Genomic DNA, 144,179 nt, shown 5'->3' with positions numbered 1-144,179 from the left:
AAATATCCCGCTGACCAGAAACTGCTTTTGACAGAGGTTGCTTGCATTAGTGTTAATGAGATAGAGTCAGAGCCAGGCCGTGGTGCACACCTGTAATCCCAGCATTTTGGAGGTAGAGGCAGGAGGGTCAGGAGTTCAAGGCCAGCCTGGGCTACTTGGGGCTCAGTCTCAAACAACAAAAAGGATAGAATTAGGGCCTTCAGTATAGCTCAGTGAGTGGCAGGGTTTGCCCTGAACACCTGGAGTTCTAACTTTGGTCTCTGGAATTTATGAAAAAGTAGAAGGAGAGACTGACTCCACAGAGTTATCTTCTGATCTCTACACATGTGTTTTTGTACACACGCCAACAAGCACACCCACATCACACACACAGATGCACACAATAGTAAACATATATTTGTTGTTGTTTTTTCGAGACAGGGTTTCTCTGTGGTCCTGGATGCTCTGGAACTTGCTTTGTAGACCAGGCTGGCCTTGAACTCAGAAATATCCTCCTGCCTCTGCCTATACAAGTACTGGGATTAAAGCCATGAGCCAACACTGCCCAACTTAATACATACTTTTTTAAAAAAAGATTTATTTATTTATTTATTATGTATACAGTGTTCTGCCTGCATGCCAGTAGAGGGCACCAGCTCTCATTATAGATGGTTATGAGCCACTATGTGGTTTCTGGGAATTGAACTCAGGACCTTTGGAAGAACAGTCAGTGCTCTTAACCTCTGAGCCATCTCTCCAGTCCAATACATACATTTAAAAAAATATTAAGTTAAAGAACCATAGTGGTGGTTTCATCTCTGTAATGCCAATGTTTGGGGAATTGCAGAGGCAGGAAGATGAAGCGACAGGCAAACCCCAGGTGCTATTCCCAGGCACTGGCCATCATTGTTGTCCTAACTTCATAGTTATCATGTTAGACTGTATATGCATGAAACATGGTGTCAGAGGGTGCACGTAGAACTTGCAGCACAACTTTTCGGAGTTGGTTCTATCCTTCTACCCTAACAAGGCTTCTGGGGATTGACCTCTGGTCTTTAGGCTTGCATGGTAGTCACTTTTACCCACTGAACCATACCACCCTCCCCTACACTGATGTGGAATATTAAAGATGTGTTACATTTGTATATGCTGTGGAATATTTGCTTTAAGGTGCAAAGATGTGTTGCAATCTTTTTTTGATTGTTTTGTTTTGCAAGACAGAGCTTCTCTGTAGCTTTGGAGCCTGTCCTAGAACTCACTATGTATATCAGGCTGGCATCGAATGCATTACATTCTTTTATGTTGCATTTATTTAACTCTGTGGAGCTGTGTTACTTTGCCTGTCTAAAACACCTGATAGGTCTAATAAAGAGCTGAATGGCCAATAGCAAGTCAGGAAAAAGGATAGGGCTGGCCGGCAGAGAGAATAAATAGGAGGAGAAATCTGGGAAGAAAGCTGGAGGAGTGAGGAAGAGAGAAGGAGAAAGGACTCCAGGGACCGGTCATCCAACTACACAGCAGGCCATGGAGTAAGAAGTAAAGAAAGATATATAGAATAGAGAAAGATAAAAGCCCAGAAGCAAAAAGTAGACGGGATCATTTAAGTTAAGAAAAGCTGTCTAGAAATAAGCCAAGCTAAGTCTTATTTAAGAAAGGCATATTTATAAGAAAGAATAAGACTCTGTGTATTTATTTGGGAGCTGGGTGGTGGGCCCCAAAGAGTAAAAACAACCAACACCATCACATCTTGATTTCCTGGAGGCAGAATTGTCCACTGGCCTGGAGCTCACCCAGTAGGCTAGGCTGACTGGCAAGTGAGCACCAGGGACCTGCCTGTTTCTGCTCCCTCAGTGCTGGGGGTTGTAATGCATGCAACCATGATCTGCCTATTTTTCTTTTGTAGCTGGGTTCCGGAGATGGAAGGCAAGTGTCATGCTTGCAAGGCGAACACTTTCTATCTTCCCAGCCTGAGGGGAGGATTCTTCAGCTGCCTCATTTTACGGTGTGTATGTGTGTGTGTGGAGGGACCGAGGTAGAGACTTACGTCACTTAGGTCGCCTTCTGCTGATCTGTAATGACCCAGAACTGGAAGCCAGGTCTGCACAGACTACATTCCTTCCTCCCATCTTTCCCCTCTAGCCATACCTCCTTCTCAGTCTAAGTGTTATTCTGAGCATTTACAGGGAATCCATCCTCTGGTGATTACTTAAAAAACACTTTAAAAAACCCCAAGCTAGGCTTGCCCACCAGATGGAGGGAATAGGCCTTCACAGAAGTGGCGAGCAAGGCAAGCAGGCAGCAGAGAGGGAGGGACCTGGACCTGAAGGGTACACACTGCTTCCCCTGAGGCTTCCACCCTGAAGGGGGAGGAGTTCCAAGTGAATCTGAGTCAATTCTGCAAAAGTGGAGCAAAGAATTCAAAGCACACATTGCCAAGTCACTCGAGAGAGATGGCTAGGGAAGGACTGACTCCAGCCGAGCAGAAACTCAATGTTGGCATCCACCCAGCTCAGAAATAAGGTCAGTTATTTCAAATTGTGTCCCAAGGAAAGCCCGAGTGTCACCACTGATTATCCTCAAAGTCCCCTAGAAAGCATGGTGGGGGTGGGGTTGAGCATGACCATTATGTTTCCCTCTGTTTTAGCTGTGATCTCCTCCTTCCCTGCTTGGCTTCTGTGTACAGGGTTTACCCCATGCCCCATAACTGCCAGGCTACCCGGCATCATCTAAAGTCTCCCTTTTCTACAGCAGTATGTCTTTGTCTGTATTGCTCTAGTGTAGTTGGGGGGAAGGCAAGCAAGCCGTTGTTCTCGCTGCTCTTAAGGCAGCAGCCAACTATGGATTTTTACAATTAGGATTCTGAAACATGCCATTTGAGCCGTGTCTCCTCCCATTCAGAGGCCGCTAGGGCATATCTAGTTACGAACACAGTACAATGCCCACAGACTCTCAGAGTGCCCTGGAGAAAAGGTTCTGTGCTGACCCGGGTCTTAGTGATTGACAGCTGGCTCATGACCCAGCATTCTCTGAATACTGGAAGGTCTGGTATGTCACAGGATGACATCAAAGGGTTGAGGGTATCAAAGAATCCCTCCAGTGGCCCACTGGGGCCTAATTCTATTCTGGCTATGTCAAAGCCTGTCTTAGGGATTTATTGCTGTGAATAGATATATGACCATGGAAACTCTTATAAAGGAAACCTTTCAACTGGGGCTTGCTCACAGGTTCAGAGGTTTAGTCCATTATTGTCATGCAGGGAAGCATGGTGGCACCCAGGCAGACATGCTGGAGAAATAGTTGAGAGTTCTGCATCTGGATCAGCAGACTTCAGGAACAGAGAGTAACACCGGGCCTAGCTTAGGCTCATGGACTCCCAAAGCCAAACCCCAATGACACACTTCCTCCAACAAGGCCACACCCACTCCATCAAGGCCGCACCTCCCTGTAGAGCCACTTCCGGTGAGTCTGTGTGTGAGGGGGCATTTCCATTCAAACCACCACATGCTCGAAGGGTTACCAGGGTTGGCCCTGCTCGTACCCCAATGACTAGAAATAGTACCTGCCCAGTCACACAGCAGAGAGGCAGAGCAAACTCCCCCAGCATAACAGAGCTGAGAGCATATTGGTTATAAACATGGAGGAGAAGACAGCAGGGGTGAATCACCCATCTCGAAAACTCATATGGTGCTGACCTCACAAGCCCTGTGGGGACTAGAGAACAGCACAGAAACAACATCGATCCTTCCAGAGGTGTAAAAGGAGCAACTTCCATGAAGTGAGGATTTCATGTTTCACTTGGACACCACTCGGCATGAGGGTCTTCTTTGCCCTTACCTTGGTCCCCTTTGGAATTCAATGTTGGAACCTTTCTGGGTTCTGGCTGTCCCTGATCCAGGAAATACAGTGTGTGCACACTATCCTAGACTGAGCCTGGGGTTAACTCATATCACCGGTTCTTAAACAACAAACACCACCAACAACCCTAAACCCAGAGCCTTCATGGCCCAAGTATGACACACTGCATTATTAACTACCAATCCTCTTGTTGAGTATAGGTGTCATACTTCACAGCTGTCAACTTGACACAAACCTAGAGTAACCCAAGAACTGCAGTTGAGGAACTGCCTCAATCAGATTGGCCTGTGGGCACCTCTGTGGGGCATTTCCATAATTGGTAATGGATGTAGGAGGGCCCACCCCACTGTGTGGAGTGCCACTCCTAGGCAGGTGTAGGTCTGGGAGATACGTATCTTCCCGTGAGAATAAGCCCGTAAAGCAACATTCCTCCATGGATTCTGTTCAGTTACCACCTCCTGGGTCTTGCGCTGGCTTCCCTCAATGACCCTTTTCTTCCCTGGGTTGCTTTTGGTCCATGTTTCTATTACAGTAACAGGGAAGCAAATCCAAACAGTTGCCAATTATTTATTCATTGAACAAGTATGACAGAAAGCCTATCATGCCAGACACTGTCTCTGGTGAGTAGTGAGTAAAAACACGAAGTCCCTGGTGTCAGGGAAAGACAAGAAAGTCAACCGAAACGACATGTGCGACTTCTCTTGTTGCTGTGGTAACCCCTCTGGCAAATGCTACTTAGAGAAGGAAGGCTCTGCTGTGGCTCAGAGTCTGTCCATCATGGAGAGGAAGTCATGGCTGAGGCAGCTGGTCACATCTCATCCACAGCCAAAAAGCCAAGAGAGATGAAAGTGTGTGCTGAGCCGAACTTCTCACTGTCCTTCGGTTTGACGGTTAAAATGGATCTCCTCATCCGAATCGAGGAAAGCTCTCCTGGGCACGACCAGAAACTAAGACAGCACAGGCAGGCTCTCACAGGCACGCCCTGAGGATGGTCCCTTAGGCGTCAAGCTGACCGGGTAAACCAGCACTGAATGCTCCGTGGCATTATGCTCTGAGTAGGGGAAAGTCATGGTAAAGGGATGAGGATCGACTCAGGGTTCCAGACAGGGTTGTAGTTTTATAAAGGCAGAGAAGGATTCTGGGAAGGCAGCATTTGAGTGAGGACAGAAGAGGTGGAGGAGAGAGTCAGGTGCCGTGTGAGCTGAGCCTCAGTGGAGGGCTTGTATGGTCAGCACTTCTGAATATTATTTATTTGCTCGTGCGTGTGTGCATGTGTACAAATTCTTGAACTTGAGCACCTGGGCATGTATATGGAGATCAGAGGACAATCTGTGGGAGTCAGTTCTCTCCTTCCACCAAGTGGGTCCCAGAGAGAAATGCAGATTGTCAGCCTTGGTGGTGGCATAAGCATTTCTTTGCCTTTTGAGCCATCTTGACAGTCCAAGGTTTTGTTTTTTTTTTTAAAGATTTATTTATTACATAGTGTTCTGCATGCAGGTGTGCCTGCAGGCCAGAAGAGGGCACCAGATCTTACTATAGATGGTTGTGAACCACCATGTGGTTGTTGGGAATTGAACTCAGGACCTTCGGAAGAGCAGGCAGCACTCTTAACCCTTGAACCATGTCTCCAGCCCCCAGGGTTTTTTGTGTGTGTGTGTGTGTGTGTTTGTTTTTGTTTGTTTGTTTTGTTAAGAGTGCTCAGAGAGCTCAGTGATCAGGGAAAAGATGTGCGTGTGAGTGTGTAGTGTGAGTGTGTGTGGGGTGTGTGTGTGAGAGAGAGAGACAGAGAGACAGAGAGAGAGAGAGAGAGAGAGAGAGAGAGAGAGAGAGGAAGGGAGAGAGAGAGAGAGAGAGAGAGAGAGAGGAAGGGAGAGACAAATGAAGCCAGAAAGGGCGGGCATTGGATCCCCTGGACTGTGGTTCCAGGCCATTGTGAGCTGATGTGAGTCCTGAGAACCGAGCTGCAGCTCTCTGAGAGAACAGCGAGCCCTCACTCTTAACTGCTGGGCCGTCTCTTCAGCCACTCCCCACTTTTACCTCTTATTTTTAAGTATGCATGTGTGTATCTCTATTCATTTTTGTGTGTGCACTTCAATGCAGTTGCTTGTGGAGGTCGAGGCATTAAATCTCTTGGAGCTAGAGTTACAGCTGGCTGTGAAGCGCTTGGCTGGGAATAGAACTCAGGCCCTTTACAAGCGCCATCTCTCCATCCACCCCACCTCTTTCAGAAAATGTTTGCTCTCACTGGAGCGGTGGTGGTGCATGCCTTTAATCCCAGCACTTGGGAGGCAGAAGCAGGCGGATCTACAGAGCAAGTTCTAGAACAGCCAGGGAAACCCTGTCTTGAAAGAAAAAAAAGTTAACTTTTATTGTATTTTCCTCTCAGTTTTACTGATTGACTGATATAGGGTCTTTTTTTTTTTTTTTTTTTTTTTTTTGGTTTTTCGAGACAGGGTTTCTCTGTGGCTTTGGAGGCTGTCCTGGAACTCGCTGTGTAGAACTCACAGAGATCCGCCTGCCTCTGCCTCCCGAGTGCTGGGATTAAAGGCGTGCGCCACCAACGCCCAGCTGATATAGGGTCTTATAAGCAGCTGCACTTACTCACCAGGACAAGGTCACCTGATATGACTGAAAGGAATGGAGTCAGGCCAGGCTGGAGGGGCCACAGCGCAACTGGAGCTGTGACAACAATTTTATTGGGAGCAATCAGACTTTTTATAGCCTTATCAGGAATATAATGGCAATTTCCAGGATCAATGCAGTTGTAGCTTCCAGGATACAGTGACGTTTTCAATTCATACGGGGTACACAAGATTGATGTCTAAGACCAATTGTCCTGTCAAGTTTCCAAGTTTCCTGGACTTCTAAGGGAGCACACATAGAAACACAAAATGACCCGAACGCTTCACTGCCTGAGGGAGTGTGTCAGTCTCTCAGGAACTGGAAGGCACGTTACCTGAAAACAAAAATCTATGGTGCATGCTTCTCAAGGCAGTCAGGCCAGGCCAACTCTTTGGTTCCCTGCAGGGAGGGTGTCACTATGCAGTCCAGGCTGGCTGGAAACTCAAAAGCTTTACCTGCCTTGGCCTCTCAATTTCTGGGATTAGAGGGTCTATTCTGTCAACTTTAAACAACAGTGTTCCCCTCAAGATGGTGCCTAGCCACTGCCTTCTGAGTCACATAGAGTGACGGCATGGGTCTCCTCTCCATCGGGACCCACTCTCCCGAGGAACTACGGTGAACTTTGAGCAGTCTCTTCCTCAGAGACACTCGCTGCCCTCTGCTCCCCTCCCCCTCTGGGGAGTGGGTTCTCAGAGCTGTCCTTCTTTTATTCACTTTTCGCTTTCAGCTGTTCTGTTTCGGAAACGTCCTCTGGTTGGAGCAGCCTGTTTATTCTCGGAAGTATTTTATCACCGTATGTTGGTTCTGCATAGTAAAGTGTTTCATCAAGGCGTTTTCATCTTATCCTTTCTCATCCTAGCCCCTGCTAATTCCCCTCCTTTTCTCGAAGAGCCTTCTGCCTGCTTTTTTCTGAATGACCCATTGGGTGGCATTAGGGCTGCGTATAGGAGCTTGGGTGGGGGTTTGTTTACAGGAGTGTGGACACCTTGCTATTGGTTATGCCACTGAAGAAAATGTCTCTCCCTGCCCCATCAACTGTTAACTGCCAATCCTCCTTGGGGGGGGCACGTGAGTCCCTCCTTGTTCTGTGTTGGCAAGTCCACCCCTGTGGACATCTTGTTCAGACAGTTACAGCTGTCATGAATTCAAGGATGCGATGGCATGTCACACCCCAGAGTCAGCATGCCACACCACATCCCGCCCTTCCTCGGGTTCTGACATTCCTTCTGCCCCTCCTCTCCGTGATACTTCCTGAGCCCTGCAAGAGTGATGTGGATGTCTAGTTTGTAGCTGGGCATTCAACAGTCATGTAGTCTCAGTACTTGAACCAGTTTTGAGTCTCACAGCCACTACAAAAAGAAGCTTCTATGAGCAAACCTAGCAGGTACTGGAATAGCCTGAGGGCACGTGTGTAGGGGAGCTGACTCTGTCACAGCACCTAGGCAGGTGGTCCCAGTGGCTCCATCTGACCTGCCTGGCTAACACTCAGGCTCACAACTGGGCCTTGGGTTAACCCACCCTGGCATCTACCCTGTCTAGGTCCTGCTGGAGCTCATGTGGTGACTGGTTCCATGGAAGGATACCCACAGATCTCTAAGACACAGGGTACCCCAGAAGAGCTCTGGTGAAGATCCAGTGAGAATAGTGTACCAAAAACCAGAGGCCTTGAATCAGACCAATGGCTTATTGCAAAGGACAGTTGTTAGTCAAGCTGATGGGACAAAAGTATATATTATATGAGACACCAAGGCCTCCAATACCATCAGGACAGATGAAGAGGTGATGGAGAGGCAGGAGAGAAGGAGAAGCAGAGATTTCTTTGTTTAGGTGTGGCTTTTTGTTCTGTTTTGGTTTAATTGTTTTTTGTTTTCTTTTTATTTTATTTATTTATTTTTTTGTTCTTGCTTCTGTTTGCTTGCCTGCTTACTTTGTCTTGTTTTCTTTTGTGGGGACATGCATCAGAGATAAAGGGAATGGGGAAGAGAACAGAATTGGGGTGCATGATGTGAAACCCCCAAAGATTCAATAAAGAAGTTAAAAAATAACAATGAGTAGAGTACTTGTCTGCACACGCAGGCTGCTGGGTTCGGTCTTCAGCACTGTATAAAGTCTTTAATGCTAGCACTCATTAGGAGGAAAGGGGAGGTGTGAAGACCAGAAATTCAAGGTTATTCTTGACTACATACTGAGTTCGAAGTTAGCCTGGGAAACATGAGTCTCATTGAGAGATAGATAGAGAGAGAGAGAGACAGAGACAGAGACAGAGACAGAGACAGAGACACAGAGACAGACAGAGAGAAGGACAGAGACACAGAGAGAGACAGAGACAGACATAGAGAGACAGAGACACAGAGACAGAGAGAGACAGAGATAGACATAGAGACAGACAGAGAGAAGGACAGAGACACAGAGAGAGACAGAGACACAGAGACAGAGACAGAGACAGAGAGACAGAAAGAGACAGAGACACAGATAGAGAGACACAGACAGAGAGAGGCAGACAGAGAACAGAGACAGACAGAGAGAGAGAGAGGGAGAGATAGAGAGAAAGAGAGAGGGAGAGGGAGAGAGAGAAACACAGACACACAGAGAGACACAGAGAGACAGAGAGGCAGACAGAGAACAGAGAGAGAGAGAGAGAGAGAGAGAGAGAGAGAGAGAGAGAGAGAGAGAGAGAGAGAAACTACTGCAAAGAAAGTAAATGAAGAATAGAAATGGGTGACTAGGGAGATGGCTCAGTGGGTAAGTGTGGTTGCCATACCAGCAACCTGAGTTCAAATCCCAAGCAATCATGTAAAAAGCCGGGCATGGCCTCCTGGATGCCTGTAACCTCAGCATTGGAAAGAGTGGAGACAGGAGGATTTCTAGGGTTTTCTGGCCATCACCCTAGTCCCCAGGCTCAGTGAGAGACCTCGTCTCAAGGGAAAAGGTAAGGAGTGACAGAGCAGGGTTGTCTGGTATTCTCGTCTAGCCTCCAAACACATGTGTAGGGGAGAGTGAACCCCAGGGTGCACCCTAGTGCATGCGTGAGCACCTGCACACACACACACACACACACACACACACACACACACACACACACACACACACACACAACCACCGAGTCTACTTTTAAGACCACTATAGTCATGCTGGGATTTTCGTTGTTGTTTGTTTTGGTTACTGGTGTTCACTTCATTACATCTCTTAAGCTCTACCTGAGATTTTTTTTTTCTTCTGGAGCTGTATTATTGCCACTGAAGCCACAGATGAGGCACAACCCCAGAAATAAGACTCCACCCAAAAGGTCAGTGATTTCCTTGGTCCTTGATACTTAAGTTAAAAACAAACCAACAAACAAAGAAAACAAAATTCTTTTTATATTGTACAAGTTTTTTCCGGCACAGTGGCTGTCTTAGAGTTTCTATGGTTGTGTAAAACACTGTGACCAAAGCAATCTGGGTAGGAAAGGGTTTCTTCGAGCTTATATTTTATAGTCTATCGCAGTAGAACATCGGGGTAGGTGCCAGGAGGCAGGGGCCTGGAGGTATGAACTAGAGCTACAGCCATGGAGGGATGCTGCTTACTGGCTTGCTCAGCCTGCTTTCTTATTCATCCCAGGACTACTTGCCCAGCTTGGTACTAGCCACTGGAGGCTGTGACCTCCCACATCGACTGTTAATCAAGAAAATGTCCCACAGACTTGTCAACAGGCTAATCTAATGCAGGCATTTTCTCAATTGAGAGTCCCTTTTCCCAAATGGCTCTAGCTTGTGCCAAACTGACATAAAATTAACCAACACAGTGGTTCATGCTTTGGATCCCAGCACGTGGAAAGCAGTCACAGGCTCTAAGCCATCCAAGGACTATACAGCAGGGCCCTGTTTGAAACATTGGAAGGGAGAGAGAATTTATTGAAAAAAAACAAAAACTTACCTTGCAAAACATTTTTTAATCCAAAATCCAAGCAAACAGTTAACATGGACTGTGTAAGCATCTGTAGCAAAAATGTAGAAATCTCCCACAAAAGACTTGGTTGCTACCAACGCATCTTAAGAACACGGGTCTGTTCTTTTTCTCAGTTTCCCTGTCATTAATATTTCAGTAATAGAAATTTCTTCCACTTTCCTGTCTGTCTCTGTATTTTTCAAGTTCTCCCTTACTTATGACTTATTCATATTGACTGTTGTGTTTTCCCAACACCACAAGGCCAATGCTGATGCATTGAAACCTCCCGGGACTCCACCAGGCCAGTTATTTCCATGGTGTTCACTGTCTGTTGTCTCCTCAGCAATAGGATTCTAGGAGACATTGCACCGTTGCTCTTTGAGTCATCACACTTTCCTGTCATTTTATCTTGGAGTGATGCAGGACTTGCAAGTAGCTGTTTAAAAAAAAAAAAGAAGACAGCAATGGAGGCGCTGGGAAGACGACACAGTGGGTAAGAGTAATCTCTGTGGAAGCAAGAGAGCTCGTTTGAGTGCAAGTCCCTATCACTCACATATATAGACTTGTTTGCCTGCAACCCTCACACCGGGGGATGGACACAGGCAGATCCCGGGGCATTACTGGCCGGCCAACCCAGCCCAGATGTCAAGCTTCTGGTTCAGTGACAGACCTTGTCTCAAAAATAAGGTGGGCAGGGGTAGAGGAAGATACCCAGTGTCCTCTTTTGGTCACTACCGGTGCATGTGTGCGTGAGCATGCACGTACACACACACACACCCGATTTTTAAAGAAAAGAAAGACACTCATCTATATACTGTGAGTTGAAACCATTAAGAAATAGATATGTGGACCCAACAATAGAAAATCCATCCATATGATCCTTGTATAAGCAAACCTACTATATAGTCTGTTATGTAAAAATTTGGATTATCCAATTATGTGTAGTAATATACTTGACAATGATAATAAGTAACCATTGCTGGTTTATTAATTTACTATCCCATACCTTTATCATGATATGCACCTACTTAATGTTTAAAAACACAAGTATAAAACAACATACTGTATTACACTAAGAGCTACCTAAAAAAAAAGAAAACCCATCCATAAACTTTCTACAATTTATTTATTTTTTAGATTCATTTATTTTATATCATGTGCATGAGTGCTTGCTTGCTTGTGTGTAGGCATGCATGCTGCTGGCTTAGCTTCTGCCCTGGGAGGACAGGAAAAGACACCGGGTCCCCTGGACCTGGAGTTACAGACAGCTGTGAGCCACCACGTGGGTGCTGCGTACTGAACCCTGGTCCTCTGTGAGGGCAGCAAGTGCTCTCAGTCAATGAGTCATTTCTCCAGCCCAAATTCATACAATTTTTAAAACCACCTCAAGGGCTGGTGAGATGGTTTTCTGAGCAAAGCCTCCTGTTGCTAACCTGAAGATCCGAGTTCGAACCCTGGGCCTCTCATAGTGGGTGGAGGTGACCAGCTCCTACAAATTGTCAGCACACCTCCACCTTTGCCATGGAATGTGGACACCCACACCTACACAGCAAATAATAAAAAAAAATGTAATAAAATTTATTAACAATCCCAGAGAACAAGCATCCGATGTTCTGTACACAGAAGGTAAAATCTGTGAGTCAATGGTGTATTTTTTTTCCAAATCATACCTATCTTTTAAAGTAAATTTATTTACTTATTTTATGTATGTTTGTGTGCGTTTGTGAGTTTATGGACACCATGTGCGTAAAATTAGAGTTACAGACAGCTGTAAGCTGCCACGTGGGTGCAGGTGCTCTGCAAGCGCAGGCAGGGCCGTTAACCACGGAACTGTCCAGCCAACACCAGGGTCAGCTCTCTTCCCTCAGTAATGCAGTAATGGTTGGGGTGATGTGTCTCGCAGGCCTATACCTAGAAATTATGTTAGCTCTTACAGCTTCTAAAATGGTAGATTTGACTTTAGGTTGCAAATTCCTTTAACATTTCAAACAACGTATTTCTCTCAAAATTTAGTCTCCTTTCTGTGGGGAATGAATTAAATCACTCGAAGTCCGTAGGTGGAGACACCCGCCCGCCCGCCAAGCAACACTAAAAGAGCAAATGTATGGCGGGGAGATGCGGGAGAAAGAGGAGCAGAGTTCCCGTGCTGTGGGGAGAGGCAGAACTGGAGCGGCGACAGTGGCGAGGAACGGGCTGACGTGAGAGGCCTGTGCTGCCACCGGGGGCCACGTCTGCATCTGTGGCCCTGTGACATCTGGGGTTTGTGTCGACGTACGCGGCCCACGTTACCACCAAAGGCCATGCGGTGTCTGTGTCTGTAAGCTGCCTAAAGCCCTGCCGATGGCCGAAGGCCGTGCTGAGCCGGTCCTGCCCCTTTACCGGTCCTGGCAGAGGGAGGTGGCTCTGCTCCCACCAGCCCTGGTGGCATGGGTGCTGGAGAGCTCAGTGGCCTGAGCTAGGGAGAGCTGGATCGTTCCCTCCCTGGCCCTGGGGAAGCTGGCCCCACCCCTCACTGGCTGCCACACTCGGGGGAAGCAGACCCTGACCCTTGCCACCTGCACTGACGTGACACACCTGTGGTGGGTATGTGTGGGGTGTCCCAGTGAAGGCCTGGGCTGACCAACTCAACTATCGCTGAGGCCAGCATCCAAGGTTTTGAGTCGGACTGTTCCAGCGTCTACCTCATCTATGACCCACTGGAGGATGTGAAGGGACTGATCCCACGGAACCATAGCCACAGGATCTCCATGACTCAGGACAGCAACAGGATGTCTGAGAGGAGTTTCAGTGAGGCTCCAGTATTGATGGCGTACCAGAAGCCGGAGGCCTTTAAGCACACCAACAGCTGATTGCAATGAACATTTACAAGTAAAGCTGTTTGGGGAAAAGGGTTTACTGTGTGACACATGGAAGCTCCCAATGTCACTACAACAAATGAATGTATGATGGAGAGGCAGGCAAGACGGAAGACCAATGTGGGTTATTTTTATTTTTTCTTTTGGGGGTGAGGCTACAAGGGTTGGGGGCGGACACGGAAGGACTGAGAAGTAAGTGGGGTTGGGGTGCATGATGAGAAATTCCCAAAGAATCAATCGAAAGATTAGTTTTAAGAAGTCTCCATGTGTGGCCCTTTCCCAAACTTGAGATTCAAGGATTACTCACAGCAACAAGCAAAATGGTATTTCACCAGTCTGTTAAAAGGTCAAGCTTAAGTATTCTGGATTTCTGTAAATGGGGATATCACACAAAACAAAAGAGACTGATTGGATTTTTGGTTGAAAGAGACCCATGATCTTGGGGTGCTCCAGAAGCTACGTGCACAATTTCCACCTCCCAGTGAACTTTGAGTGACCAATCAGCTAACTACTTTGAGGTTGTCAAGTCTGGGAGCAAAGTAGTCAGTCGGTATCTGTCACTTTGAAGGTTGCTTTTGAGCTATTCAGTCTTAACAGTGGGTTCTGTTTAGATATGGCTTCCATTGCTTGCTTGCATGGATGTGTGCAGTGTTCGTGGACTCTATATGGGCAGGCTTGCTAACCTGATATCATTCATTTACTTGTAAGCCCTCATGGTGATTTTTGAAGTTATCTGCAAACTCACATTGGGAGTAAGATGTGTGTGTCTGACACTTACTTGTGCTGTGTAGAGAGCAGAAAGGCCTTGCGTAGGAAGGTAAACCCTGGAGACGTCAAGAAAACTCAACACGCAGCTCACCTCTGCAATGGAATGAGCTGCAGGGCTGCTCTTCCTGAAATGCTGGGAATGGTGTCACTTTAGAACCTGGCGACCCTTTGCTGTCTGATGACACAGGCACTGCCACCTGTGACTTATCTCAGACAATTTCCTTTCCCCTTAAAAACTTGCACATTACTTTTAGGTCATAAAACTTATCCTTACGAGAGATGTCTCTTGTGCTTTAGGACAGCCTAAGTGACGTCTGTGTTATCTGAGGGCCAGGCCAATCCTCACTTCCCACAGGTGTGTTTACCTCAGTCATTCTCCCTAGACCCTTATCTCGGGCGTTGTCTCTAAGTCAACAGGAAACTAGCTTACGGATGAAGGCATGTATGCTTTGCAAAGAGCTTCAATTAAACATGTCTTAAACTTTGCTGTACTCGTGGGGTTGAGTTAATTGTTACCTGAATACTTTTTCCAAAATCATGCTGTGCTTAAATACGCCTAAAGTAAAATGATCTGAGCTGGACTCTAGAAGTCCTGGTCCAGCACCGGTTACAATAAAATTGAGCTGAACCGAATTTCTTTCTTATCTCACCCTGATTGGTTTTTCCCTGCCTGCTGTAAAGCCTGCAGGGGAATCAACACAGTGTGGTTTAGCTGAGGGTAAGCAAAGAGTGTTCTCCTTCTAGTTCTAGCTGGTATGCTAGAAACAGATAACCCTTACCAGGTCTACTTAGTGCCGCATTTTTCATAGATTTTTTTCTTTTTGTTGGTAGATTTGCTTTTTAGGATGTTCCTAAGGGGTCCTGGAGAGATAGCTCAGCAGTTAAAAATGCTTGCTGCTCTTCCAAAGGACAGGATTTAGTTCTCAGCACCCATGTTGGATGACTTACCAACTACTTGTAACTGTAACTTCAGGAGATCTGGTGCCCTCTTCTGGCCTCTGAGGGCAGTGCACTCAGGTACATATACCCTTAAATATGAACATGCACGCACACACCATACACAGTTAAAAATAATTTTTTTTAGCTAGGTATGGTGGTGCACACATTTAATACCAGCACTTGGGAAACAGAGTCAGATTTCTGTGAGTTTGAGGTCAGTCAGGTCTATATATTGAGTTCCAGGCCATCCAGAACTGTGCAGTGAGACACTGTCCCAGAAATAGATAGATACTTTATTTTTAAAAACAATACTTTTTTTTTGCTTTTTTTAAAGACAGGGTTTCTCTGTATTGCTTTGGAGGCTGTCCTGGAACTCTCTCTGTAGACCAGGCTGTCCTCAAACTCACAGAGATCAGTCGACCTCTACCTCCTGAGTGCTGGGATTAAAGGCATGTGCCACCAATGCCCAACTAAAAACAATGTTCTTAAACACACAGAAGTTGCAATATGAATTTGAAAAAATATGTATTTTATTGTGCCCAAGTTGCAAAGTCCCCAGAGACCACCAGGAAGGAAGACCCACTACACTGCAAAAGCAAGGTTTAATGATTGTTCATCCAACCATAACAGGGACCCCATCTAGCAAGCTGATGCAGCAGCCTCCAGAGGGAGTGAAGTTCCCTGTCTACTGCTAGGTTTATAGACAAAAGTTACAGGATTACATCAGTAGGTACAGGTTGGTTTCTGACTGGTTGACATTTGGGAACAATAAGGAGACTTTCTCAGTCTTTATTTTGGCATGAATTACCTGTGAACCAATTATTTTCATTGGTCAGTGCTGAGAGGGAACATTCTGTGGTTTCTATAGCATTGTCTTGTTACTTGCAGGTGGCCTATTGTACATAAATATCAATAGTTTTCAGAACTATATCCTGGAGACTACAGGGGAGGTTTTGGTCCCCCCTGGAGTTTCTTTTGTGGCCAAATGGTTCCCAGGAACCAAGCACTTAGGAGGCTGGGGGGGTGCGGTCCTGGAGTTTTTTTGTGTTCAGTTTTGGCCCTAGACTCTGGGAGGACAGAGGAATCTGGAGTTTCCTTGTGTCAGAGGCTTACATGTCTTTTCTGTAGCCTGTCATGGCTGTTAAAGCAGGGTGCTGAGTGAGGGTCTGGTCCCTTTATTTCTAAATTATTAGAAGTGAAGCCTTTGAGTTTAGTTTATCATTTCATGTTAATTATTTTTATCTTTTTTTTTTGAGGAAATAAGAGAAAGGTTAGAAGTACTGAAAATAGTAGGGAAAAATTCATGTAGCTACTGCATGTAATCTCAATGAACAAGATTTTATTTTATTTGTTTATCTCTCATTTATTTACTTGATATTGTTTGTTTGCCTCTTCTTTAAAAAAACGATATAAAACATAGCAGTAAAGTGGAAAGTCTCCTCGTTCTATTATTTTATTCCTCAGAGGCAGCCTTATTTTGTATTTAGTGCATTTTTTACCTGTAAGCTAGATCCAACTGATGCTTGTCATTTTTACCTTTTATTGGGCATGGTGGCCCACACCTGCTATCCCTGTGCATGGAAAGCAGAGGCAGGGTGATCATGAGAGCTCAAGGCCAGCCTAGTCTATACAGGAAGTTCTAAGTCTGCCAGGGCTTCAAGAGGAGCCTCTGCTTCAAAATCAATCAATCAAACAAAGTTAGCTTCATTTTTCTTAATGACTCTTGTATCTCATCCCATGAATACTGTCATATATACTATTCATCCTTTACTGGTTTTCACAATTACTTTATTTCTATTTTAAGCAGGGCTGGAATGAACAACTTTGAATTTTTTCCTCCTTGTGTACACATGCAAAATTTTTTTCTTTAAGCACATATGCTGAAAACTGGAATTGCTAGATGAGAGAATGAACATATTTAGTTGTATGAAATAACTTCCAACTGGCTTTCAAACACTTGGAGTTTATATTTCTTGCACACAATCTGTGAGGGCTCAGGAAAAGCCTGAACAATGTCTGTGTTAGACTCTTTGGAGATGTCTATTTGAGCAGCTGGAGACTGGAAACCCCCAGACTCCTTGGAGACGAAGAGTGAATTTCTTTTCTGTACAGTGGCTTCTAGTTTTTGCCATGCGATCTAAGGTCTAGGTTGCCACTAAGATTGTGCCACCCACTCTGTAGGCCAGGCTGGCCTTGAACTTGCCTCTGCTTCCCAAGTGTCACCACAACTCCCATTCCTAGTCTTGGTTAAAACCTCCAAGTCCCAAGACCCAAATCAAGAATCATTTTATTAATTTTAAATAAATTTTTTTATCTATCTGTGTGTACCTGTGTGGAGGTATATTCAGATCTGAGTGTAGAAGCCTTTGGAGGCCGGAAGAGAGTATTGCGTCTCTGGAGCTGGAGTTACAGGCTGTTGTGAGCCATCTGCTGTAGGTGCTGGAACTAAAGTCCTATGAAGGGTAACATGTGCTCTTAACTGCAGAGCCACCTCCCCTGTTACCTCTAATGGCTATCAGTTCTGTTGCTTAGTTCTAAAAGAACATGCTCTCCACAGATGGCTCATTTGCCTGCACTTTCTTGCTGTTTAGCATTTCTTCCTTTTGCTCTTTTCTCTCCTGTCCCTGATTTACACAGGAGCCTCCAGGCTCCACCTTAATTCTATGTTATTCTTCGAGATCGAGTAGCATGCTGGCAACCTAAGACTCACTTTTCAGTTTAGGGTGGTGAGGTGGAAGAGAACACACTGGTGGGTGGGACCAGGAACAGGGAGTGGCCTGTGAAATAGCATAGACCTGCCAGAGAGCTGCTCAGATACCGATCGGCATGTGTGGGGAAACTGCTAAAGGGGCTAGGCATTCCCCAGCTTAACCGCCTTAGACCGGGGTGTGGTGGGAGAGAGAACTCACTTGTGCTGTCTGCAGAAATACTGGGCAGCGCCTGACTATGTATGCAAACTTAAGACTCAAAGCAATTCATGTAGACGGTTACTTGGCAGCAAGGGTGAGAAAATTCTGATATCTTACTTTTATGAGACGTCTTGCCAAATTTGACTTAAATGGTCTTATGTCTTGTTGTTAGCTTGAGTTTGACTTTGAGTGGGGGGGCAAGTTCTCTACAGTAGTAAGTGCATCTGTTGATATGGAAAGCGAGATGCTAGGACAGGATCTAGTCACAAAAGCAAGGGGGTATTTACAGGACTAATGGTAGACCAACAGGAGTAAACGGGATACGGGATAGAAAGCACACGGCATGGCTACTTCTGCAGATTCCAGATTGCACACAATCTCTAAGACACCACCAGTGAACCTTTCTTTTGGAGGCAGGGTCTCCTGTACCCTAACCTGGCCTCGAACTCTCTCCACAGCCAAGGATAGCCCTGAAGTCTTGCCTCTTCCTGCTTCCACCCCTTGGGTTATGGAGTTACAGACATACACTGTCAGGACTGGTTTAGGACAAATAAAAGTGTGTGTGTGTGTGTGTGTGTTTGTGTGTGCGCGCGTGTGTTGTGTTATACACATGTATATAAGTATTTGAATTTGTGTAGGTGCATGTGCTCACACAAATGTGTGTGTTGTACATGTGTGTATAAATATGTGAATTTGTGCATGTGCATGCGCTCACATGAGTGTATGTGTTGTACACATGTGTATAAATGTTTGGATTTGTGCATGTACATGTGCTCACATGAGTGTGTGTGAGTGTAGATTTCTGAGATTGACATATAGGTCATTCATTAATTCAGTAACTTTTCATTGAGGCAGAGTCTCTTAGTTGCATCCAGAGCTTGGAGTTATGGGTAATCCAGCCAGCTTGTTCTGGGGATCCCGTGTCTCCGTTACCTTCTCAGGCCAGAATTACAGGTGGCAGGCATGCCCATTTGGCATTTACATGGGTTTGGGGGGACCTAGAAAAGGGATCCTCACACTTGTGGGACAAGTTCTTTATCCAATGAACTAATCTCCCAGTCCAAGACCAACAAACTGTTGAGACAATCTAAGAATCTAAAGCAAATCTTTCAAGTTGGCATTCTGCCATGGAATTCACCAGGAAGGAAGATAAGCCAGTATACTTCCTGCTGTTCTATTGGAAGATTATGTTATGGTCAGCCGTTTAATATCTATCACGTAAACAAAACCAAGAAAAGACTGGGAGGGAGGTGTGGGAGAAAGGCACTGTGTCTCCGTAAATCCGCTAGCCAAGCAGATACACCAAACTCTGCTTCCTTTCCACCTTGCACCAACCATCAGGAGGCAGGAGATGGGTGGATGGGAGTACACATTGGAGCTAAGGTCTTAGCCCAACCACCGAAAGCTGAGCTCGGTCTGAGGAAGGCTAAATGGATCACTCGCCCGTTCCCCAGCCTCCCAGGGTCCTGGAGACAATGGGACGTATCAGATGCAGCCGGGAGTCTAGTCAAACAGAAACTCGTTTATTGCCCCACAGCAAGTATCGTTCAAAGCAAAAAGCCACAGAGCAGGATAACAGTCAGCCAATGGTTTTAAAGGTCAGCCTACCATGCACCCAGGTGCCCTATGCTTTACTTAGTGAACGTGAGCCGTTCATGCAGTGACCTCATCAGGTTCAATCTTGGCAGTCTATCATCTCTTTTTGAAAACATCTCAGGACTCGCCCTCTTCAACTGGCTCGTGTGCCCTTCAGATCCCCCCTTTTTGTTTTAGACCACAGCCCACCTCATTTCGAAGCACAGGTCTCTTGGCACCTCCACAGGGGTTCACCTCTTATAGCATCTTTTGTCAAGGTTCATTCAAAAGGGAGATATCCTTAAGGCTGAGCCTGTCACAATGTACATGAGGGGCCATCAGTTGGATCTCTTGAGTCTTTGTTTTGATTAGTCTGACCAGCCTATTGAAAAGGCAAGGCACAAAGACACAAATTAAGGTTATTTTATAAAGGGACCCGACAGGGTGGAGATCAGGGTCGTTAATGGCCCAATGAGGTGGGGGCCTTGTGTTGGCTGGACTGTTCTAATGATAAGGAGTAACCCTTGGTCTTGTCCCTTTTGATATAGTCAGAGCCCCCATGTCATCCCAGTCTCCCCCGGGCATATGGAAGAGTCAGTGTCCCATAAGGCTGCCCTTTGGGAACATGTGAGCATCCCAGAGATTGGGGATCCGATATGTGGGGCAGGTGGAACCCACATTTAGACTGTCCTTGATGAAGAGGAGTTCAGTCTCCCACATCCCAAGATCCTTGGGCCAGGTCACAGAGGTTGAAGAAGAGCATGGGCCACCAGGTCTGGGGGACTACCTCATTCATGGTGCTGTTGAGGACATCTCCGTTGGAGGCATTGATTACCATCCATGTCACCTTTTGGGAATATGAGGGTTCTTCTGGGTGGTTACCGGAGCAGTCAGCATCAGCAGCCGGAGCATTAGAGTGGTCAGGAAGCAGGACATCATCTGTAATTTTTAAAGAACACAAGAGCTTATCAAGGGTCCTGCACTCTTGGACATGGTTAGGTATCATTGTATTGGCTCTCTTATTTCAGAAGACGAGCCTTGACCACCATTGTTGCTTCCTCTCCTTGTTGGTCAACCTGTTCTTGGTCATCCTCCTGCATTGTGGGTACAGGCGGGAATTTTAGATTTCTGGCTGGAAGCCAGATGGGCACTTCCTCCCCTATGGGGAAGACACATCCAAATCCTCTTCCCATTCTAATCAACAGGTCTGAGCCCCTCCATTGGGATGTTAGAGGGTCCTTCCATTTGACCTTAACTTGGGGTTTGGGGTTTAGGGCCCCAATGTTTTTAGAACTTAGACTCGGTTGTTCCCTTAGAAAAATTAAAAATATTAATAGTAAATAACGCCATTCCTAGTTGTAAATGGGGGCTGATTCCCCCTTTTTGTGTTAAAAGTTGTTCTTTAAGACATCAATGGTTGCCAGGCATTGGTGGTGCATGCCTTTAATCCCAGAACTCAGGAGGCAGAGGCAGGCAGATCTCTGTGAGTTCAAGGCCAGGCTGGTCTACAGAGCTGGTTCCAGGACAGCCTCCAAAGCTACAGAGAAACCCTGTCTCGAAAAACAAACAAACAACAACAAAAAACAACAGACATCAATGGTTTCTTTATATAATTGCTTGTCTCTGAGGGTCGTAAGGGATTCCTGTAGTATGATTGATGTGCTATCTATCGAAAACTTCTTCCAGGGAATTACTGGCAAATCAAGGGCCATTATTAGTCTTAACCTGTGTGGGTAATCCTGGGGTAGCAAAATATTGGAGGAAGTGGGCTTGAGCAAGTTTGGTCTTTTCCCCCACCTGTGCAGTGGTCCAACAGGCCCCTGAATAAGTGTCTATGGAGACAAAAACATACTTCTGTTTGCCAAAAGCTGGAAAATGAGTTACGTCGGTTTGCCAGAGGGTATTCAGCCGTAGGCCTCTAGGGTTAACTTCTGGCAGCTGTAGGGGGGGGGGACTCTTACATAGGGTTGACATGATTTGCAGGTGTAAACTATCTTTCTTAGTTCTTTTATAGGAATTATTGGGAATCTATTGTGTAGTCCCCTCCATTGACACAGGTCATATCATGCAATTGAGTGGCTTCCTGCAGGGTTAGTGCCTCTGGGCTGTCACCAGTCTATCTATTCATTGCCCTTAATCAGGAACGCTAGGAGGCCGGAGTGCCCCCCGAAGGTGTTGAAGGTAAACTGGTACCTCTCAACCTTCTAAAAGGGCCTTAAAAGCCACCATGAGGGAGGATATAGGGTTATTATCTAACTGGATGTATGCTTGTGGGATATGGGGAAGTAAGTTAACCACATAGAGACTGTCTGAAAAAAGATTATAGGGCTCAGAGATGTCCTGTAATGCCAGCGTCACAGCCAGAATTTCCTTATATTGGGTAGAACCCTGGCAGGGTTGAAATCTTTGGTCGCTTGGTGTCCCCTAAAGGCAATGTAGGCAGAACCTGGTCAGCCCCCATCAGTGAAGATGCAAATGGCTTTGGATGGAAACAAGGAGGGTATCTTGATGGGGGAGTCTCTGTAAAACAGGAGTATATTTGGACAGCCCATAGTGACAATCAACACTTCCCATTAATCCCTCTAAGGTGAGTGCAAGGCCGGCGTTACACTGAGCAAACCATTCAACATCTGTCACCTGGAAGGGGAAGACATGGGGGTCCAGCCCATAGTGCCACTGGGCCTGGGTTCTGCCCTTTATGGCATCAGTGAGCTGATCTGACTGAGAGTAGACCCAGGGTGTTCCTCCCAAAGACGTATGAATCCGTTTCACCTCCTCCCCCATCCTGGGTTAGAACCGCTGTAATCAGGGAGGCTCCAGCAAACAGCCAGAGGGACAAGGGACTAGTTACCGAATATCTCCTTAGGGAGCATTTGTCCAAGGTCTTCTGAAAGACAAGCAGCATCTTGTGGTGCTCCTTTGTAATGATTATATTATCATGAGGCGCCTTGTCCTTCAACAGGGTGTACAGGAGTACCAGGTAATGGTGATCAGGAGTGGGATCATGAATTTCCATGTAGAATGACAAACGCTTTAAAGGAATTTTAGAAACAAAAGAACGGAGAAAAGCATGGGTTCTTGGTGGCCGCATTTTCTCAGGTGGGCTCTGTTTTGCTAGCGACAAGCAGAGACTCATGCGGCTCACTTAAGGGAGTCTTCCTGACTCCCTGACCCTGGAGGCAATCAGATGCAGCGGGGGAGTCTAGTCAAGCAGGAACTCGTTTATTGCCTCACAGCAAGCATCTTTTAAAGCAAAAAACTGTTGAGCAGGGAAAACAGCCAGCCAATGGTTTCAAAGGTCAGCCTATCATGCATCTAGGTGCCCTATGCTTTACCTAGTGAACCTGAGTTGCTCATGTAGTGACCTCATCTGGTTTGACCTTGGCAACCAATCACCTTTTTTTGTAAATATCTCAGGACTCGCCCTCCTGACTTCCCCTTGGCACCATCTTTAACAGACTCGTGTACCCTCCACCTGACTACACTCAAAGTCAAGCAAGGGTATGTCATAGTCAGCATTCAAGTTCACTGTGGTGGCCTCAAATGCCCATTCCCTCAGGTGCATCTTATAAAACCCTGGCCATCATGGTGTTAACCACCTAAAGTTTGCTGAAGCCTGCAGGCTGTTAGTGAGGAGGGAGGTGGATGCTACAACTGAATTCTTACTGAGTTGGTGGAGTCCGTAAATTAATTCTTTGATGTTATACTCATTGATCAACCTCTCCCATAAAGCTATCAGAAGACACCTGATACCCAGTGGATCACTGAAGTCCACAAGCACAGGGAAGTTCCTGGGCTGATGTCTGTGGGTCAAATGTTTCACCACATTATTGATGGTTCTCACCATGCAGCTTGGGGAAAGACAATGCTTTCCAGCTTTGTAGTGTCACAACCCTACCCAATAGACAATTTCGGACAGTCAAGTCTACTTCAGGTGTTAGCTCCTGCCAAAACTAGTCTGCAGGGGCTGAGGAGATAGATCAGTGGTTAAGAGCACTGGCTGTTCTTCCAGAGGACCTAGGTTCAGGCCCTACCACCTACGTGGCATTATAATCTTCTGTAACTCTAGTTTCAGAGGATCCAGTGCCCTCTCCTGAACTCTGAGGACACTGCACACACACACACGGTGTACAGACATACATGCAGGCAAAACACACACACACACATAAAATATAAATCTAAAAAACAAACAAAAAAACCAAAAAACAAACAAACCAAAAACTGGTCAGCAGTTTATTTCATGCATATTTTATGGAATTATAATAGTTAAAGTGCAGTAATGTTTGAAGGCCATAATGGTACACCTTATTTTTAATAGGTAAATGTGTGGTCTTTGATCTTCTTGGGAAGTTATGGGTGTAGTGTGCATAACATGCTGGGTAGCATCAAAGGTGTCAAAGAAAGTCCAGTGCTAGGTCTATAGACTAAAGCAGAAGCCAAAAGAGCAACACGAAACTCGCCCCAAAGTGCTGAGTGACAGACAGGCAAGAGCCTGAGAACAAGTGTTTCTCTTCGTAACATGAGGAAGAAGAGTAACCGAGTAAGATAAGTTAGGTTAAGGATTTCATGAGAATGAATGATGCAAAGAACCATTTTTTCCTTCTATTCTGAAGCCTAGACTTAGTATAGACTAGTCATACTGGGTGGTTAGCTCCCTGTGGACACAGGTTCTGTTTTTATTTTATTTGTGCCAAAATACCCAGCTCAAACAAACCACATTCACAGCAAAAGATTCCTGTTTCTCCAGGAGCAGAAACTAAACCAGGACTGTTTTCCTGGTGTCAAGGGACCTTCAGTGTGTAAGCCATGTAGCTTCGGAGGGACTTTCCTGGTGTGACCTCAGCAACCTAAAATTATGGCAACGGTGGTGCTGTCCTACCAGCGCCAGACAGCTTTGTACGCTTCCTGTTTGGTTCACAGTTCAACGTTGTCTTTTCTTTCTTGTTTCTTTTTTCTTTTTTAAACGTGTGTTTAATTTATTACCCTTTGACAATCTTCTGTATGTGGATATTGCCTTTTGGTCATTTTTCAGCCTCTCCCGGTGACGCTCCTCTTCTTTCCAATAAACCCCTCCCCCAGCCTTGCATGTCTTTGCTTGTTTGTGTGTTTGGCCAACTAAATTTTATTAGAGTTGCTGGCATGAGCACGGGCAACTTAACAGCAGCTGTACCACGGAAGAAAATGACCTCGTCTACCCCAGCAACCAGTTACTGCCAGCATCCCTTTAGGGATGGTGGGGCTCTGTGAGCCCATCCCCCAACCATGATGACGTGTCGAGTGGCTCGGTCTTGTTTAGGTGACTACTGACGCTATGGGTTCACGAGTGCACCCTGAAGACAGCATTCACAGCACACCTACCGTCTTCTGCTCCATATTCTTTCTGGCCCCTCTTCCGAGGTGTCCCTTGCCAAATCATTTCTTTCCTATTTTAAAATTGTGTGTGTGAGGTCTGTGCCTGTGTGGGTGGGCAGGGAGGTGTGTGGAGACCAGAGGAGGGTGTCAGGTGTCTTCTCTCTCACTTTGTCTTGTTGCTCTGAGGCAGAGCCTCTTGTTGAACCCAGAGTTTGTGTGAGTGTGTGTGTGTGTGTGTGTGTGTGTGTGTGTGTGTGTGTGTGTGTGTGTTTGTAATTCTCCTATCTCCATTCTCTGCTCCATGCCGGAGTTGCAAACATGTATGAGACCACATCTGGCTTTTATGTGTATGCTGAGATCCAAATTCAGACCTTCATGCTTGTGTAGTATCACTGCTAACTTCTGAGCCATCTTTCCATCCCTCACTTTTCTTTCTTTTTGAAAAAGTTATTTAAATCTTTATGTATTATGTTTTGATTATATCTTTCCCTTCCCCCAACTCCTCCCAGAGCTCCCCTACCTCTGTACCCTCCCAACTTCATGCTCTTCCTCTCTCTCTCTTTCTTTCTCTCTCTCTCAAAAAAAAGCAAAAAATAAATGAACCAGAATTGCAGAATTGCAGATAGTTTTTTATCATGCACGGGACTTTGTGCTCCTCCTTCACCATTCTGGTCCCACCTACAACTGTCTGTGCGAAGATGTTTATATGTATGTCTCAGACTGTATTTCCTGAGACAAAGCTCCAAGGAAGATATCAGTATGCAAGGAGTTCACTGGAGAGTGATCAACAACCATGAAAAAGAGAGAAAAAAGAAGAAATATTAAACAAAGGGATAAATGGACTTAGAATACAGTTTCCGCAAAGGTCCCACATGGCCCATAGGAGCTGCTCTGGGCCAAAGGCGTAGACCTTCGTTTGCGTCAGCAATTACTCACAGGTGTAAACTGCTCAGAAACATGGTATGACCTGCATGATTCGGTTGTCTTTCGCAGAAGGCATTCACCCGATACAGTGGAGCAAATTCTTCAGTCAGAGCAGGATGTTGGACAGCACCATTAGCCAGCACCAGAGAGCCATCAGCCGACCTGGGCACACAGGAGACTCCAACTTACAGAAAAGTTTTGGTTGGTTATCTATCTATCCATCCATCCATCCATCCATCCATCCATCCATCCATCCATCCATCTATCTATCTATCTATCTATCTATCTATCTATCTATCTATCTATCTATCTATTTTTGAGATGCTGCCTCATGTAGCCCAGGTTGGCCTCAAACTTTATGTAGTCAAGGAGGACCTTGAACTTCTGATCCTCTTGCCCTGGGGTTACTGGCATGTGTCACTACACCTGGCTTATTTGGTACTTGGTTTTAAACCTGGGGCTTGATGAAAGATAGGCAACCACTCAAGTGACACCCCGAGATTCACAGTAATCTATTTTTTTTTAAGTTATGGAAGTATGTTGTTAGGATCAAACCCAGGCCACCATCAGGCTTGCTGGCAAGTGCCCTCAAATTGCTGAGACACCCTGCCCTCTAGTTTGGTGCTTTGGATAACAGTGTCTTACACAGTCCTGGGTGGCCTTGACCTCCTGACCCTTCTGCCTCTGCCTCCCAAGTATTGAGATCACAGGCACGGGTCCCCAAGACTTGGTTTTGTCTATAATCTTCTTTTTATTGTTGCTTTCGTTTGTTTGAGACAGGGTTTCTCTGTGTTGCATCCCTGGCTGTCCTACAACTCACTCTGTAGAACTCAGAAACACAGCTGCTTCTGTCTAGTGAGTGCTGGGATTAAGGCATAGACCGCCACTGCCGGGCTGTCTTCTGTCCCCTTGACATTGACAGTTGCTGTATTTTCTCTTATTTCCGGTTAGTCAAGTTTGGAGTTGGTCAGTTTTACTCACTTCTTAAGTAGCCACCTTTTCTGAGTTATTCGTTTCTCTTCTATTCTTTCACTTATCTTCACCACGTTCTTCCTTCTGGTCTTTTTTTTTTTTTTTCTTGAGTTATTTGTTCCCCTTTCTGTAGTTTCTTAGACCAAGACTTTTTTTTCTATTTGAAAAAATTTCTATTTTAGCCATGCCTTTAATCCCAGCACGTAGTAGTGCACGCCTTTAATCCCAGCACTGGGGAGGCAAGGCAGGAAGATCTCTTGAGTTCAAGGCCAGGCTGGTCTATAGCGTGAGTTCCTGGACAGCCAGAGCTGTTACACAAAGAAACTCTGTCTCAAAAAAAAAAGATTTATTTTATTTTTATTGTTGTCTATGTGTGTGTCCATACACCTGTGTGTGGAGGCCAGAAGAGAGCAACAGGTCACCTGGAGCTGGAGTGACAGGTGAGCCACCTGCCATGAGTGCTGGGGACTGAACGCCGAACCTCAGCAGAAGCAGCAAGTGCTCTTCACTGCACAGCTGTCTCCCCAGCCATTATTTATTCATTTTTAGCATTTATTTATTTCATGTGAGTGTGTCTCTGTGTGTATATATGTGCATGTGTATGTGTATGTCTCTCTGTGTGTATCTCTCTCTGTGTGAGTGTCTGTGTGAGTGTGTGTCTCTGTGTGTATATATGTACGTGTGTATGTGTGTATCTCTCTGTGTGTATCTGTGTGTGTGAGTGTCTGTGTGAGTGTGAGTGTCTGTGTGAGTGTGTGTGTCTCTGTGTGTATATATGTGCATGTGTATGTGTATATCTCTCTGTGTGTATCTCTCTCTCTCTCTGTGTCTGTGTGTGTGTGTGAGTGTGTGTGTGTGTGTCTGTGTGTATATATGTGCATGTGTATGTGTATATCTCTCTGTGTGTATCTCTCTTTGTGTGTGTCTCTCGGTGAGTGTCTTTGTGTGTGTGTGTGTGAGTGTGTGTGTGTGTGCATGTGTGCAGAGGACTACCTGAGACACCATCCTCACAATTAGCCCACATCTCCTTATAATTACACAAGTCTGGTGGCCAGTGAACCCCGGGAGCTTATCTCTACCTCTGCTCTGCGGTGCTAGGTTCTGAGCCTGCATGGTCATGCTCAGTTGTTTTCCATAGGTTCTGGAGATTGAGTTTGTGGCCTTGGACCTGCTAGGCACACATTTTACCGAATGAGCTACTTTTCTAGCCCCTTTCTTTTCTTTCAACCTTCTTTTTTCCTCCAAATACAAACCTTTCATGATAGAAAGTTTCCTCTAAGAACTGTTTTAACTATATCCCACAAAATTTGCCATGCTGTGTTTCCCTCCCTCCCTTTCCATCCCTTCTTTCTTTCATTTTTATTTTCTTGGAAGGGGCTGTCTTCAAAATTTCCTGTATAGTGGAAGATGACCATTTATTTATTTATTTGTTTGTTTGTTTATTTATTTATTTATTTTTGAGATAGGGTCTCACTATGTAGCTCTGGCTGTCCTGGAACTTATTCTGTAAGACCAGGCTTGCCTTGAGCTCATAGATCTCCCGAGTGCTGGGATTAAAGGAATGTACCATTGAAATATTTTTAATTCATTCTTCGAGAAATTTACACGTTTACAAAGAGTTTTGACCACATCCAACACAAATCCCTCCTCCCACTTTTCCTGAACCCCCATGTACCCCTTTCTACCATCATCTCCTCTTTCTCTTCCTCCTCCTCCTCTTTTGTTTTTAACAGCCCACCAAGTTCAGGAAGGGCTGTCCGCATGCACGTGATGGAGGGCCATCTGCTGAAGCGCAGGTAGCCTGCTAGTGAGTGCTGATCCCACCAAATGAGAGCAAAGGCCATTCCCCAAATTCTTTGGTCACATTAAGCAAGCCTTATTTTTCTGTCGTTCATGGCTATCTCTTTAATCGGGGTTTGGAAATACAGCACTGAACATAGAGAAAAATGGAGCTTACATAACCCAAACAACTGCAGGGCTAGGAGGTTTTCAAGGGTTGGGGGAGGTTTTCAAGGGTCTAGAGGAATTATGGTTACACTGGAACTTGGCTGAACGTGTTGGAATTATTTGGCAGAACGTATCATCTTATCAGCATAAACGGAAGGTGTGAGTCAGACTCCATAGGGTGGGAGCATGTCAAATTCCAGAAGCAGGTTAAAGCATGGTCAGCTTGAATTTTGCAGGAAACAGAAACGAACATGCTCTGATCTTAGAACAAAGTGGCTTCCACCCTTAAGATGGAGGTGGGTTGGTCCATCACTGACCACACACCCCTGAAGAAAAATGACTTCTCCTCCCCTAACTGTCATCAACTGCCAGCAACTTCTCAAACTAGGAGTGGAGTCTCCAGAGCCACTCTCCCATTCATACTGGATGTGGGCGGGCTTGACCCTGTGCAACTCACATGTAGGTACTGGGAGCTCAGGAGAGCAGCAGGCATACCATGTCCAGAAGACAGCACCCCACAGTAGTCCTTCCCCTCCTCTGCCTCTTACATCCATTTTCCCCTCTTCTGAGATGTACCCTGGGCCTCGTAGTAGAATTGGTACAGATGTCCCATGTAAGGGTGAGTATCCAGCAGTCACATATTGTCAGCCCTTTGGCCAGTTACGAGTCTCTGCATTGTCTGCTGCCCCCTGTGAAGTCTTCTCTACACACTAATCTATGTGTATAAAGTATAAACCTGGGGCTGGAGAAATGGCTCAGTGGTAAAGAACATGTATTGCTCTTGCAGAGGACCCAAGTTCAATTCCCAGCATCCACACCAGGTGCTTGTAATTCCAGCCCCAGAAGATGCCCCTAACTTCAGGTACATGCACATACACAGACATGCATATATATATATATGCAAATAAACAATAATAAAATGCATAAAAAATAAATGTGCAGAAGGTAGTTTGACAGCATGTCCACTTAGCAGCACAACAGTAGTAGGTTCATTCTAGATCAATGGTTCTCAACACCTGACTCTAGACCTGTTGGAGGATGTCAAATGACCTTTTCACAGCAGTCAACTAAGACCGTCGGAAATATCAGACACCTACATTGCAATTCATAACAGTAGCAAAATTACACTGACGAAGTAGCAACGACATAATAAAAGATCAACATGACGATCTTTATTAATGAGTCACAGCATCAGGGAGGTTGAGAACCACTGTCTTAGAGCTTAGCTTGCCTAGCCATGGGTCTTTGACCAGGTTTATAGCATCAGACATGGGTTTTTTTCCTTGTGGAGCAGCCCTTAAATTCAATTAGAAAGTGGTAGGTTACCCCAATAACTGCCATGTCTCTATGATATCAACAGGCATTTCCTATAGCAGGCATGGTTCTTAGATGGGTAAGTCCGTCTTTTTCCCCCCTGTGGCGTGGGTAGCACTATGAAGGTTAGTCAGTGGAGAGGAAGGTTGTAATGACCTTGTATTTCTGATCTTCGTGCTTCCACCTCCCAAGAGCTGGGATTCCAGGTCTGCACCACCACACCCAGGTTCTGATACTAGGTTCTGTGTACATCAAGCAAACACTCTATTAGCAGGACTGTACTGTCCTCAGCCAGCTCATTTAGTGTTTATTTTCATATTCACCATGCAGTGGTTTATTTCCTGCATGTCCCATTTGTTGTTTATTCCCTTTTCTTTCCCTGTTTTGTTTTTAGAACACGGGCACACACACTATCATTCTTCTTTAGAGACTTCAGTGTACAGCATTTAGCATTTAGCATTCCGTTTTATTTCTACTTTTGGCTTTTTTTTTTTTTTTTGGTTTTTCGAGACAGGGTTTCTCTGTATTGTTTTGGAGGCTGTCCTGGAACTTGCTCTGTAGACCAGGCTGGCCTCGAACTCACAGAGATCTGCCTGCCTCTGCCTCCCGAGTGTTGGGATTAAAGGTGTGCACCACCAAATCCCATCTTACTTTTGGCTTTTACCTCTACTTCTACTGATGTAAGATTTACATTTTGTTGTTGTTATTTGTAGGAGAAACTGTGACCCGCCTACTCAAGTCTCAGTAGGCCTGTCCCAGGTGCCCAGGCTAGCCCATATGTGCATGCGTATGCGTGGCAGGCACTTCCCCCTTGAGTCAAGCCGCCAAGCCTGCCTCAATGCAGAGAAACACCTGACCCAGAGACACCAATGAGGAAAGGACATACAGCAGAGTCAGCCGCCTGAGCCAATAGGACCTTGGGAGGGGGTGTAAAGGCGGGTCTATCTCACTGAATAAACGAGTCTGCAGCACGCTCAGACTCCCAGTGCCTGAGTCATTAGTGCTGCCTCTTCTCACCCCCTCCCCCAAGGGGTGTCTGAGTCGGGTAACTCACAATTATTACTTTTTTTTCTGAGATACGGTTTCTCTGTATAGACAGGGTTTCTCTCTTTGACTGTCCTGGAACTCCCTCTGTAGACCACTGACCTCAAACTCAGAGATCCTTCTGCCTCTGACTCTCCAGTGTTCAGAATTTTTTTTTTTTGAGATAGGGTTCCTCTGTGTAACAATCTCTGGCTGTCCTAGAACTCGCTCTGTAGAACAAGCTGGCCTCAAACTCAGAGATCTGCCTCCCAAGTGCTGGGGTTAAAGGCGTGTTGTGCCACTCTTACCATTCAGGCACATCTGGCCCTGCCCCTTGGGGACCTGGCAGAGTGCAGGTATGACAAGGTGTACCCTGGCTCTGTCTGCAGGCCAAAGGTCACTTTAAGAGACAAGCTCCACCCACTCCCTCTCTCTCTTCCCACTGTTCCTCTAAAGATCAGGTAGGTTTTTTCCTCTCCCTCCCTCCCTCCCTCCCTCCCTCCCTCCCTCCCTCCCTCCCTCCCTCCCTCCCTCCCTCCCTCCCTCCCTCCCTCCCTCCCTCCCTTCCTCCTTCCCTTCTCTTTTCCCACTGTCTTCCCTTCCCCCATAAAACTCCCCACAAACGCTGGTCTGCATGGTGTGTTGTTTCTCAACCATGGGCTTCCTGCCAAGGTTCCTCTCAAGCTGTATCATAACAACCACCTCCCAGGTTGTTTTAGTCTTGGCTTCAAATAACCATAAATGTCTCTGTCTTAAAATCTTGTCTTTAGGCCGGGCGGTGGTGGCGCACGCCTTTAATCCCAGCACTCGGGAGGCAGAGGCAGGCGGATCTCTGTGAATTTGAGGCCGGGCTGGACCGACAGCCTCCAAAACAATACAGAGAAACCCTGTCTCGTAAAACCAAAAAACAACAACAACAACAACAACAACAAAATCTTGTCTTTGGGGGGGCGATGACGGCACACAGCCTCATGTGCAAGCAGTTCTATTTAGCTTCAGCTGTCAGCTTGTCACAGAGTCACCTAGGGGGATTTCAACTGAGTGATTTCCTCCAGACTGACCAGTGGACATGACTGTGAGAGATCATCTTGAGTGACAATTGATGTCAGAGGTCCCCGGCCGTTGTGGGCGGCACCATTCCTAGGCAGTTAGGTGTGGACTACACAGGAAAGCTGAGTGTGAGCCAGTATACGTATTCCTGTATGGTTTCTGCTCCAGGTTCCTATCTGAAGTCCCTATCTTGACTTCTTCAATGATTCATACACTATTATCCCGAAGTGTAAACCAAATAAACCTTTCCCTCCTCAATTGCCTTCAGGTGGATTGTAGGCTGTTTTCATGAAACTCAGAACTGATCTTGGAAGATCCTGGCTGAAGTTTCTAATTTAGTCAAGACAGCCGGACAGTGTGACCTACACCGTTTCTCAGAAGCCTTTAGTAGGCACATACTCCACTTGTCTATGCTGAGGCCTCATTTTTGCATATCTACCGTTTTTGTCTTTTTCTTTTCCCTATCTTATTTACTCATCTGTCCCCAGATCTTCCTGGGATTGCCTTTTACATACATTCTTCACATCCCTAGGTTTCTTTCAAGGTCTTCTTCTTGGAAAAACACCTCAAGTCATCAACTGTGACCCAAATGGTAGCATAGAAATAGGTGAAATTTGTAGCAATGAAAGATGAGCTAAAACCATTTAGTTACTCTTGATAGCAGGAAAATAAACAATGCGTGTGACAAACGTCCTCCGCAGTGCCTACTAACTGGCAGCGCACAGTATAGTAAAGTTGTCTCTGACCCATGATCTGTGGAGTGAGTAACTCATTGCAGCAGGGTCGCCACGCTGCCACGATGCCAGCCACACGCTCTTCCTTTACGGCTCTCTTCACCCGTCTGTGGTGCCTCTCTCCCTTGAGCACACTGTCTCACATCTTTGGATCATCTTCATCCTTCCTCCCCAGTCTCCGGACCTGGAAAAAGTGCCTTGATTTTTGTGCTTCTTCAGCGATGTTTCCAACCTGAGGCTAGCTCATCTTTCTCTCCTGGAAACCCAGGGGATCTGGTGATCGCCATTCTTTCCCTATCCCTGACATTGCCACCTTCGACTTCTAGAGTCCGGAAGAGTTTCGATTTCCTGTGCTGACCACTTCCTCCTTGGAAACTCTTTCTGCCCTCAGAATCTGTGAACCCAACTTAAAAAAAATATATTTCTTTCTTTTTTTTTTCTATGTTTGGATGTTTTGCCTACATTCATGTCTGTGCACCTTGTGCATGCAGTACCTGCAAGGGCCAGAAGAGGGCATCAGATACCCTCCCCCTAGAGCTGGAGTTACCTATGGTTGTGAACCTTTGAGTAGGTGCTGGGAATCCATTCTGGATCCTTTAGAAGTGCAGCCAGTGCTGTTTGCTACTGAGCCATCTCTCCAGCCCTTACCTGTTCTTTCTTCATGCCTCATCTCAGTTCTTTCTCAACAATGCCATCCCCTTTTAAAGGTAGATATTTTCCACATTCTTCACTCAGCTGCCCTACCTCATTTCACAGGGAACAGGCGTGTGGATGGGAGTGGTGCCTGATGGGATTCCCCCTAATGTCTCAAGGCTGTTAAAAAGCTGTCAGTCTACTACAGAGCTGCCAGCCCAGCCTTCCAGGTGTCCATTTCCTTCCCTTCTTGGGAGCTTTCACATTTTAAATGAATACCATTTTCCTGATCAGTCTGAAGACAGATCTGAGTGCTTGTCAGGCATACCAATGCTAGCAGAATCCTTATGGGCTTGTCAAACATTTCCCCAGTATTACCTATAGAAAAGTTCCTATTCAAGTTTAAAGTTTTATCAAGGACATGCCGTGTTCAGTCCCTTGACCCCACTGTATTCATTGTTTAACCACAAAAGCTTAATCACCTGTTGTAACAAAAATGCCCTTCCTTCCTTCCTTCCTTCCTTCCTTCCTTCCTGCCTGCCTGCCTGCCTGCCTGCCTTCCTTCCTTCCTTCCTTCCTTCCTTCCTTCCTTCCTTCCTTCTCCTCCTCCTTCTTTTGTCAAAAGATGCTTTTAAAATCAGATGAGAGAGGGCTCTGGGAAGTAATTCAAATGACAATTCTCATGTGTGTCCTGGTCCTTCTTAACTTCGTCATTTCTGGGATGGTTCTGGTGCTGTCGCAGCCCAGGGAGGAAAGAGTATGAAACCAGACACGCAGGCCAAAGGTCGTTTATGGTCTCATTCTCTTTCTTTGCTGGCGTTACTGGGTCCCTTGCTCCGCAGCTCAGTGGACCAGACTGCGTTGAGTCAGCCTTGGCAGCACACCACCAAGATGGAACTGAAACCCGAGGAAGCAGGTCCAGGTGGAGGTACAGCTCCTCACCCCCACTGTGTTTACCTTGCCTCTCATTCAGGGTGCCCGGAGGGTGGCAGATGGGCGCCACTTATTTACCTCGACAGGTAGGAAGCGAGAGGGACAGGCACCCGGTTTTGATCTGCCGCAGCTAAGTGGCAAGCCCTGTGCCCTCCCCCGCTTATGTCGGCTGTGCTCTGCCACTCTGAGCTGGCCTTGCTTCTGTCTCACCATTGTCTGCCCTCTCGGTCTTGTTTACTTCCAGCCCGTCAGTTCAGTGCAAGCTGAACGGAATGTCCCTACATTTGGGCACAGCACGACATGCAGGAATCAGAAATCTAAGTCAAGTCTAGGGCAAGTCACATTTTCCAGATTTGTGAGTCTAGGTTTTTCTGGGTTCTTGCTTTTCTATCTTTGAAATGATGACACCCATCCCTCCCTGGATACCTTGGGTATGGTTATTTGTAGAAAACTCAACAGTCTTGCACTTGAATAATGTCTTTGCACTTGAACCAAAGTGTTCCCAAAGGGAAGGATTGTCCATCTGTCCATCTGCTGAGTCCTCGGCTTAGCATAGTACATGTGGGTATCCTGCAAAGAGGCAACAAAAATCTGTAGAACCAGTCAATACATGATACGTGCATTACCTCACATGTATATTTTTAATGTGTGTTTGGGTGTTTTGCCTGCATGTGTTTATGTACAACTTGCATATAGATGCCTGAGAGGTCAGCAGAGAGCATCAGATTTCCTGGGACTGGAGTTATAAATGGTTTTGCGTCACCTTATGGGTTCTGGGAACTGAACAAGGATTTTCCGGAAGAGCAGCCAGTGCTCTTAACCACCGAGTCATCACCTAGGCCTCTACCCCATGTTATTAAGGAGGCTGAACTCCAAATGATTTAGCCTCGCTACAAACAAGTGTCTTTGACCTTCTCAACCAAGGAGGGGGACTGCCCATGACTTAGAAGCCAGAGAACAACCCATGCTGACTTGACACCATTCCTATGTCATAGACTGTATTATTGTTCCATTTTCCAAATGCCACCATGCATCTATGTCTGCAGATCCCTGGGCATTCTGCATGTATGTTCTAATTGTAAAGGAGATCTTCACCTGCCTTTTTGTTTGTTTGTTTGTTTTTTACGAGACAGGGTTTCTCTGTATTGTTTTGGAGGCTGTCGGACCAGCCTGGCCTCGAACTCACAGAGATCCGCCTGCCTCTGCCTCCCGAGTGCTGGGATTAAAGGCGTGCACCATCACCGCCTGGCCTTCACAATTCTTCAGTGCAATCGTATTTCTTTGCAAAGGACACATGCCAAAACCCCCTTCATGGTGAAGAATTCATTATTATCAGTCAGGTAAGATGACACAGCAGTTTAAGGTGTTTGCTGCCAACTCTGATGACCTGAGTCCGACCCTTGGAATCCACATGGTGGAAGGGAAAACTGTCTCCCACAATTTGTCTTCTTAACCTCCACACATGTACGTAGATGGGCACATGCATGTTTGTGCACACATACTAAATGAACACACGGGAAGCTTTTCTTAAAGTATGGATTATTTGTTTTATTATTTAGTATATGCATTATTTGCTTTGTAGGAGAACACCAAAAGGGTCTTGGGAAGTACAGTACGGGAGAAAACACACCTAGCCCTTCAGATAGCTTGCCCTTCTTGAAAATCCTGAAGTGGCCCTTTCCGCATAAAGTAGTAGAACGATAGCATTATCTCAGAGGTAATCAAGATGAGTAGGCACTTATATCTCAGTGCAATAGTGTTGGGTTTTTTTTCTCCCTATTTGTTTTGAGTAGTTCTGCTCCTCAATCCTCGGCTTGGCCAGCTGATCTGTGAAATGGGTGTGTAAGCACCACACCTTCCCACAGGACCGTAACAGACGTCAGCAAGCTTCATTAGCTGCTGTTTGTCTAACTAAACAGAACTGGGGGTGGAAAGAATCTTAATTATCTGTCTTCCCACATGCCAGGTGGCACTTGCCCCAAGTGCACACTGAGACTGTATCAGCTGACTAGGTAAACAAGGAACGGTGGAAACGGAAGACCGAGAAAGAGCTCTAGAGAGGCTGCCGAATGAGTGGGACTCCCTTGCTCCATCCCAGGAGAGACCTGTTCATGGAAGCGAGGCCAACTCAGGTTCACACCTGTACTGTGCTGCCTAGTAGCTGAGGGTCTAACTACTCAAACGCTTCAGCCCTGTTTCCAAGATTAAAATAGGGATAATGATAGAAACTTCAGGAAAAGGAGAGACGGGCATGTACATCACAGGCCTCACTGTACCTCTGGATAATTGGCAGGAGCGACCGTTTCTGACTCTACAGAAGAGAGAAGGGAGGCGTAATGATTGGTACCGTGTGTGCAGGTGGCAGAGAGCAGCTAACTAGGACTCTATGTGCTAAAAGAAAGCAGGCTGATTGTGGGTTTAAAAAACTGAGCTCTGCTTTAAGAAACTGCCCCTCGCCTTCCTTGCCCACTGATTTTACTATAGTTCCATTACTCCGGAAGCATCCTCCAGAAGCGCGCGCCCTTGGCTACTGGAAAGGAAATGGTAGTGAAGTATGAAGCGGGCTGTGCTGATGCTCCCCCACCCCTAGGCGCGCCTTTTATTGTCACATCATAGGCACCGCGAGCCCAGGAGGCAGAGGAAGGTCCCAGAAGCACAGCAACTGGCAAACGCTTGGAGTCCTATGGATGGGTTCTCATCCCGGTACCCAGCAGGTTTCTGGTCTCTGCAGCGGAAAGCGCTGTTCTCAGGAGCAGGAAATGAAGTGGGAGCATCCTTGGGCGAGGAGCCACGTGTGCCCTGTGATTACTTCTTTGGGGGCAGCTTGTTAAGGGGGAGGCACTCCCTAAGACGGAGTATGGATAACCCAATACACAAGGAGAAAACTGGAAAGTGAAGGAGAAAAGAGGAAGATCTGGTCATTAATTTTGTCAAGGTATAATTCCGGGTACTAGCAAGTGTCTTCAGTTACGCTATCTGCCCTCGGTCTTATTTTCCACAGCTGTAAAATAGCGATAATACCTACTCCAACCATTTATCATCATGACTAGTTAAGACGGCAGTGGGGAAACATCAGAGTTACCTAGGCTAGCTATCAAGTAGTACCATCTGCTTTGGCAAATCCTCTGTTATGTAGTCATGTGCTGGGTCTGGCTTAGCAGAGCTACATTCCCCCGGACAAGTCCCTTCTCCACTTGAGGAGCAGATACCCTGCTGGTTGCTTGAAATCCGAAATAATGAGAAAAATCAAAACATGGCAACCGACTCACGAAACAAGGCATGCTTTCCTCATTATTGTACCCTCCTGTCAGATAAAAAAATATATCTTTAAACACTTACAGTATGTGCCCTTCACTAATAAGCCATTCCCGGCCCAACAAATGCTTTTGAAAAAAAAACTGAAAATGATTGACAGAAGGAATATTTAATACTATCAAAGATCCCAGTGGCAGTCCGTCCTCAGACGGACACTCGAGGTATCTTTCTGAGCACTGGGCAGGTAGACATCGCCAGGCAAATATCTCTAAGCAGAAAGTCAGGCCGACATACTTACCTTCTCGTCAAACATGCTCACTAGGCTGACAGACGGAAATCCTAGAATGCTAGATGTTTGGAACACATCAGCAACAAAGATTCTATCCAGTCTTTGTGTTTAGCGGGCTTGTTGCTAAATGGGAGCAGGCTGTCAACCCGGAAGAACACCCCTGAGAAAAGAACTGTGGGTATCAGTGTTATTAGCCACGTATGGGTATTGAGTTCTCCTATCTCTGTGTGTGTGTGTGTGTGTGTGTGTGTGTGTGTGTGTGTATGCATGTGTATGTGTGTGGGCATGTGTGTGAGTGTGCATGTACGTGGCTGTGCATTTGTGTGGGTGTTGTAAGGACTCAGGCATTATGCTGGCCTGCCCCTGTCCACCTGGCAGAATGCACTCAGGCAATACTCTGACCAGCCCAGGGTTCTATGACTACAAGTCTGCACGCAGGAGCAAAGGACCCTTTAAGAAAAAGACCCCCACTCTCTTACACTCTCTTTTCCCTCTCTCTTCCCTACTCTTTCCTTCTCTGTTTCCTGCTGTTCCCCTGGGGCAGACAGGATTTTTCCTGTCTCCATCTTCTCTTCTGTCTTCTCTGTGTGTCTCCCCCCCTTCTAATAAAGCTTCTCACTTAAGCTCTGTCTGCCTGGCGTGTTTGTCCCTCTGCCTCGGTCACCCTCGCCTGCCGTGGAACCTGCCAAGGTCCCCCTCGCGTTTTATCGTGACAGGCATGAGCATGTGTGGGCGTGCACATGGAGGTCAGAGGACAACTTTTGGGAGTCCGCTCTGTCCTTCCGCTATGTGGATCCTGGGGATCAAACTCAGGCTCTCGGCCCCAGGGGAGGGCGCCTTTGCCCGCTGAGCCCCAGCACATTTGCTTACTGAGAACTTGAGATTTTGCTACATGCATAGTAAGTGAAACACATGTTAGATTTTGAGAATTCAGAGCTAAAAAAGGAGGTAAACAATCTCGTCAGCAGTTTTGCCATGTTAATTATATATCGGGCGATTAATGCTGTGAGCACGTGGCATTAAATTAAAATGTTAAAGTCAGCTTCAGAAGGTGGAGAAACAACTGAGGAAGATGTCCAGATGTGCGCCTCTGGCCTCCACAAACTTGTAAGCTAATTAATTAGTTAATTAGAATTAATTTTATTTCACCTTTTAAGGTAGGTAATTTAAGGGGGAGTATGTAGCTTTTGTTGGACATTTGCTTATCTACTTTTGAAAAATATGTATTCAGATCTTTTGCCTATTCTGCTTGCTTTTGTTGGTGTATTTTTTTCTATCTCAAATAATATAGTCTTAGCAGGAAAATGATTTGAAAAAGTTTTCCTCGGTGTGTGGGTTCCCATTTTTTTTTTTTTTGAGGCAAAGTCTTGCGTGGCCTAGGCTGGCCTCAGACTTGCTAGGTAGCAAAGGATGATGTTGGGCATCTGTGCTCTTTGCCCCGCCTCCGGTGCTGGGATTATAGGCGTGTGCCACCACACACTGCCTTGCTTTTTTATTTTTCTCTTTACGTGTATGAGTTTGTAGATGCTCCGTGTACACAGGTTCCCTCAGAGGCCAGAAGGGGGTGTTCTGCTCCTTGAGTTGGTCTTACAGAAGGCTGTGAACGGCCTGTCAGGAGGGCTGGGAACTGAACTCGGATCCTCTAGAAGAACAACAAGTGCTCTTGACTGCTGAGCCATCTCTCCAAGCTTTCTGTCGTTATTGTTTTGGTTTTTGAGACGGGGTTTCTCTGTGAAATAGTCCTGACTGTCCTGGAACTCACTCTGTAGACCAGGATGGTCTCCAGCTCACTGAGATCCAACTGCCTCTGCCCCCCAAGTGCTGGGACCCTGTACCCCCCCAGATCAGTCTTACTCTCTAAACAGTGCTACAGATCTCAGAATCAGCTGACCTATTTCTATAAAATATATAGCTGAAATATTGAGAAAACCTTCAGTGGATCTGTAAATACAATTGGCATTTAAAAGTACTAAGGTGGTGCTGTATCTGAGGACACTTGTTGCTCTTACAGAGGACCCAGGTTCAGTTCTCAGTACAAGCAGGTAAACATCTGAAACTCTAATTCCGGAGGATCCAACACCCTTTCTTTCTTTCTTTCTTTCTTTCTTTCTTTCTTTCTTTCTTTCTTTCTTTCTTTCTTTCTTTCTTTTTTGCCTGCATTGGCATAGCATAATTACGGTACACAGACCTGCATGCACCCTTACATATAAAATACAAAACTAAATAAATATTTAAATCTAAATGGAATTGCCACACTGGAGTAATGGAGATTTTATTGGAACTGGCTTCGTTCATTTTACCGGTCTCTGTGAAGCCATCTGCCGTGCTGGTGTCAGGGTCTAATCTCCTCTACTTGGCTGGTGCTTCCATTGGTGCTGTGCCGTCTGATCCAATTAAATCCAGGCTCTTCTGGCCCTGAGGTGACCCTGCCCCTCACCAGCTACAGCACTCTCACACCCTCAGGGCCCACTCATGCTCACCCTCGGTCCCTGCCCTCCCCCCTGCCCCCGACTGGGTCAGCTCTACTACGCTGCCCAGGAGAGATTTAATAGAGCCTGAATCAGTGAGTAAGGCAGAGAGTCATAGAGACTCTTGAAGTCAACCTCAGGCCTGTACATGTATGTGCACACATGTGCCTATGAATATATCACACACAAATGTGTCCACACTTTTGAAAACAAGTATTCACGCATGCACGCACGCAAACTGCGGTTTGAATTACTTTTGTAAAAACCGGGTCTGAGTTGCTATTTTTGAAGGTACTATTTACTTGTTTACACTGGCCAGTAGCTCAGTCAGGCAAAATGACACCGAGCAGGGAGGGCAGAGCTTAAAAAGAAGATGTTTCAACAAGGCAAGCTGTCACGGCTTGTGTGAATTATACATTGAAAGTGAAAAATAAAATAAAACATGCTGGACCAAAATCTGTAAGTTCTGAAATATAGCCCAATCGGTACCATCTGCTCGTGAAAACCTGGAGAGGCTTCTGGAACTCTCCAGGACTGGGTTGGACTGTCTCCACAAAGCTGCCTGGGCACGATCCCGTGGCACTGGATCATCAGAGCAGTCTCCATACGGGAAGAAGACACTCCCTCTGTCACCTCAGTGTTTCTCTACAGCAACTCCCCCACCCCCCTCCAGATGGCGGTACAAGAGGGCTTACCCTGCCGAGCTAATAGTCAAACTATACCTTCTCTTCTCCAACTGCAAACTGGGATGTCTCGACCTCATTACTACCACGCACCCAACTCATAACCATTTTGCACTTCTCATCTCGAGTCCAAGCGATGGTGCAGGAGACAGACACATCTGGTAGGAAGTGACACCCAGTTAGTGAGCTGTGCGAGTTTGCATGTGGTTTCAATCCCACTGTGCAGCAATTTCCTGAGGAAAACAGAGATGGTATCTAGCTCTTGAGTCACTGAGAGAATTACATAAACTAAGCTCTCTTTCAGCATTTGCACGTTATTGTGCTTTATGGTCCTTGACTTCTCTCATCCCTGACCGTCTGTCCTCTCTTGGAACTTCCCCATCCCCTGTCGGTGCGGCCCCACGATTTACTGTCCTGATTGCAACCTTGCTTTGTGACATGAATTAAGTTTATCTTACCAGATGGCATGGTAAGTCTTTTTTGTGACTCCCCTTCCTCTGCCTCTTCTCTCTGCTCCTTCTCTCCACTCTTCAGGGAAAGAGAGGTTCGGGTCTCCAGGAAAGTCTCCATTAAGTGTGGGATACCCGCACTGGAAAAGTGCATTGCCAGGAAATGAAGCAAAGCGTTCTGGCTGGATCGACTGACTGGCCAGTGTGTGTGTGTGCATTCCCAGAGTTCCCCTGTGTCCCGACAGTGCCTGCCGCACACAGGCAATGGGACACATTTCTGATACGGTCCTTTCTTTTCTTTTCTTTTCTTTTCTTTTCTTTTCTTTTTTTTTTTTTTTTTTTTTTTTTTTGGTTTTACGAGACAGGGTTTCTCTGTATTGTTTTGGAGGCTGTTGGTCCAACCTGGCCTCGAACTCACAGAGACCCGCCTGCCTCTGCCTCCCAAGTGCTGGGATTAAAGGCGTGAGCCACCACCGCCCAGCTATACGGTCCTTTTTTTTATCCTCCTCTCATAATTGTTTCCTCCGGACAGTACTTTCTGGCACTCTTGGTGGCCCCGCTTTAACTCTCCCAGACTCTTCTGAGAGAAGCAGCTGGGTCAGACACAGTGTCTCCTTTGCCAATAGAGAATCCTGCTCAGCTGACAAAGCCCTTACGTCTATGTTGAAGAATAACAGCAGTGGCCTCCCATTTATTAACCTCATACCTGGACCCATGAGGCATGCGTGTCGTCCTCTGTTACCCATACTTAGCTACCGACCCAAGTTCAATAAGGATTGAGGAAAAGGAATACGCCCCCATCCCGTGAGACAATATGTGGAAATGGCTCTTCTGCAGGTTCCCCAGATTTCTCGGGAACACAATGGTATCCTCATCTTTTGGTCACATTGTTTATTTGCTTGTTTGTTTTATATTTTATTTTTAAATGTGTGTGTTTTTATGTGGCTTTGTGCACAGGAGTGCAGTGCCCACGGGAGGGCAGAAGAGGGCATCAGGTCACCTGGAGCTGGAATTGAAGGTGTTTGTGAGCCTCTTGAATGCTGGGAACAAACCCCATTCCTCTGCAAGAGCAAAAAGGGCTCTTAACAGGTGAGCTATCCTCCAGCTTTGCCCTCCCTCCCTCCCTCCCTCCCTCCCTCCCTCCCTCCCTCCCTCCCTCTCTCCCTCCCTTCCTCCCCTCCACCTCTCTCCAGGATCTCAAATATCCCAGGCTGACCTCCTTTCCATGCAGCTGCAGATGGTCTTGAACTCCTGGTCCTCCTACTCTGCTTTCCCAGAGCAGGCATTGCAGACATACACCACCATCCCTAGTTTTATGTAGTGCCGAGTGGTGAACCTAGGGCACTTTATACATGGCAGGCAAGCACCTCCTCTTCTAACCCCTGCATATCACTGTTAAAGTTAAAAATTTAAAGATTAATTGGCATAAGAATGGTATATATACATATGGGGTACATTGAGATCATTTGATACACAAATAGAGCGTACAAATATCAAGGCAGGGTGACTGGCATTTCCAGGTTTTTAAACTTTTAAACATTTGCTCATATCGGGAGTCCCCTCCCCCTACTCGATCCTCTCTCTGTTCCACTGCTTTACAAAAATGCAATAATTTTTAATCTCAGTGCTCAGGAGGCAGAGGCAGAGGTAGGCAGATCTCTGAGTTTCAGGGCAACTTGGTCTATATAGTGAGTTCCAGGCCAGCCAGGGCTACCAGTGAGATTGCCTGGAAAAGCTATATAGTTGCCATCGTCCTATATTGCTTTTTCCTCTTCTCCTCCTTCCTCTTTTACTGCAGCTGTGCCCTCTCCCACACTGTCAGAAAATGTGAGTCTGTGGAGATGGGATCATTGATTAATTTGAGCAGACATGTGTCAACATCACTTGGAGAGAAGGCAGTAGACTCATAACACACACAGCTAACATAATTTGGACCAGTCTGAGAGCAGCAATCCTGTCTTCCTAATTAAGTCCTGACTGTGTCAGGACTCTAGACTGTCTTCTTAGCTATGTTTTCCTTTCCTCTTTCTCCCTCCTGCCTCACCCCTTCCCTTAACATATCTTGCGCACGCGCGCGCACACACACACACACACTAACACACACACCACACACACACTACACCACACACCCATATATACACCTACTCCCACACACCACACACATACACACACAAAGTCGGGGGACAGAGTGTGTGTGTGACCATCTGTCCTTCCTTTGCTGTTCTGTAATTTGTTAGAGTAAGTAACAATATCTATGGGGTTTCCTTGCAGAAGAGGTAAATTTTAGACCCTAACATCGTTGATCCAGGGAGTGGGAGGCGGTTACTTTTATATGAAATTGGATCCAATCCTAATCCCTTCCTTATCATTATTAGATTCATGGAATCTTAAAGGCCAGAGACCCTAGCTCCTGTCTTATGAAATTCAACTCTCATTTTAGAGAAGCATCAGGCTTGGAGAAACTTATTTGAAAAAGACTGTGGAGTTGAAAGCAATTGGGTTCTCATACTCTGTGTGTGTGTATATGTGTGTGGTGTACATGTGTGTGTGTGGTTTAGGGTGTGTGTGGTGTGTAAGTGTGTGGTGTGTATATGTGTGTGTGTGGTGTGTACATGTGTGTGGTGTGTGGTGTGTGTATATGTGTGTGTGTGTGTGTGTGTGTGTACACATTCAGAGAGAGTGTGTACTGAAAGCTCCTGGGTTACAATAGCAAGTGAAGAAGGTTGGATATGCTGAGTTCAATTCATACCCACTGTGGGACACTTGCTCTCATTCTGTCTAGCCCACAAGTCCTCTGAGAGAGAGGGACTGGCTGATTCAGTCACTTTTACAATTAGCTCCTCAGGTAAAGATTCTTTTTTATTTTTAGTTTAATTTGTTTTAAAGACTGATTTATTTTCTTTTATGTGTCTGTATGTTTTTACCTGCATATATGTCTGTGCATCATGTGGGCTGGTACTCACAGAAGTCAGGAGAAGGTATCAGATATCCTGAAATTAAAGTTATGAACCTCTATGAGCTGCTGTGTGGATGCTCTGCAAGAACAAGTTCTTCTAATAACTGAATCATTTCCTCAGCCTAAAATATTTTTTGGTGCCAGACTTTTCTGAAGGTTGACCTATGGCTCAGTTCTGCATGGATCCATCAGCTGTGGCCAGTGTGACAGTAGCCTTCCTTCTCATAAGGACCCTGGGGTGTGGATGCCATTAAGCTTTGTAGGACTTCCATTCCAAGCGGACTCCCATAGCTGTGAGACAAAGATTGACTTTGTCCAGGTGGGAGTTCATATTTCTAATTCAATGTTTTTTTTTTTGCTTAAAAATAATTTAAGGGGTGTGTGTGTGTGTGTGTGTGTGTGTGTGTGTGTGTGTGTGTGTGGCTGGCTTATTGCACATTTAGAGAGGCAAGAGGCCAACTTTGGGGAGTCATTTCTCTCCTTATGCCTTTACATGGGTTCCAGGCTTCGAACTCATGGCATCAGGCTTGTAGAGCAAGCACCTTTACCTGATGCTATCTCACTGGCTCCTAGTTCAGTGTTTTTACTGTGGTGAAGTCATCTGGGTTCTCAGGGGTCTGCATTTTTCTTCCTTATCTTCTTCCTGTCAATTAGCTGTTTCTCAGACCCTTCATAGCATCCTGTGGATTATAGCAATGCTCTCCCAGATCTTGAAATTATTCAAAAGTATCTGATTTATTCTATGTTTTGAGGCATTTGCGTGTGTGTGTGTGTGTGTGTGTGTGTGTGTGTGTGTGAGTTTATGCACTTACAGAGGAAAACCTCAGTGTTATCCTGAACCCTGAACCCTGAACCCCTGAACCAGGTTTAGCCTGGAGCTTGCCAATTAGGCTACACTGGCTGGCCAGAAAGCCTCTGGACTCTGCCTAACACTGGGATTACATGCCCACTGTCTGTGATACTTGTCATTTTTGTGTGAAGCTTGGGGTGGAACTCAGTCTTGTGTATGAAAGTAAAGGCTTTGCCTACAGAGTCACTGTTTCCCTCAAGCCTGATATTTACATTTAAATTTTAAATTGTTATTGTTTGTGTGTATGAGTATGTGTGCCACAGAGCGTATGCATGTGCGTGTGCATGTGCATGTGTGTGCGTGCGTGCGTGCGTGCGTGCGTGTGTGTGTGTGTGTGTGTGTGTGTTCAGAAGTCAATTGCTGAGTTCTGGAGACTAGAAATTTCATGTATAGTGTGCCAGGTACAAAATGTCGATTATTGCTACTGGGTTTTCTCTGGGGGGTTGTTATTAGAGCCCTGGGCCAGGGACCAAGGCTACAGCTTCAACTGGAACATTTGTCCCCTGTTACAGCCACTAACAACTGCAGCATCTGTCTCCTGGTTCTGTATGTCCCCTACTCCAGCCTCCAAGACAAAGGTTGACACCCAGGGCTCAGATCCATGCATGTCTCTGGCTCTTGCTTTCAAACCCTCTTTAGTACCAGTCATCAAATGGCAAAGTAGGAAATATGCCTATTTCCCATACTGTAGAAAGCTTATGAAACTTCTGTTTATTTTCAAGCCCATTTTGCTTAACCAAACAAGAACGTACCCTCTTATATTTAAAATGTAAGAGACCAGCTCAGATTTCAACATCAGCCCCCTGAGTTACCATGGCCGCCCCCCACCCCTTCTTCGCACCTTTGATGTAAGCTGTTGCTGCTCTATGCTTGCTTCCGGGAAGTGCCTCTGAGTGTGTCATAAACCTTCCTTGGGATGTTTTGCTTCCATTTGCTTTTTCATTGGCCCTTTGGTTATTCTGGGATTTTAATGTGTGTGTTTTTTTTCCCCAAAGATTTTGAAAGCACACATGCTACAAATGACAACAAAATCACTTGAAAGTATGTTAATTTCCTTATTTATATAATGTGGTGAATTTTGAATTTAGCTTTTGTTGATTTGGTCAGTGTTTGCCATTATTCTAGCTTTCTTTCTGCTGCTCTGGTAAAACACTTTAGGTAAAAGCAACTTTGGGGAGAAAAGGGTTTGTTTGGCTTGAGTTCCAGGTCACAGTCCATTATTGAAGGGCGTCAGGGCAGGAACCAGGACACAGGGGCTCTGAGGGAATGTTTCTTGCTGTTGACTTTCTGGTCTCCTCAACTAGCTTTATTAAATAGTCCAGGCCTGCTGGCCTAGGAGTGATGCTGCCCACAGTGGCCTGGCACCCTCCACTTCAATCAACCATTATGACATTCTCTAAGAGACATGACCACAGGCCAATAGGATCTTAAGACATCCCTTAATTGAAACTTCCTGCCCAGGTGACTCTAGCTTGTGTTAAGTTGACAGCGGAACCTAAGCAGGGTAGTCATCTTCAATCAGAGAGATGAAAAGTATAAATGCCCTTACTGCAAGGGTTTGTGTTGGGATGCCCATAACACATGGTAAATTAACAAGAAAAAAAAAAGCAAACAACACAATTCCATGTAAGTTTTTGGAAGCAAAGACCCAAAGAAGCAGGGCAGCCCATTGTATCAGTTACTCATCTGTTGCAGCGTTGGTAGAAAGAGAAGGCAAGATGTATATAGAAATGGATGACTTTCTTACAGCAGCGAAGTAGAGGGAGGAGGAAGGATTGGCAAAGATGGTTCTGGAAATTGGGGTTATGGGTGGGTGAGAAACACAGCACCATTATGAACAAGCCGGTACCAGTAACAAAGTGAGAGCTGTTGCTTTAGCAAGAGGAAGTAGGAGGTGCTTCCTGAACTCATGTCTGTGTCGAGGAAGATGCGCAAACTGCTGGGTGGTCTTGAGGGGAAGACCATCTTCAGGCCAGAGGTAAAGAGCTGCGGGTTGCAGGAAGGAAAGTGGAACTTGGATGGAGAAGGTCTAACAAGACAGAGACCCCGTGGGAAGGGTCTGAGGGACTTCCCACGGATGCCGAAGGGTCTGAGGAGCTGCCACCCAGAACAGCAGGTGTCGGAGATGGCCGTTTGATGACAGAAAAACTGAAGAGATAAGAATATGGATATGGCAGAAAAAAATTAAGTTTGTTGGTTAAAAAGAAAAGGATCAAGTAGCAAATTTAAAACAGTTTGAAGGTGTAGCAGGCTAACACGGCAGTGTTTGGTTTAATCGCTTAAGTGTTTATTTGTGTACACAGAGATGATAACACCTGGGTATCCGATGTATGCAACAACTAGAAAAGAAAGGTACTGTAAGAGGCAAGGGGGAGAGGAGTTAGGAAGTTGGGGGAGGGAGCTATCAAGTTGAGACCCTTAGAAGAAGCCTTGGCAGACAGGGGCTTGCCTGTGGAGAAGCATTAGCAAGGGAGGTCTGCAGACTCACAGGAGAGGCGCTATCAGAAGGAGGGGCTGCTGACCACAGGGTGTGACCATAGGGCAAGCCATGGGGCACAAGGAAGAGGGACAGCAGTCTGGGAGAGCTGGGAGAGATGTCCAGACTTGAGTGAGCATCCAGGGCTGAAGGATGGAGGAGAGAAAAGGGCTTTGGTCTGAAAAAGGAGAATTTGGAGTTTGGGTGATGTGTCATGTCTGTATTGAGTTCTGAAGCTAAGAAACCCAGCCAGTTTACTTCAGTACAAATCTCCCGGATTCAGGGAGTAACTCACTTAGCCTTGCCCAAGCACAGAAATACCCCTGTTCTCCTCCAACCCATGAGTCACATATCTTAGGACCTCACACTGAGGTGGGTGTACATGGAAGAAACTGACTTCCTGTGAGTTAGCTCTGTTGTTGGATGTTGATTAAGCTTCCTGTATACCTTGCTGAATATTCTGCTAATAGCCCTGACTCTTAACACCGTCCGTACCAGAGCAAGTCTTCAGGGACTTCCCTGTGATCGACAGATGGAAGGTGACCAGGCAGAGAAAGTGAAAAGGGTTGGGGACTTAATAGTTGATACATCCCACACTAGACAAGCAGCATCTGCTCAGAGCCTCTGTACAAACAGTTCCTTCTTCCCTGTCTCTCTTCAGACAGTCTACACGATGCACAGCCAGGAGAAAGCACCCATATGACGCTTTCCAGCTAGTGATCTAGAGCCTCAGTAGTAGAAGGATACAAAAACTGACAGGGAGAGCAGGGAGAGCAGGGAGAGCAGGGAGAGCAGGGAGAGGGGGTAGCCAGTGGTAGAGTGAGGGCCTGGCATGCATGAAACCTTGGGTTGGTCTCCAACAACAACAACACCACACACACACACACACAAACACACACCACACACACCATACACACACACACCCCATAAACACACCACACACACACCACACACACAGACACACACACACCATACACACACACACCCCATAAACACACCACACACACACCATACACACACACACCACACACACACCATACACACACACTCCATAAACACACCACACACAAACACACACACACACCATACACATATATACCACACACATATACACCACACACATACACACACCAAATACACATACACCACACACATGCCACACATACACCATATACACACACACCACACACATACACCACACACATGCCACACACACACCATATACACACACACCACACACATATACACACACACATACCATACACACACACCCCATAAACACACCACACACACCATACATACACATACCCCATAAACACACCACACACACCATACACATATACACCACACACACATACACCACACGCATACACACACCATATACACATACACCACACACACTATACACACACACACCACACATACACACCATACACACACATACCCCATAAACACACCACACACACCATACACATATACACCACACACACATACACCACACGCATACACACACCATATACACATACACCACACACACTATACACACACACACCACACACACACCATACACACACATACCCCATAAACACACCACACACACCATACACATATACACCACACACACATACACCACACGCATACACACACCATATACACATACACCACACACACATACACCACGCACACGCACACACACACACTATACACACACACACACCACACACACCATACACATATACACCACATACACATACACACACCATACACACACACACACTATACATACACACCATACACACACACACACCATAAACACACCACACACACACCACACACACCATACACATATACACCACACACCACATACACCACACACACATACACCATACACATATACACACCATATACACATACACCACACACACTATACACACACACCATACACACACCACACACACCATATACATATACACCACACACACATACACCACACACACATACACACACACACACACACACACACACACCTTACAACCGATACTTAGTCCATATTTATCATTTTGTATTTGGGGAAGCTTAAAATACCAGAGGCCTGGAGAGATGACTCATTGGTAGAGAGCGCTTGTTGCTCTTGTAGAGGACCAGGGTTCAGTTTCCAGCACTCACATGGGAGCTCACAACCACTGGTAATTCTAGTCCTGGGTATTTGACACCCTTACCTGGTTTCTGCAAGTACCAGACACATACATAGGGCACATACATATATGCAAGACAAACACAAAAATGAAAATAATTAAACCTTTAAAAAGCCATACCAAAGCCGGGCGTTGGTGGCACACGCCTTTAATCCCAGCACTTGGGAGGCAGAGGCAGGTGGATCTCTGTGAGTTCGAGGCCAGCCTGGTCTACAGAGCGAGTTCCAGGACAGCCTCCAAAGCCACAGAGAAACCCTGTCTCAAAAAACCAAAAAAAAAAAAAAAAAAAAAAAAGCCATACCAAATGGATCAGGGGACGTGCAAAGATTTACTCCAAAATACACGGTTGGTGAATGTGGAAACCAAGCGATAGAAAGGCAAAAGAGGGTTGGGGAGATGGCTTCGCTGTTTCGAGAGCCCGCTGCCCTTCCAGAGGACACATGTATGGTTCCCAAGGGAACGGGGGAGACCTCACAACCAGCTGCAGGGAATTGGATGCTCTCTTTTTCTAGGGTACCAGCACACAGAAAACACAGACACACACACACACACAGACACACACAAATCTTCCTGGCCTGTTGGTGCACACCTTCAATTTCAACACAGATCTCTGTGAGTTCGAGGCCAGCCTGGCCTACAAATTGAATTCTAGGTCAGCAAGAACTGCATCATGAGACCCTGTCTCAGTAAAACAAAACAGACAACAGCAACAGCCTCCTCCTCAAAATCTTAGGATAGAATGAAAAGTTATATGTAGGACCCTTGAGAGCACACAGGATGGGTGTTTCCAGGCAAGCCTTCTTGTGCACTGTGTTATTCCTATTATTGACCAGTATTCATTCAGGAAATGGTGGGCATTTAATCACCCCACTGTCTGAAGGCATGAAATAGGGGTGTCACACATTGTGATTAGACTGGCCACCTTACTCTTCAAGCCATCTCCTCCTTATCACCGAAGAAAGCACCAAGGCCCCAGAACAATGTCTGCTCTGCAATTCTATCCCCACTCGATCTTATCCAAGGGTGCTGTCTTTGTCACAGTCGCCATGGAGACCCGATCAAGTCATGCACAGGCACTTGATCTTGTAATCTGTCACTGAATGCTGGATATTTTTTCCAAGACCAAAGAACAGGAGGTTCTTAACTGAGTTCTTGTAAGGAAACAGAGCTGTAGAGAAATATTTAATCTGAGCCCAGTACTGAGCAGGACACTGGAAATACCCTAGATTAAAGTACTCAGCAGGGCACTGGAAATACCCTAGATTAAAGCCTTATCATATGTACACAAGTTAGAATGTTTAAGTCTTGGAAAAAGCAAAGTATATCTCATGTGTTAACTACTCCATTGCTGCCAAATTTTCCAAGCGGTTCTGTTTAACAAATATTTATTGAGTGAGGTCATTGCCTCCAATTTTGACTATGAAGATTTGAAGATTATGATAGGTACTTTGCCCTTAAGGACACAGAGGTAAGTTGACCATGGGATAACATCACACATACCACCACTGAGCCTTGTGTAGGAAAGTAGAAAAAAAAACATCTCTTCTACAGACATAGAGAACACTTTTCAGGTAAAGTGCCATTTGACATGACTCTTGAAAGTCCCCAAAGCTCACTTTTCTTAGCAAATGAAGGATGGATTTATTGAAGGGTTGAGAGATCACAGAAAAATCAGCAGGAGGCATAAGAACCAATCAACCAGGAAAAAGGCTCGACTGAATGGAAGGGTTATACTGTAGGGGATAGAAGTCAATTAGAATTAAGATGGGATGAGCTAATCTCTGTGATACTGTATGAACAGTGTGATGGAAACTCAGCCTTAGCCAATGGGAACTTTTCTATAGGGAACACACAGTAATTCTGATTGGATATATCTTTAGCCATATGCAGTGGGTGGGGAGTAGAAAATACGTCACCTTATTGTGGGCAGACACACTGTCAGCTGAAAATAGGTGTGTGCATTATCATGGGGACAATGGCAGTTCTTGATTTACACACACACACACACACACACACACACACACACACACACACACGTGCAGGAGTGGGCATTGAACCCTGGACAAGGCACTTGACCATTGAGCTACATCCCCTGGTGCTATGCTGTACTCTTTTAACTATTCTTACCCGTTTCCTCTAGAGAGATGATGGGGTCTTCATAGGTAAGAAAGGTTCTTACTGTGTCTATGATCTCCAACAGTGTCATGTACACAGTGCATACATAGATGCATGCAACGTGTAGAAATAGAATTTCACTCTTAGGTAGCTTTTCAAGTTCTTTCTCCCTGTGAACTTGGCTTCCTACACTTTTGGGTGCTCAAACTCATTCTTGTTAAATTCCTGCCACTCCATCCTCACTCAGCCTAGTCCTAGATTTTTGAACAGGTTTGCAGAACTAGACACAAATTTTCTTCTATAGATCCGGCCTTACGTCCCATGAGAAAGCAGTTGACTGCCCCACAAAAATCATATGAACCTATACTTTAAAAAAATAGAATTATAATTTTATATGTATGAGTGTTTTACTTGTGTGTTAGATGAGGCTGCTGGATCTCCTGGAACTGGAGTTATTAATGGCTGTGAGCTGCCTCGTGGGTGCTGGGAACCAAATCCAGGTTCTCTGCAAGAACGGCAAGTGCTCTTTTTCTAAAGAGAATTTCATACATGGCCGTTGTCTTTTCTACCCCTCCCATCCCAATTTCTCCCTTGCCTCCCAACCATTTCCTCCGAAATCTATGGCCTCTTCTTTTATTTTTTGAGACTTACTTATTTATTTTATATGTATAAGTGTTTTGCCTGCTTGTATGTAAGTATGTGTGTATGTATGTATCTGTCTGTGTATCTATGTACATATCTATGTATCTATCTATCCATCTATCCATCCATCCATCCATCTATCTATCTATCTATCTATCTATCATCTATCTATCTCTATCTATCTATCTATCTATCTATCTATCTATCTATCTATCTATCTATCAATCATATGTCTGTATATCTATGTACGTATCTATCTATCTATCTATCTATCTATCTATCTATCTATATCTATGTATCTATCTATTGTGTACACCACATGCATGCCTGATGCCAGAGAGACCAGCAGAGGGCGTCAGATCCCCTGGATGGACTGGGGTTACAGAAGGCTATGACTTTTCTCACTTTATACTATCAGATCCAGTCCTCAGAGAGGAGGCTTCCAGGTCAGTTTCAGGTTGATTCCTTCAAGTCCCGTGTCCAAAGTGTGTGGTGTCTTCAGCCATATTACCTTCAAGTTTGGGGAGGTAACAAGGGGCAGCACCAGAAGTCCTTGGACTCTGCCCAACAGCTCAGAAGGAAGTTTTTCTTGTCTGTCACTAGGTATTTTGCTAGATAGTCTATGACTCTTGAGGGGAGCATTGTTACTCAAAGTGTTGTACCTCCATTTAAACCACACACACACACACACATATATATATATATATAATATTATATATATATACAGTTTACATGCATGTGTATTATTCATGTATTCTTTTTTTCTTTGGTTTTTCTAGACAGGGTTTCTCTGTGTAGCCCTTGCTGTCCTTGGAACTCACTCTGTAGACCAGGTTGGCCTCGAACTCACAGGGATCCAGCTGCCTGTGCCTTCCAAATGCTGGGATCAAAGGCGTGCGCCACCCCCACCCAGCTGCATATATTCTTTGTAAAGGTTTATTGTATGCATATGAATGTTCTGCCTGCATGCACATCTCCAGTGCCCCATTATGTATGTATTCTTAAGCAAACATCATAGAGTTTAGATATATGACAAAACCAAGGAGGAGATGGCAACCCCGATGTGTCCTTCAGTGCTCGGGGACTTTTAACTAGAAAAGGAAAAAAAAGTGGAAACATAGAAAAATGCATTGATTAGAAATATTCTAAGGAGATGGGAAATCCTAGTGACGAGGTGTTTGAGGCTGGGAAAACAGGAGGTTTGTACAGTACTGGACGAAGAACAGAAAGTTCAAATCAGGCCTGAGGTCACAGGCAGTTGTTTTATGGTAAAGATGTGGTTGGGCTTATCCATTTTGGCCTCATTTATACCTTTCAGTTTCAGCTATAGTCATGCTTTATTAATAATACTTATCTTCTCTCTCTTTGGAGCTTAGGCAGAAAATCCATTATTTACGGGTCAATATTCACCATTTATGAGTAAATAAAGACATCTGCATGACCATATTGAATACGCCACTGTGAAGCAATCAGTGATAAAAGCATTTTACAATCTGAAATGAGAGACATTTCTCTCTTTTAACATATAACTAGAGGCACGGCATTCTGTATTCTACCTAGATTCAAATGACTCAATTCATTCTTTATTGGTTTACCACTGATACCAAAGAACATTTACTTAGTTAGCAGTAAGCAAGATCAACTGAAAAATTTCAGCAAGAGGCACAGTGGTTGCCTGCCTGTAATTCTAGTACTAGGTGGGAGGCTAACCCTAACCCTAACCCATTCGAGACTAACCTGAGCTACACAGCAAGGTCTAAAACAAAAACCAACCATGCATTCACCCACCCACCTCCCAGCTGACCACTCACCCAGCTGACCACTCACCCAGCTGACCACTCACCCAGCTGACCACTCACCCAGCTGACCACTCACCCAGCTGACTACTCACCCAGCTGACCACTCACCCAGCCACCCAGCCACCCAGCCTAGCAACCAATTGCCCAAACCAACTGCAACCCAAAAGGTGTGTTAAAGTGTGAGTTCAGGATGTTAATGCCCCATAAGGACCTAATGAGGCGGAAAGCAGTGCAAAGAACAAAGGGAACCAGCAGGTCAGAGCTGGAGTTACCCAGGTTAAACTCCCCCAGCTCAGGGGAGGAGTCTTGTAACCTTGAGTAACTCACATTTGGATGTAAGGCATTAACTGACCCTCCTCCTTTAATATCTCACTTCCCTTTCCTTTAGACAAAAAGACCTAGCACAGTAGTGGTCAATAATTTGAATTTTTCCACAGCGAATTAGCCCTAACATGTATGGAGCTATAGTAAACAATTTCAAAGTGAATTATCACCTCACCCCCCCCGAGCCCCAAATTCTTTATTTAATGATAGCATTTTCAGAACCTCTTTGAATTTTACTGGAGACTACACAGTGCAGCTTTTCCCTTCAGTGTTTATGGACAGCCCTTTTCTTTACTGGCAGATGTTTGAAAGATGAGATTGGAATTAATCCTCATATTAATTTTTAATACATTTTTATCTTCTGAAGAATGCGGAGGAAAAAAACCAGTGCGCAACGTGCTAAGTGATGAGGAAATGAACAGGACCCCTACCGTAGCAGATCCCTATCCGGGCTGCCTAGTGTTGTGTCTCTGTACCGGTTTTCCCACCGCTGAGATCAAATACGCAGCAAAAGCAGACAGAGAGAGGTGAGGAAACAGTTGCTGTGGGAGTGGAGGGGAGGCTGCTGGTCACACTGTATCTGCAGTCAGGAAGCAGAGAGACACAGATCAATGCTGACACTAGGCTTGCTTTTTCCTTTTCATCCAGAGAGACCCCAGGAGACACCAAAACACAGGGGACTTTGGGACTCGACATACAAGTCTCTTTGTGTCTGATAGCTGATGTAAGCTCCTTGGTTGTATTGTTTTGTTTTTTTGTTTTGCTTGTTTGCTTGTTCAATTAATTGATTATTTTTTCGAGACAGGGTTTTTTTTTGCTCTGTATGTCAGGCTTGTGTGAAACCCTAGTTTTGGAGAGCCTGAAACTGGAGAGTTTCATGTCAGCCTTCAGAGTACTTAATGGCCCCATTAAACTCAGTTCATTCGTTCGTTCATTAATTCATTCATTCTTGCACCAGTTCACCCATTCATGCATGCATATATGTAACATTCACGAGACAGGAATTCTGTGTAGCTTAGGCTTTCCTCCAACTCCAAATTCTCCTGCCTCAGCGATGTACAGGCGAGCGCCATAATGCTCAAGTTATATTGACTGTTGTTAATACTTGTGTTAAAGAAAGAAAATAGTGTCTGCTTTAAATATAACTTACTTGGAACAACTTTACAAAGAAAGAAAAATTAAGTAACGGGTGTGTGCTGAACTCCCAGGCTAACAAGCAGACGCAATTCCTCCAGCTAACGCCAAGGGGCACCCTTTCCTTCCTTCGGCTTCTGGAACGCCTTGAGCTCTCCATCTGCACAAAGAGCCCGGCCTCCTCCCGGGTGACATCACAAAGGGCCGGTTCTCCGCCCCTTCGGCGCCACCACGTGTGTCCCCGAGCTGAGTGGCCACCCGACTCAGTCCCTCGCCGGCTGGTCTGGGCAGCGGAGGAGGCGAGTGTTTGGTAGAGACTGGAGGCTTCGCTATGGGAAGTCGTTCCTTCGCTGCGTCCGCGTCAGCCCTGCTCCCTGCTTCTCCACAGCCGCTGTCGCTGGAGAGCACCGGGAGGCGCGGGTTCCAAGCGCGCCTGCTTCTTCTCCCCGCCCGGGCGCCCGCGCCCCTGGGCAGGTGCTGAGCGCCTTCCCGAGCCTCCCCTGCCGCCTCCCTCTTCCGCCCGGCCGCCCGGCTGCTGCAGTGCACATGGGCTGCTGGAGGTAGATGGGCTCCCCGCCCGGGAGGCGGCGGTGGATGCGGCGCTGGGCAGAAACAGCCACCGATTCCAGCTGCCGTGGGGCCGCGCGCTCCGGGCGCCCCGGCGAGCCCCGGCCTCGGCCATGGGGACCTCGGCAAGTAGCACCACCGCCCTCGCCTCTGGCAGCCGCATCGCCGGCCAAGTTGGAGCCACGATGGTCGCCGGCACCCTTCTCCTGGTGAGCGATCGGAGGAGGGAACCCTGGGGTGGCGGTCGTTCGAGTTGATGTACGGGAGGGAGCGGGGCGGGTCCCCGGGCCCGTAGTGCCTGAGGCGCGCGGTGGGACCAGCAGGATTGGAAGATTACAAGGCAATGGCCAGATGTGGGGACTCCTTCTAGATCATTTTGGGGGTGGGGGATAGAGGTTGAGCTACCGTTGGGGCGTGTTAGCGAGTTGTTTTTCTTGCAATCTGGTTGCTTGGAGGAGGCACGAGTGGTGGCCGCCTCGGCGTCCTGCGCATTTCAGGGCTTTTGCCCCCTACCCGGCCTACCTTGCACCCCAACCCCTAGCTTCATGCCAGTATCATCCTTTGCTAACCCCTCCGCGTGGTGCGAGTCCGGAGCAGTCCTGTCAGTTGCCTGCGGCCGATTGTGGCCGCCGCTTTGTCGCTGCTGCAATGTCATGTCCGGATGCTACCGCAGTGGAGACAGCGGGACCGGTGCGCTCCGGACACGAGCAACCGCTGCATGTTTCCGAGAGCCGGGCATTCCGGAGTAGAGAGCAGGCCGCCCCTTGCTCTAGCCTCCTTGCTTCTCTCCTTCTTGGCTCCGATGGGTCCTGATTTCTGCACGCCAAAAAAAAAAAAAAAAAAAAAAAAAGGGACCCAGAGACCCATTCTCAGGCGCCTCCAAAGCACCGGCTCGGAGCCAACCGTCGCTCTGGCCCTCCAGTAGAGGGGGAGGGGAAAAGAGCTACATAAAGGAGGATTAATTTTCTCCATCCTTATTTCCCCTTTTCTGTGTTTAGGCATGTCAGCACTAAAGATGATGCGGGCTCCCTGGGTGCCCAAAGCCGGGGCGTGCCCTGAACATAGCGCTCCATCACTTTATCTGACTAAAGCCTGACATCATCCCTTATCCAAAACTTACCCGAACCGTCCCTTCTTCCCGAATATTGGGGCCAAGTAGGGAAATGGGTGGAAGGTAATTTGAATTCAAACCCTTGAGCCATCATAAACCAGCCATGCCTTTTATCCCTGCTGGGAGGATGAAGGTTGTTAGCTAAAAACCAAACAAAAACAAAAAAGAGCCTGTTTTCATGGTTGGGCTGTGTAAGGGAAGGCAGGCCTCTTGTCTCCTTCCCCTAAACGACTTACTGCCTGGCCAGCAAAGATCTACTGCTTCCCTCTCAAGGCACTGTAGTTGCTATGGCCTGGGAATTCATCCTACAGACACTCAGACTCCCCCCCCCCCACCGTGTGTGTGTGTGTGTGTGTGTGTGTGTGTGTGTGTGTGTGTGTGTGTGTGTGTGAGAGAGACACAGAGAGAGAGACTAAAGAAAGTTTGTTGTTTTTAGCATTTATAATGAGGCAAATCTCAGTACCCTTAGGAGACTTTTTTCTGGCCGTTTATAATAACAGCAAAGTCCAAGTTTGTATACTTGAAATAAGCAGTCAGGGAGTCCTTGGGGCAGTGAACTTGAACTGACAGCCTTAAAGCAGAGTTCATGGGAACACTGGTCCTAATGACTGCAGTTAGGTCCCTTGCTGAGTTTCCTTCTAAAGTGGATCTGCCACTATGCTCAGAGCCCTGCCCCACACAACAGTCCAGTCACACCTCCAGACAGAAGTTACTGCTCAGTGTGTAGTGTTCCATATGTTTTTAACTTCTAGCATGAAATAGGTACTTGAAGTTCTCAGTATGCCATAAAAATGTATGCTTTAACCAAGAAAGGGCCCAACTCCTTTTCTACATTATCAAGCTCAACCTACAAATTGCACATCAGATTTGCAACTGAGGGCGTGACAATGTAAATTTGACTGTTAAGTGAAATTTACAAAAGGGTTTTACGGGAAAGGGTTTTACAGTCGGTCTCCAAGTGATAACTCTACAAGGGCCCTTGATCTTCTGGTACCTATAGCAAAAAGGCTTTACTTGATGGAGTAGAAGGGTAGCCTGATTGTCCTGAAGGGTGACCTCTGGGGTATTCCAGGAACCATCAAGGACTATGTGATAACATTCTCTTTCCTTCTACCCTGCATCAAGATGGCTTTGTTAATATATACAGCAGTGATCTGGTGACATTGTTCTCAGGAGAACTTGCCCCACTGGTAGCCTTGGCCACGTTAATGACTGACACCAGGTAGCTTAGCTCAAGTAAACATGCTATGAGACTAATGGGGGTTGTAGGGAGATTACTGCTGCACTCATGCAGTGTGGTTAGATTCAAGAGAGTAGTGATGCCAATGAAACATCTCACGGTGTCTCTCAATTGACAGTTAAGTGAAATTTATGGAAGGCCTTTTTTTCTCCATAGCAGTCTTAGTTATTTTTGTGACACTTTTAGCTTACCATAGGCTCTGATATAGATACATATTGTATGCTGTATAATATGGTATATTTGTATGGCAACTGTGGAGAGAGCAGCAAGGTTTTTTTTTTTTCCTGAGACAGGGTTTCTCTCTGTAGCTTTGTAGACCAGGCTGGCCTCGAACTCACAGAGATCCTCCTGCCTCTGCTTCATGAGTGCTGGGATTAAAGGCGTGCGCCACCACTGCCCAGCTAACAAGGTATTTTATACACAATATCTCACCATCCCTGTCATTCCACAGCTGAGAAAATAGAGTCTCCAAGAAACTTGTAGGCCGTAGCACATGTATATAGTGACTCGGGGGTAGAATTCTTGGCTCATACTCTCCTTCACCCAGCGACCACTCTGTTCCACAACCTCAGCTTGTCTGATGACAAAGTGTAAAGACAGAGCAGGGTCACTGGAGGAGAGCTGAGATGGTGGCTTGGTTAGCTGCAGAATCTAAGCGAGAATTATACCAGGGCCTTTGGATTGAGTTGTTTCAGTTGCTTGCATTTCTGTTGTTCAGGTGTTCTGAGTTCAGGTGACCGTGTCAGGCTTGAAAGTCACACACAAACTGAGAGGCAGCATACATGCGCCAGGCCTTCTGTAAATAAGACTTTCAGATTCCTGGTAGTTTAGGGACTGCCCTAGAAGGACTTGCTCATGCAACACTAGATGCAGTCAGAGGCGCCCATGTCTTTAGAGAGCTTGTTTTGACGACACAGACCAACTGCAAGGGCCAGTCAAGGCAGAAAAGGGACTTCCTTGATAAAGACATTGGATCTGAAACTTTGGAAACAACTATGATTACCCCTGGATTGAGAATTCCTGCACCAAAGGAGCAGGGAATATGGCAGAAGAGGGAGTGGAAAGATTCTAAGAGCCAGAGGAAGAGAAGTCTGCTGTGGGATTGTGTTTGCTAGAAATGTCAGGGAAGCTTCACTCATGATGTCTCAACAACATGGCTGCCTAACGGAATCTGAACAAGGACAATACCGATAGACATAGTAACATGGAAGGGGGCAATCTCATGGAGTCCCAGTCCTAGACAAAGAGTTAGAATTATGGGCAACTAAGATATATACATATATATCTATATCTATATCTATATATATATAAAATCTATGTAAGCACAACTGAAAAAGAGTCCATGAATTTGAGAGAGAAAAATTGTTCAGTACATGGAAGGGGTTGGAGGAAAGAAAAGAAATGGAGAAAACTATATTTAATAACTCAATTTTAATTTTAATTTAAAAATAAAAGATTCTGGACACAGGGCTATTTGCTTAGTATCTTGTGCAGCTCTGTCTCCATCTTTTCTGCTAGACAGTTGGCATCTCAAGCTATCTTTCATGTCACTAAAAGGAAAAAAACATTATTCGTTATTGTTTTTTCTTTTTGGTGAGACACATCGCCAAGCTATCTTTCTGCCTAGAGAGTACCAAGTGTTACCGTTGACCACTGTTACTGAGTTCTTCCTTCACCTATCTCAATAAAGGCTACCCTCCCTAGACAGGCGTGTGGGGGCTCAAATCTTTAAGACTTGGTGACAAGTTCAAGTAGAACACTGAACCAGAGCTGGCATTCTATACAGGGATTTTCTCCCTTTTATATACTTACTTTAAGCACACCGTCTTAGACTGTGGAGCTGGAAGGGAACCCAAACTGTTACTGACCTCTCACCCCACACAGCTTGGCTGAGCGGAGGAGCAGCCTACACTGAGGAAGCGACTCTCTTCCGTGTTATCAAATCTACACGGCGCACGCTTTCTGAGTAAGGTGTTGTCATAAGCCCTGCGAGTGCAGTGACAAAGTGGGCTGAGAACCTCGTCAAAGCTAGTTTCTCTCCTAGCTTACAGAGCACGCGGCTGTCAATAGAACGGATGGAGTTCACTCCGGTGGGGTGAGTGAGTGAGCATGCCACACCCAGAGTGATGCACAAGTGCCAGGTTCACATCTGTAAAATACTGCAGGTAACTCCACCATTAGATTCAAAGCCAGAAGAGGAGAACACTTTGATACTGGAAAACTTTTCAGTCTGGGGATAACGTATCCGTCTTAGTAAGTAGGGAAACCGGCTCATGGGAAATTGGAAGCGAAGAAGAATAGGCGACTCAGAACTGCACTGAACAATTCCCAGTTTTACCCCATGAGTTATGCACTGAACAATTCCCAATTTTACCCCATGAGTTATCTGTACAACCGAACCAGAGAATAGGATCAGGGTTTCTCATCTGGGCTGAAGATAATAGGTCTGGCTCTCTCTCAGGTCTAGTCCCAGACAGACAGACAGATGATAGACAGAATCTCCAGCACAACTAAACTAAACCTACAAGAACAATATTTCTTCAAATAAGATGTATACTTAGAATAAAAAAGTTTTAAAAGCCCTCCGTAACTACATGGGCACAGATCCTCCAACTGCTTACATTACACATCTGGACAAATTCTGTCATGTTACATAGAGCAAGAATAGTTAATGCCACCTTCTTTTAGGTAGTTTGCAAGCTGCCCCCTTCCCCAGTGGTCACGAGTGGGCGTGGCTTCTTGCCTGGGTCTGGTGAGTTGTAGTTGTTGGAGGTTGAGGTTTGGAGACATCACACCTTGAGTTTGCACTTGACTTCGTCTTGAAGACAGGCAAGAGCCTCCTGGGAAGCTTGGTAGAAAAGTTGCAAATTGGTTTTGTGCTTACTCAGCCGGTATGTAAACCGTAATTGGCCCAAGCAAAGTTCTTTTTTTTTTCTTTTGGTGACGGGAAATGGTGAGACACATCGTCAGACTATTCAGGGGCAGGAATGAATTGGGTGACTTTCCCTTGTGTAAACAGCTCTGCCTATTTTCCAGAAGGCACTAATAGTCTACTGGCCTTCTCTCCCCACACACGCCTGGCAAATTGTGGTAATGCCAACTCACCACCAGCAACTTCTTGGCAAACTCAGGTGCTCCTCCTCTGTGACAAGAGGAGCCCAGATGATCTCAGAGCTTTGGTGAGTGTCCAGTGGTCGTTTGGAGTCGAATCCCTCTGGACCATGAAATGCAGATATGTTTGATGGACGGAATGACAACTGAAGCCATTAACAGGGACACCTTGGTCCCGGTTTTTAATCTCCATGGAGTGTCGGTAGGAGGCTGGGCTTCCTTGCTGCTGCATGAGCGACTGCTGAGCTTGTGTTCTTTAGGAATTGGGGCGAGATCATGAATAAACACTGGCTTTCCCAGTGTTTATATTTGTCAAATACCTAAAAATCAACAGGATCTTCAATTAACTTGAGCATTGCCACCTGCTTGGGCAGTGGTTATTAACCCGGGGGAAGCTGGCGGAGGTCCAGAAGAATGGGTGGGACCTCTGCTGATGGAGAGAGGGACTGACTGGTGATCATGCTGTTGCTTGAAGGGTAGGTGTGCAGTCATTGTCTGCGAGGCGTGCTGAAGTTACGTTTGTACTGGTGTGGTGTCAGCGTGCTGGCTTTGGAGGTGACAGGTCGGTAGTGTTGGGAAAATTGAAGGTTCTTGGGTAGGTGTGGGATGCAGGAGGACCTAGGTAAGTTGGCAGGGTGCTGCACCATGTCCTTTCATCTTCTCTTGAGACTATTTGAGGACTATGTGTGACACTTCTCTGGACTGAAGCGAATGAAAAGAATGGAGACGCACATGACTATCCAAATCATACCAAGGCTAGTGATCTGATATCTATACAATTTTTCATTTGTGCTTCTGCAACCAGAAGGACATGGTGGCTCTGTTGCTTGGTACCATTTGCAGATTTTCCTCTGTGTGTGTGTGTGTGTGTGTGTGTGTGTGTGTGTGTGTGTGTGTATGTGAGGGGTCAAAGGAACAAGAGCTTACCGGATTTAGAGAACATGGAGGGTGTCCAAGTGCCCTGGACTCAGAAGAGAGCAGCCGTGGGCTCAGCAAAGCTGTTGTGCTAGGGAGGAGGGCTAAGCGAATGGCTGGTGACCGGTCATATCAGGATATTACTGGTCCTTGGTTATTGAGTACTTACAACTTCATGGAGTACCTTCAACAGAGCACCACAGCATACTTCTTCCAAGTCCCCAGGTCGAAGCCTTGGTCTCATTTTGCAAATTCCAGAATGAGGTTCCATAGAATTTTCTTTTCTGCCCACCGTTAGGTCTCCAGAGAGGAATGGCATCTAAGTCAGCACAGTTTCATACCTGAGCTTTTTCTGCCAAGTGACGGGTATGGGTTCACTTCAATTTCCCATAAGTTTGTTTCCTCTAAAGGGAATGATTTTACCCAAGAGCTCTTTCAATTTTCTGAGTTTCATGATGGCCTGGATGGTTTGCCAAAACCCCTGGTAAGAGCATGGCGTGAGGGGGTTGGAAGGGGAAGGTGTGGAGACATGGGCGAGCATTTTCCTATGGTGTGACTCTGACGGGCCGTGGTGCCATGGTTGAGATGGAAAGACACTGCTGCAAATTGAGATGTTATAAATAGGGAATGGGCGAGTTGCTCTCCTGCAGCCTGGTCATTTTGAAAAATATTTGCTTAGTGAGTAACAGTGTGGCTTGGGCTCTGCTTCACAGTGTCGTTTCCCCTCCCTTATCCTGAGTACCTGACAACCTGTTAGGGTCCTCTTTGCTGCCAGCCTAATTATTTGTATAGGATAAGCTCACAGCTTGTACTAGCTGTGACTGGTATTTGTTCACTTTTCATTTCAGTTCTCTGAGATATGGATTTAACTCCACGACTTGACTGGTTCACGCATGCTGTAGAATGTGACATGCATGTTGCCACAGTTGCTGGAGGCACCTTTATAGGCAAGCTGTTTAAAAAAAATGAGAGCTTCATATATGCACGTAATGCGTTTTGGTCAAATTCACAGCCTTCCACTGCCTCCCTTTTAAACTTCTCACACATCCCATCCCCATCACCTTTTCCTTCCAATTTCCTGTTCACCTTTTCTAAACCCTCTGAGTCCTTGTAATGCTGCCTGCACATGCAGGAATGTAGGACCGTCTACTGGAGCATGGACGGCCCGTCAGGAGCCCCACCCCTGAAGAAAATGGAGTTCATCAGTTGCCAATAGGGCCTCAGCTAGGGGTGAGAACTTTGTGGCTCCCTTCCCTGTTCATGCAAGATTTCAGCTGGATTGATCTTGCGTCTTGTGCATTCTGTCTCAATCATGTATGCAATGGCGTGTCCATTTCTACCAAATACTACTTAACTGTAGTCATCCGATCTTTTTGGTTCTTACAGTTCTCCTCCTCTGTAAGACTCCTGAGCCCTGTTAGAGGGAGGTGTGGTGTAAAAGTTCCACTTAGAGCTGGACACTACAGTCTCTTTCTCTGCCCCACGGGCCAGTTGTAGGTCTCTTTATAGATCACCATCTACTGCACAGAGAGTTGTCTTTAAAGAGGGTTGGGAGCTGTGTTAACTAAATGAGCTTTGAAGTATCTGTCTTGTAGACTGTAGGGCCAGAGAAAGATGAAAGTTAAGAGGAAATTACTTGATTGTTGATCCTGAAAAAGAGGTTGGAATTCTGGTCTCCCGAGAACTTTTGTGACAAGACCACTTGTCTAATTTCATTGTAGACATGGCTAGCTCTACTCAGCCGGGAGTAGGGGAGGCAGGAGGGTAAGAGTCAAGGAAATTTAAAGGCAAAGGTGACGGGTTTCCAGAAAAGTCTAACTAGTGTGTTCAAACCAGCCTGTGCCCCTCTTTTCCTTCTGTAGTTATTTTCTTTCCCTTACAGATGCATATTTGTGTTTTTCATCCATTAATAAAACTTAAGGACCATCTATTAACTAACAGGTGTAAATAGACTGTGGAAATGCGGACAAGCAGGGCTGTCTGTGATCTTCTCTTGGAGCTCACAGAAAGGGGGACATTTCATGGTCATTGTCATAGAGCTGAAGGGGGAGGAGCCCAGTGGGAGAGAACAGTGTGTGGAGCAGCCGAGTGTAGGACAAGACTGTGTCCTATGACCTCTGGCCACTGTGGCTGGGGCTCTGTGAAAGGGGGCAGTGGGAAGAGGGTCATGTGGGACCCTTGAAGATGTGAAGGCACCACTCAGTTCATGAGAGGTAGGGCAACAATATGGCTTGAAACTTTTCTTTTTAGAGACTTACGTATTGTGTGTGTGTGTATGTGTGTGTGTGTGTGTGTGTGTGTGTGTGTGTGTGTGTGTGTGCGCGCGCGCGCGCGCGCGCCTTTAGGCCAGAAAAAGGCATCAGATCCCCAGCAGCTCAAGTTACTGGAAGTTTTGAGACACCAAAATGGGTGCAGGAAACCAAATTCCTCTGCCAGAGCAGGAAGAGGTCTTAACCATTGAGCATCAGTCTGCAAACACATAATGATGATGATGATATCTTAATTAATTCTTGGAGAATTTAATTCAGGATAATTTGGTCCTATCACCCACTCCCTGAGCTTCTCCCAGATTCCTCCCCTACCTTATCCAACTTTGTCCCCCTCGATTTTCAAACTGAGGATGGAACCTCGGGCCTTGTACATTCCGAGCAAGTGCTGGACCACTGAGCTACATACACTCGAAGCTCTGAGGTCACTCTGGAAGCCTGGTAGAGCATGGGTTAGAGAGAGGAATCCTGGAAGCAGGGGGGCAGTTTCCCCCGTCCCCACAGGAGAACAGGGTAGAGATCATGGCCCTGAGGTATCGGCAGTGAAGGCGACAGCATTATTAGACGTTCTGGAGAATCTATTGGTGGTGAGGTGGGAGGGGCAGGTGGTGTCAAAGAAGGCAGACTCCTAAGTTCCTAGACTGAGCAGTCTATGGCGGGAGGGGCGGGAGGGGCGGGCTGGGGACAGGTGGATGGGACTGGAACTCTACCGCTCGGATGTTTGTTAAAGTAAGTTTGAGGTGCCTGTGATGGGCCTCAGCCCAGGTCTTTATCTTGGCATTTAAAGGTAGCTGACGGCACAGGTCTGAAAGTGTGTTGCGCCGCCGCTGCTGCCACTGGGTGCTCGGAGGGCCATCAGTTGTCCTCTGCTTAGCAGCACGGGACGTCCCTGTAGGCACCAACACTCTGCCCCCTTTTAGGTTTTCCTCCCCTGGGCGCATTCCCCAAGTGGCATTGCCAGGTCAGAGGAAACGAATGAGTGGTTTTATGGCATTTGCTGCAGGTTGCCAGATTGTTTTTAGGAAGACAATCAATTCAGAATGCCACCAGCCGCCCATAAATGTGCTTTCCAGCCCATGAACTTGACAGCACTCGAGTTTCTCATTCCCAGTGACTTATCCTCCTTAATTCAGATACGTAAGGACCATCAGTGGTCTCAGTGACTGTTTAGTCATTTAGGGACACCATAAATTTACCTGTGCCTTTTAATGACTCGTGTCTCTCACTACTGAGTAGAAGTTATGCTAACCTTATTTTTAGTCTATGTATCTTTCTGGTTATAAATTCGTATTAGTTATGTGTGACATTGTTTTACATGTATTCATTTTTTTTTTTTTTGGTTTTTTTGAGACAGGGTTTCTCTGTATTGTTTTGGAGGCTGTCCTGGAACTAGCTCTGTAGACCAGGCTGGCCTCGAACTCACAGAGATCCGCCTGCCTCTGCCTCCCGAGTGCTGGGATTAAAGGCGTGCGCCACCAATGCCCGGCTACATGTATTCATTTTTTTCTGTTTACATTTACATATTTATTTGTGTATATGTGCATCCCCATGCCACAGTGCATGGAGGAGGGGGTAGAAGGGGTCAGATACAACTTACCACAATGTAAACAGGCATGTAACTAGTTGGAAGTTTTTGCCTTGTTTGTTTTGAGTCAGTTTTGCTGTGGATCCTTGCCTAACTTTGAGTACACTGTATATACCAAACTGGTCTTGAACTATGTATATCAAGCTGGCCCAGACCGTACCTTGTAGATAGACAAAGCTAGTCTTGAATTTACTTTGTAGATAGACCAAGCTGGCCTTGAACTTGTCTCTCATGCCTTTGTCCACTGAGTGCTAGAAATGCAGGCGTGTGTCGGTAAATTAAAATCTAAAATTTGGGAGCTGGAAATGTAATCTGCCCAGCACATAAATAACCATGGATTTATTTCCAGCAGGACAAATAACACACAAATAAATAAAAGGAAAAAAAAAACCCCTCAAATTTTTGTTATGTACCTCAGGAGTCACATATCTGAGATATAATTGAGATGTTTTAAAAGACTGTCTAATCTCAAGGAAAATGACTTAAAGTTTAGTAAATAACGAATTGGTGATAATTTCCCAAACTAATAACCATACAGCAATTACCACATCAGGCATGCTTTCTATACTTTTTTTTTTTTTTTTTTTGGTTTTTCGAGACAGGGTTTCTCTGTATTGTTTTGGAGGCTGTCCTGGAACTGGCTCTGTAGACCAGACTGGCCTTGAACTCACAAAGATCCACTTGCCTCTGCCTCCCAAGTGCTGGGATTAAAGGCGTGTGCCACCAACACCCGGCTATACTTTTTTTTTTTATGAACCATTAATTATCAAAACAACTTTGGATAGCAGTTACTACTGCTACCTTCACTTTACAAATGAGGTGGTAGAGGCCGAGCCACTTTCCAAGGTCACCCAGGATAGAAGGACAGAAGAAATCCAGAGTGATGTGTCTGTTCTCAGACCAGAGAATAGACAGGTTCCCCATCTGACACCAGTGGGGTATCTTTAATTCACTTTGATCTTGTTTGCTTGAATGCTACAGGGTTGAAGGCTCGGTTCCCTAAGACTGACCCTGACTTCAAACATCAATATCAAAACCCAGGTTGTCAAAACAAAACAAAACAAAACCAAAAAACAAAAAAGCCAGGCGGTGGTGTCTGTAAATCAGAGATCCCATGACCCTGTGGGGTTCAGGTGACTTGCAAGTATAGCCTCACATATCTTAGGGAAACACTTTCTGTTTATCACTCCCTATGTGCAGGAGATTCTAAAGGATACAGAGGAAGGCATGCATAGGGCAGCCAAATAGGAAGCACTGCGGAGCGGAGCGCCTGTGTCCACTCTGGACCCCTCACCTCCAGGTATTTGCGCCTGGTGAGCTAGCTGTGAGCTCTCTGAACCTTGTCCTTTTAGGGTTTTATGGAGGCATCATTATGATGGCATGATTGACTTCATCACTAGCCATGGTGATTAACCTAACCTTCAGCCCCCTCTCCCTGTGTTTTCTGATCACTCAGGTCTGGGTGGAGATGTCTCAGAGCCTCCAGCCCCTGCCATCATATTAGCATACGAAAGACCCTTGTCATGCTTGCTTGGAGGTTTCCCACTTTGTGACAGGGAACCACGGGAAGAAACAGACTGATTCTGTATTTTTTATTATCACAGTGTCGCACCCAGCTAGAACCTGGAGGAGCAGGGTCTGCGTGGTACATTCTAGACTTCAATAGGTTTTCTTTATGCTTTGTAGCCCCAGCTGCTGTACTGGCTGGAAAGGGGGATTTTGCTGGGATTACATGTTCTTCCGGGCATGCCCAGTCGGCATGAAGAGCATCCTTCCATCCTCTCCTCCTGTCTTCTATGTAATGCCACTTCGTTTATTACGGAGTGGGCACCGTATTGACACCTCTTAGTGGGCAGAGGACAGAGAACTAGCTGCTGTGGTGGAGGGAGACAGCTCTGTGGTCCAGTGACTGAGTGGTGTATGTACTCTCTCCTGCATTGCAGGATCCCGAGGAAACAGCTCCTGGGCAAAATCTTCCTGGTTTTTTCCTCTCCAGTGTCCCCTGAGCTCACCTCCTTCTGTTCCTACAGTCAGCAATTCTGGCTTTGGCATCCTCTATAGTCCCCAGCTTTAAAAACAGTCCCTGCTTCTTTTGCTCTGGTAGGAGACAGGAGGCAGCTTCCTTCCTTCCTTCCTTCCTTCCTTCCTTCCTTCCTTCCTTCCTTCCTTCCTTCCTTCCTTCCTTTCCCTCCCTTCTTTCCTTTCTCCCTCCCTTCCTCCCTTCCTCCTTCCCTCCCTCCCTCCCTCCCTCCCTTCCTTCCTACCAGACAGGGCAGTAGGAAATGAGAGAGAGAAAACCAACCAAATTTATATAACATAACTGGAAATTTCTGTCTGTGGTGGAAACTTTATCCTTGAACTGTTCCCTTTTCTGCATTTTGTTGTCCCCACCCGCACCCCCATCCCGGGCCAGTCTAGTTGAAACACAAGCTCCAAGTTCAACGAGAGATCCTGTCTCAAGGGAATAAAGTGAAGCTTGATAGAGCAGGACACTCCACCGTCCTGCTCGGCCTCCCCACGGGCACGTGCACCTGTACACACATGTAGACACACACACACACACACACACACACACACACACACACACCAACAACGTCAATGACGCAAATCTATTGTAACCCTTAAACTACAAGGGATCTCTTGTTTGTTTCGAGGATGAGGTCATGGAAGGGAGATTGTAGAACAAATAGATGTCAACATTCTGATGAGTGTTCTCACACATCCGGGTACTTCTTGTCTTCAGTCAGGCCTATCTCTGTGCTGTAAAATACAGGTGACACATCGTAGGTGTGCTGCAGGTCACCAGGATGAGCAGCGAGATCCTGGAAGACCTCACAGTGAGTCATGTAAACTAACTATGCTTTCTATGCGGCATTTGTTTCTGTCTCTCTGTTAAGCTTTTGATTATTCAACAAGCACCTGTGATATTTCTACCAAATATGCAGTTTGGGACTGCATACTGATATTTACCTCATCTGTTGTTGGTGAAGTGAGTTCATCCTTGGATAAGTGGAATTTTCATAATAACTGCAGTTTAAAAACAGAGAGAAACTAAATTTCTTGTGCTACATATAATCTTAATTAAACGTGAAGGTGATTTCCTTTCCTTCTTTTTTTTTTTTTAATGAGAGGGGACTATTTGAACCCTTTAGTATATTACCTTTTTATTTTCGGTACATGAAGAAAGCAATTCCTATAAGGCAATTGTAGTTCTGTTAAGACAGAACAATGTCCTCAGGGTCTTTGGAGGTGAATGAACTCTTTGCTTTCATGATGAAGGGAACCGGGATGCTTTATTTAGATCTTCAGTTAACATTGTGACCCCATTGTGGAGGATTTTGGGGTTTGTTCCTGCCAGCAACATCCCCCATCACCACCCTTTAACTTACTAATTCTAATTATTTGTGGTCAACTTCACCCTTTTCAGTCACAATTCCTTGTCAGATAGACCGACCATGAACTGGGTCCTTGAGGATTTGGATAGTGTCAATGGGTCACATCAACTCATCCCTTCTCTTCACGAAGGGAACAGAGGTTCTCTGGACCAATGAATGGGTACTGAGTCTACATGGTGTCCGCATTGCAGGGAAGACACACAAGTAGATAAATGTGTAAGTAGAAAATTACGACAGCAGCCGGGCGGTGGTGGCACACGCCTTTAATCCCTGCACTCGGGAGGCAGAGGCAGGTGGATCTCTGAGTTCAAGGCCGGGCTGGACCGACAGCCTCCAAAACAATACAGAGAAACCCTGTCTCGTAAAACCAAAAAAAAGAAAAAAAAAAAAAAAGAAAATGATGACAGCTATAGAGGGAAAAGAAGGAACAGAGGAGGGCTTTTCAGTTGGGGATGGGAGGCAGGGGCAGCATCCAGGAGGAAGTCTTGTCTGTCTGGATAATTTTGCTTTTCATGGGATGTCAGGTGGGAAGTGAGAGCCTTAAGCTGGGTGTGAAGAGATCAGCCTGAGCCTGTGAGTTAGAGTGGGTGTAGAAAGAGGGAGAGGGCCCAGTGCTCACTGAGAAACCCACGGGGGATACCTGAGGGTTCCCGTGAGTGTCTGCTCTCTGTATTGTTTGTATTTCTTTGGATGCTCATGCTGGGAGCTGGGGTCCAACTGATAGCAGTAGGCTGCTGAGGTCTCTGGCCATGTTGTAGCTTTTCGGCTTTTCCACAGTAGCATGAAAGCAGCCATGAGTGCTCTCTCCATCAGTATCTGGATTCTACGAGGCTTCTTTACAAGAACAACTGGCATGCTGGATTCCCTTTGCTGGCCCCTGGCTTGAAGGATGCTGTGTTTGTTATTATTGTTCTAGTCTTCATTTAGTAGTTGAGCAAGGGAGGAAATGTCACCTATATGGCAGTCCCTGGCCTTGAGCTGCTTATAACCATTAAGGGAAGATAAGTATATACACTTAGGAGGCTGCCAACCAGCATTAGGAGACACTATGTAATTAGGCACTAATATGATGGACAGAAACAGGAAATGTGATGGGCTGCTTGCTCATCTGCTTGGCATCTAGGTATCTAGGGAGAGTTCTAAAGGCTACATAAGAATGGCGGGACTTGACAAAAATCACAAGGTACAGAAGGTTTGGGTGGATTGAGTACTAGTCCAACGTGCTAATTTTGTAAGTGAACAAACCAAGGTCCAGTTGACTCTGAGACAGGCTGGGTAAGAATATGTCCCCTGTTTTCACAATCTTTATGCAGTTCTTCTTTTGACTCTAGCCTAACCCACCCGTGGGTGCATATGTGTATACATACATATTTATGTATGTTCATGTTTTATATTGTTCAGGGATGAGAGAATGGAGCGAGGGCTTCAGGTTATGGATTGCAATTTGGGTCTCAAAAGGCTGAGAGGGGTGTGGTTGTGTCGGCTACGAGGAACAAGGAGGAAAGCAAATGGGGAGCCTGGTGGGGCATGTGAAGGGGAGAAGGAAGTAGGCAAGACGGAAAAATGTACTCTGGCCGGGCAGTGGTGGCGCACGCCTTTAATCCCAGCACTCGGGAGGCAGAGGCAGGCGGATCTCTGTGAGTTCCAGGCCAGCCTGGTCTACAAAGTGAGTTCCAGGACAGCCTCCAAAGCAACAGAGAAACCCTGTCTCGAAAAACCAAAAAAAAAAAAAAAAAAAAAAATGTACTCTGACCTATACACAAGAGAGCGGTCAGCCCAGCTCCCGGGGGAAGACCCTCTGAAGTGAGGCACACCCATCCTATTTGTTGTAAGCCTAGCCTTTCACAGCCAAGCCGGCTCTCTAGCCTGTACGCATTCTGTTGAGAGAGCTCAACTGTCAGCTGGTATGTTCATACAGACAGATCTCCATGACGGAGTAACAGAAGCTAGTCAAAAAGAAATCCCAGACTTTCAGGGCGGTTGGCTTTTCCAAAACCTTTGCATACATAAAACCAAACCCAAACAAGACAGCAGAGAGGCTGACTCAAGTGCGTACGTATTGTGTGCAAACGCTCAGTCAAGGGTCTGGTAAGGGGTCGCCGACATCCACAGTGACACTCTGTGGCTCCAAAGCGGTAGGATTGTTGCAGGGGTGGGTTATTCTGGCTGGTAAAATGATAAGAGAGAACACTATCGAGGTAATTAAAAATGCCAGGTTGGGTAGAGATGGAGGGGTGACTCTGATAGTGGCCTTGGACCGTGCCCAAAATGTGGCTCAGGATCCAAGAATACTAGAGCCAGTGGGGTCCTGCCTAAGTCAGAGAGCTCAAAGGCAAGAAAATGCACAGCCAAACAAAACAAGTTCCTCACCCTGTCCTAGAGTCACCGTGATCTCAGAGATAAGATGGGGCATATGAAAGTATTTTCAAAACTCATCCCAGACAGCGTTACCTTTTCTTTTTCCATTTCCATGTGTGAGCGCTTGCCCGTGTGGGTGGGTGTGCGCACGGAGGCCTGAGGGTGATGTCGGGAATCATCCTCAATTGCTCTTCCACCCTATTCAGTGAGCAGGGGCTCCCAATCAAACCCAGAGCTCACTGATGTGGGTCATCTCCAGCCAGTTTGCTCTGGGGACCCCCTGACCTCCATTGCTGGAATTCCAGTAGACCGCGGCACCCGCTTGCTCTTTGCACGCACTCTAGTGACATGAACTGTGTTTGTTCTCATGCTTGTGGGGCAGACACTTTTCTGAGCCAGCTCCCTACGCTTCCCAGGCAGTTTTAGCATCGGGTTTGAGGCCTGAGACTTTGGTGGACCTCCTTGATCTGTCCTATCCATGCCTATCCAAAGCGGGGAATCAAGGGTCGTGGTTGGAGGGACCCAGCCTCAGCTGTTGTGCTGTCACCATCTAGCACCTATCAACGACATTGAGACCCTGTTCCAGTGCTTTGTTTTTTTTTTTTTTCTAGTATTAGCTTTCACTGTCTTTTTTTTATATTGTGCAGGGCCCTCTTTCCCCAGAGCCGGGGGTTAGAGGCTCTGTGTGTGTGTGTGTGTGTGTGTGTGTGTGTGTGTGTGTGTGTGTGTGTTTTATGCACTCTATCTGTCTATCTATCATCTATCTATCTGTCTTGAGACATGTCCTCTCTATCATCTGTCTGTCTGTCTATCTTGAGACATGTCCTCAGGTAGCTCAAGCTAGTTTCAAACTTGCCATGTAGCCGAGGATAGTCTTGAACTCCCAATCCTCCTACTTCAGCCTCTCAAGCGCTGGGTTTACAATCATGTGCCATCACAAGGGGGATATTGTTTTGTTTTGGAACAAAGTCTCCTTATATATATAGCCCAGACTGACCTGGACTCTGCGATCCTCTCCACCAAGCCTCCCTGGTGCCGGAATTACAGACAAGTGTTTCCACACCTGATGGATAGGGACTTCTTAGTTGACTGAAAGCTCTTAGGAGAATAGATTTTCTTGGGTGTCCCGGATGCCTGGTTAAGCTCTGCAAAGCAGATGCTTGTTGGAGACATAAATGAGGGGCTTGGAGCCTACCTCCCGTTGCTCGTTGGCCGAGAGGCAGCCCTGTGATCTTTGTCCAGCTCGGTGCTTGCTTCTGGTCCATTGGTTTCTTCACCAAACACAGTTAATCTACACTCTTCCTTTATTCTGTTTGCAGGAGATAGAATTGTATGGGGTCAATAGTCTCTTAAGAACTGCCAAATCAACCAGGCTTTGTTGTGCCTACCTGTAATCTCAGCCCTTGGGAGACTGAGGCAGGAGGATTGCAAGTTTGACATCAACCTGCCTGGGCTGTATATTGACAGTTTGTATCAACAAAACAAACGGTGTGTGAAAAAAAAAATTAGCAAAATAACTAGCCCAGCACAGTGATTCATACCTGTAGTTCCAGTAACTGGGGAGTCTGAGTCAGGATTGCCACAAGTCAGGCCAGTCTGGGTTATGAAGTAAGACCCTACCTCAAAACAAAATGTCTTCAAAATGAACTAACAACTAGCAATCTCCCTTTACCCCCAAGGAATCAAGAAGTCAAAACACAGCAAGTGTGGTATAGAGTGTAGGGAATGTGGGCTTGTGGGTGGGTTTTGTACACGGCTAGGTGACCTCTGACAAGTGAGACACCAGGGGCCTGGCACAACACAGACAAGGCTAGGATTCAGACTTGTGCTTGAGTCTAGGATGGAGAATCCTAGCCTTGTCTGGTGGACAGTCAGCCACAAGCACGCTCCGGGTGGCCGTGTGGGTTAGAGCCCTGGATGGGGGAGGCTCTGTTTTGTAGAGCTTTGGTGTATCTCTCCACAGAGCACACTTCTGAGTCTAAGTGGGAGTAGAGGCACTACTTGTGCTTGGGTTCCAGCAGGCAGATGGTTTCCTCCGCCCAGTGCATCTGCTGGGCTACGAAGAGGGTGTCTGGGATCCTTGTGCAATTAGAAGGAACAGGAAAAGAAGGGTAAAGCCAAAACGGAAGGGGAAGAAGACACAGACTTGTCGCAAGTAGCAGGCTCTTTTCTTTCCAAATCTCCAAGATGGAATTACGGTTTCCCAGGGAGAAAAATCAACCACTACCCACCCCTGACCATCCCCACCGCTCTTTCAGGCTCAGACTAAAGAAAATCGTAAAGTGTATCCAGAAACCAGTCATTGTCATGAAAGGAGGAGCACTCGGGAGCGGTGAAGAGATGCAGGAAGTACCCTGGCCACACTCGAACGTGGGGGTCGGGAAGGAGTAAACTCAGATCAACTTTCACGACACTAAGACAGAAATGCTTGATGACTTTGCAAAAGTTCTTGCTTTGTTCTTTTGGCTACCAGTGTAGATGCAAATCTAGAAGGGATTTGCAATGGAGCTGGTAGCTCGAGGTTGAGGCAGCGTTATTTTCTTAAAAGCTTCTCCATCTTACTGAGGATCGCAAGAACTGTTGGGCCTCACTGTTTCCACGGCCACAGGAAAGCTGTCACTCTGGTCCTTGCTCCCTGCTACTTAGGTGCTCCTGAAGCCTTTTTTTTTTTTTTTTTTTCAGCTAGCCTCTGCCTTCCAAGTGCTGGGATTAAAGGTATAGGACACCAATCACCACGACCACCAGGTCCCCCAGGTTTTTATTCTGGAAGTTGGTGTGATTCTGATTGCTGGGCAAAGCTTTTATTTGATGCATGCCATGGCTGCTGAATTGTTCCTGCTGGACCCAGCTCAATGCATAGATCCCTCGGTGGGTGCCTACAGGAATATGCACCTATCAGTTGTGGCCTTCAGAGACTGGGCAAGCAGGGTTCGACTCCAACCGCATCAGCTCTGTTGTTTAAAGCACATACTAGGAGCATGCCTGTTTGTAAAAACAAAGCAGAAGTTTATGACCAGGCATGCCAACTTCAGTACAGGCCCCTCCCTGTTTCTGGTGTCATGCTAATGTGGTTCCAGCCAGATCCTGAATAGTGATGATGACAGTGTCGGTTGCAATTGCTGGTGCTTTGTTCTCCTCTGTTGCTGTCTGATACCTATCTTATTTCTTTCAGCTTGGATTCCTCAGCACCACCACAGCTCAGCTAGAACAAAAGACTCCGAGTCTCACGGGCACATACCGCCATGTTGACCGTACCACCGGCCAGGTGCTAACCTGTGACAAGTGTCCGGCAGGGACCTATGTCTCCGAGCACTGTACCAACACAAGCCTTCGGGTTTGCAGCAGTTGCCCCAAGGGCACCTTTACCAGGCATGAGAACGGCATAGAGAGATGCCATGACTGTAGTCAGCCGTGCCCATGGCCGATGATCGAGAGATTACCTTGTGCTGCCTTGACTGACCGAGAATGCACTTGCCCACCTGGAATGTATCAGTCTAATGGTACCTGCGCTCCCCACACAGTGTGCCCCGCGGGCTGGGGTGTGCGGAAGAAAGGGACGGAGAATGAGGATGTGCGGTGTAAGCAGTGCGCTCGGGGTACCTTCTCTGACGTGCCTTCCAGCGTGACGAAATGCAAAGCCCACACCGACTGTCTGGCTCAGAACCTGGTGGTGGTCAAGCAAGGGACAAAGGAGACAGACAACATCTGTGGCACACGCCTGTCCTCCACCACAACCCCACCTTCCCCTGGCACAGCCATCTTTTCTCACCCTGAGCACACGGAATCCCTTGAAGTCCCTTCCTCCACCTATGAGCCCCAAGGTAACTTAACCTTCTGAATTACTTCCTGGAGGAAGGCTTTGAGCCCAGTAGAGTGGGCTTATAACTAAGGATGTTATCTCCACTTTGCTAAACCTAAAATCATCCCTTGGAGAAGGGAGCCTTCATTTTTGTGGCTAATTAAATTTGGCTTCTTTGGACTTAATAGAAACATTTAAACTCAGAAGGTTTCTATGGGAGACAACAGATATCAAAAAACTAGGTTACATCAAACCACCAAATAAGAACAGAGAGAAATAAGGACAGTGTGTGACCTCATGCAAATCACTTAACCCTCTCAGCTTTCGGCTTTGAAATTGCCGAGTGAGTGATTTTAAATGTTTAAGGCTTCTTTTAGATTAAAAAGTTATGCAACATGGAGTTAATCCTGGGTAGACGAAACCAGAAGGAAAAGTAAGGGGGAGCTTGCCATAATATCTGGAAGTAAGGAAGACTGTTGTCTAAGGTAGGACAAAAATCACCGGAAGGGAAGTTAGAAACTTCAGAAAACAAGCGAATTTAAATCCAAGGAAAGATACCCAGCCCTTACACCTGGAAAAGAACAACTTAATGTTTTTTCCCAGCAGTCCCGACTTAACGTCCTTCCCCCAGTCTCCCCTTTTGCCTAGCCTTCAGTCAACACTTAGGCAACGGCTCCCGGTTTGCCTCATCCTTTTTCACGGCGTTTAGTTTGCGTGCCATGACAACCAATGTAAACCGTGCCTCCCAGCACACTGTTCAGGGTGACGATGCCTGGCCTTCATTGATAACTGCAGGGGATGTTTCTTCATGCCCACCATCTTGAGATGCAGAAATGGGTGGGAAGCACTCCGGGGGGTGACACAGGCCAGGTTCTGTCCCCAGAGGCTCTCAGCTCCCATTCCTCACATTCTTCCATGATGACTATTGTGGAAACGGCTCAGAGAGACGTCCCCAGAGTCAGCCCCAGCCCCGTGTAATCCGTTGGTTGCAGCTGCTGGAGAGTCCAGCCTTCCTTTATTTGCCGACCTGTTGTGCAGGGTTGGATTTGAGCTGGAGCTCTTTTCTGTATCCTAGTCATAAGCTCTGTCTCACCACTGAGTCATGAAATAAAATTAAAGGTGAGGGAGGAGGAGAATGAGCAAAGGAATTTACTTGGAGCGAGTTCTCCACGTAATCAAACCGTTGGAGGGTTGGCTAGTGGCAGACGCACACATGTCCACTTAGTACTTGAAGTCTAGGAGAAGCTATTTGCAGCTCAAACGCTGGATCCCCGAGGATGCCCATGTGGTGGGTACCGGAAACTGAGTTTCACTATTTAGATCTTTATCTTTTATATAAAAAAGATGCCGTTTAGGACCTTTATGAAAATGTGCAAGCTAAAATTTGGCCTTAAGCTCCAGCAGTCATCTCTTCTTTGTCTACCCTGACCAGGGATAGGAGAGAATGTGTAGATGCCCAAATATGGAAAAGCTCTTCCCCCCTCCTTACTCTTTCTTCTAGGAGTGAACTCAACAGAATCCAACTCTACTGCCTCTATTAGACCAAAGGTACCAAGTGGCATCCAGGAAGAGACAGTTCCTGACAACACAAGTTCAACAAGTGGGAAGGAAGGCACCAACAAGACCCTCCCAAGTCCACCACAAGTTACCCACCAGCAAGGCCCCCACCACAGACACATTCTGAAACTGCTACCGACGTCCATGGAGGCCACTGGGGAGAAGTCTAGCACGGCCGTGAAGGCCCCCAAGCGGGGCCATCCCAGACAGAACCTGCATAAGCATTTTGACATCAACGAGCATTTGCCTTGGATGATTGTGCTCTTCCTTCTGCTGGTGCTGGTGCTGATTGTGGTGTGCAGTATCCGCAAGAGTTCCCGGACTCTCAAAAAGGGACCCCGGCAGGACCCCAGTGCCATTGTGGAAAAGGCGGGCCTCAAGAAATCCTCGACTCCAACCCAGAACCGGGAGAAGTGGATCTACTACTGCAATGGTCATGGTGAGCTTCCTCTGTCTCCTCTGTGCTCGCAGAGCCCTCGGCCTCACCCCTGCCGTCTAAAGGGGTGGGAAGTGCATACTTTGCGGGGTCCCCTTCCTTCTCCAAGCGTTTCTTGGTCTAGTGCATTCTAGGAAATGTTTCTGATCATCCTTTCCATATATTCACCTCTTTCCATTTCCCTCCCGGTACTGTTGAAACTGGGAAATGTTGCAGAACCCCAGAGTCCCTTTGAGGGGCTTTTGGTTTAACTGTGTCCTTAAGCAAATGAAGGGATGTAATTCAGAGAGGGTTTTACCCAAACAAGAGGCTAGTTGTTTGTTCAAGACCCATGGCACCAGACTGCACATCTCTTTAGTACTGAGCCCTTCCTCTTTTCCGTTTTAAAAATTAAAAAAAAACATGTTATTCGTGTATGGTTATGATGTGTGTACACACACACACACACACACACACACACACATACATTATGGCATACATGTGGAGGTCAGAGGACAACTTTTGGGAGTCAGTTGTCTCCTTCTACTGTGGACTCCAGGGATCAAACTCGGGCTTGTGTAGTAAGAGCTTTTAACACACAGAGCCATATTGCCAGCCCACACTTCCCCTTTCTGTGCCACAGGGCTAGGAAAAAGATAAAGGGAATCCAAAACTAAATTGCTGTAAGCTAGCTGGGCTGCAAGATTATAGATGTGAACTTTGCTTTTCAATATATATCTTTATATATACACATTTACACACGCGTGCACACGCCTCCTAACTAAATGTTTAGAGGCTCACTCAATCCCAGGGGGGCAGAAAGGTCTTTTAGACAAGAGACACCCACAACATGAGAGGTTCCTCCTGGTCTGAGGCTGTCCCCTACATCTCTCCCTTAGGAGTCCGTGTGTGTGGATAGATGCTGGAATATTTTGCTCTTTTCTCTTTCAAAGGCAAAAATAGCTTACAGTACTTACTTGTCTCTGAGCTCAGTTTGACTTGAAGGCTGCAATTTTGTTCCCCTGCTGTGGTTGTGACTTCCTTTCCCGCGTGAAGGCCGGCTCTGGAAATCCCGTTCAGATGTTTCCTTCCCAGTCACAGATAAAGGTGTGTGCTCACCTTCCTCCAGCCTGGGTGTGGATGGCCTTCTCTGGTGAATGCCGAAAATGCTTGCACTGTTTGGTCTAGTGAGTCTATTTCTGGGACTCTATCACAGAAGTATAAACAGGTTGTTTTTCTTTCTTTTTTTTTTCTTTAAAGCAAGCAACAGCGAACATAAATGCTCTCTTGTGGGGAGAGGAAGGCAGCTTAAGACAAGGTCTTGCCCTGTAGCCAGGCGAGCCTTGAACTTGCAATTCTCCCATGCCAGCCTCTTTAGAGTTGGGATCGGAGGTATGGGACACCATGCCTGGCTATCCTCATAAACCACTTAACTTAGCTTTGTGGATCATAAACATTGTAAACAAATGAAGTGCTAATTTTAGGGAAGTAACTAAGTAAATGGTGAAGTGTGCATGTACAATGGAACATTTTCACCCAGTCAGAAGGAACATTTATATTAGGTAAAAGGAACAGATGGAGCAATATAGTTTATAACAGTCCCAACTCTTCTGAGCCTTCAGAGGCCGAGAGGAAAGACACCAGAGTGGAGAGTGCTTTTTCCAGTGTGGTAGGGTTTTGTCTTCCCTCCCCTGTATTTATCAGGATCTCACACTTTCCCAAAATTTTGTATAGTAGAAAATGATAGAAGTTGCGGGTGTGTGTGGGGGGGGCATTAAAACCCGACCTCGTCTGCTTCCCATAGCGACTGGGGAGAATGGTCAGTGGGATGCTGGGATGCTGTAGCGGCCCTTGGCCTGAGCTGTCCAACTTTTTGACATTGCAGCCTGAATTTGTCACCCGTGAGTGTGCTGGGCCGTGTGCTGACCCAGGATGCCTGTGGTCCTTGGGCCGCGGATTGACCCACTAAGGCAACTCCTGGAAACCTAGTGACTGGAAAACTTCACCCACCCCTCCCCTCCCCATCAAAACCTTTTTACTAGCTTCCTGTGCAGCATAATTCTAACAGGAGAGGCTGTGAGGAGAGGCTGAAGAACACCTTGTTCCTGTGCCCAGCTTGACCTTGTCTTATTGTCACTGTTGTTTTGAGACAGCTCTTTTCTCCTTGTGAAATACCATGTGTCCTGCTTATGAAAGAGGAAGTGGCAAATCAAACCCAGCCTGGCTGCACCCTTCTGCCACTTCAGTGGGCCCCTTTTAGTCATCTCCATCAGGTGAAAGTACCCCCCCCCGGCCAGTTTAGCTTTCTCCAGGTTTCTGCATCGGGATATTTATGTTTGAGGCGTTTCTGCCAGGAGGACCTTTTCTTTCCAAATTGCTGCTTTCAAGGGTGCAGGCAGGTAAAATCCTATTACAAAGAGAGGTTCTGTTCAGCGAAGGCCACGTGAGGTGCACTGAGTTCTCCGTAAACAATGCCTCGTTGATCTGATTGCATTGTGCTGTGATTATCCGGCATCAAAAGATCTCTTCCTGGTTCTCGTCCATTCACACTGAGTGGCTTGTGAGTGGGAGGACCGAATGAACGCTCAGGAGTTTTCTATCAGAAGTTCCACGAGACCTCCTTTAGGGGTAAGAGGGATATGCTGGGCTCTTCTTTAAAAAAAATTACCATTATTACTTGGCAGTTTCCTACATACGTACAATGCATTGTGGTTCTGTTCACCCACCGTCAACCTCTGGTTATCAGTCTTCCTTTCTCTGAATGCTTTCGTCTATCTAACTAGTCTCCTACTTGCTTTCCCATGAAAGAAAATGGTACCCTCTCCCACAGCATCCATTAGTGGCCAGATCTTCAGAAAGGGCTGCAGGAAGGGAGCGGGGCTCATGTCACTTCTTATGTCCATGATGCAACCCTGAAGGGCTCAATCTCGAGAGGGTATGTATTGTCGCTGCTCATGGTTGCCATGGCTGCATTGTGTCTCAATGTCCCATGGACTCTTGTCGAACCTCAGCACTCAGACAGGCCTTTGGTTCTGTCTTCTCACCATAAAGACCTCTTAGGCCTCGCTGCGTGTCTTTGATAAATAGTTCCTACAGTTGACGTTCCCAGTACTGCAGTCCTATTGTCATAGAGTCAGGCCCTGAAAGCACCTTCTGAGGCTAGGTGCGATGACACTCTAGCTTCCTCCCTTTCCGAAGTCAGAAGAGCTTAATGGTTGCTAGGCTGCAAGGGACTGTGGTTTCTCGCAGTACATCCACTTTAGCGTTAGGGATTGTAAGGAAGTCCCTCTGGAATTTTATCTATGAAACCCATTTGTAATTTTATTATTACGTTAAGTTGTCATGATGATGTGAGCCTATTGTTAGGGCTCTAATTATCATCCTCTTGTCACTTTGTGGGAATAGATATTCCGTTTTGCATTATAACCCCAAGATAGTGGGGTCAGTGTGGGTGAGAGTACAAAAGTTCCCTCTGATTTACAATGGGAATGAAGGGTCTGGAGAGAGGGTTCAGTGGGTAAAAGCTTGCACTGTTCTTCCAGGGGATCTGGAGTGGCTTCTAACAGCCTGTGTATAGCTCCAGCTCCAAGGGCTCTAGCGTTTCGGCTCTCTGTGAGCACCTGCTGTCATATGCACATACCTGTCCGTATAATTGAAACAAACGTTTTCTAAGAACAGTCAGTGCAAAGCCAGGTCTAGAGGCTCATACCTGTATCCCCAGCATTTGTGAGGGCTGAGGCAGGGGTATTGCTGCCAAGGTCTGTGCCAGCAAAGCGACTTGTAGGTTAGCCTGGCTACACAGCTAGTCCAAACAAACAAAGTGAGATAAATGTGGGCTACACAGAAAGTGGCATTTTTTTCATTTGATCTATTTTTTTTTCAACGCAAGCACAGACACACAAATCAAATGATAAACCTAGTAAAGTTCAGTCTCCTGGTAACTGGCTGCACTGAGAAAGTATGGAAAGATTTCAGAAAAAAGAAGAAAAGAAGAGGTCACCATCTCTCTTCCTTATGTCTGCAGAGGGCACAAACAAAGCCTTGGTCCAACCCCGTTGTCAGTGGGGTGGCTGAGAACAGGAACCAACTATGTGCTCTCATGGTTGTTTCTAACCGGTGCCGCTGCTGTTTCCCTTCTCCTGTTTCCCTCCCCCCATATCTTTCTTCCCTGTTCCTTGCATTTGCAAAAGCTCCTGGAGTTGGAGACCAGGCAACCTGTTTTTCTGGAGACTTTAAGGGGATGTTTGGAAATAGGGTGAGAGAATGTCCCTGAAGTTCTGATGGAGGAACTGCGGAAAGCGGGGAACAGGACACATCCAGGCTGTGACTGGGGCATCGCGTTTCCTTTTGCTCTCAGGCTTTAGCTGTGAAGACAAACGAGAAGTAGGAAAGGGATTGACAAAGGGGAACTGGATCTTCCGAATTTAAAGTGTGCTTAGTTAGTCCTGACTGCCCGGTTGTTCGGTCTCCGCCTTAGGTAGCTAATGTGCATTGGCAGTGACCCCCTCCTGTGTATCAGCATAACAAGCATGACCCATGGAGACAGCATTCCCTTAAGGGGACAGCAGCAGGCTGAGGGCTCTGGGGCTCTCTTACCTGTGGACTGTTGTGCGTCAGTAGCCAAGAAGGGAGAGATTTCCTTCTTTGTACTTGGTTTCCTTTAATTTGTATTTCTGGAAAGGGTTTCATGTAGCCCAGGCTGGCTTTAAACTTGCTGTGTAGCACAGGATGACCTTAAGCTGTTCCTGCCTCCACTTCCTGAGGCCTGGGATTGCTGGAGTCATAGGCATACACAACCTGATTCATGGTTTTGTGTATGCAATTTCATCTATAGTCATCTAGATAGGAATCCTTTCTACGATACTATTTCTGAATTTCTACTTCTCTCCATCTGCTACTGTAACTACCATGCTTCACATAGCCTGTAAATCCTTAGAGGAGAGACACTAGGCTTTATCGCGTATCCCCTACACTTGGCCCATGCCTCTGGGCTCAAGTGGTATATGCCTGAGCTGGTCACTGGGGTAGCTACAAGCCATGAGTTATTTAAACTAACTAACTACGCAAAATTCAGCTTCTCAGTTGCACCAGTCACACCTGAAGTGCCCAGTAGGCACATGTAACTAGAACTTGCCTGACCACACTGGGAAAGACAGGACATTTCCATCGCCTAGAACATTCTGTTAGATAGCAGTGGCCGAGAACATCCAGAAACTTACTCTCTCATGGCTGTAAAGTGAGGTGGTTTGGATTTAAAGCCATTGAGCTTATCTCTATTGATTTACAATGATATTGTGTTAGAGAATTAAACACAGATTTTGTTTTCAAGATTTATTTATTTTGAATTATGTGGATCTGAGTGGGGGCGTGTGTACATTCATGCAGGCATATACACATTAGCACAGAAGAAGGCTTTGGATCCTCTAAGAGCTGGAGTTACAGACATTTGTGAACCAGCCAGTGTGGGTGCTGGGAACCAAACTCAGGTCCTCAGCAAGGGCAGTATGCGCTCTTACCCACCGAGCCATCTCTCCGGCCCCTAATCAGAGGGCTCTTTTTTTTGTTTTTGTTTTGTTTTTACGAGACAGGGTTTCTCTGTATTGTTTTGGAGGCTGTCGGTCCAGCCTGGCCTTGAACTCACGGAGAGCCGCCTGCCTCTGCCTCCCGAGTGCTGGGATTAAAGGTGTGCGCCACCACCGCCCGGCCTTAGAGGGCTCTTAAGGTGAGCTGGTTGTACCAACTGCAGATGCTCAGACAGATTATTTTTTAGCACCACAGGTTTCCATAACTACAGTAAGTAATGGTCCAGTTTGTGTTGGAACCATTCAGCTCTGGTTTTGTAGGTTGAAAACAGCCCACATACAGTGTGTAACTTCTTGGAGGTGGTTGCATCCTAACATAACAAAACTTTATTTGTGTACCAGGTGGCGTATTCTGGGCCATAGTTACCAGCAAGTGAACTCTCCCATGGGTTTGCCATTCTCAGGAGCTTCCCCTCTCACCTCTGCTAACCGGAGCCACTTAGATGAGCAACTCTACTCTGCCTAGAGCCCTGCTTGAGTTTAGCTGCTTGACTTTTACCTTGAGGGGCACCTAGTTCTGATTAGTGGCGTAGCTAGAATGTTTATAATGTGTAACAGCTGTCCTTCCTTGTCACGGATCCCAAAATCCCTCCATTTCTTCCCCCTATCTCATGGCTTTTACCCAGAGATCGCCATCTTACATGTGGGTCTGTCTCACAGGTGTGCCTGCCCAGCCCTGCTACAGCTCGTCACTTAGTCACAGCCCCCGAGGAGGACAGGATGGATGAGCTCTAACCTTGACTTTGATGGGGGATTGCATCTAAGAAAAACTGGGGATAGATGCCTAGAGATTTGCAATGTGGACTCCACTCTGCGCACCTGAAGGGGAAACAGGGAGGATTGGTTGACCCGAATCAGTATTTGTAGAGGTATTTGTGAGTTGGGAGGAAAAGAGAGTGCAGGATGTGTGCAGAGGAAAAAAACATCGCCATGAAGTTCCTCAGCTGAGTGGAGGCATGGGCTCATTTCTCAGAGGTCGGCCGTTGTGCAGAGCAGCCGCAGGCTGCAGAAATGACATATGGCCAGGACAGTTGGTGTAGATCGGCCTGCCTACTGCAAAAAGGCTGTGGACGATCCTGGCCAGGTGTGCATTCTCTTTGGTGATCAGCTTTTTCATTAAAACGAGGAGCCCTGCACCCATCACAGGCTTCAAGGTTGAAGAGGATCAAGGTGACAATGTATTTGTGCCTTACCGGGTATACTTCCTGTCACCCTGGTGTCTGACAGGAGAAATGCCGACCCTGTGGGTCACGCGGTATGTTGTAGTGTGGAAGCAGTGTGTGGCTCGTCAGAGGGAGGAAGCCAGGCTTAATCTCAGCTTTCTGCTGAAGAAGGGTCCTACATGGGGACGTGGGGAGGGAATGGGAAGAGAGGAGGGAGGGGAAACTGTGGTCGGGATGTAAAATAAATGAATAAACTTAATTAATAATAATGACAGTTTTCAAAAGGACATCCAGTCCACAGGTATCCAGGTTAATGAATACCAGGGCACATGGGAGGTTGCCGGTGAAAGGTAGATAAGATGTATTTTTATGTTTGAGTGGGGGAAAAAAGGAGCCTACATTCATTGAGACACCAAGGGCTACCCTGCAGCTGACCACAGAGTGCAGGAGGGTAGTAAATGGCTCTCCTTGTGTCTGGAGACTGGCTGGGGCAGGACTGAGAGGATGTACCTTGGCTCTGCTTTTGTGGGGTACAGGAGATCTTTTGGTGTTGAGAGAGATTCAATAGCTATTCCAGAACTGACGTTTGGATTTTCAAGTGTGCCACTGGAAAATCTAGTACTCCAACATGCACAGTGATGGCAATGGAATGGGGAAGCCCTGCCCAAGGCTCTTGTTTATCTCTGAATGATGCTCAGAGAGGCCTTGGTGTCATGGCGGAACCCCAGCCACCACTCTCAAGAACAGTTTTGCTGGTTCTGGAGTCTGGAGCATCACTCATGCCAGCTGAGAAGAGGTCAGCAGTTCCCGTCTATCTATAAAGAGCAGGACTGGGGTTGGAAGTGTCTAAACCCCACCCGTTCCTGATCAGGATTCACAAATAAGGTTAGGCTAGCCTGAGGCCTCCTTCAGCTTTATTTATTATTATTATTATTATTATTATTATTATTATTATTATTATTTTGGTTTTTACTAGACAGGGTTTCTCTGTATTGTTTTGGAGGCTGTTGGTCCGGCCTGGCCTCGAACTCACAGAGATCCGCCTGCCTCTGCCTCCCGAGTGCTGGGATTAAAGGCGTGCGCCACCACCGCCCGGCTCCTTCAGCTTTATATATTCTAACCACGGCCTGAAAGGATTCTTAAATCGCATGTTTACCACAGGTTAGAGTCCGTTTGCAATTCATCGCAACTATGAATTTAAGTTCTGTAAACTAGTCCAAAGGGGTCCTTTGGGGTAGGGAAAACCATCACTCATGTGAAGGTAGAAAATTCAAGCCCCAGAAATGAGTGATTTCACTTAGAAAAAGGTGACAGCAGAACCTGGTTTTGCCTGTGAGTTAAGTTCCTTGCCTTGAAGAAGGTGACTCTCTCCAGGGGCCCGAGCAAAGCTCTTGTCGGTCGGGTACATCCTTAGTCATGACAACCATGGATTTCTTCAGGGACAATGAAGCCAGAGATGTCGGGCTAGAGGGAGACTGCTCTCTGTCTTAGTTACACCCTCCTCCCTCTTTGCTCTGTTTCTTGCTTTGTTTCCTCTCATCTGGGAATTGTTGTTAACTGTGTGATGAACTGTTCTCCTAAGGGGCACCTGAGTAGCCAGACCGCTGCAGCTGAATTACTTGTTTGACTAATGCAGGAAGCAGGCACACACAGGTGCATTGTGCTAAGCGCCTAGTCTCATGCGAGGGGGGAAGTGTGGGATGGATTCGTAACTAGTTTTGCATTTAAGGAATCTGAAGGTAAAGGAAACATTAGAATTCAAAGAATTGATTATGGCATTGTTTTTCATGTGATGTTTCCATTTAACTATGTGTGTTTGAACATTAAGAATGAGGCATTATTGTCTTAGTAGACTAGGGTTTACAGGTCACACGGAGAGGATTTTTGTTTTGATTTTGGAAAACGAAGAAGTGGACAGTGATAAGATCACAGGGGTGTACAGGGGCGGGGTGGGGGGAGGGAGGGAGGAAAGAGGGGAGGGGAAGGTGGGATGGAGAGGGAGAACTGGAGTCTAATTTCCACATTTTACATATGGTAGAGCCGAGCACAGGGGAGCGGTTTGCTCGAGATGTCACACTACAGTCAGGGGAGAGTTGAGGCCTGGGTCCCCTGACTTCCGGGATAGTTCCCTTCCCATTGTGGGCATTGCCTTTCTAGCCAAAGGGCCACGTGATTTTGCCCGCTGGTACAAGCAATAGTGTGGTTTGAAAATTACTCCCAGTTCTTGAGTAAGACGACAGAGTAAGACTTTGAGGGTCCTGGCGGTGGCGTCTGGGCAGGAAAGAGCACGCCTTGGCCTTCAGTTGTAGCCCTCAAGTAGATGAGGGCGAGGGAAATAGACAGATGGGCTGTCCCAGACTTGGGAGTGCCCTTTGACTTGCTGTCCCTGCACAGGTTGCCTCTATGAGCATGGCGATGGTCTGAGGAGGGAGCTGGTGTGTTTCTTCCTTTGCTGACCACCTCAGCCGGATGATTCCAGGCTGTGGGAGACAAAGACCCAGAGCTGTGAGATGAATGAGGAGGTCTTGGTCCCAGGGGATCAGGTTCCAATTGTTAAACTCTTATCCACGAAACCTTCCCACCTTCGTCTTGAGGAGCAAAGGCAGCCCTCTCCAGTTCCCTTTTATTTCACCCTAACACAGGCAATGGAACATCACATGACTGCTTCTGACAGTTTTTCTTGAAAATTCTCTTGTCTAGGGCAAATCTATAAGATCTCCTCTTTTCTTTCCTTCCTTCCTTCCTCCCTTCCTTCCTTCCTCCTTCCCTCCCTTCCTCCCTCCCTCCCTCCCTCCCCTCCTTCCTTCCTTTCTCCCACCCTTGCTTTCTTCCTCACGCCCCCCCCCTCTTGTATGTACACGTGTGTGTCGAGGTCAGAGGACAAACTCTAGTGTCTGTACTTATCTCCCACCTTGTTTGGACACAGGACCTCTGGTTCCTTGCTGCACACTCCTGCCCAGCTGATCTGCGAGCTTCCGGCGATTCTCCCATCTCTGCCTCCCCTGTTTCCATAGGAACACTGGGATTGCAGTACCCTGAGTTCATATCCGGATGGTAGCTGGCCGGGGCTGGCACATGCTCTCACTCCCGCCCTCTATGGAGGAGGGCTGGGATGTGGGCACACAGTTGGAAACCAGACCGTCACAACAATTTTTCTTAACTGTCTGACTTTCTGAGACCCTATGGTAGGGAATGGGCAGTTGTGGGGAGTCAAAGTCCCAATATTTATGTTAAAAGACGCTTCCAAGGTGCTGAAGGGGTGGCTTGGTAGGTACAGTTACAGTGCTTGCCTTGCAACATTGAAGACCTGAGTTTGATTCTGAGAAACCATTCAAAGATGCCAGGAAGGGTGTTATGTCTTTGCAATCCCAGTGCTGATGAGGAAGAGACGGAAGGTCACTGAGGCTCACCTGATCTGGCTACTCCAGACCCTGCCACCCAAGATTCTCCTCTGGCTTGCAAATGCCCATGCGTCCACACAGAGACTCAAACGCACGTGTATGCCCATGCACACATACACACATGAAGACACATTCAGGACTTGTAAAGATGGAGTAGGGAACTCTTAGTCCCAGGAAGGAACGTGGCGCAGCGACAGATGAGGGTCATGAGTCAGTACTTCACCGTGGACTAAAATCTGTGATGTGCTCCTGAGCCTTGGTTTAGTTTCTCATCTGTGCTGTGGGCGTGGCTCCTCCCTCATGGGCTTCCTCTTGTGGGCTGAGTGAGATCATTAGTGATATTGAGAGATCTACTTGGCTCCCTGCCCTCGCCCCCCAGGGCAATGCCATGAGCTGCCTGAAGACATTCATGGAGAGCTGAGGTCAGGACAGAGACCCAATATTTGTAATCGAATTAGAAATTCTTATGGGTCAAATTCAATGAGTCATGTGTAGCAAGAAAACTGACTACAGAGAAAACAATATTTACCCAAGGAACTTTGGTTATAAAAAGCCATAAAGTCCAATTGTCCATTATAAAAGGAACTGGAAAAGAAAGAGTTCTACGTGGCCTTTCTCATTCTAATTCTTCTAGAGGCTGGAGAAAAGGCCCTTTGTTCTTATTGCATGTCCTTGTAGTGAGAGGAACTCTGCCTAGGGTGATGAGAGAAGGGACCCTCCAGGCACAGGCAGACTTGGGTCCCTGCTCTTGCAGGAGGTGTGAAGGGACAGACACCCAGGTGCTTCCCAATCCTGACAAGTTTGTGGTAAAGCTTTGCCACTTTATAGGGCTTCTGCTACCATTAAATTTTCATTGCTTGCTTTATTTTCTCTACGTAGTCTTAGGATGGCCTTAAACTCACTATATAGCCCAAGGCTAGCCTTGAGGTCAAGATTCTCCTTCCTTGGCCTCCTGAGCGCTGGGATACACAAGCATACACCCCCAGCTGTTGCTAGCTGCTTTTTCTAACCCAAGGCACCGTGCTCTACCACTGAGCCAACTTGGAAATCATATAGCTAGAAGGTGGCAATGCCAGGTCTTAAACTGAAGACTCAGTCAGTGTCACTATAGTTTTCCGCCTATTACTCAACGTTAAACATTTTTAAGTTTTGGGGCTGATTATTATTGTCATTATTATTCTTGGTGCTGGGGGTTAAAGGATCTTGCCCATGCTAGCTAGATGAGTGTTATTATTATTCTTGGTGTTGGTGGCTAAAGGGTGTTGCCTATGCTAGCTGGTGAGTGTTCTATCAGTGAGCTGTGCTCCACAACGCCCTATCGTTGTATTTTAGAGCATGCTCAGTCAAGGTGACTGTATTTCTCTTAGCAAAACCCAGCTGTTCTGAAGTAAAACACCTGTGGTTTATCGTTAGCAGTGAGCCTTTTCTCTTAGAGTTTGCTCCAACTTCCTGATTTTCCATGAACTGATTGCAGTGGAAAACTTAAAAAAGAAAAAGAAAAAGAAAGAGGACAGTAGTTGACAGGTCTCAAACAGCGCTGTTTGTGGTGTCAGAGGTAACGTTGTCCTGCCGATCTGGCTCTCTTGCCTCTGTGGCTTGATGCTCCATCACCCCCAGAGAGCAGCACACCACACCCTTCTTCCCCGAGACTCCTTGACCCAAAGTCCCAGACGGTTCATCCTGTCTGTCAGCCCAGATTTCCTAGGGGAAGTAGACTTGAAGTGTAAACACCAGGAGGCCTCAACTGAAGGGAACAGATTATTCCATGGTAGAGGCACTGTGTCCTGCTGCTCCAGCCCCAGACTGCCGCCACTGCGGTCTTTATGCAGGGTGGGAATGGTTGCACTCGTCTCCAATTCAGACTCCCATCTGACCCACATTTGCTCTCAGGAATGCCATCCCCCCTCTCCGTTGATGTTCTGGGCCTAGAACTCAAAGTTAGGCAAGCACTCTACCTTGATAACCTCAGCTTCTTCTGTTCATTTTACCTGTTAGGATATTAGACATTATTCCTGTGTGTGTGTTTGTTATATGCATGTGTATATATGTGTGTGTTTGTTATATATGTGTGCATATTTGTTATATATGTACATGTATATGTGTATATGTGTGTATATGTCTGTGTGTTGTGTGTGTTACTATATATGTGTATATGTGTGTATGTGTGTGTTATATGTGTGTGTATATGTGTGTGTTATGTGTGTGTTTGTTATATGTGTGTGTATGTGTGTTGCTATATATGTGTATATGTGTGTTTGTTATATATGTGCATATTTGTTATATGTTTATATGTGTGCATATGTGTATGTGCATGTTTTGTGTGTGTTGCTATATATGTGTATATGTGTGTATAGGTATGTGTGTGTGTGTGTGTGTGTGAACACATGGGGACTCCACAGTGTGTTCATATGCATGTGGAGCATCATCTGCATGAAAAGCATCATCTGCCTTTGCCCCTGCCCCCTATTTTTTGAGACAGGCATATGTCTGCATGTGGGAATGTGCAAGAGAGTGTAGTTGGCCAAGGAGGGCAGAAGAGGATGTAGGAGCCCCTGGGGCTGGAGTTATAGGCGGTTGTGAACTGCCTGACATGGTGTTGAGAACCAAACCCCTGTCCTCTGCAAGAGCAGAATGCTCTTGTGATGGCTGAGCCATCTCTCTTCCCAGCCCCAGTGTCACAGGGAGTGTGGGGTCAGCTTGGGCCACACTAGGCCCTTTCTCAAGAAAGCAGAACAAAACAAAGCCGAAAAGCAAAGAAACCGAAAGAAGTAAATAAGGCCCCATTTAGTTATTAATTTTTGATCCGCAGCTGTTCAAACTCACAGATAGAGAACTCATTGGTATAACGAGTGACTTATGCGAATATGCTGTGAATGCATTTTGAAAGGAATAATCAGTGTAAACTACTAAGGAAGCTAGGAATCCGGATCACTGTCTTTGGAGGCATTCTAAGCACCTTTCTCATGCTTCCCGATTTGGTTTATCATCTAATGCTTTTCTCTGTCATTGTATTGCTTCTCTTTACCTAATGGGTTTTTCTCTGCATGTGTCTGTGCATGGGATGTGCTTGCATGTACACGTGTGTGTTCACTTGTCTGTGCATGTGTGTGTTCACTTGTCTGTGTATGTGTGTGCTCATTTGTCTGTATACATGTGTGTTCACTTGTCTGTGTATGTATATGTGTGTTCACTTGTCTGCATATGTGTATGTGTGTTTTCTTTTCTGTATACGTGTGTGTTTACTTGTCTGTGTATGTGTATATGTGTTGTCTGTGCATGTATGTGTGTGTGTTCACTTGTCTGTGTGTGTGTGTGTTCACCTGACTGTGTATGTTCACTTGTCTGTGCATGTGTGTGTGTTCACTTGTCTGTGCATGTGTGTGTGTGTTCACTTGTCTGTGCACACTTCTGGAGGAAGGCTGGTGTGGGCAGTCTTCCTTCATCACTCTCTACCTTACCCACTGAGGCAGTGTCTTGCAGTGGAACCCAGAACTCTTCAATTCGGCTACTCTGGCTGCCTGCTGGCTCTAAGGATCCCCAGAGCTGGAATTACATGCAGGCCATCAAGCCTGGCTTCCAACACTTTATTTTTAAATTAAGGAAAAGCATGTTCCAGGCCTGACAGCTTTGTGTTTCCTTGCTATCGATCCACTCCCTTGCTAATAAGCTTCTGCGCTTTCAGGGTTCAGACAGTGGGGCCTGAGAGGCAGCGTGGAAGGTGGCTGCTCCTTAGACACCTGTGAAGTAGTCCTTTCGTTTCCCTGGTGGCGATGGGGTGGGGGACCAGGGATTAGTTCTGCCTGTTTTTCTCCCTGGGTTTTGTGACTGTGTGTTGGAAGGCTACTGTCTCCTCTGTCTTTGAATTATGGACTCCAGAATGGGGGATGGCAGTGGCCAAGAACATGCTGGCACAGGTCAGTCTGTACTGTTCACTCCGTGTTTCACAATGGAGACGTCTTACCAGGGAAGAGGGCAGCGTAAAGCTCTACTTAGAGGGTTTCAGTTTAGTTTGAGGTTCATTTGAGCTAAGGAAAATCTCATTGTCCCCATTTTTCCATGTTTTTCTTTTCTTGTTTTCTCTGCCCCCTTCTCCTTTCTCTTTATCTTTGTGACTTAAAAAACCATACTGAGTGTTGGCTGAGGGACCATTCTATGTAAACTATATAAATTACTATACTCTCTATTAGGATATAAATTACTATTAGGATATAAATTACTATATATTTGGATGTGAAGTGCATTGAGCCTCAAGTTTCCAGGTTCAGCATAGATGAGACATTTAAAATCGTGTGGGTAATTTTTAAAATAAATTGACTCCATAGAAAGTGTTGATCAGCTCATCCCCGGGGATGACAGTGAACCTCTCCATTGTAAGTTGAGGAAATGGACTTGACAGTTAGTGGTTTGCTCAAAGCCACACAGTCACGGGCATCAAGAGGATGGAAGCAATGGTCCTTCTTATAAGCAAAAAGTGCTGTGTTTTCATGTAAGACACTGTAGGCCTTAGTCAAATTGACCTAAATTAAGATTCCGGGACTAACAAGCCTCTGGTGTTTGGAAGCGCCTACCACATTGACCACAAAGAGCTGGCTTGTTTCTTCAAGTTACCTGCAGAGCCTTTAAATAGGCCTTGGGTTTTCTCTTTTTTGCCTTCTTTTTGGAGGGAACTTGTTTGCTTGAGATCAAAAGCTGTACATCTGGCTAAATATTGCCAGGAAAACGGAAAAGCAGCTGCTTGAGGCTCGCCACCATCAGGACGGCAGCGTCTCAATTTGTAGCCATCCATTATTGTTGTTGTTGCTGCTGTTTTACTTTGTTTTTATCATTTGTTTGTTTTGAGAAAGGGTTTCTTTGTGTAGACCTGGCAGTCTTGGAACTCTTTCTGTAGACCAGGCTGGCCTCCAACTCAGAGATCTGTCTGACTCTTCCTCCAAGTGCTAGGATTAAAGGCATGGGCCACCACTGTTTTTTGTTTTGTTTGTTTTTATGTAGCATTCTTGTATTTAGTGGATGAGAAAACTTCTATTAGAAATTTAGGCTTTAAAAACAGCTTTAAGAGCTAGGCAGTGGTGGTGCACGCCTTTAATTCCAGCACCTGGGAGGCAGAAGCAGGTGGATTTCTGTGAGTTCGAGACCAGCCTGGTCTACAAGAGCTAGTTCCAGGACAGCCTCCAAAGCCACAGAGAAACCCTGTCTTGAACCAAACCAAAACAAGTTTTCAGGGTTTGACCTGGCCTGTGTGTTCACAGAGTCTCCTAACACATCTACTTCTATAAAACTGAGTGGCTGGGTAAGAATTCACAACGAGGAACTACCAAGGAAGTCCTTCACTTTCAAAGAGGTTTCTGTAGTTATTATTGTTCTTAGTCAGAATTTGCTAGCTTGTTTCGTAATATTTTCATCAAAAACTGGATTTTAAAAAAGGTTTTTATTTTCTTCTTCCCTAAACTTCACTTAGACCTGACCTCATTTAAAAAGTAACAAGTAATTAAGAGCCACTTTTAAGACATCACTACCATTAACAGTTTTGGTGTAGGGATCACTCTTACTGCTATTGACATAAAACACGGTGTAGAAATCAAGTAAAACCAACTTGCAGTTGCAGAGAGAAGATGCCAGAGACACCAAACACCCTTGCCTGACAGACAGTTCTGCCAGGTGACTCCACCCTACATCCATCGGTTGTAGGGACCAACACACACCTTCACAGAGTTGACAAGTGACTGATAGAATAATGACCACAGAATAATCCTCCACTTTTGCATTCTGTTCAGAGAAACACGGGACAGTCTTGTAAGCGTTTCGGGATGGGGCAGGTATTCTGGCACTCCGGAGTCACGGAATACTGAGTGTTACACAGCTCAGATGGAAAGGTATCCTGGAGCTCCAGAGCCAAGTGTAAGCGTTTCGGGATGGGTCAGGACAGGATGGAACAGGAGTGGGTCAGGTATTCTGGCACTTGGGAGTCACAGAATACTCAGTGTTACACAGCTCAGGTGGAAAGGTATCCTGGAGCTCGGGAGCCAAGGATACTGAGTGTTACACAGCTCAGGTGGAAAGGTATCCTGGAGCTCAGGAGCCAAGGACACCACAGGTTGCAGTAAGCTTGGCAGCTTACAGCCTTGCCTCAGAGAAAGGCTTCTCCAGTGTATCAGCTCTGCTCCGGCAGGACAGGGTCTTCCAGCTGGGGATGTTCGCCTAGTGTAGCAGTTTTGCTAGGCAGGAGGTTTCTCGGGCCAAGTTGCTACAGTTCAGCTCTGCTCCTGGAGAGCGGAGAGCAGGGAGCCAGGAGCAGAGTGTAACAACTCTGCTCTGCCAAGGAAGGTTTCCCGGGCAAGTGTTACAACCCTGCTCGCTCTGCTCTGCTCTGCCCAGGGTCGCCTCTGCTCTGCTGTGCCCAGGGTCGCCTCTACTCTGTCGCCGCCGCAAAAGAAGATCTTCACCCGAAGCTCATCCAAAGGGGTTTATTGGAAGGCAGCTGGACCATCCAAGCTGAACATACACAGGGTTTATATAGGGATTCCTGGGGTTGGGGAAGTTTTTCCAGAGTAGGGATTGGTCCGATTTCAGTGCTGAGCTCTCAGATTGGCTAGAGCTCTGCTCCGGGATTGGTTACTTTTTTACACAGGATTAGGGTCAGATTTGGCTCTGGTTTCAGGGCCAAAGTGTGTTTCTTTCTCTGGTCCTTTTTAGCCTTTTGGCTCCAATTTTAGGGCCAGGGTACATTTCTTTCACTGACTCTGATTCCAGGGACAAAGTGTGTTCCTTTGGCACTGGTTTTAGGGTCAGGGTACATTTCTTTGGTTGTGGTTGCAGGGCCAAAGTGTGTTTCTTTGGCTCTGCTCAGGGTGTGTTTCTTTGGCTCTCTCTGCTCAGGTGTTTCTCTGGCTCTGCTCAGGGTGTGTTGTTTCTATGGCACTCTGCCCAGTGAGCTCACAGTGTACATGCCTACCTGCTCGCTAGTCTCATAGTGGCTCGTTGTCTTGGTTAAAGGTTAAGACTACTGTTTCGCTTAGTGGTGGTTTTAGAGTGTGGGAGTAACAAGACTAGCAGTCAAATAAGTAAAAAGGAAGCCATGAAGCACTTCCTTTAAGAGAAAAGGTAGACAGTCTGCACTTAAAAATATTATATCAAGGATTTTCCATCTCACCCCTCCCCCCACCTCTGCCTCCCGAACACTGGGATTGCAGGCATGCTGGGTCACATCTTGTTATATTTTGGCCTGAAATAGTTGGGTTTGTGGTCTATTGACACAGTAAAAATGGATCCTCTATTCGATTGTGAAGAAACAAGGATACATGCTATTTTTGTCTTGTACCTCAAACTGGAAGGAATAGACAGACTGTTGTGTGTGATAAGTGCCAGTTAAGATGGGAAGGGCATCAGATTACAAGGTTGGGCACTGTCTGTGTTTAAGCATCTGTGGGTCTATGGGGAGTCCTGGGTCATATGGTTTGGATGAGGTGGTCTAGTGGATATTGATATTAAAGTACAGATGTCTTATAGAATAAGCAGCCTTGATTATTTGTTCAAAAACATAGAAGGCAGCATGTGTTACACATTTAATGGTGGTTGCTATTACAAGAGTTCTTGCATCCAACCTGGCAAGTGGCATCAAGTCCCAACCACTGCCTTTGCTATACCGGGGTGGTGGTAGTCCATCTTTCTGATGTTTTATTTTGTCCTCTTCTTCTAAGTGCGCAGTTGAAATGTTAATGTCTTGTGAATATCTTCCATGAGCTAAATGCCTTAACATGATGCCTGGAAGATAGTAACTGCTATTAGTATTATGCTGTCATTTGGGCCATTGTCTGCATTGTAACTGTACAAATCAACATAAAAGACTGAATAATGGAGCAGAAAATTGCTCATAGAATCATTTGAGAAGATATACATGGCCTTTTTTTTTTTTTTTCTGTTTCTTCTTTTTTAGACAGGTATCCCAGGCTGACTTCAGACTGATCCTTCTGCCTCTAGCTGCCTAGTGCAGGGATTATAGATGTGCCCCCACTAAGTTAGATGTTCCTTTAGAAAAGTTATTTTATTTTATTATCTCTCTCTGAGTGTGTGTGCGCACATGGGTGCACTGCCCTCAGAAGATAGAAGAAGGTGTAAGATTCCCCTGGAGCTGGAGTGGTCATGAGCCACCGACATGGGTTCTGGAACTCTGAAGAACAGAGCTCTTGCTCCTCTGCAGGAGGAGCAGCCTGGGCTTTTCACTGCAGGACCAACTCTCCACTTCCTAGTTAGATGTGCTTAAACAGAGGCTGCATGGGCTGGGAAGGTGGGGTACGTGGTCAGTGACATAAAAGAATAGAGTCTGCATGTTGTTTAGCCAAGACTGTAAAACCCACTTGAGTCTTCATTTGCGATTTCTATTTTTCTGAATTTCATGAAGTCATCCCGTGTGCGTGGGGGGGGGTCTGATTTCTTTTCTTGCAGTTGTGTTTAGTAGTAACAAAGGAATCATTAGTGGTTATGATTGATTTGGCTTTCAAAAGCGGCTCTTGGGGGAGGATTTGTTGTACCTTTGAGATGAGCCTTTCCTTTGGTGTGTATTCGGGAGCTACCTGTTGTTAAAGGGCTCGTTGTTTGTTTGTTTATTCTGTGTGTGTGTGTTGCTAGGAATGTAATACAGCACCTCCTGCATGCTAGGCAAGCGCTGTACCACTCATCCATATCTCTCCTTCACAGAGTAAAGTTAATGATGGTGTCCAACTGTCCCCATGGTGAGCTGTGCATGCCAGGTACTTACCAAACAGGGATTTATCCATCTGACACAGCGAAACAACAACAACAAAAAAAGCCTCCGCTTAGACCTGCTTGTGTTTACTTTGATTTTATTTTGTCCCTGGCACAGGTATTGACATCCTGAAGCTTGTAGCAGCCCAGGTGGGAAGCCAGTGGAAGGACATATACCAGTTTCTTTGCAACGCCAGTGAGAGGGAGGTGGCTGCTTTCTCCAATGGCTACACCGCGGACCACGAACGGGCTTATGCAGCCCTGCAGCACTGGACCATCCGTGGCCCCGAGGCCAGCCTCGCCCAGCTAATCAGTGCCTTGCGCCAACACCGACGCAATGACGTTGTGGAGAAGATCCGTGGGCTGATGGAAGACACAACGCAGGTAATAGAGCCCTCTGTGGTTGTTTGCTTTGCCACTAATCTGTTTGTCTTTGAACTTCATCAGGTATGTTTGCGAGGAAAAACAGCTGATCTTAGGTGTTTGGGTAAACACACATACACTCAAGAACACCTCTACTTTTTATGGCAGAAGTCTTCAATGGCTGTGGTTTACAGTTGTCATGGGATTTCTGCCATTGTTTGATGCTTGGAACCCCACTGCACACCTGTCAAACAAAATGTCTAGGGGAGGACTTTGAAATCTCCTGTTTTTAAAGCTTTCCAAGTGTCTCCAGTGCGTGGAGCTGAGAATCCTTGTCTTTGGGTGCATGTTCTAGAATCAACCTATGTGGCCAGAACTATCTTTGTTAAAATCAGTGTAAAGCCTCATTTTGCATTGCATGTTTTGAATAAAACCAAACAGGGAACCCTTCCTTTTCCAGAGGGTGTGTGCCCAGTTATGTGAGTTTTCTGGCTTGTTAGGGAGGCTCTCCTTGCTTGTTGAGTAACCAACAGAAACTGGTAACAGGGCATACCCTCACTGGTTACTCAACTGGGGGGAACTGAGGAAATTCCAAGGGTATATGTTATTGGTGTCAGTGAACATTAGTTTTGGAGCCAAACACTGAATCCAAATCCTGGCTCTGACACTTGTTAGATGACTAATCAAAGGTAAGTTCCATTCAGTTTTTTCTGACACTGGTCATATTTGCGAGCCTTCTTTATGGGCATTAATAATAACCTTATAAATATGGAGTAAAGATGCCTGAGTTATTGATGTTATTCGAGTATGGTAATCACTATCATCATGTAACTCATTACACTTCATTTAATAGTTCCCTGAAAAGCATGAATTAAGTAGACAATTTGGTATTGGATCATATTTCAAGTAGATTTTGATTAAAATTTGGGGATGTATTCTGCCATTAGACTTGATAAAACCCACTTGAAGTTAAAGGTCATCCTGCATGTGTAATGCTTTCTGAGATTCAACCTCATTAATTATAAGAGCCGAGTAGAGATTAATTCACCACTTCAACTCAATTCATGACCATTCTGCACCAAATGTTAAACAACAAAGGACTTGGGGTTATATGTCTTATATATATCTTTGTACATCAACAGAGCAATATGTCTTCATTAGTAATATAAACATTAATCCCATGAGTTTTATTTTTAATAGTGATATTAGGATACAAATGTGTAGGTGTTGGCTGACTTTGAAGGTGGCTTTTGATGTTCTTAGTATATTTTTAACCTCTTTGAAATTTGGAATTTCAGAGAAAAAAAAGTTTACTAATAAGCCAGTCACAAACATTAAAAGGCACACACCAATGTGTTGCAAGAGTGTTTTAACGTGTATGTGTGTTTTACCTGCATGTGCATGTGTGCGCCTTGTGCATTGCCCTCAGGGGCCAGAAGACAGTGTAGGATCCCCAGGAACTGGAGTCAAAGGTGATTGTGAGCTTCCATGTGGTTGCTGGGAGTCAAACTCAGGTCCTCTGCAAGAGCACTCAGTGTTCTTAACCACTGAGACACTTTTGAGAAGCATCACACACAGCCACAGCTAGGCTTTTAAATAGTTGGACTTGGAAAGGCAAGGAGAGTGTTTATCCTCCATTTAGATAAGATACTTGCAGTTGAAACAGGGAATTCAGAGCCAGTATACATGTTTTCATGAGTATTGGCTTTAAGGGAAAGAACTGGCCAGATAATAGCAGACTGAAGGTGGGTTCAGATACCTGGGGCTAAACTGCCAGATCTCCTTGACCACACCTGGGAGAAGGATAAAGTAAGTTAAGCTTTCCCAAATCTGCAATGATCCTAGAAGATAAGAGGTAACTGTGGCCAGGTGGGTGGTTGCTCAGGCCTTTAGTCCATCCCAGCACTGGGGAGGCAGAGGCAGGCAGATCTCAAGACCAGTCTGATCTACATAGAGAGTTACAGAGCCACCAGGGCTATGTAGTAAGACTGTCTCAAAAAACAGAAACAAAAAACCCAAATTAAACAAATAAAAGAAAAGAGGTGACTGGGTTGCCAGTGGAGTGTTTGATAACCTAAAGGGCATGAGAAATTTATAAGAATGAGTTAAAACACAAAGTGTATCTCCATGCACGTCCATGCATGCTAACCTTGTGTACACTTTTTTCCCATCTCTCATCTCCTCTGCACTAAAAAAATTCTAACCACACCTATTTTTTTCTTTTAATTTGTATTTTAAAGGGCCTTGGTGTGCAAGCATTCTATAGCTCCCAGCTTGATTTTTTTTTTTTTTTTTTGTAGCCTGGGTATTATCGGACATGCTGAGAGGACAATGCTAAGCTTCTTATTGCATGTTTTAATAATGTGCATCATTGTACTGCAACACTCCGGGTCCAGTTCTTAACTAATTTTAGTAGCTAACAAGCCTTATTCTTGGCTGCCAGTTCTTAACAACTGCACAGTATGGAACAGTCCACCATCCACAGCTTCCCTCTGAGATTTGTCGGGTCAAGCAAAAGACCTGGGAAGCCGGGGGCATAATTAAGACTCAGTCTTCACATTTTCGGGGGGAATTGCCTTCCCTGTGTATTGTGGTACTACTGGGGATTCGGGACTTTGCCCCAGGAGGTAATGGACCCTTAATGTGTAAAAATGACTCATTTTAAATGGCTAATGTTTCTTCCTGTTCGTGAGGCTGAGAACACCTACATTACACTGCTTTTCAAAGGCTGGCATTCGTGTGGCCTTTAGTTAGTTACCTCTGTCCAGAACAGCTGGTCCGATATTAACCATGGTCGCCATTATTAAGTCCATCCAGAGGCTGGCTCTTTCATCTGATATGTGAAGTGCATTTGCAGACAGTGTCTTCTTTTTTTTTTTTTTTTTTTTTTTTTTGGTTTTTCGAGACAGGGTTTCTCTGTATTGTTTTTTGGACCATGTCCTGGAACTCGCTTGGTAGACCAGGCTGGTCTCGAACTCACAGAGATCCGCCTGCCTCTGCCTCCCGAGTGCTGGGATTAAAGGCATGCGCTACTATGGCCTGGCTTGCAGACAGTATCTTCTAAGCTTAATGTCTAAACTGAATCTAGATCCTCCAGAATTGCATCTTTTCTTCAGGCATCTGAGAGAAGTAGCTAAGCGGTGGGATGACAGCTAGAAATGAATGGGGCTTTTACACATCTATTTAAATTCTTTTAAAAAGGTGTGTGTAGGAAGTCACAGGCTGCCCAGTGCAGTACTGGGAACTGAACTCCAGTCCTTGAAAGGGCAGCGAGTGCTTTAGTGTACTCAGCCATCCTTCCAGCACCTCCCCCACAAACAAGCTGTTTAAAAAACAAACAGAAAACGTAACACTCTGGCATTTAAAATCCTGTTAGTTCTCAATTGTTGCCTTTTACTTCAATTGAAACTTGTCTTTGATGTAAGGCCAGATGGCTCAGTAAGTAAAGTGCCTGCCACACAAGCCTGGGGTCCCGAGTTTAGAGCCCCTGAACACACTTAATAAAAAGTCAGACTTGATCTGGTCATGGCGGTGCGCACGCTTTTAAACCTAGCACTTGGGAGGCACAGGCAGAGGAATCTCTATAAGTTGCAACCAGCCTGGTCTACGGAGCGAGTTTCAGGACAGGTTCCAAAGCTACACAGAGAAACTCTGTCTGGAAAAACCAACCAAACAAACAAATGAATAAATAAAAAGAATTTTCATGCTATGCACTCACTGGCGTGCAAAGCATGGTGGGTATATCCTTCCACAGTCAGGATTTGCGGTGAGCTCCTCGGCCCCTTACCTTCTCTGGTGTCCTTACTGCAGCCTCCATGTCTACCTGGATTATTCCTCTTTGTCTAAGCAACACTTCTCAGTTTTGGTATCCCATGTAAACTCTTTGTCTGGAATATTCCCCCACCAAATAAAGAAGCAAATAACTGATAAAAGAGGAATATTGATTCACCATAGTTTTGAGGGATAGCCCCGAATTAGAAGCTTGGCTTTCCAGTTACTTTTTTTGGTGTCTTCAATGCCTGGGTTTATGTTTCTCCTCCTGGAGCAGCAAGGAGATGCTGTGGATTTTATCTTCAGATCTCTATTATATAAGAGTTTATGAGAGCAGTTCGATGCCAGGCACTTTGGGCCCCTCAGACGAGTGACACAGTCAAGGGGAACCCACAGTTGACTGAAAGTAACTCACTCACACAGACCTGTGTAATCAAAGAGAGGGAGTCAAGAGGATGGAGGACAAATGTACTTGCTGTTTGTGAAAACAACCATTAAGGTTCCTGTCAGAATAAAGTGTGGAGATGTGTGACAGGCTAAATACCTTGGTATGGTCAGTGTGAGGACCCTGGGTAAACCACTGTGCCTCTCTGCCTCATTTTCTTTGTGATAAACACGATGCTCCTGGGTTGCCCTGGGGACAAATGTGGCATGGCTGCCAGAAAGTAGTCCATGTATGTTTATTTCTTTTTAGAGGTAATGACTTCCCGACTGGTTCCTAGCCAGCGCCAAGTAACACGCATAATGAACCTTTTAAATCCTGAAGCCTGGGGTCACACAGTTTTGGGCAGGGAGGCTCACCAGGTTTTGAGGCTGCTGAAAGTGGATGGTCTGTCAAGGTGGAGTTGCCTGGTTCAGTGGCCAAGAACTAGAAAATCCAGCTGACTGTAAATATTTATTCCTTCCTGCCTGAACGAGTGCTCCTAGCTGGTTGGAATGCTTTCCCTTGCAAGGAAACAAAGGTGCGTGTGGTGATAACGCTTTCCCCCTTGGCTCTCAAGAGAAGAGAAATGACATTTTAGCTGAATTTCTAGGTTTTCTTTTTACCTTGCTTTTTCTTCTTTTCCTCTGCTCTTATATTTGGCCCCTTGTGAATGCAGATAGGCTTAGTGAGTGCAGCATTTGTTTTCTGGTCTTTTTATTACAATCCCCTTCCCTTCCTTCAGTGGGGCATGGGGTATGCTTTTTTCTCCTTAGGAATCCCTGGGTGAAATCTTTACATTTGCATGGGAATTCAAGGCCACACTCTTCACACCTTGAAAAATGCTTATCAGAATCGACTGAGGTACTTACTGACTTGTCATTTTCTGGGATGTACAAAACAAGGTGTGAGAGCAATGGTTAGTGGCTAAATTCTGGAACAATCTGATAATCTAATTTGTGTGCCAACACCTTTTTATTATTTCATTTTGACTTTTTTCTTTTTATCTGGGTCGGTCTTACCAGGCAACTCTGGGTGTCCTAGAACTCGGGAGGAAGAGGCAGGCAGATCTCTTGAGTTTGAGGCCAGCCTGGTTTACACATTGAATCCCTGGACAGTCAGTGCTATATAGAGAGATCCTATTCTAAAACAACAAACAATAATTTTTGTTTTGTATGCTCTGGTTTTTTTTTCCAATTTAAGTTAGAAACAAGCTTGTTTCACATGTCAATCCCAGCTCCCTCTCCCTCCCCTCCTCCCCCCCCCCACCAGGGCCCGCAGTATCCCACCTAGTCTCCATTCCATTCCAGGGAGGGTGAGGACCTCCATGGTGGATCTCCAGTGACTGTCATTTCATCCAGGGCAGGGCCTAGGCCTTCCTCCAAGAGTCCAGGCTGAGCGAGCATCCCTCATTGTGTGCCAGGGATAAATACAGATCTACTACCCAAGGTCCCATAGATTACCTAGGCCTCCTCACTAACACTCACATTCAGGGGGTCTGGATCAGTCCCATGCTTTCCACATAGCCATCATTCTGGGGTCCAAGAGCTCCGCCTTGTTCAGGTCAACTGTTTCTGTGGGTTAAACCTGCCCAGTCTTAACTCCTTTGACCATCAGTTCTCCCTTTCTGTCACTGGATTCCAGGACTTGAGTTCAGTGTTCGTCTGTGGGTGTCTGCCTCTGCTTCCATCAGTCGCTAGATCAAGGTTCTGTTTCCCAGACTCTCTGACAGTGGGATTGTATGCTATCACTCCCTTGATTCATGTCAAAAATCCATATATGAGTGAATACATACCATGTTTCTCTTTTTGTGACTGGGTTACCTCAGGATGGTTTCTTCTAGTGCCGTCCATTTGCCTGCAAATTTCAAGATTCCATTGTTGTTTTTTCCCCCACTGAATAGTACTCAATTGTGTAAATGTACCACATTTTCTCTATTCACTCTTCAGTTGAGGGGCATCTAGGTTGCTTCCAGGTTCTGGCTATTACAAATAAAGCTGCTATGAACATAGTGGAACAGATGTCCTTGTTGTATGAATGTGCATCTTTTGGGCATATGCCTAAGAGTGGAGTTGCTGGGTCTTGTGGTAGACTTATTCCCATTTTCCTGAAGAATCTCCATTGATTTTCAAAGTGGCTGTTTTAGACGGTTTTTCTGTGTAGCCCTGGCTGTCCTGGAACTCACTCTATTGACCAGACCGTCCTTGAACTCAGAGATCCTTCTGCCTCTGCCTCAAGTGCTGGGATTAAAAGTGGGGGCCTCCACTGCCCAGCATTCAATAAATTTGAAAAATTAAAGGGCTGGAGAGATGTCTCAGCATTTAACAGCCCCTGCTGCTCTTGCAGGGATCCAGCCTCAGTTCCCAGCACCCTCATGGAAGCTCACACTGTCTCTTAACTCCTGTTTTATAGGGTCTGATGTCTCTTGGCTTCGGCGGGCACCAGGCACACATACATACATGAAGGCAAACACTTATACACAAAAATAAAAATAAACAAACAAATACAACAGAAAGTTAAGTGTAGTAGAACATTCTCTGATTTTCAGGTGGCTGATGAGGGAGGGCTGAAATTTGTGGGTAACCTGGGCTAACACAGCATGGTTCTCTTGGAAGAGGCAAGGAGGGGGAGCGGAGGCTAGAGACGAGGGAGAGAGGGAGGAAAGAATGAGCGAGACGCTGCCTTGTTAGCCGATCTGGAGTGTGACTTCAGCTGCTTCTGTGAGTGGCGGGAGTGCGGGGCAGCTGAGCCTGAGTGACTTTCTCTCATCCTCTTTGCCTAGTGATCTCAGGTAGGTGGGACGATGCTGTGATTCAACAACCACTTGTTGAATGATTCCTTGTCCTTAGGGAATTTTTGGCTTCTGTAGAACCACATAGAAGAACTAACCCTCTCGGGATCAGAGTGCTTGGCCATGCTATGTTCCCGTTTTCCCTCCCAAAACTTCCCTCCAGCCCTTCCCTCTGTCTTACATAGTAGCCTTTGTGTTAGGCACAGGGTGTTATTGCTCTAGCAGCTGGGAGAATCCCAAATGCTAGGGATGGACTGGGCTTCCTTGGTGTGGACACTGTTGCTCTGGCTGCTGAGGGGGCCACAGCTCCTGACTCCGGCTGCCAAGCGGCAGGATGCAGCTGTCTTTATCTATGGGACTAGCTATTTTCAGAAATGTGCTGAGCATCACTTGAGGCAAATACCAGCTGTACATTTCAGTTGGCTGTTTAGGGATTCAAATGAACTTGGTTTGTTTGTTTTGTTTTGTTTTTTATGTTATTGTTGTTAATTTTCTAGAAAATAGAACTTACTTTCCTCAGACCTAAGGACCTAAGTAAGACCCAAGTCTTTAGCCAGACTTGCGTGGCTCTAGCCACTGCTCTTTGCTGTGTCACTACAGAATGGAGGGTCATTTAAGGATGCCACTTAATCACAGGGCGTGACTGTGGGCTCTGGGGAACTTCCAGGGCAGAGAGAGGGCAGTGCAGAGGGATTGCTGACATGTGCGGGCTCAGGTGTGTTTCATGTTGCTGTCCATGGCCCACAAAGGAGGAAGCGTGTTGGTGAATAGACTTTAGACTTTTAGTGCATTTCAGGCTGGTTTACTTATTAGCATATCTCCAAGTCTCAGCCGAGCACGGTGGCTCACATCTGTAGTCCCAGCACAAGTGTCTGGAACAGGAGGACCGCTGGGTGTTTGAGACCAGCCTGGGCTCCCCAGTTCTTCTGGGATGCACAGTAACAACCTGTCAAACAAATAAATAAAACAAGAGCCAAAAATGCTCTATGAGGTTTCATTAGTGCTGCGTGTACTCGCTTCTTGCCTGATTCTAGGTGAAGAAGAAAGGTGGCCCCGGCCTCTCAAAGCATTCCCTTTCCAGGATGAAGGCAAATGTGCAAGGATTGGTGATTACAATTCCCCTGCATGGGCAGATGTTACACTGGAAATGTGCGTGTGAGTTTATAGCATCAGGCGGCATTCTCGGTCCAAACGAGGCTAGGAAATTAAAGCTGATGCATGCTTTTGCATCTTAGAGGTCAGGACCCTGGTTTCTCTCAAAACTGTGCTTTGGTCTTCTTCCTTGAGACTGCTCTGGTTGCTAGCAGGCGGTCTCATTTGCCTGTTCGAAGTAGGGACGTCTCAACCCTTCACCATTGCAAACAACATGTGTTCTCTTACATGCCATTTTGCGTGGCTCATAGCAAGCTTTCTAGAAGGTACAAAGGGTAAAGTTCTAGTGTCCCCTCCACATCCAATGCAGGGCTTCAAAGTCTGAATAACGAGTAACGGGGATGGATAAATCCAAGATTTGGGCTTTTTCTTGGTTAGAGGTGAGTTTTGTTTCCCACTCTCCCTTTGTGACCTTGGGAAGCCCAGTTCTCTCCCATGCCTCTTCTGCACAGCTTTGTAAAGCTGGCCTAAAGTGAAGGGGTGTGTGCACCCAGCCGTGTGCCTGACATGGGTCACGGTGGCTCTTCTCTTTTAGAACAGTGAGCTCATAACTGTGAAACGAGGGAGCAGCATTTGCTGAGTGTCCCATCCATCACCCATCAGAACGTTTCACTCTTGTGCCCAGGGAGCAGTATATGTAGCGGTCATAGTTCCTAACCATTACTGTTTCTCATTGGATCCTGGCTTGATTGTAAGATGCACTAGTGTGTGCCCCTGAAAACAAAATAAGAACACCACCAGTTGTAGTTGAAGGATACAGTCCTGCTTCTGGATATTAAAATGTGCGTCATGGAATCAGCAAAATATGAAATTGAATTTGCTGTATGTAAAGATCATGAGGAGGAAAGCCAGAGAAACAGACTCTTTGTTTTTAACCAGCCCCCTCCTCCCCGCTGTGTGTTATATGTGCTTTGTACTTGGAGTGGTGTGCGTAATTACACGTGTATGTATTCACACCTTCCTAGAGAGGCTGGGGAGTGGGGGGATGGGGGGGCATGTCAGTGACTTTCCCTTGTCACTTCCACCTTTATCATGTGCCACAGAGTCTCACTGAGCCTGAAGCTCATTGACTCGGTTAGGCTGACTGGCCAAGGAACCCAGGGTTCGGCTTTTCTTATGTGACTTCTGGGGGTCCAAATGCAAGTCCTCATATTTACATTTTACCGGCCGAGCTTGCTCTCCAGCCCAGAAACAGCCTTAATACACTCTATAACACTTGAGTGTACCCACACACACACCTTTTACTATTATTTTGTTGTTGCCATTGCTTTGGATTTGTAGGATGTTTTTACACAGGTGCTTTATTTAGTAAACATTGACCCAGTGTCCCTTAGGTGCTGAGCATATGCCTGGCACAAAGACATGAGCTGGAGAGTATCGAAGGACAAACCAGGGGGTCATCCCCACTGTGCCGGCATGTCTGTAAGAAAGACAGGCACGTGGCACCGGTTTTTAGACTATATTCTTTGAAACTGCCATGGGAAGATTAAAGTGGACTTTGAAAATCTTTCTTTTTTTTCTCCAGAGAGAGTGACTCAATGTCCCCCAAAGGCTAAGTCTGTTACTGATGACTTTTTCCATCCTTTTAATCCACAGCCTCACTGGCTTTCTCCAAAAGCTCACTGGGAGGAAATTAGAATTGATATTATAGAAAAAAATTTTTTTTAGAAAATAAAAGCTTGTTTTCACCATCAATTCTCAAGACTGGAGAACATGTTTTATTTATTTGTTTGTTTGTTTGTTTTGAAGCCCAAACACATATGGGGATAAGCTTCCAGCTTGGCCAGGCTTCTGCATCCTGCATTTTGAGTCTGTCCCTTGGTCTGTTACAACCCTGTGTCACTAGCTCATGAGGAAATCACATCCTGTCTCAAGTGGGTTTTATTGTATAACCGTGAATTTCAAGGTTTTCCTTGAAGGACAGACAACATTGCTTTGATTTTTTGAGTAAATATTGCCACTGGGGAAACATCCACTTACCTCCAGGAGTGAGTCAGAAAAGGGCATAAATCACCTATCATTAAAATAATTCATTGCCAAAGGGGGTGCTATTTTTGTGTATACATAACCCCATCTGTAGGTGAGGTGCCCCCTGAATATGGCAGAGAACACAGGAGATATACACAAGTTCCAAAGTGGAGCTTGGGTCACTTGGCGTACACTTCAGCGTGGGCTGCCAGACCCCCGTAGAGAGCCTGTAAGCGGTCTTTTGAATGGCGCGCACTGTGTGGTGTTCTCATCTATGATGGTGTGCTCACAGCTAGAGGAGACTGCCTACGGTGCTGGACTAATTTCCTCAAGACATAATTTGCACAGAGTAAGAGAAAAGTCAGCTGGTGTTAGGAAGGAGACTGAGGACTTCAAACGTATGCAGATGTCCAGCCTCAGGCTGGCAGAGAGGAAAGGGCATGGCGTTATGCATGCATTCCTCTGGTTTCTGGAATGTTTCCCCTTCACAGGCTTATACGTTCAGAGATTCAGGTCCTAGAACTGCTGGTGATGTTTGCCGTCGCTAGCATCAAAGCCACATGGATGCCGGAACAGGTAAGGTCAGCTGTGGACATCTCCACACTTATCAAAGGAGTGAGTCAGCTCTGGCTGCGGACCTCGAGAACGCACAGGTTGAGACTGTTTGTTCCTGCTCGCTGGTTCAGTGTACATACAGGCTCAAGGAACAGTGTGCAGGAAATTCTCATACACTGGTTAACCTCTATGGGGGCAGGGTCTGAGCCTCGGGAACCTTGAAGTCTCAGAGGGGCACTGTTAGGGTGGAAATAACAGTGCAAACTCAATTTATTAAGCAATTCAGGCTCAACCTAATGGGGGGGGGGGCGGCGTAAAGTGTCTCAGTGGGTAAAGGTACCTGCTGCCAAACCTGGCTGCTGAAGTTCCATCTGTACATGGTGGAAGGAGAGAACCAACTAACCGTAACTGTCCTCTGACCCCCACATGATTGCTGTTGGACGTGTGTGTGGTGTATACACATGTGTGCACACGCATACCCCACACAATTTTTTAAAGGAGAAATCTAAAAACAAACAAACAAACTCAAAATCTTACTTAGACTAGTCGTGGTGGTGCACACCTTTAATCCCAGCACTCAGGAGGCAGAGGCAGGTAGACCTCTGTGAGTTCAAGGCCAGCTTTATCTACAGAGTGAGTTCTATGACAGCCAGGGCTGTGTAGAGAGACCCTGTCTCAAAAAAAAAAAAAAAAAAAAAAGAAAAGAAAAGAAAAGAAATAAGTTGCCAACAAAGACACACTTGAGTCTTTTTACTTCAGGGCATTATTTCCTGCGTCGTTACTTTCTATTCTCCAGACCGTCAGGCAAGCTTTTGGAAAGTTTGTGCTGTGCAGTGTGTTTTCATGGTGAGAACCGTCTAGACTGCACTGAGGGGAACCCCTGATTTCCAGCAACATGACCTCCCAGTGTACTGATGGTGCTGAACTTGGCAATAGTTTTTGAAGGTGTGAGTGGGTTCCCGCTCGCTGAGAACCAAGGAAGCCTGCTTCCTCTCATCTTCACTTCCTTTATTCTTGAGGGAGCCAGTCAGTGAGTCAGCTCAGGGCTGCCACAGCGGTACCCTGGCTGTCAGCAGTCAGGACGACTTGCAGACACCCGCCCCTGCAGCTGGGCGGTGGGTGGGGCCCTCCCTCCTTCCCTCGTTCTGGAGCCAGCTGGTTCCTACCAGCTTTGGCAGCTTTTGAAGCACATCTTGTGGCTTCCCGCAGCGCAGCGTTGCCTCTGTGCACCCAGGAAAGGAAGAGTTCTTTTGCTTAGGGCAAAGACTGACCGTCCACACTTCTAGTTAACTGTGATCTTTGGGATCCCTTTTTAAAACTAACTCTTAGGAATGATCAGAATTCATGAATGCAATACTGGTGCAACATTACAATAACTACCTGGTTTTAAGATGCGATCTACCGTGACCAATTAACCCTGGCTGCCTTGTGTGCCGTCTTTCGTAAGACTTCAGTTGTAACAAAATCTTGACTGATTGTCCTGGACCTCAACTAATCAGGGTGGGTGGGATTGCCTCTTCAAATAATTTCCCAGTGGCTTCAGGCATTGGCTAGCCAGGTTAACATTGAGTTTCTCTCCATGGTGGGTGAATTGATGCTATATAGGCTTGCATTGGCTCCCAGATTCCCTGGGTAGAAATCTATGCTTCATCTGTGGCTTTGCCTGGGAGTTCTCTGGGAGGCCCACCCTGGCTTGCGGTCCTGTTCCTACTCCATCCCATGACCTTCCGTGACCCCAGGGAGAGTTAGACAGTAGAGGGCCTGTGCTGTCCGTCTGCTAATTGGTGGTAGTGACTGGATGTGTCAGCATGGTTCCTTCCTTATGCAATAAATATACCTCCTCACATGTCTCCCGAGGTCTGGGCTGAGCTGGAGAGGAAGAAAGAAGGAAAGATAAGAGACTTGTCAACAATTCTTTTTATTTCAACGTACTTGCTTTGTCTCTGAATATGTGGCTATTTCCAATCCATGTTCCCATTCCTGTGACTCCAAATATCAAATAACTGACCAACTTTCCCTGAAAGGCTTGGGAATCAACATCATGCCAGTAGTATTTATGTACTTTTTGTGTGGAAAAAAAATTGTTCAGTAAATTTGGTTTATTTCTGAGTTGGGTCCAACGAGAATTCATAATTCAAAAGTGTGGATTTAAAAGTCATTGTCAGGGTTAGAGAGAGAGTTCAGTGGTTCACAGAGCTTATTGTTTCTGAAGTGTCCTGAGTTTGAGTCCCAGGACCAACATCAGGCAGCTCATAACTGGCTGTAACTCTAGCTCCAAGAGATCACGAAGCTGGGTGTTGGTGGCGCACGCCTTTAATCCCAGCACTTGGGAGGCAGAGGCAGGCGGATCTCTGTGAGTTCGAGGCCAGCCTGGTCTACAGAGCGGAGTTCCAGGACAGCCTCCAAAGCCATAGAGAAACCCTGTCTCGAAAAACCAAAAAATAAATAAATAAATAAATAAATAAATAAATAAATAGAGATCATGCTCCTACACACACACACACTCGCACGCATGCATAATAGTATTTTTTAATTATTGTCTCCTCATTTAAGATTTAAAGGAAACCTACCCCTCTTTGAAAGAATGTGGTTTTTTGTTATTTTGCTTTTTGAGATTTTAATATAATTGCGTCATTTCCCCCCTTCCCTTTCCTCCATGGAAACCTTCCATATACCCTTCCTTGCTGTCTTTCAATGCGGGACCTTTTTTTCTCAAATGATCATTAAGAAGTCATTATAGCGGGCATTCTTCATTCTGTGAAGTTGGGAATGAAATAGATTCAGATACAATTTTTTTTATGATCTGGCTACTAACTCTCCCCTTCCCCCTATCTGAAATCCTAGGAGCACATAGATTTAAATTCCTTTTTAATTTTTATTTTATTTAGTGTGGAGACATATTTTGCCTGCATATGAGTATGTGCACTGTACATGCCTGGTGCCTGTGAGGGCCAGAAGAAAGCCCTTGGATCATCTGCAACTAGAGTTAAAGAAGGTTGTGAGCTACCACGCGGGTGCTGAGAATCGAACTCCTCCGGTCCTCTGCAAGAGCAACAAGTGCTCATAACCACTGAGCCATCTCTCCAGCCCTGCCTGGATATAGCTTCTTGATGGCTTTGTTGTCTGAGTTCTTGTTCTCGCACGTAAGAACCAGTGGGCTAGACAGAGTCAGATGTTACAAAACACTGACCTGGTCAGGAAGATAGGGCTGGAGCCGGGATTCCTGCAGGGATCTGCAGATGGTTTGAAATCTAATTTCATCTTCATGGTTTGAGCAGCTGGACGGCAGGGGAAACAAGCTTGAGATAACATCACACTCCCCACATAGTTGTCATTTTACACTTATTTGTGACCGGAATTCCCTTGAGATAAACCTTCAGTGGAAATTCAGTTTGTTTGTTGGCTTTTCTTAATTGGTCCATCACTGGTATGCCAGGGTCTGAGATATTTTCAAATAGAAAACAAGTTATTGGTCTCCGTCAAAGTGTGTGGTGTTTACAGATGGCCTCATCCATCCTTCTATCCAGGGACAGCCGGAGGGTAAGACCACTGTTGAGTTCCACGCCCTGGCAGCCCCTTCTGGTCAACACTTCGGCCACGCAGAGGCCAGGCCTTGCTGGTGATGAGTGTACAGCTTCTCTAAGCACAGTGGAGTCTTGTTCCTCAGCAGGGGTTATAGGCAGGCTGTACAGATTCATCTTGGCATTTTGTGAGAGCCAGCTTTCCAGCCTCCCCCCCCCACCCCCCCTCCACCTTCTCCTCTTTTTAAAGACAAGGAGGTCTCTTATAGTTCAGGCTCCTCTTAAAATTGACCTTGAACTTCTGGACTTCTGACCCTCCTGCCTCCACCTCCAGAGTGCTAGGAATGCAGGTATATGCCATTGTGTCCAGTTTTGTGTGGTGTTGAATATCCAACCTGGGGCCTTCAGGCATGCTAGACAAGCATACTACTAACTGAACTATATATCCGGCCCTGGGTATGGCTTATAAGTCCCTTCTTGTTTACAGGATCTGGGTGGCAGGCTGTTCAAAGGTGCCCTTGAAGCCATTATTAAAACGATATTTTCACAAGCCAGCCGAGAGCGTCCCTTGCTTGGTGGTGTCACATGAAATGTGGAGGGAGCGCTAGGTGGTAAGGACAGTCTTTGTGCGCCAGAAACTTCCTGAGAGGCCACCACGCATGTGTGACTAGCGGCTGCTCACAGAGAAGAGGGCACGGTGATGTCCATGTGGGGAATGTCAGTCTGACAAGGAGCACCCAGGCATGCTTCATGAATGCTTCACTTTGGGGGTCACCGATGAATTAAAGTCATCAGTTCATTTCGTGAGTACAGATTGTGCAACCACAGAGAGATCGTTATTGGGTAGTAACTGACAATGACTCTTGTAAACTTTAGTTGAGTGAACTAATTGGGGATAACTTGGCAAGGAGAAAGGAATTTGGTCACGTGGGGGGTGAAGGCTAAGAGAAAGAAATGGCAACAATAAAACCAGCAGCACGTAAGACAGTTGGGATGGGAGCAGCTTAGAGGTGACCTAACCTGCACTTGCTGCTTTAGAAAAAAGGCAAGGACAGGGTGTAAGGAGGGAAGTGGTTTTTCTAAGACCACACAGCTGGCTATTGGGATGTCTCCTTTTTCCCTTGAAGCGGTTTTTCTGGGACTTTTGAGATTTTTAATTTTATTTAATTTCTTGAGCATTTAAATGTAGGGACTAGGAAATGCATGCTGGAGAAGTGTCTAGGGTTAGGAAAGGTACCCATTCCGTTTACAGCCTGCAGAGGACTCTCGGTGCTGCTGCCAGGCTGTGGGAAGACCATTAGGCAACTCAAAGTCTTCCCTGACATCAGTACCGCTTCTGTCGTGAGTAAGGTGTGGAAGGGGTTTCCTTCGGTGTTTGTGGCACACTCCCCAGAAGCTAAGGAACACTGTGCCCTCTAAGTTGGCCTTCCCCGGAAAGGCTGGCGGGGTATGGGATGATTCTCCCACCTTCAGAAGAGCAGTGGAGGTTTCCAGTTGAGGACACAGCGTGGGCCCTTCAGCTTGGAACGGGGAAGGTTGACAAGGACTCTGTGGAAATGGGATAAGAAAATAGTCACCGCGACTTAGATGTACTGTCAGTGTCCTCAGAGCCCAGAGATGCTCAGGCCCCAGACTCTACTGTGTTTATTAAGTCCGATTAGATGACTCTTTGCCTTCTGTGTTCCCGATGCTCTGAGAGGAAACCACAGAGCCGTGGGGCTACAGGGCTGACTCAGCTGTAAGGTAAAGGCAGCTGTTTATCTACCCTCCCTACCACTTGTAATAAGCATCTGGGAGCACTAAGTGTACCTGTGTGGAGACTAATCAGGGGGAACACCAAGGACTCATCGGGCCAAACAAAATACCGTGTTCTGGAAGTGCGCTCAGTAGCGTTGTTCTGCTTAGGACTGCCTGGAGAGCCTCCCCTGCCTTTGCCCTGCCCCTCCCTTTCCATCTGTCTCTCTGACTCTCCCTTCCTTCTCAGATTCTCTCATGATTATCTCATCTGACAGTTTTAAAGTAAAAAGAGCAACAGTTTCCTACTTTTTCTGGAGAAGCAACAAGTATCTGGTGGACACATTTCCTTCCTGGCCAAAGCTTCCCAGAGTCCTTTCTTCTCTTCAGTCAGATGGGGGTGTTTGCATCCGTGGACACTTCATGAACGTACAGAGGGACAGAGCTGGAGAGACACTCTGCCAGCAGTCCTGTTTTTCAACCCGATATAAACACAAGTTGCCACAGCCACAATAGCTTCAAATTAGCAGAAGGAAAATATACTTATCAGCAGGGATGCTTTTAAAAATAACACGCCTTGTTTTCCCATTATAAAATTAATATGCCCCCACAGAGAACTTGGACAGCCCGAAGACGCTTAAGGAATAAATTAAGTTACTCTATTTTTTGATTATTTTTACAAAGCTTTTGCATAGAGTTTTTTAAAGATGACAAGACTTTCTTCTAAGGAAATCTAGCTTTCTTGGTTTGGTGTCTTCTCTGGCTGGGATGTGGCTCACTAGGTAGAGCCTTTGTCTAAAATGCAAATAACTTCCAGATGGATTCCAAATGCAACCAGCCACCCAAAGCCAGAGAGAGGAGTTTTAGAAGGATGTCTGTCACGTGGTCTCTGGCTGCAGCCATGCTAACTCGGTAGCTCCAGTCACGAGGTCTCTGGCTCCAGCCATGCTAACTCGGTAGCTCCAGTCACGAGGTCTCTGGTTCCAGCCATGCTAACTAGGTAGCTCCAGTCACGAGGTCTCTGGCTCCAGCTACGCTAACTAGGTAGCTCCAGTGTGGTGATGCAGAGGCATTCACAAGGAGCCTCCATTGTCACCTGGCTCTTGTTAATTACAGTCACATCACGCAGCTCTGCACCCTGTGCAATTATGCTGGAAGTCCGCTACTTAACTTTCCAACTTCTAGCAAAGTTGCTGGGGGAAATAAAGATTGAAAGTTTTAAATGGGTGCAGGAAATGGGTGGGTGGACTTCTTTGTTGGCACAATTTGTGGGTGGGAAGCCCTTTCTTTCTTTCCTTTCTTTTTTTTTAAAGCAAGAACAGTGTGCTATATTGATGGGCCATGTCACCCAGTGCACTGTCCCTGAGAACCAGAATGTAGACAAGTGTTCTTTGTCAGTTGGGGGCACAAAGAAGGTTGTTGGCATGAATGAGTGACTGCATGCATTTTCAGAGAACAGCACCCTATGCCAAGGCCTGCTGAATTAAAACTCAAAGCCTATGCATAACTGTTATCTGGGAATCAGAAGGGCCCCTCTGGGGATGCCTGCTAGCCAGCTGTGGAAGCACAACCAGCTGTGGATGGTGGTTTACGGGAACGTCCTGTGAGGATGTCAGGAGTGTACAAGAACCGGTGGCTTCTGCGGATCTTCAATCGCCTGCAAAGATGACTCAGTCACGAAAAGTTGTAGAACAGGCGGGCACGTTTGTCTCGTGTCTTCCATGAGTCTTGAATGTAACCATTTGAAATCAGAGTCAGCGTTTTGTCTGGAGAAACTGACAGCATCTCACCTGAAGGGCCTGAGAGAATGACAAGTGTTCCCAGGGTGGCCACTGTCCTGTGTGACTGGCCATCTGCTACCTGGACAGTCACCCATGCTGGCTGTAGTAGCTGCTTTTTCCTCGTTGCTGTGACAAAGAAGCAATCTAAGAAGGTTTATATTAACTTATAGTTCAAGGGGATTCAGGAACTTGGAACCACTGGTTACACTGCCTCATAGTCAGGAAACAGAGAACCAGATGCCAGTGCTCAGCTCACTTCTTCCTTTAAAAGTGGTGTGTTTCATTTTAGTTTGTGTTTGTGCGTGTATGTGTGTATACCACATGCTTGGGGGTGCCTGGGAAGACCCGAAATGGACATTGGGTCCCCTGGAGCTGGGCTTTTAAGCGTAAACAAATGTAACACGTCTTTGTTAAAGTAATAGTCGACAACATCTAAGGTCTGCTTTTAGTTCTGCTCCATGCCCGCTGGGCCTTCAGAACTCACGTAACTGAGGCTGGAGAGGTGGCTCAGCGGTTAAGAGTGCTCGCTGCTCCTCCAGTTTGGTCACCAGTACCTATGCTGAATGGCTTGCAGCTGTCTATAACTCCATCTCCAGGGGATCTGATGCCTTTTGTAGCCTTCATAAGTGTATGCACACCTGTGGCACACACAGAGCTGCATAAATAAAAAGTAAGTCTTTAAAAAGGAAAGGGGGGGCTAGAGAAATGACTCAGTTGGCAAGGGCACACACTCCTCTTGCAGACAACCTGATTTTGGTCCTTAGCACCCTCATCAGGTAGCTCATCTGCTCCTCCAGCTCTGGGGTATCTGGTGCCCCCTTCTGGTCTCTGTGGGCACCTGCACTGGCATGCATACACACACACACACACACACACACACACACACACACACACACACACACACACACACAATTTAATAAGTAAAGAAGATATTTCCGGGCTGAAGTTTCTACCTCTTTGGGATGATTGTATTAGTATTGTCGTGAGATGTTCATCAGAGAAGAGCTCTCAGACACAAGCCAGTAGAAAGTGTTTGTTAGCTGGCCAGCGGCCAGCAACTACACTGGGTTTTGGGACCCAAGTGCAGCTCCAAGCCTTTCTCAGGGTGAGCTTTTCAGTACCAAACCCGTGCCCTGGGTTGACACACCTCAGCTGACAAGAGCAGTTAGCCAGAACCAGAACTACAGAAGCCAAAAGGCAAGGTTAGTACATTTAGGGGCTTCCCCGGAGCCATGGATTTCGATGGAGTAGCTCTTTGTTCTAGTCGTGGCGGGTGTTGCAGCCTATGTGCTGGGTTCCCAGTCTGAATGGCACTTCCATCATGGTGTCAGTCGTACTAAGGCCTGGGGGCCTGTGACAGTGTGCCAGGGCTGAGGTGACAAGGCACCACCAATGGATGCCTTCAACAAAGCAGTTTGTTTCCCCCCCTATTTGGAAGCCTTTGCGGGTCTCCCCTTTGATGCCTGTGTCCTCTGTCTTTAATAAGAATGCCAGCCATACTGGATTAGGACCCACCCTCATGACCTCTTTTTCTTAGCAAGTTCTTTCACGGCCTTGTCTGTAGTCTTAGTCTGAGGCATGGTGTTGGGTTAGGATGTCCTCAGCTCCTGGCAGAGGGGACCATTTGGACACGGTCTTTCTGGTTGTTAGGATTTCAGTTTAAATTGAGCTTTTTCTTGCCTGTGTCCAGCTCCCCTCCCCTCAGTTAACAGCTTGGTGAGTGGGGCAGTTCCTGTTGTCAACTTGACAGGATCTAGAATCACTTGGGAATGGGCCTCTGGACATGTCTGTGTTGACTAACATGAGAGGACCCATTTTTCCCCTCCCCCCCCTTCCTTCCTTCTTTTTTTTTTTTTTTTTTACAAGACAGGGTTTCTCTGTATTGTTTTGGAGGCTGTTGGTCCAGCCTGGCCTGGAACTCACAGAGATCCGCCTGCCTCTGCCTCCCGAGTGCTGGGATTGAAGGCGTGCGCCACCACCGCCCGGCTCCTTCCTTCCTTCTAAAGGAGACAAGACTACAGTTACACAGGGCAGACTGAAACCCACGAGGCCAGCCCCAAACCCAGGGGTGCCATTCTGCTTCAGTCTTCCATATTGCTAGGCATGAACCCCCATGTCCCGTCCAGAGACCCATCGTAACGAGGCGGGGTTCCTAGCTTGCATGAGGAAAGCCAGCACTGGAATCCCTGTCTCTGTTGCTCTCTGCTTTTTACTTTGGGTGCCATGTGGTCGGCTCCCCAAGCTGCTTCTGCCTTGTCTCCCAGCACAGTGGGCCACGCCTTGGACGGTGAGCTGGGATACACACTTTCTCCCACAAGCTGCTTTCATCACAGAATTTTATCACATCGATAAGACAAGTAGCTAAAACAGTAGGTAGAGTACCTTGCTATGTTGTTGGGTCCCAGCCCCCAAGGACCTCTGTGCATTGCTTGTCAGCTGATAGCCACAAATGCATCCTGTTTCTAGTCCTGGCTTACAGCCCGGCCTTGCCCACCTGACATCAGTATCTAGCACGAGGAAAACGCGAGCTCTTACACCTGGGGTTTCTCCACTGTGCTGTAAGTCTGTATATAAGGCCGCTCTCTCCTTACGGCAGACATACCGATGTGGCGCGCGCGCGCGCGCACACACACACACACACACACATTCTCCTGGTAATAAAGATGGCAGACACATTCTCTTAGCACAAACAGTCGGATGTCTTGTCTTTCATTTCCCAATACCTTAGACTTGCTGGTGGCATGGGCGCCACACACTATGTTGCTCAGGTTGGCACCAAACTTGCCATCTCCAGAGTAGCTGGGATTACAGGTACACATCACCTTACAGGTCTCCTCATTTTTAATATTACACTGTCTGCTCATGTGTGTTTTGGTTTTTGCTTTTAAGATAGACTCTTGTTATCCCAGGCTATCCTCAAACCCCAAATTGGTTTGTCACTACACATGGCTTCGCATGTCCTCTAGAAAGGTTTAAGAATTAGTTGGAGCAGGGTGTAGTGGCATACACCTTTATTCCCAGCACTCAGGAGGTAGAGGCAGGTCAGTCTATGAGTTCAAGGCCAGCCTGGGCTACATAGTACGACACTGTCTAAAAGTGTATATATACTTACTAACAATGTAACAACAAATCAAATATATACATATATATGTATATATTGGAGGATTAAATATATTAAATGGAACAAAATTTTAAGGGAGTAGGGTTTGCTTTCAATTTATTCCTATATAATTTTAACATGTATAATGAATTCTTTTCTTTCCACAGTTGGAAACCGACAAACTGGCTCTCCCCATGAGCCCCAGTCCACTTAGCCCAAGCCCCATTCCCAGCCCTAACGTGAAACTTGAGAACTCCACTCTGCTGACCGTGGAGCCCTCCCCTCTAGACAAGAACAAGGGCTTCTTCGTGGACGAGTCGGAACCCCTTCTGCGCTGTGACTCAACGTCCAGTGGCTCCTCAGCGCTGAGCAGGAATGGCTCCTTTATTACCAAAGGTAACAGCATCTTGTGGGGCCTGGGGCCTTCTCCCTGGCCACCCACAGCCCATCTGTAGCTGAGCCAATCGCAGGGCCGGCTAAGGAAGCCACGCCCCTGGTTAACATGGACACACCTAGAAAGCCTTCCTGGCTCTGTCCCAGAGCAGGCTTTGAGGCATACCATTACCTACTGTTGTCGGTGTGCTATCCGTGTGCTTTCGGGGACATCTGATCCTGCAGTATAGCTGTTTTTTAAAAAACTACTTACTGTAATTGCTAAGTTTAAGGATTAATAATATAACCCACCTGAGGAGTCAGAAGGGGTTCTTTTGGTTTGGTTTTGTTTATTCTCTATTTTGTTTTGCTTTTCAAGACAGTTTCTCTATGTAACCCTGGCTGTCATAAAACTCACTCTGTAGACCAGGCTGGTCTTGAACTCAGAGATCGGCCTGCCTTTGCCTCCCAGAATGCTGGGAGTACATTAACTTGGGACTTTTGTTCACAAGCAAGTGGACACTTTTCTTCTAAGTTTCAGAAGTCACATTATTGACACCTTGTCACATTATTGACACATTGGGAATCTATTCAAGGGGACTAGAGAGAGAACTCAGAGGTTAAGTTCACAGGCTGATTTTGCCAAGGCCCTGTGTTCTATTCCCAGAACCCACACCGGGTGGCTTACAAACACCTGTAACTCCAGTTCTAGGGGATCTGATGCCTATGATATCTGAGAGTATCTGCATTCATGTGCAAATTTGCACACACAGACACATAAACACACTCCTGATTTAAAATACAAATAAAATTTGTAAAAGAAGCCGTTCAAGCAGGTCTTTGCCTCGTTTCTATTAAGCAGATCTTTTCCCGTTGGTGTTTTTTTTTTTTTATAGACAGGGTCTCACGTAGCTCGGGCTGGAGGATGGCCTTGAACTCCTTCCTCTTCCTGCTGGGATTACAGACTTGGGTCACCACACCGCTGGGCTGTCCCAGAAGGTGACTCACTGGAGTTGGAGGGAAGCTACAGGCTGGAGTGTGGGCAGTGCCTCACCTACTATGACAGTCCCTCTCACCCGGCTTTCTCTGTCCCCTGTTCCCTACAGAAAAGAAGGACACAGTGTTGCGGCAGGTCCGCCTGGACCCCTGTGACTTGCAACCCATCTTTGATGACATGCTGCATATCCTGAACCCTGAGGAGCTGCGGGCTATTGAGGAGATCCCCCAGGCTGAGGACAAACTGGACAGGCTCTTTGAAATCATTGGGGTCAAGAGCCAAGAAGCCAGCCAGACCCTCCTGGACTCTGTGTACAGCCATCTTCCGGACCTATTGTAGAACACAGGGGCACTGCATTCTGGAGATCGACCTACTGACAGGGTGGTTTCATTTTGTTTCCGACTTTTGTGGTCTGATGTGTGCGTGCGCGTGTGTATGTGTTTAACAGAGTATATGGCCGGTGCTTGAGTTTGGGGTTTGGGGACTTTCCTTTCTTTTATTTTTTTTCTCTCTTCTTGAAAGTGAATTTATAAAGCCTTTTCAATGTATAACTGCTGGAAAATGCCCACCACTAAAAGTTTTTTAAGTTCCACATATTCTCCATTTTTGCCTTCTTGCATATTTTCAAAAACTGTTCTGTGCACTTTAAAAACTTAAGGTAAACGCAGTGTGACTTTTCCCACATGCTGGGCTCTGAGACTCCTAACTTCTTAAAAACATAATGGCATCTTGTGACTTCTATAAGCAGATATAAGTCTTTGAACACCCGCACCGACTTTTTGGTTTTATTTTTTTGTTTTGTTTCTCTCTATCTTACTGTTTGGCCTTTACAAGTGTTCTTAAGGACCGAGGGTATTCAAGACCCTGTTGATTACTGTAACGTGATTATAGACTCCCAGTTATCTTTCTCATGTCTCGTTGTATAGCATATTCATGGCTGAAACTTGACCCCGCTCTCTGTCGCTCATTGTATGGTTTTCATCCGGACACCGTATACTGCTTGGTAACTTGTGCTCCTTTTAGTGCTAATGTGCTCTGGGCTGGAGAATGACGAGTCATCAGGGCTTGCTGTTTCAGTGGCTTGACACCTGGGCCACCGAAGAACTTGATCTTCATCCTTAGGGACATCTCTGCCGCACCTTGGAACGCCAACCTTGAGTGCCAGTGGCAGCTTTTGCCCAGCTTTGCTTTGAAAGATTTTTTTTTTAATACACATAATCAATAGGTCCAGTTTACCCTCAAGGTTTCACTGGGTTTTCGTCGTCGTCATTCAATCAGTTTAATTAAAAATGGCTGCGGCTGTAAGAACTCTCTTGTCTAATGAATTTGCAACTATGCTCTCACTTACCAACCTGCCCTCTAACGCTCAGCCGTCAGGCTCTAAAACAAAGGTGGTGTGCACCGCCTTTGTGTGGGTGGTGGGCTTAGTGGTGAGGAACTGATGTCAGAAAAAAATGCCTTCAAGTATACTAATTTATTAATAAATATTAGGTGTTTGTTACTTGAGTGGTTCGAGTGTTTTTACTACTCACCTTCGGCCAACCTACCCCCCTCAAGTTCTGACCCTGTTTATATGTTCTGATATGTAAATCGTGTCTAATATGTAAATCATGCAAATTAGCAAAAGTCCTTTTTGGAGAGGTGCCTGGAGGTTCAGAGCATAGGGCCCTGGCAAGCCTTTCCGAGTCTTTTGAGTTAAACCTTAGGTTTTTTTTTTTCTCCCTCCAGGTAATTTGTTACTTGTGGGGCAATCTGTACATATCCACAAGGTTCTAGCCAAAGCCTCTTTATCCCTGTCCAACTCCAGAGAGCTTTCTCAGCAGTGAGGCAGGTGGGGTCTTGTGTTGGTGGGAACCTGCTCACTTCAGGTTCCCCTTAGTGTGGGATCCTCCCATCTGCAAAGTTCTAATGCCAAAACGTTAGCAACTTTAACTTCCTCTTTCAGTGAGAACCTGGAAGTGAGTACTCTGTACACTGTGACACCCGTATCAGCAACACAGATTCTTCTGGTTTCGCCCATTTCCACAAGGCTGATTTCTAGAAGAACCTGGCACTCCCTGGTTCTCACAGTAGGTTTCTCTTCCTCCTTATTGGTAGAAGATAAGAACTCACACACACACACACAACAACAACAATGGGTCAGTGATAGGAAGGAAACAAATTGTGTCAGAGGATTTAGGACTCTGAGAAATGCATTCCATTCATTAATTACTATTATGGCTAAGTTTATAGACTACTAGTAACTTGGGGTGCTTTTAATTAATAGTTTGTAGACTATTAGTAACTTGGTGCTTTTAATTAATAGCCCAAATCTATTGTTTTATATTTTATGAAATGCTCTTTGTATTACTTTATTGGATCTTTATATCTGTCTTGTAAAACAGGTTTTATTATTCCCATTTTACAGATGAAACTAGTCTTGTAAAGTTGAATATATTAGGCAGTTTCTTAACACTGGAACAGAATAGCTGAGGGAAAAATGCTTTACTGGAGGAAAGATTTACCTTGACCCATGGTTTCCAAGGTTTTAGGGCTATCCTTGGCTGACTCTGTTGCTTTTAGATTGGTGACAAGGCAGACACATGGTTAGAAGACCAGGCAAAGGAAGAGAGAGGAACATTGCTCACCTTATGGTGGCCAGGAAGCAGACAGAGATGCAGGAAGGGTCTTGGGGTACTTAACTCTTCAGTGGCACAGGTCGAGTGACCTTCTTGCTAGGACTCAACTACCTCACAGCCTATTGAGTCATGAACTCATCAGTGGCCTAAGACATTGATAAAGTTAGGGCCGTCATGATCCTACCTCACCACTGATTGAAGCCCAAACCTTCAATAGATGAGCCTCTGTGGTGACACTTAATATAACTTAATATAACCCTAAGCTTTAACTCAAAAGCATAACACCAAGGAACTTTATTAAGACCTCACTGAGAAGTTTAAGAGATCAGGCTTGTGTGTGTTTGGGATAGGGAGGGAGGTGGGGCCTTAATGCATTATGGTTCATTCTCTTTAGGACCAGCAACTAGAAATCCATTGTCAGCTGAAGAAAAGAATGGGCAGAAGCATGGCAGTGAGATTTGTCTAGGTCACAAGTACAGTTCAAATGCAAGTTAAGATATGTAGTGTAAACACAGGCATTCGAGCTAAACATAAGCATCTTACTGTGATCACATGGTGTGTAGCTTTTCCAGTACCATCAGCACCAAGTGTGGGCACACACCTGTAACCCAGCACTCAGAGATGCAAGCTGGAAGCCTGTGGAGTTTTTGGCTCAGTCAGTAAACCATGTGCTCAACACAAGCATGAGAACCCGAGCTTGGATACCTTGCACAGTAAAACACAGGGCTCTGTTACACACTACAATGTCAGTGTTGTTCAGAGACAGGAGGATTGCTGGGGCTTGCTGCTTGCCCAGCCTCGCTGAATTGGGACTTGGGAAGCACCAGGTTCAGCAAAGTCACCCTGCCTCAGGGTGTAGAAAGATTGAAGAAGGTACCCAACATTCAACTCCAGCCTACACACACACAACCCACACACACAAGGAAATACACACGTGCGCACACACACAGAGAGAGTAAGAATTGAGAATTCAAGGTCAGCCTGGACTACATAGTAAGAATCTTTCTCAAAAGAGCCATCTAGGGATTGGAGCTATGGCTCACTTGGTAGAGCGCTTGCCTTGTGTGTGTGAACCCCTGAAGTCTGGTCGCCAGCACTGCAGATACTGGACGTGATGGTGCGTGTCCAAGTAATCTTTGGATATACAGCAAGTTGGAAACCAGCCTGGGACATGTACGGTACTGTTAAAATCAAACCAAAACAACTGAAACCAAACAAAAACCAACATGAAATACCCAAACATGCCAAGTACTGATCAAAGCCGATGATAACACCGTTTACACCATGGAGAGCTTCTTCTGAAGACTATAGATAACTTGACTAGAAGAAGGGTAGCTGGAAGAGTAAGGGGTTGAACCGACCCTTGGGAACCCTAGCCTGGTGACTGTCTCGGAGGCAGGAGGATGACTGGCTTCAGAAATTTGAAGGACGGAGGAAGAGATCATTTCTTTTTTTTTTCTCAGAGAGTAATAGTTACTCTGGGCTGCTGGAGGCTAAACTCAGCTGGATAGGGCTGCTCTTTCATGGGGATGAGTTGGGCCAGCATTTCATGTAAGTCAGTCACCTGGGAGCAAACAGCCTGTTCACTTTCAAAAGTCCGACTCCCTCAACCGGGGAGGTTTGTGGCCAAGTCCAAAATGAAGCCCTTGCAGGGCCATACTCAGAACACTATCCTTAGAGAATTTCCATTGCTGCCACTGGCGAAGAAACCAGCTAAGGCCAGCTGGTTAGACCCCAGCTCCGAGGCCTCCTCTCTGCCCTTCTAATGTGCAAATGAGACACCTGGAGGTTCTTGTTAAAATGCAAACTCTCAGTTTCTCTGGGAAAAGGGCCAGGGGCACCTGTGTTACTCAAGATTTGGGGTAATGTGGGCACTGCTGTTTTGTTTTCTTTGTTTGTTTTCATAAAACCAGGCAGCCTTCCGGAAAGGGGCAGAACAAACACGGGAGATGATTACACTGATTTCACCAGAGGAAAGAGAACAAATTCTGATGACCTGAAGAAATGTCCAGAAACAAGCCAATCTGGTCAAAACTTGTAACTGGTTGGGGCTGGGGAGCCCGTTGGTAACGTGCCTGTGGCACAAGCTTGAGGACCTGAGTTCGGATCCCCAGTGCCTGCTTTAGAAAACAGGCCAAGTAGAGTGGTGCATGCCCCATATCCCAGTGCTGGGAGGCAGGGAAAGCAGCAGCTCAGGGGTTTGCTGGCTTCCCCGTTCCAGGTTCCATGAGAGGCTTGCCCCAAAAATAAGGTAGAAAAGCAGTAAAGAGTCCATTGAACACTGAAAACACACACACACACACACACACACACACACACACACACACACGCACACACACACACACGCACACACGCACACACACACACACACACACACACACTCCACCCCTCCTCCAGCAGGGTTATATAACAGCAACAATCACTGAAAGGAGACTCCTCGCAGCCCAAGTACTTGGAATTTATGCAGGGGACTCTAGGGATGTAACTTCCACAGGAGGGCTTCTCTGTGGTACCCTTGCCTCTGTGTTACCCATCCGTCTACAAGAAACCCCAGTAAACTCAACTAGACTTGAGAAGAATCGTTTCTTTTCTTTTTTCTTTTCCTTTCTTTCTTTTTTTTTGTGGTTTTTTTTTTGAGACAGAGTTTCTCTGTCTTGTGTTTTGGAGGTTGTGCTGGAACTACTTCTGTAGACCAGGCTGGCCTTGAACTCACAGAGATCCGCCTGCCTCTGCCTCCTGGGTGCTGGGATTAAAGGCGTGTGCCTCCAACACCCGGCTGAAGAATCGTTTCTTAGTTCTGTCATCAGTACCCTAGCTGCTTGCGTCTCCCAGGATAAGTCAGACAACAGATGGCGAGGCTTCGTGGCAGAAAGAAAGAGACAAGAAAGGCCAGGGCCTCAGTATACCCTAGAAGAACATTTCCCCAGGGACCCCACTTCCTTCCACCATGCTCCACCTATCCAAGTTCCCACCACTTCCCAACAATAAACTGGACACAAAGATTTTACCACACACCCTTTGAGACTCACTTCCAAACTGTAGCACTGGGCTATGCATTTACTTTTCCTGTTGTTGTGAAAAAATACCACGACTAAAAGGCAATCCAAGGAAAAAGAGTTGAGCTTACAGTTCCAGAGGGAGAGTCCGTCGACATGACAGGGAAGGCATGGCAGGCAGCAGGGGCTGGAGCACTAAGCTGAGAGATCACCTCTCCTGCCTCAGGCATGAGGCGGAGAAAGACTACAGGAAGTTGGGGAGTCTGCACGTTCTCAGGGTAATGTACTTCCTCCTACAAGGTTACACCGCTCACCAAAAAGTGCTGCCTGGGGCCAGGTGCTCAAGTACTTGATCTTGTCTTGGTTACTTTTCCATTGCTGTGGAGAGGCACCATGGCCAAGGCAGCTTCTAATAGGATGCATTTAATTGGGGCTTGCTCACAATTTCAGAGTTAGTCCGTGATCATCGTGGTGGGAAGCGTGGCAGCAGGTTCTGGAGCAGTAGCTGAGAGCTTGCGTCTTACCTGAAGGGTGGAGACAGAGAGCTGGTTGAGACTGGGCTTGGTGTGAGCCTTTGTAGACTCAAAGCCCACTTGCGTTACATGCCTCCTACAACAGGGCCGCATTTCCCAATCCTTTCCAAAAACAGTTCCACCGGCTGGGGACCGAACATTCAATCACGTGAGCCTATAGGAGCCATGCTCATTCCAGTTACCACAGCAGTTAGTTATTCCTCATCAGAGCCATGGTAGAGCTAGAACTATATGAACCACACTTGAAGTGCCAGCCACAGCTCTGTGGGCAACCCTGGGAATCTTCCTCCAGCTCGACAGGTTCTTCCTGAGGCTTGCTCCCCAACAAACAAAGTCTAACTGAAGAGGTTGAGGCCCAACATTTAGAAAAGTAGGATGAGTCTGGAGAGGAGGCTCAGTGGTTAAGCAGAAAAGTAGGACACGGTGGCTATTTTCTATCCCACGTATATTGATTCCTTAGAACAGGAAGCCCGCCGAATTAATGTCTTCAGGAGGAAAAACAGGAAAGATGTCTAGAGTTTTATGCAGCCGTCTAACCTGCCATAGGAGATGTGCCTGTCATGCCCCTGCCTCACCCTCAGCAGGGTCCTGAATGGGAAGAGGCAGACAGCTCATTTCCAGGATCACATGACAGACAGTTCAGGGTGGAAGAGTAGGTTTCACACCACATTTTCGTTCCCTTTGCTTGAATATGGTGTACCCCTCCACAGAAACAGACCCGCTCTGCCAGTCAGCCAGCCATGGCACATCTGAACAGCTGCCAAGTATAGCGAGGGGATAGATCCGTGAAGGGTTTGACAGGGTTGCAGCTGCTGATGAGCAAAGGGACGCTCTCTGTTCACGGTTTCGTCCTGGGAATCCAGGGCAATGTAGACAGCATGCACTCACCCTATAGGCTGCATTGGGGGCGAATACAAGCTCCCGGCTTCAAGAAGTTCACACGTTAGAAGAGACGCTAAGAGAGACATTTATATAATAATGAGAAACAGGGGCATGGTAGTCAATTCTGTCCAAATATAGTGGTCGCGTTCTGGAGAAGAATTAGAAGAGTCGGAAACCAAATGTAAGTCAAGGAAGAGGGATACAAAATTTTCTAGTGCAAGCCTTCCTTCTTGTAATGACAAAGAAAATTGTGTCAGAAGTCAGGAGTTGACAGGGGCGATTCTATCCACTTTGGAACTTTGACTGTGATGGAAAGGGCGGGGCTGTCTAAAGAGATGGAAAGGGCGGGGCTGTCTAAAGTGAAGACGGGTGAACTGTGGACTACATTACGTAAGCCAGGATGTCATAGCTTCCCTGCTCCGTCTGATTCCCCATTTTCAGGCTTATCATTAACCTCACTTGAACTTGACAGATTACAGGCTGTGGGAAGCCCCTGGTGGAACCCATTCTCTGAGAAAGTGTTCAGAGGCTCTGGGAGTACCTGTTGCCCAGTCTTAACTTGATGCTTATGGTAGGGGTACCATTTCCACTCTGCTGATGAGGAAGCTGAGGCATCAGTGGTGACTTCTTCAACATCATACCACTAATGGTGGGTGGAGCCAGGAAGGACATCTGTGGAACTGAGTGACTCAAGGGCATAAAACAGCAAGCAAAAGTAATTTGATCCCTGGAACCTTTTGTCTGGGTTCAACCAAAAAAAATCTCCTTATTAATTTTCTGAAGTCTTTTTAAAAATATATATGTAGCTGGGCGTTGGTGGCGCACGCCTTTAATCCCAGCACTCGGGAGGCAGAGGCAGGTGGATCTCTGTGAGTTCGAGACCAGCCTGGACTATCACGCGAGTTCCAGGACAGCCCCCAAAGCCACAGAGAAACCCTGTCTCGAAAAACAAAAAACAAAACAAAACAAAAAAATATATATGTATATATTTGTGTGCCTGCATGCATGTATGTGTAGCGTGTATATGCAGAAGAATAGAAATAGGCCTTTCAAGAGATCCAAAGATGCTGGGAACCGAACCCCCATCCTCCGTAAGAGCAGTAAGCACTCTCAACCACTGAACTACCTCTCCAGCTTTTCTTAATGATATATTTTAAAAATTTAAATTACATTTTCTGTGTGTGCAAGCAAATGCATGTGCCACAGTCGGTGTATGAAGGTCGTGGACAACACGCAGGAGTTGGTTCTTCCTTTCTACTGTAAGGGCCCAAGGATCAAACACAGGCTGTCAGGCTTGGTAGCAGGTGACTTTATCCACCGACCTGACTTGATGGCCACTTAATAAGTGTTTTGGACCAAAGGATTTTCATTTCTTTGATAAACATACAGGAGCAGGATTGCTGGGAGTATTCTTTCCTTTTATGAAACACGACAGCCAAAGCTACTTTTAGAAGGCAGGCTTTTGGGGGGGCTCACAGCTCTAGAGGGACGAGTCCATTGCCATTGCCGTCATGTTGGGGAAGCATGGCAGCAGGCAGACAGGGTGGCTGGAGGGCACATGTCCTTCTCAGATCCCAAAACCACACCTCAGTGACATATTTCCTCCAGCAAGGCCCCATCTCCTACGCCTTGCCATACAGCCCTCAACTGGGGACCAAGTATTCAACTGCCCAGACCATGGGGGACAACTTCTTCAAACCACTACACTGGATAAGGGTAAATTCAATTCACAATAGGCTGCTGTGCTGATTTAAATGATAACTGCCCCTCCATAGGCTCAGGCATTGCCCTCTTGGTCCCCAGTTGCAGGTACTGTCTGGGGAGGTTTTGGAGCTGTGGTCCTGCTGGAGGATGTTGCTGCCTTGAGAATATGTAACTCTCGCTGCTTCTCTGTAACTTCCTCTGCTTCGTGTTTGTGGCTGAAGGTGTAGTGTCTTGGCTTCCTGCTCCTGACACCATGTCTGTCACTTATTGCTTGATGGACTCTTTTCCTTCTGGACAAAATAAACCCTTTATTCCATAAGTTGCTTTTGTCATGGTATTTTATCTCAGCAACAGAGATGTAACTAGTATACCCCTCTCTCGCCAAGGTTACATAAGCAGTAAGGACCGCTGGCACAGGGCAGGATACCTCCAACTGGTTGTGTTATCTGCAAGTCCTGCCGAGAGCTGGGGACATAGCCTTCATGACTCATCACATCCTGGGATGGGTTTGTGAGCAATGCAATTGCCTTTGAATTGTCCATGTTTGTGCTGATATATTATTTATGTCTGAAGATCAGAAAAGCAAAGCAGCTGGCCACTAACTCTTACCTCTACCTCAGCTCAGACCAAAGGGGTGAGCCTCAAACTGATCCCGACTTCACTCCTCAATGTGGCTAGAGACTAACTCTCAGACTGAATGCATCTACCTTTTATACCTCTCAAATCCTGGGACTAAAGGCATGAGCTCTAATTCACTCTCTGGTAGCCCAGGGTGGTCTGGGACTCAGCGATCTGTCTACCCCTTAATCCTGAGTCCTGGGATTAAAGGTGTGTACCTGGTTTCTATGGCTTGTGGCTGACTTTGTTTTCTAAATCCTCAGGCAAGCTTTAATAAATCATAAATAATATGTCACTGCACACATTCCTGTAACCAACACCTCACCCACATTCCTGTAAGTCATCCCAATAAACCCATTGGTAGATTTTGGTGGAATAGTCTCTGTGGTCTGTCATTGGTGCTCTACCTGGGTTGAGTCAATGCTTGTTCACATGTCCCCAGGAAAAGTCCCACAACAGGTAAGAACACGGTATGAACTGTACCCTCTTACATAACTTTAAATAGGCCTGTTCTGGTTTCGTTTCTCTTGCTGTGATAAAGCGCCCTGACCAAAGGCAACCTAAGGAAGGAAAGAGGTTTGGTTATAGCTTATAGTTCCAGGTCAGTCATGGAGACGAAGTTAAGGCAGGAACTCAAGCACAGTGGCATCACAGGCATAGTAAAGGGCAGAGAGAAACGAGAATACACACACAGACACACACACACACACACACACACACACACACACACACACACACACACACACACACACACACACGCTGCCTGCTTGCCGGTTGGTTGCTTTATTCTTCTCCTGTCATAAATAGTTCAGGGCCTCCTGCCTAGAGAATGGTGCTGCCCACAGTGGGCTGGGTCTTCCTACATCAATTAACAGTCAAGAGAGTCTCCCACTGACATAGCATAGGCCAGCCTGATCTAGGTGTTTCTCAGCTGAGGCTCTCTTGGGTGAATCTTGATTGTGGCAAGTTGGCATTTAAGGCTAGCCATCAGAGTACACAGAACTTTTTTTTCTTGTGTTACTGAAACTGATTAGCAATTCCCCATGAGTCCTTAGATCTAGTTGGTAGGAGCTATAACTATACACTGTGTTATTACAAATTGACTGTTTTGATACCTCATATAAGCTGAAAAATGTGGCATTTGTCTTTCTATGACAGAGTTATTTCACTTAGCTTAAGTGTCTTTAAAGATTATCTACATTGTCATATAGTACAGAAACTCTTAATGTTTAAAGCTAAATAATTTTCACATGCACATGCATACACACACACACACTTTTTGTTCATTTGATAGAGGATCATTTGCATTGTTTTCATGAGCTGACTGTTGTGAATAGAGCTAATGAATATGGAGTACAAATATCTAATTTTGAGAGGGTGTTAAATCCCCTAGAGCTGGAATTACAGGCTGTTATGAGCTGCCTTCTGGGTGCTGGGAATCAAACGTGGGTCCTCAGGGAGAGCAGACAAGCCTCCTTAACTACTGAGCCCTCATCTCCCTGGCCCCATGCCTGGTCCCATGTAATTTTGGTTTTGGAGTACCTTCTGTATTCTTTTGCCACGGCATATCCTGTCACGTTATGTTAATAGTAAACTTGCAGTTTCCCCATGCCCTGGACAACACTAGTTGTTTTCTGTTTATTACAATTATTTTTTATTTTGATATGGGTAGTCCTGATACATGTGAGCAATAGTTCCTATTGATTTTGATTTGTATCTTTCTGATAAAAATGACTTCTGATATCATATAACTTCTTTGTAGAAATACTTTCTTACTCCTAGTATGGAGCCTGAACTAGTAATTTTCTGAAGCCAGACAAAGCTTCCAACAGTGGGACTGGGACACCAACCCATCCTCCAAACCCGTGACCTACAGTTGTCCTGCCTGAAAGATGTACTGGGCACTGGTGGCACAAAACTTGAGGGACTGGTCAACCAGTGACTGCTCCAACTTGAGGTCCATGCCTTGAGAGGGAGTCCATGCCCAGCATTGCCTGGGTGGCCAGAAACCAGAGGCTTGATAACCCAGAGACAAAGGATACAACCAAACATGACTGATGAAAGAGAAAAAAAATAGTCAGTGAAAGGATTCTTAATGATTGTCTTCTATCTGATTGGTTGGTGTCATCAGAGAGGCTTCATACAGCAACTGATGGGAGTAGATGAAGACTCACACCTAAACATTAGGTGGAGCTCGGGGAACCCTACAGAAGAGGGGCAGGGAGAATGGAGGGCGGAGGACACCCAGAAGGACATGGCCCACTGGATCAACTAAGTAGACCCGGGGCCTCACAGAAACTGAAACGACAAAACACGGAGTCTGTTTGAGTCTGAGCTAAGTCCTCTGAGTATAGCTTGTTGTTGTGTAGCTTGATGTCCTTGTGGGATTCCCAACAATGGGAATGGGGTTGTCTCTTACTCTTTTGCCTGCACTTGGGAACCTTTTCCTCCTACTGGGTTGCCTTGTCGAGTCTTGATATGAAGATTTGTTCCTGCTCTTACTGTATCTTGTTATACTGTGTTTGGTTGACATCCCTGGGAGGCCTGCTCTTTTCTGAAGGGAAAGGGAGAAGGTGTGGATCCGGGGAAGACAGGAAATAGGTAGGGGTAACTGGGAGGGGTGGAAGGAGGGGAAGCTGCAGTGGGGGGATGTAATGTATGAGACTATAGCACAAATCATATAAACCCAGATTCAGATATTGGGGTCCAAACTGATGATTGGAAAAGCAACGCAGCGGACCACTAGCTAGCTCTTACCTCTGCCTCAGAGTGAAATGGAGATCCTGTCTCCATGACTCCTCAGAGACAATGCTCCCCACCAAACCTCAGACTGCAATCCCAGTCCTCAACGTGGCTAGAGACAAATTCTCTGATGAGACATTTTGCTTCTTCCTTTACTCAAATCCTGGTATTAAAGGCATGGGATCCCAAGTGCTGAGATCTCATTTGTGCGAGCTGTTTCTCTTTGAGGCTGGATCAATTTCATATATATCTCAGTGTGGCCTCAAACTAACAGAGATCTGTCTACCTCTGTCTTCTGAGTCCTGGGATTAAAGGTGTGTACCACCACTGCTTAGCGTCTATAGCTAACTAGTGTGGCTGACTTTGCATTCTGATACTTCAGGCAATCTTCATTAAATCATAAATAATATATTACCACAGGAGAGACTAATAAAAAAGAATACTTACTTGTAGATGAAAGTTTTGGTCCCACCTGAGCCTGCAATTGTTTAGCCCCAAATAAACACACAGAGGCTTATATTAATTATAAACTGTCTGGCCAATGGCTCAGGCTTCTTATTGGCTAGCTTTCTTAATTATTAACCCATTTCTATTAGTCTATGTATCTATACATGGTCTTGGCTTACCAGTGATGCCCGAGTCTCTTATTCCCTTGGCAGCTACATGGTGTCTACCTTTCTCTATCCCTGTTTGGATTTTCCACCTGGGTAAATCCTGACTGACCATTGGCAGAATAGTTGTATTCATCAACCAATAAGAGAAACATATATTCACAGCATACAGAAGGACATCCCCCATTAGACCCAAGATGTCTATAATGCAGTAACCTTTTTAATATCCTTACTACAGAATTTATTAAAATTGCATGGCAATGTAGCACATGTTAATTAATATATACTTTAAAGTTTCTTAATTTGCTTGCTTTTACAGATGTAATTTATTACAGATACTGAGATAGAACAATGATCTGAGTGAGGAGTTCAGGACCCTTGCCACTGTTCGGTAAGTCGTCACATTTAAAACAAATTCAGAGTGAAAGAATATCCTAGAAGTGAGGGTAGCTTTGAGGGCTCTGAGGGACCAAAGGTCATGTGACAGACATGGTTACCATTGGGAAGTCAAGTTTTGTTAGACATCAGAGTCTGGAGATAGACTGGATACCAAAGAGAAGTAGTCAGAAGGTGATAACACAGTACTGATCACCCAGGCAAAGCTTGGGCAGAGACAGACATGTACGTTTTCTCTTGGGTTCATAGGGCCATGAGCCTGGTTGAGTTGTAAGGTGGACTGAGTATGAAGGTCCACATAGACTCACAGCCGGTGACATGGGGACAGGTTCCAGGGCTGTGTGTCTCAGGGATATAGCACTTGCAGGCAGTGATGACTGAGTTCAAGGTCTCATAGTTTAAAATCTAGAAATCCAAGCAGTAGCAGGAGCCCAGCCTAGGCTCAGGGAGCCGATGCAGCTAGAGTGCATGCATGTAGTCTGTGTTGAACGGTCAAACCTGAAAGACTGGGGGTAGGACAAAAGCCCCATAGTGACAGACTAAGGGAGGGGTGTGGTGGTTTTGACAGGCACGGCCCCCATAGACTCATGTGTTTGAATGCTTGGCCCACAGAGAGTGGCACTATTAGGAGGTGTGGCCTTGATGGAGGAAGTGTTCACTGTGGGGGCGGTCTTTGAGGTCTCATATGTTCAAGCTACCCACAGTCTGGCACACACTCTCCTCCTGACTGAGGATCAAGATGTATAAACGTCAGCTCCTTCTTCAGCTCCGTGTCTGCCTGCATGCCATCATGGGTCTTGCCATGGCGATAGTGAACTAAAGCTCTGGAACTGTAAGACAGCCACATGAACCGTTTTCCTCTACCAGAGTTGCTGTGGTCATGTGCCTCTTCACAGCAATAGACACTCTAACGAAGACAGGGGGTTAAAGGCAGTACTAAACTATAAGTACCCACCCCCAATAGTTCTCCCTCTCTAAGATGGGATCTAGTCCCAGAGTAAGGGGCACAATGCACTCCAGGTGAGGCAAGATTTGGAAGAACAGCCTTCAAGAAAGACAACATAATTAGAGTCTAAAAATAAAATGGGCCACAAGGAGGAACACAGTTCTGTGAACCCCTGACTCAAACAGGGGTACAGATAGGTAGAAAGTAAGTATTGCCTGAATGTGGGGGGAACTGGAGAGATGGAGGGGGAACCACAGATGGAGGGGGACTGGGGGTAACTAGAGGGATGAAGGGGACTAGAGAGATAGAGGGAGATGACTGGAGAGATAGAGGGGAGACTGGGGAGAGAGGGGATAACTGGAGAGATGGAGGGGGGACTGGGGAGATGGAGAGGGACTAGAGACATAGAGAGAGACTGGAGAGATGGAGGGGAGACTGGGGAGAGAGGAGATAACTGGAGAGATGGAGGGGGGACTGGACAGATGGAGGGGATAACTGGGGAGATGGAGGTGGGACTGGAGAGATGGAGGGAGACTGGAGAGATGGAGGGAGACTGGAGAGATGGAGGGAGACTGGGGAGATGGAGGGAGACTGGAGAGATGGAGGGAGACTGGGGAGATGGAGGGAGACTGGAGAGATGGAGGGAGACTGGGGAGATGGAGGGAGACTGGGGAGAGAGGGGATAACTGGAGAGATGGAGGGAGACTGGAGAGATGGAGGGAGACTGGGGAGATGGAGGGAGACTGGGGAGATGGAGGGGGGACTGGAGAGATGGAGGGAGACTGGAGAGATGGAGGGAGACTGGGGAGATGGAGGGAGACTGGAGAGATGGAGGGAGACTGGGGAGATGGAGGGAGACTGGGGAGAGAGGGGATAACTGGAGAGATGGAGGAGGGACTGGAGAGATGGAAGGGGGGACTGGAGAGATGGAGGGAGACTGGAGAGATGGAGGGAGACTGGGGAGATGGAGGGAGACTGGAGAGATGGAGGGAGACTGGGGAGAGAGGGGATAACTGGAGAGATGGAGGGAGACTGGGGAGATGGAAGGGGGACTGGGGAGATGGAAGGGGGGACTGGAGAGATGGAGGGAGACTGGAGAGATGGAGGGAGACTGGAGAGATGGAGGGAGACTGGGGAGATGGAGGGAGACTGGGGAGATGGAGGGAGACTGGAGAGATGGAGGGAGACTGGGGAGATGGAGGGAGACTGGGGAGATGGAGGGAGACTGGGGAGAGAGGGGATAACTGGAGAGATGGAGGGAGACTGGAGAGATGGAGGAAGACTGGAGAGATGGAGGGAGACTGGAGAGATGGAGGGGGGACTGGACAGATGGAGGGGGGACTGGGGAGATGGAGAGGGGACTGGAGAGATGGAGGGAGACTGGAGAGATGGAGGGAGACTGGGGAGATGGAGGGAGACTGGAGAGATGGAGGGAGACTGGGGAGATGGAGGGAGACTGGAGAGATGGAGGGAGACTGGGGAGATGGAGGGAGACTGGGGAGATGGAGGGAGACTGGGGAGAGAGGGGATAACTGGAGAGATGGAGGAAGGACTGGAGAGATGGAAGGGGGGACTGGAGTGTGGAGAAGCAACTGGAAGGATGACATTGTTCTGTCTTGGGAAAAGACTCTTGCTGAGCCCTGAAAACGAAGCCTCACAAACTCAAATGAGGTTGAGAATTTAAATCTTTTCAAGTGTGAAGCTAGATCCAGCAGCCAAACACCTGCCTCCACCATCTAAACTAGTCCATGACTTATGGATTAGAATGGGTTTATTTTTAGGTCAGAAAAAAAATGTACTATAAACGCAAGTGCTTCAGATATCTGTGACCCGAAGCCTGGAGCATTACGTGAAAGGGAGGTCATTTAGAGGCACTTCTCACTTCAGAGATTTCTATTACATACTTCACAGCAATTCAAAGTCATGACCCCTGGAACTAAAAACATTACCCATCAGCCTTTGAATTCGGAAACTGTTCAAGGGCAACAAGCCCAGGGCAAAGTGTGGAGTTTTCAAGGGCTAAGCCCAGGCAGCGATCAGACTAGGTTGGTGGCAGTGGCTACACCCACTGCCCTGACTCAGCAGCCATCCAGTCACCCTAGACAGAGCCCATTTTGATTTCTGCAGATCTAGCCTCAAAAGTCTCGGCTGCACGGTTCTACAGATCCAGCCGTTCGATCTGTGCTAGGAAATGAAGCATTCTAAGCCAACCTAATAAAAACAATCACTGCAATTAAATGAATTATTTACATCAGCACCCTCCCATTTTGTTGTACCAACGAAGCAAATGTGTAAAAATCATGCCTGGGCTAGTTTCTGTTTTGAAAACATTTTCTGGGAAAGCGGGTGTTTGCAAACAAATAGACATGAATGCCACCGATAATATTCTTAGATACCAGGTCAGTTCTTCATCAAAGACAAATCTTTGGAGGAGACCCTACATGATGGGGGTCATGGGAAAATATATTCTGATTGGAGATGGTGTCTAAGATGAAAATATCTTGGAGAACCCAGGTGATGGGGAGTTCCTCATAGCTCTTTCTTTTTTAAAAAATTTAAGTTAGAAACAAGCTTGTTTCACATGTTAATCCCAGCTCCCTCTCCCTCCCCTCCTTCCCTACCCGCCCCACCAGGTCGCCTGTCCCCCACTCAATCTCCATTCTGATCCCCAGGGAGGGTGAGGCCCTCCATGGTAGATCTTCAGAGTCTGTCATTTCATCCAGGGCAGGGCCTAGGCCTTCCCACAAGGGTTCAGGCTGAGAGAGCATCCCTCATTGTGGGATGAGCCCTCTTTGTATGCCAGGGTAAATACTACCGAAGGCCCCATAGATTACCTAGGCTTCCTCATTGACACCCACATTCAGGGGGTCTGGGTCAGTCCCATGCTTTCCACACAGCCATCAATCTGGGGTCCAAGAGCTCCCCCTTGTTCAGGTCAGCTGTTTCTGTGGGTTAAACCAGCCCTGTCTTAATTCCTTTGCTCATCAGTTCTCCCTTTCTGTCACTGGGTTCCAGGACTTCAATTCAGTGTTCGTCTGTGGGTGTCTGCCTCTGCTTCCATCAGTCGCTAGATGAAGGCTAGGTTTCCCAGACTATCTGGCATTAGGATTGTAGGCTGGCACTCCCCTGATTCATGTCTAAAATCCATATATGAGTGAGTACATACCATGTTTCTCTTTTTGTGACTTGGTTACCTCACTCGGGATGGTTTCTTCTAGTGCCATTCATTTGCCTGCAAATGTCAAGATTCCATTGTTTTTTTTTTCCACTCATAGCTCTTTCTTTTTTTTTTTTTTTTTTTTTTTTTTTTAAATTACACCAGCAAGGTCATTTGCTGCTGTTTTCTTTTTTTTTTTTTTTTTAAAGATTTATTTATTTATTACATACACAGTGTTCTGTCAGAAGAGGGCACCAGATTGAATTGTAGATGGCTGTGAGCCACCATGTGGTTGCTGGGAATTGAACTCAGGTCCTCTGGAAGAGCAGTCAGTGCTCTTAACCTCTGAGCCACCTCTCCAGCCCTCATAGCTCTTTCTTATCAGAGGAATTCTCTCTCCTATTTACACTACTCCATATGCTTCCCCCCAAGCCCAATCAGCAGTGAGACTCAAGTCTGTTCTGAAATTAATGCTGCAATTTGAAGCCTCATTGTCTGCGCCTCTATCTACTCCAATGTATTAAGCTAGCCATATGACACATTTTTTTCTGTTCCCCAATAGTCCTCTTCTTGTTGGAGATGTTTCCTTTGCCCCAGATGTCTTTCCTCGACCAACTGCTGCTAGCCCCGCCTTTATTGGTTAGTTCTCCCTTCCCCTGGAAGACTCATCACAGCATCTTGTCCTCTGGGATGCCTTCCTGCCACCCCTCAATCCTCACTCGTCTGCTAGGTGCTCCATCTCACTCTTGCATGCCAGGAGCTAAGAAAAGGAATTTAGAAAGTTGCAAGGGATGGGCTGGGAAGGAGCAGGACCCTAAGAAGGAAAGACACCGAGCTGTGTGGAGCCCAGTGTGGTGTGCAGTAAGAGGGGAAGAACGTGGATCTCGCTAGCAGGGCGATCCCAACTCAAAGAAAGTTCCTAAGACAAACCCGAGACCATCAATGCCACAAAGTACAGGGCAACATATACAGCAACAACCATATGGACTAAACTGAGCCCTGGAGAGATTGCAGAATGGATAAAGCATTTGGTAAGCAAGCATGAGGACTGGAATTCAGAGCCTCAGCACCATGGAAACGCCAGGTGAGCAGGGCACGCCATGTGGAATACCAATAATAGTAAGTAGGCTGAGGCCGGGGAGCTCCAGGCCAAGGTGGTTTGCTGAACTAGCAAATTCGGAGGACTCCAGATTTAGCTAGAGACGCTGCTTCAGTAAATGAATCTGAGACAACAGAGGAAGGTACCCAAAGTCAACCTCCCTTCTCCACACATACATTCATACTAGCACTCAGTCGTACCTACCCCACACAGGTAAAGATGCATGCACACAGGCATATACACATGCATGCACACATGCGTACACATACCCCATACAGGTAAACATGCATATACACACTGCTTACCCACACCACACAGTCATACCCACCTACCCACAGGTAAACATGCATATACACACATGCAGGCACATTACATGCATACCCACTCACCCACAGGTAAACATGTGTATACACACAATGCATGCACACATACACACACACCCTACACGAGTAAACATGCACATACACACATGCAAACACACATCTACACACATACACATGTAGGAAGAAAAGAAAGTGATAAATTAGGCAGATAAGAAGTTGAGGAACAATTTAAATAGGGTAGAATTGTTTTCTGTCCATCCTGGGGAATGGGTGTCCTGTTCTTTCTCAGACCCCACTCCTCATTTAAGAAAAAAAAGGAGATGTATGTAAATACATGAACTTTTCATCTCTTTCTTGGATATCCGCATCTTGAGATGATGTGGCTGCCAGGATTTTGTTCATAACACTCCAGGTTTTGGAGAGGGGTGTGAGTGGGCGCGGGCAAGAGATGAACCAAACCTTGCTGTGAACAGATCTTGTGCCGCCTGGGTGGCAGGTGCACTGGCGTTTCTGAGATCCTTGTACTTTCGTGTGGGCCTCAGATTACTCACACTGGAGCTGCAGAGCAACTCATCAGGAACCATGAGTTCTTCTCTAGTGGAGGGCATCAAATATTAACTGAGTGTTTGCACACGCCTTCACAGGGATGGAATGCGCGTGTGTGCTGAATGAGAGAGACACCTTGGCAGGGCACAGGGTAGTAAGATGGTGAACACAGATTTCCCTAAGCTCTTGCCTTCAGCCAAAATTCTGCCTTTCCCAATCGGTGGCACTGTGCAGGCAAGATTTATTTGTGGGCAGGACAGTGAGGTGTCTCAGAAGGCCCACAGCTGAGGACAGGGTAGTGTTTGCTCTTCTCATGATATCTCTGAAGCCCTCTTATATTCATCAGCCACCAAATCTGAGAGTTCCTACCACGGCCAATGCCATATTCCATTTCTTATTTTCAGAGACAAAAACAAGGGGTAACCAAAATGCTGAATGTGTAGGGTCATTGGTAGAGTAAATATGTCAACATACAAAATTACCTAAGGTTTAGTCCAGCGAGTGGTTAGCATCCAACATCTGTGTTTTACTATCAGAGTCGCTGTTTGCATTAGGGTTAGTCTGGGTCAACAGTTACCTGTGGTTAACTGGTAGTTAGAATAGTATCGGAGGCATAAGAGAACAATATGTATTGAAAAAGACTCGCACTGCGATAGGTAGGCAGTTTATAGAGAGAAGATGTGATTTTCTGAATGAAAGAGGGGGAGGGGTACCAGAGCTAGGAATGAGCAAAGCGAATGCAAGCGTGTGCAGTTCTGTATGGCTTAGGGAGGGATATGAACTGGGGAGACAGGCAGGGAAGAATGGATAATGGGGGGGGGGGGGGCTGGAATGTGGCAGCGAAGTTGAGACTTGAAGTAGGAGGCCGTGTGGAGGCAGGGAGTGACCCGGTCCAGGGAGGGGTGAGATGAAAGCATACTTCAGGAGGATTAGGCTGGCGTGAGGCATAAGGTATCTTGGTTTGGGGCAGGTTCAGACCAAGGGCGAGAAGTCCCTACAGAGCTGGCAGCTTCTAAGCTTCCTCCCTCCAGCCTCAGTCTCCAAGCTGCCTTCCCCGCCGGCTGCTCCGAAACCCTGGAGTTTTCCAGGGGACCTAACAGCTCATCTGAGACTCCCATCACCACTACCTTTGTTTCTACTTTGCAGTTTTGTGTAAGACTTCCAGGTTGTGTCAGCCCAAGCAAGCCGGGTTTTCAGAGGTTAAACTTTAGAACCTGACTGTCCTGGGTGGCCTCTCCTGAAGCCAAGAGAGAACATTTTTCCGTTTGACCAGGGTTCCTTGTGGACAAATGGTCATAGCTGACCCTGGCTTCTCTTTGGTTCACCTCCTTAGAATCCTCTCCTCTCTGTAGCCTGTCCCAGACCTGTTTATACACAGGCTTACACAAACCTTCTCCACTCCCCTCTGCTTCCTCGGGTGGAGCCTGTAAGGAAAATTCTGTTGCTAGGCCAAGGGGCAAGGTTTGGAAAGACACTATGTGCTGCCAAGCCCAGGAAAGCAAGTTAATGAGAAGGTGAGATTCCTTCCTCCCACTTCCTCTCCTTGGTGCATTTTTTAGGTAACAAACAAAGCTCTGGGCAGGTGTTTCTGTCCCACTCCCTGGGAGAGCAGGAGTTGGACCTGAGCTGCCAGTCTTGCTCAGCCATCTCGAAGCCGAATCTCTGCACATGCCCCGATCTCCAACCCAGTTGCACCACAGTGGTTCGAGTCTCTCCCTCTCTAAGTCCATTAGAACTCCAGCCTCCCTGGATGCCCTTCCCAGTGTCAGTGTGCTGGTCTGGTTGAGTGCTGGGTCTAACCAGGCCTTCTGAGAGGGGAGATAAAAAGCCATAGAAGGACCAGTTCTGCTAACAACAGTTCTACTCATATGGGGACAAGCGTACACACACTCATATGCACTCCTGCATGCAAGCATACACACAAGTACACATGCACACACACACAGGGACACATTCATGTACATACACACACACACAGCCTCCTATGATTCTACTGGGTTTCATTTGCATTTCCCAGAATCTTATGTGACTATATCACCTGCACTGTGCCCCTAAAATATTCCTGCCCCCTGTTAGGGCCCTCGGTTGAGACAAAGCAGAGAGAAAATCTGTACATTTAATACACTCCTGTGATTCTAAAGTCCCACCCTCTTCTGGTTCCGGGGTTCTGCTTCAGTCCCCCTTCTTGGCTACTCTGTCTTCAAAAGCGCCGTAGCCAGAAGGTGATGGAATAGATGGAACAGATTGGAATCGTGTAACTGCGTGGTCCATGATGCTGCACAGATTAGTGCAGGCCAGCGGTTCCTCCCGAAGACCAATTTTAGTCTTCTGAGGGCAGACAGGTAATGAACCATGGGAAGGATGGATGTGGCAGCTGTCCTGTGAGGGAGAGACTAGCCATCTTCCTGAGAGGCCTCAGAGAGCCGGAAAGCTGATAGGCTGAAGGAAGGCTCCCACAGCACACGTGTGCAGTGGGAGGATTGGGAGGTTTCGGCAGTAAGAGCTGAGATCTCAAGGGCACCTGAATGGAGAGCTGTGTGAGGAAGGGGAGGTCCGTGAGCATCTCAGGCTTGCCGCTCTCACACATCTTATTTGTAACAGGGGATGATGCTGGAACTAGGCAAGCAGGCATCAAGGGAAGACAAGACATGGGACAAGAAGCCAGAAAGGAGAGGGGGAATGGCTGAGCAGTTAGGATGTTTATTGCTTCTCCAGAGGAGCTGGGGTTTTGTTCTCAGTACCAACATGGCATGTGGTAGCTCACAATTTTCCTTAGCTTCAGTTTCAGAGGATCTGGCACCTTCTTCCGGCTCTTTAGATGTCAGGAATGCACAGGGTGTGCACATATACATAAAGGCAAAACATATGCACACATAAAATAAAACCCTTTTTTAAAAAAGTAAGAAAGGTCTAGGTTGTTTATATATCTGTTGTGGGTTTGTTGTTTGTTTTGCCTTGTTTTTCATGTTTGGTTTGAGACAGGGTTTCACTACAACAGCCCTGGCTGTCCTAGAACTTACAAAGATCCTCCTACCTCTTTTTCCGGAATGCAGGGATGAAAGGCATGCACCACCGTGCTCAGCTGCTATGGATTTCACAGACGGTTGTCAGTGACTAGGATTGGGTTATGAGTTAATATTGTCTTTTTTTTTTTTTTAACAAGACAGGGTTTCTCTGTATTATTTTGGAGGCTGTGGGTTCAGCCTCACAGAGATCCGCCTGCCTCTGCCTCCCGAGTGCTGGGATTAAAGGCGTGTGCCACCACCGCCCGGCTGAACCCAGAGCACCTTTGGGAAATGAGCCTCGGGGAGAGATGGCTTTGCTGTTGGGGGTGGGGCATGACTTTCCTTAGAGTTGAGGTTTGCCTTCTGTCACTCCATTTTTCTCAGTGCAGCTGCTTAATGCGATGCCCGGTGGAATTTCACAATGAGTTTCCCGAGGGCATTACCAGCTGAGGTGGGCGGCAGGCAGAGTACATTGAGGAATCACACAGTGGGAGGAGGGGGAATAGTGCTATCTCGCTACTTTGTGTTTAATAAATGTATTGAATTGGAAGAGAGGAGGAGACTGGAGTGTACTGGAAACACCATGCAGTCACCTAATGGTGGACTCTCCGACCAACCAGATCAGTAGTAGCATCTAGTCCCTGTTATGGCAACAGTGTTCTGGGAAGTCAGTTCTACTGGCGCTCCTTGGCTTGTCTTTGTCCTTAGGTTTTATGGTTCTTCTTAATCTTTGGATTCACTGACCTTGCTTTTGATAATATCCGTGACCCTGGGTCACCCACCTTGCAAATGAAGGGCCCCTGTGAGCATGAGTAGTTCCCATGTTAAACTGCCGGTACTACCAAAAGGTCACCATGCAGCCAGCTGGTCTGGCAGGGGTCATTCCACTCTAAAAAGACATTTGTGGTCTCTCTTTGGCAATGAGGCTATTGAAAGAACGGACCCCAGGAAATTAGAGTTTCCCCAGCAATCTGCAGTTGGAAAAGAAATAGCCAAAGCCCTGGGGACATCCAGAGGAGGTCTTATCTCCTGTGAAGAAGTTTGCAACTTCTTAGATGACCTTGTAGAGATTGGAGCTGAGACAGTAACGGCAGAGGCCACACCCTGGCTGGACTGTTTTGTTGCGCATACCTTTTGTTTTTTATACCCTCGCATCTGGACTCCAAAATTGGACCTGGGGGTGGTGGTCAATGCATCTCTTTGTTCCCCTTTCCATTGTGGCCACTTTGAATAAATCTTCAATTTTCTGTTTTTCACTATTCATTTGACTCTTTTGATTGGCTTGAGGATAGGTGGCCAAACCTGGCTACTTTAGGGCTGTAACAGTAACAGTAACATGACTCCTGAGTCTAGACCTAGGCAACCATGCTCAGTAATGAAAAGCCAACAGCGTATACCACCTCTCCTAAGGGGCTGAGCCTCACCCCTGCTAAATAAGCAGCAATTAATCAGACAAAGCACTAACTGCATGCTTCTCATGCTCCTCGGGATTTGGGGGCAGCCTTCTCTCTTTTGATGCCTAACTTGGAGTCAAGTTTACTTCAGACTCACGTGGTTTACTTAATTACTGTTGTTTACTCCCACCCCTGAAGCCAATGTCTCATCCCTATGTGCAAAGAAACTGCATCACCCCATCAGTACAAAAACTTACTCCATTTTGCTGTTGTCCAGTGAATATGAGATCATTTATATTTTTCTTTTTAAACATACAGTTCATGCTTAGAGAAGGGAAACAGACACTGTGTCAATTACTTGGATACTTACTGTTTAGTTACCAGAAATTAACACTTAGGCATGGTACTTCTGAATTTCTTTCTTCCTAAGGAGCTTTATATTTAATCCTCTTTCTATAGTGAGAACCAGGACTGAGATGGCTAGCCCGTGGTGTTTCAAATGTGGTGATGGGGGCTGGGGAGACAGCTCAGGGGTAAAGCATTTGCTCTACAAGCATGAGACCTTCCATTTAGATCGTCAGAACCACACACGCGCACAAAAGCAACCCAGGTGTGAAGGTGCCTGCCTTAACCCTAGCAATTATCGGAAAAAACAGGTGGATCCTCCGGGCTTTCTGATCAGGCAGTTTAGGGAATCAGTGAGCTCTATTGTCAGTGAGAGAACCTGTCTCAAAAAATAAAGGGAGAGGATTAGAGCAATATCTCGGTGGTTAAAAGCACAGGCTAGTTTTCCAGAGGGCCTGAGTTCGATCCCCAGCACCCACATAGTGGCTCACGACCCTCTGTAACTCTAGTCCTAGGGGCTCGGATACGCTCTTCCAGCCTCCCAGGGCTCTGCATGCACAGACATACAAGCAGGCAAATACCCG

General features: G+C 46.4%; 1 protein-coding gene across 1 annotated transcript; it reads left to right on the top strand.

Moving 5' to 3' along the window:
• Positions 1-56,162: 56,162 nt before the first annotated feature.
• On the top strand, positions 56,163-121,181 carry Tnfrsf21 (TNF receptor superfamily member 21). Its single transcript, XM_005072298.4, has 6 exons — positions 56,163-56,722; positions 75,668-76,316; positions 77,796-78,290; positions 97,273-97,538; positions 118,479-118,707; positions 119,790-121,181. Exons 1-6 carry the CDS (start codon positions 56,627-56,629, stop codon positions 120,017-120,019), a joined length of 1,965 nt encoding a protein of 654 aa, XP_005072355.1. The 5' UTR covers positions 56,163-56,626; the 3' UTR covers positions 120,020-121,181.
• Positions 121,182-144,179: the final 22,998 nt, after the last annotated feature.

Source organism: Mesocricetus auratus, unplaced genomic scaffold (genome assembly GCF_017639785.1).
Source record: "Mesocricetus auratus isolate SY011 unplaced genomic scaffold, BCM_Maur_2.0 Super-Scaffold_100021, whole genome shotgun sequence".
Classification (NCBI taxonomy): domain Eukaryota; kingdom Metazoa; phylum Chordata; class Mammalia; order Rodentia; family Cricetidae; genus Mesocricetus; species Mesocricetus auratus.
This window is presented reverse-complemented; position numbering and strand designations above follow the sequence as displayed.

Coding starts and splice junctions, on each gene's coding strand:
- Tnfrsf21 (XM_005072298.4), top strand. CDS start 56,627: ATGGGGACCTCGGCAAGTAGCACCACCGCCCTCGCCTCTGGCAGCCGC. Junction 76,317..77,795: donor CTCCACCTATGAGCCCCAAG/GTAACTTAACCT, acceptor TCTTTCTTCTAG/GAGTGAACTCAACAGAATCC. Junction 97,539..118,478: donor TGATGGAAGACACAACGCAG/GTAATAGAGCCC, acceptor TTCTTTCCACAG/TTGGAAACCGACAAACTGGC.